Source organism: Vombatus ursinus, unplaced genomic scaffold (assembly GCF_900497805.2).
Source record: "Vombatus ursinus unplaced genomic scaffold, bare-nosed wombat genome assembly UNPS02014809.1, whole genome shotgun sequence".
In the NCBI taxonomy this organism is placed as follows: domain Eukaryota; kingdom Metazoa; phylum Chordata; class Mammalia; order Diprotodontia; family Vombatidae; genus Vombatus; species Vombatus ursinus.
Genome location: NW_020954587.1, coordinates 13,174,611 through 13,318,789, shown reverse-complemented (window position 1 = coordinate 13,318,789; position 144,179 = coordinate 13,174,611). Strand labels below are relative to the sequence as shown.

At 38.5% G+C, this 144,179-nt stretch overlaps 2 protein-coding genes and 1 non-coding gene across 10 annotated transcripts in view; 2 read left to right on the top strand and 1 right to left on the bottom strand.

The window, feature by feature from the left end:
• Nucleotides 1-17,506, top strand: part of CFAP298 (cilia and flagella associated protein 298) — a 19,427-nt gene extending 1,921 nt beyond the window's left edge. Inside the window, exons 3-8 of one of the 2 annotated variants that reach the window (XM_027875419.1) lie at nt 6,173-6,340; nt 7,796-7,863; nt 8,661-8,819; nt 15,284-15,415; nt 16,839-16,934; nt 17,247-17,506. In XM_027875419.1, the coding sequence (XP_027731220.1) occupies nt 6,173-6,340; nt 7,796-7,863; nt 8,661-8,819; nt 15,284-15,415; nt 16,839-16,934; nt 17,247-17,357 (734 nt within the window). In that variant the 3' untranslated portion in view covers nt 17,358-17,506. Of the gene's footprint in view, nt 1-6,172; nt 6,341-7,795; nt 7,864-8,660; nt 8,820-15,283; nt 15,416-16,838; nt 16,935-17,246 lie in introns of those variants that run through there. The other variant, XM_027875420.1, reaches the window with a different exon arrangement.
• Nucleotides 17,507-46,900: 29,394 nt separating this feature from the next.
• Nucleotides 46,901-130,731, bottom strand: EVA1C (eva-1 homolog C). Of its 7 annotated transcripts, none has more exons than XM_027875653.1 (8): nt 129,998-130,731; nt 98,618-98,814; nt 94,690-94,813; nt 89,462-89,614; nt 75,827-75,970; nt 62,242-62,322; nt 60,014-60,103; nt 46,901-47,511 (listed from the first exon to the last, which is right to left on the bottom strand). In XM_027875653.1, the coding sequence occupies exons 1-8, from the start codon at nt 130,143-130,145 to the stop codon at nt 47,138-47,140; spliced, it is 1,311 nt and encodes a 436-aa protein (XP_027731454.1). In that variant the 5' UTR covers nt 130,146-130,731; the 3' UTR covers nt 46,901-47,137. The 7 variants fall into 7 exon arrangements, with proteins under 7 accessions (XP_027731454.1, XP_027731458.1, XP_027731456.1 ...); XM_027875657.1 differs by having other exon boundaries at nt 130,083-130,146; XM_027875655.1 differs by lacking the exon at nt 129,998-130,731 and adding an exon at nt 129,885-129,987.
• LOC114052892 lies at nt 58,789-58,893 on the top strand. Its single transcript, XR_003570324.1, has one exon. It is a non-coding gene; the product is annotated as a U6 spliceosomal RNA (small nuclear RNA).
• Nucleotides 130,732-144,179: the final 13,448 nt, after the last annotated feature.

The following is a 144,179-nucleotide window of genomic DNA, read 5'->3' as shown; positions in this document are numbered from 1 at the left end:
TCTTTATTTGGATGTGGATAGCATTTTCCGTCATGAGATGTCTTAGACCCTTGCATTGCTGGGAAGAGCTAAGTTTATCAAGGTTAGTCATTGCACAGCGTGGCTGTTATTGTGTACAACGTTCTCCTGATTCTGCTCACTTCACTCAGCATCAATCCATTCAGGTCTTTCCAGGTTTTTCTGAAGTCAGCCTGCTCATCATTTCTTATAGCACAATAGCATTCTATTATAATCATATACCACAACTTGTTCAGCCATTCCCCAATTGATAGGCATTCCCTCAATTTCAAGTTCTTTGCCACCACAAAAAGAGCTGCTAGAAATATTTTTGTACATGTGGATTCTCTCATTCTATTCTTGTGGACAAGATAGAGAGATGTAGGCTAGATGACAGATGGATTTGGAAAGAATTGAATGGCCAGGCCAGAAGAATTCAACATCATCGTGGAAACATGTCTCCAGTAGAGTGGCTGCTCCCTGGGATTTATGCTTGGCTTTTTTCTGTTTAACATCTTTAATGCTAATGTGGATAAAGAGAGAGAACATGCCTCTCAAAATTTGCCGGTAAGCTAAAGCTGGGAGGAATGTCTTCCAACTCAGATCCTGAGATTCCCTGACTCCTTCCTCACTAGCAATTCCAAACCTGCTAGAGCCACATATGTGCAAGATATGTAGAAGGTGGATGGAAGGTAACTATGGTGAAAAAAACACTAGCAGCAGAGAGGAACCGGAAAGGCCTCTGGTAGAGGTGGTAGAGGTACTTGAGTTGAGTCATAAAGGAAGATGTCAATTCTAAGAGGTTGAAGTAAGGAGGGAGAGTAGTCCAGGCTTGGTGGGGGGTTGATTTTGCAAAGGCATGAGTCCAGAGATGCAAGCACTATGGCTGGATCATAGTATGCATGGAAGGGAATAAAATATAAGAAGATGGAAAAAGTAGTTTGGGGCCATGTTGTGAAGAGCTTTAAATGTCAAACAAAGGACTTGATCAAGCAAAGGGTGAATAACCTCTTCCTTCACAAGTCCAAGCCATATTTTTCCGAGTCCAACAAGTTGTTATTTCCTATACCACAGCAGTATTCCAACCTTATATTATCAGGATATTTTAAATAGTCCAAAACAACATCGATGAATTTGGCTGACTTGCCCTATTTTTCTTTTTTGATTAAATCTGTTTTAGCTTTAACTTTGTCCAAGATTATGATTACCAACCCTGCTCCTTTTTCTCTAACAAATTCTACTCCTAATCTTTATTTTATGTTTGTGTGTATCTCTTATTTCCTATCCCTCCTGACTCCTCTACTTACTTCTACATGGTACCTTGCCCTTCTATTACTTAACCTATCCCCAGTCCAAGGATCTCTCCCTTATTTTCCCATTTGCATTAATCTGAACACCCCTCTATACCGTCCTTTATCCTATTCTCTCACTTTCCCCTCTAAAGATCCCTCCTTATCCTCTTCCCTCTACAATCCATTCTTTCAAAGAGCTTGGTTGTCACAACATGTCCATGTACTATGTACAAAAGAAACACAGGGTAATTTGAGAGATGCTAAGGGTCAGCCAAAGCCTCCTGCAGAAGGTGGTGCTTGAGCTGAGCTTTATAGGGAAGGAGGGATTTTAACAGGCAGAGGGAAGGAACGGGAGCTCATGCTAGGCATGGGGGAGAGCCAGTGTAAAGTCACAGAGGCAGGAGGGGGAGTATTTATTATGTGTGAGGACTACAATAAGAAAACCACTTTGATGAGACTATAGTGTACCAGAAGGGGAGTTATGTGAAGTAAGACAGGAAAAGTTGGTTGGATCCAGGTTGTGAACAGCTTTAAATGCCAAGCAGGGAGTTTGTATTTGATCCTGGAGGTTATAGAAAGCCACTGGAGCTGCTTGAGCAGCTTTTGTGACTTTGTCACACCTGTTCTTTAGAAATACACTTGTTTACTCCTTTCCTCTCAGGGTTCCACATGCGAGTTTCTAGATTTCTTTTTACACTGTGACAAAAGAATTTTAAATGTTGTCCAGATTGGACTGGTCTCTTACCTCTGGGAATCATTGAGTCTTGTAATTTTTCAGTGGGGTACAAAACCAGAGTTAGTGTGGCTGGAACAGGAGTGCACCACCTGGTTCCGTTCACTACAAGCACAGGAATTGTTAGAGTGTCAGGAGATGTGATTGATCACTTTCTGCTGCAGTGTGTTGGCTGTCTCTCCAGCTCTCAGGCCAGGATCTCCTGGGAAATAAGGGAGTTCCAACAGATCTGGGCAGTACAATCATTACCCATATCATATCGATTAATATGAAAATCATAAATCCCATGACAACTGTGGCCCATTCGCTTTCTCACTCTGAAAGATCACTTGGTCCTGCAGCCCTTCCTTTTTTTTGGTCAGTTCCTCCCAGAACCTTCGTTTTAATGAGGCCAGCCATGTTCCTTCTTTCCTTCCTCTCTAGGCTCCACTCTTGACTGTCTTCTTTCTCCCCTTCTCTCCTCACCTACTCTTTTCAGCCTCCTTTTAGGTGCTGGCTTCTCTCTGTATACTTTGCTTATAAGCCCCTCATGGGCAGGGACTGTCATTCTTGCTTGTATTTGTATACCCAGTCCTTTGCAGCAAAATGCTTCTTCATGACTTTGATGGCTGCAAGACATTGATCAGAAGGGGAGATACTTGATATAGGGAGCCCAATCAAAAAGCTGTTGTCCATGCAAGCAATGATGAGGGCCTGATCTAGGGTGGTCATAGGGTAATTCATTTAGAGCTGGAAGAGACCTCAGTCACCAATGAATCCCAAACCCTTCATTTTACAAATGAGGAAACTGAGGGCAAAAGGAGGCTAATGAACCTGGAGTCACCTGACACTGGAGCCATTGTTTTTTCTACTGTACTGTGCTGCCCCTTCTTTGCGCACAAGCTGCATCAGTGAAATTGCACAGCATTCATTTTCATGAGAGTGAAGAAAAGGGGATGGGTGTGAGAGATGTTCAGGAGATGCTACCTTGACTTCTCCATCTGTATGTCCCATAGGCACTTCAAGCTCAGCATATCCAGAACAGAACTTATCTTCCTCCTCAAATCCACCTCTTCCAGGATTTTCCACTTGCTGTTGAGAACACCACCATAGTTCCAGTTATTCAGCTTTACAGCCTGAGTTACCCTTATCTTTTCTTCCTCAGTCTACAAATAGCACAGATTTTATTAAGCGTATCCCATAGAACCCTTGTTTAGGTGTCAGCCTGCGGAGTTGTGTCCTTGATTCTGTTCATTAACATCTTGAACGATGTCAGAAAAGGTCCCAACTTAAGGGCTAGAAGGAGGCATAAAATCATAGATGTAGAGCTGAAAGGGATCTGAAACGCCCTCTAGTCCCAGCCCTCATTTTACAGATGAGGAGACTGTGGTCCTCCAGAGGCAAAGTGACTTGGCCAGAATTATGCAGTGAAGATGACAGGACTTGGCTTCACGTCCGAGTCCTCTGACCTCCTGGATGTCCCATAGCTAAGTGGCTAATAGGCTTCGTTCTGTATGTCTCTCTGTGGCTCCAGATCCTCCTGTTATTCCTTAATTCCCTTTTTCTGTCAGCGTTAACACCGGCATCCGTGTTTCCATTCTCAGAGATACTAACACTGCCTTGTCTCTCCCCTCCCCATCTTCCCCCTCAGCTTCTCATCAGATGCCAAGTACTGTCACAGAATTTCAGTTGGGAAGGAGCTCAAATATTACTTATTCCAACCTTTAACCTGAATAGAGTTCTCTCTGACCTCCCCAACAAATGAATGGATGAAAAATACATTGTAAGCACTTTGTAAATGCAGAGAGCATTGTGCTGAGTGCTGAGGTTACAAATAGAAAAGGAAGAATCTCTTCTCCCAAGGAACTCGCCTTTCACAGGAAGAACACATATAGAAAGTTCAGCCACAAGTCAGATTAAAACCCTTGTTGGTTTTTAGGGTGTGGCAGCAAAGCAGATGGTAATGTATTTTCTAAATAGTCACCCAACCTCCACTCACTCCATTATTGAACAGTCCATTTCACTTTTGGACAAGTGTAATTACTAACTTACACATGGAATCAAAAATCTTCTCTGCATCTTCTAATTGTTGTTCCTAGATCTTTCTTCAGCAGTTATATCTTGAGTCGTCCCCCCCTCCAGAATGAACATTTCCTAGTTCCCTCAAATGATTATACTTCTCTAACAGCTTTCACATTTGTTCCATCCTTTACATTTACACCATCACTACGCTAGCTCCTGCCCTTATCTCTTCTTATCTGAGCTATTATAATAACCTCCAAACTTATCTTCTTGCCTGCAGTCTATCCTCCTTCTCCAGTCCATTATTCATATTGCATTAGTAAAATTATTCAGACAACATGCTGACCATGCCCCTCCACTGACAAAATAAAGTATAAATTTCTTATCTATAATCAGTCTCTAACTTTAAGTTGTACTGTTCTTCTTCAGATCTTCTGTTTTGTAGTCAAACTGTCCCCCTTTGTTCTGGTCATCACCTTTCCTGTTTGTGTGCCTTTGCTTTTTTCTTTCCTTCATCTTGGGTGCCAAACTGCCTGTCATTTTGGCATTCTTTAATACATGATTTTTTTCTCAGTGCTTTTTTTTTTTCTTACTGCTCTTTGGTTTTATAAATTGGAGTTTAATGCTATCACACCTGAATGAGTTGAATTTGGGTTTCATCCCTGTTGGGGCTCTTTAGGTTTTGTTATACTCCATTCTATTTAAATTCTGGGACCTTCTTGCACAGTTTGCTAAAATGTGGTCAACAGGTGCTCTTAAAGATTTTTTGGGACACCGATATTCTCAGGTTCTTTCTCTGAGTTCTGTCCTCTATTTCCATCATCAATGCTTGACAGAACTTTCAAACACCAGTTAAGTTGTTTTTTGCAATTGTTTGTTGTTGTCCTGGTGCTTCTGCCATTTTGCCTTGTAATACAACAGTTCTACTCACTGAATCCAGTTTTGTTTATATTTTCCACAAATATTTCTAACTCAGTGAAGTAGTTTGATTGTCATTTTATTTTGTTCTTTCTTTGCTGTTATCAGTTTTTCCTTTCTTGGATATGTTTCTTATTGAGATTGATATGTTTTACAATTTTTATTTCTGGGGCCAAAGTTTAATTTTTTTCCCACTTTCTGGCTTCTGTACGGGTTTTTAAATCCTTGTTTGTTTATTTTGTTGGAGTATTTTTAGTTTATTGATATCTTTGAATGTACATTTTCCTTTCCCTGTGAGGTGATTTTCTTTTGAAGCTTGCCTTCTTTTAAGAGTTTCTATTAGTGTTTTTGAGGAGGATAATTGGAGAGCTGATCTGTCTTATCTCTTTCCCATTACCATCTTGGTTATAGTCTCTCCTTACATTTCTAATAGCACTTCAGGTGCTATTAGATAATCTACTCATTCTCTTGTCTACTTCTCACTTTCTTCTCTGTATAATTGTTATCTGTGTTTACATCTTTTCTCTACCTGTTAGCTTTTTAATTCCTTGAGAAGAGCAATTATCATATCCTGTTTAATCAGTGCCTTAAAAAGTGATTTATACATGATATGTGTTTAATAAATATTTGTTGAACTAGAACCAATGAATGGAAGTCATAGAGAGACAGATTCAGTATTAAAAAAAACTATAATAATTAGAGCTATCCAAAAATAAATTTGTATTCCTACTAAGCTGTTCTTAATTCCCTCTTATGAGGTAGTCAGGCAAGAGCTATATACTAAAAAGGAGATCCCAGCATCTGCTGGTGGGTGGTTGAATTGGATGACCTTTAAATTATCTTCCAACTCTAGAATTCTAAAAAAAATATATACATATGTGTATACACACACACACACACACATACACATATATGGAAAAAGGCATTCACAAGCTAATAAGTGGAAAGAACTCTTCACTAGGAGTTTAAGGACCTTGATTCTAGTCCTACTTCAGCCATTTCCTAGCTTTGTAACTTAGACACATCTCTTATTTTCATTGAACCTTAGATTTTTTCCTTTGTAAAATGCAGGATGAGAGCAGTGATACTTCATAGTGTTACTGTATCTGTAACAAATAAGACTGTATCTGAAAGTCCTTTTAGTTACTGTGCTATTCAGATATGTGATGGTGATGGTAATATAGCTCTCTGAAATATGTTTTCTAATTTTCTCTTTTGTCCATATTTCAAGAGATGGAAGAACTAGCGGAACATGGCATATTTCTGCCACCTAATATGCAAGGACTAACGGATGAACAAATTGAGGACCTGAAATTAAAGGATGAATGGGCTGAAAAATGTGTACCTAGCGGGGGCTCAGTGTTCAAGAAGGATGAAATTGGACGAAGAAATGGTCATGGTAATCAAGCCATAAATAACTTTTTTCTTCTATGTGTCTGAGTAAGTTTGGGCAATATTGATAATTAGAAAATGTAGTACTTCATTATTTTTCAATTGAAAAGTAGTTTCAATATTTCAACACAAATTTACAAGCGCAAACTTAATTTTATGTGTTCTTGCCGTAAAACATCAGTCTAATAATACACAAGATTAGATAAGTATAGCTCATGAGTTCTTGTTGTTATAACATGACAGCTATATCTTATTATATTGTGGAACAGTGTTTAGTGGGGAAATCTTTAGGTTTGAATTCTGTTAAGGCTTACAGAAATGTGAATTTGTTTAAATGGCCTCTTGATATGTACAGAAACAGGAAGAAGAATGCAGATATGTTTAGCCCCACTTTATTGTGAGGAGCCATATCTCTCTGTGACTCAACACTTTATAGAGATGACTCTTTAACCCTTAATCATATTTGGAATGCAGTTATCTCCTTAATATGTGAGAGACGGAGGCATAAAATTGTAAAATATCAACTAGATTACAATTTATTTATGAAAACTAGGCCCTTATATATAAAAACTGAATTTAAAAAAGTTTCAACCACTCAAATGTTTGTTGAGCATCTTTTGTGTACTTGGCATACTCAGAAATATTGTGTTTTATGAAGGCTCTGAAAATTGAAGATACAGTCCAGGAGTTTATGACCTAAAATGACCTTTGAAAACTGGTAATGGTAAAAACATTTTAGTTCATCATACATTTATTAAGTGCCTGCTGTATGAAGACATTGTGTTCAGCTGAGGTGATCTAAAGGTGGAAATGAAGAATGATCTCTGCCTGCAAGGAGCTTCCATTCTACTGGAGGGTGCTGTTGTTGTGTCCTTTCAATTTCCACCTGTTCATCTATAAACTTGCTCTCTGTTCAGAGATAGGTAGTTTTCTTTAGAGCAAAGAATTTAAATTCTGAAAGAATACTAATTCATAAGAAAAGTCAGTTATTACAATTCATTTTTCACAGTCTTTAAGCAGGGACTGTTTAAAATTGGCTCTAGCTTTTGAGGTAAAATTACATGTCACAAATATTTTCAGTATGCAATTGATTTCTGAAATATATGAAGGTTCAACTTGGTTTTCTCATGTCTCTTGGTTTCTCAACTAAAAAATTTAAACTTCTTTTTAAATAAGGAATTCTGACTATTCTCACTGCTTCCCATTTTTTTAGCCTACGAATCTTCCTCCATATCATTGCTTCTCAAACTTTGCCATTTTGTAAAAAACTATAATTGTGAAGAGATCCTGTATTTACCCAGCTGTGTAATCTAGCTACTGCCCTTAACATAACTTTCTTGAATCCACTGCTAAAACTCACTACCTGTCCTTATACTTACTGTCAGACTGCCACAAGTTAGAATTAAAGTGTGCAACATATTTAAAGCTTCTCATGAAAACTTATCACTTCTTTTTTTTTAAGCTCCAAATGAAAAAATGATGCAAGTTTTGAAGAAAACTGTAGAAGAAGCTAAAGCATTAATGTCTAAGGTAATGTTACATGTACTAATAACCCTTCCAGCTTGAAATGCTCCCAGAGTTTTGGGTTTGTCTGCTTTTTGTTCATGAGCACTAGAAGTAGTAAGGCATGATGAGAATTGATGAATTCTTGAGTGCAGATTGAAGTATGTATTTTTTCACTTTCTTTGGTTTTCTTGCCTTTTTTTTTCATAACGTGGCTAATGTGGAAATTTGTTCTGTATGACTTCAAATGTATAATAGGAATCATACTTCTTATCTTCTCATTGGATTGGGGAAGGGATGCAGGGAGGGAGAGAATTTGGCACTGAAAATAAAAATTTTTTAAAAATTAAAAAAATTCCGAGACACATTTGGGGTGCTTCCTAGACTACTGTTTTCATACTTGTAACTATTTATTCCATATCCTCCAACCCCTACAGTTTAGAGGTACTAATGTTACTTTTGTTAAATATGTAATTCACAAGTGAGACAAATAAGGATTAATACACATTTTATTTTTTAATTACTCAGAGTAGGTGTTAATGAGGAGTTATCCAATAGATTAGTTTTGTGTGTGCTTAGTCTTAATTAGATTGTTTTATTGAGGGAAAGACATTCATCTTAATATTTGTGTGGATTTGTTTTTCATTTGAGAAACATGGGTAATTTGAGAATTTGAAGGGAAGAAGTTAAAAGGCATTTTTTTTTCCTAGTGGAAATGTGATTTTTTTAGCCATTTGTCTTTACTTTTAATTGAGTACAAAATGTAATAAAAATATAGGAGTTGTTTTGTTTGTGCCTAAGTAATAGTGATTGCTCGATTTCAGAAACAAGTGCAAGCTAATGTATGTGTTACTATGGAGATGGTGAAGGATGCACTGGACCAGCTTCGAGGAGCTGTAATGATTGTTTATCCAATGGGATTACCACCATATGATCCAGTTAGAATGGAGTTTGAGAATAAAGAAGATTTGTCAGGAACTCAGGTATGTAGTTGTCAAGTCTGATATGGATTTATTTCCTCTGAAAAAGGAAATGGAGTTATTCACAAAATATAGGAGTTAAGTTATTCCTTATACTTTTTTTTTTAATAATCCCACACTTGGAAGGGATTTAAAAGTCTATCACTTTGACTTCTGAAGTACAAGTTGTCCCAAAAAGTCTTCAGTGAAGTTTTAAGCTTTAATACTTGTTAGTAATTGTTTAATTAAAACTAATTTAATACTGATTAACACTTAAAATTGGATAGAGACTTTTAGGACACCTTGTATATGTGGTCAGAAAGAACATAGTACAGCAAGAACACATTCTGTTCTTTCATTAAACAAACATTTAGTAAACCTATTAATTACAGTGCGAGACTTCGTGGGATACAAAGGCATTGTTCCTTGCTATGAAGAAGCTTACAATCTAGTGAGAGAAATGACATGTATACAAATAACTGTAATACAAATTAAGATGTGATAAGTTCATAAGAGTTAGAAAATGCATACTAGAATTTGGAATGAGGTTGGAAGAAACTATTCCCAATTAAGGAAATTGGGAAAGTCTTCACACAAGTGGCATCTGAACCAGGCCTTGAGGAATGGATCAAATTTCAGTAGCCAGAAATGGGGGTAAAAGGAGGGTAAGTCAAGATGAAAGGATGCAAAAGAATGATAATATAGCGTATATTTAGGGAATATCAACCTGTCCAGTTAACTTGTAACATAGGGGAGTATCATAAGGTAAGTATGGTTGGTTTGGACAATAGAGAGCTACTAAAAGTTTTTGAGCAGGAGAGTAAATGGTTTGATCAGAACTGTGCATTCATTACATTGATCTCTAACAGCAATTTATAGAACAGATTGAAGAAGAGAGTCAAGAAGCCTGGGAATAGACCAGGCAAGAGATTATGAGTGTCAGAGTGTGGTACTCTTGGGAATAGAAAGAGGAGACCTAGCAAAAGATAATTCAGACTACAATCTATGTGACTGACTTGGTGTATGGGAGGGGAAAAGGAATCATCAGAAGAGTTCCAAGGTTTGAAGCCTGGCTAACTGGGTTGGTGAAATTAACCAAAATTAGAAATTCAAGAAGAGAAGAAATCATAAAATAGGATCTTGAAAAAAAATAACTATACATAGGGAGTGGGAAATGGAAACACCCTTGTGAAGGAGCAGAAATTAGAGGTAAATGGAGAAACAGAATAAAACCAGAGGGGAAAGAGTTTTAACAGGGAAAAGGTAGCCACCATCATCAGCTACTGATGGTTTGAAGAAACTGAGAAAAAGCCATCGAAACTTACCATTTAGTGTGTATTGGTTACCTTTGAAATAAAAGTTATAGTATAGTAGTAGGAGCATAAACCATATTAAACCATATTGTTTAGGATCAAAGGCATTGGGGTAAAATGAAGACTGAACATTGGCTACTTTTTCTAGCAATTTGGCTGTGAACAGTGTTAATGGAATGTAGAAATGATTTGGGATCCAAGGCCCAAATAGAGAGAAAGAACTTTTCTTTCTCTGAAATAGGAATAAACAAAGGGGAGATGAAATGAGTGAAGGAAACTGAAATTTAGTTTTTAGCTGTTAAGGGGAAAAGTAGAGGAAGTTTATGACTGCAATATTCTCAGTAAAGTTGGAAACTAACTCATCTACTGAGAATTAAAGGGGCGGACTTTGGGCCAAGATGCCTTTCTGAACAGAGACATCCCACATATGTCCAACTCCCATATATCTACTCCAGTGAAATCCTGATATTCTCACCAGACTGAATGATGATTAAGAAACCCAGTAAAAACCACAGTAAATGACTTCTTCCACCTGGAGCTGTACAAAAAGCCATCCTCAAATCTGTGGGAAATAGAAAAGGGGCCTGTCAATAAATCTAGTGCCAGCACAAACCAGACACACATGTAACCTTCAAGGTTTTGTGTCCAGAAGAAGCACCAAAGTGATCAGAAGTCCCCCATGATTGTAGAGAAAGAGATTGTAGAGATTGTCAGAAACCCACACTGGAGACCTTGGAAACTGGTTGGTTGTTTTCTGTTCTCGAAGAAGACCAAAATGACATCACTATGTTGGAGTCAAGGTACAACGTGTCCAACTGTGACTGATGAGACCAATACAAGTTTGGAAGGCTCTGCCAGAGCTTGGGCTCAACCAGTATGAGTATGTGGAGTGGACATGGCTCTAAATTTGAGCATTTCGCATTTCTTTTGAGCTACTGAAATTCTGTTTTGCTTATAGAGCGCAGCACCTTCTTTGATGAGGCACACTACACCAAAGTTCTTTAAAGAGACCTTGAGAGTGTCCTTAACCACTTCTTTTGACTTCCGTGTGAGTGCTTGCCTTGTGTGAGTTCCCTATAAAATAGTCTTTTAGGCAAACATACCTTTGGCATTCAAACAGTATGGCCAGCCCATCAGAATTGCATTCTCTGCAGTTGAGTTTGAATGCTTGGCAGTTTAGCTCAAGAAAGGACCTTAGTGTCAGGTACCTTATCTTGCCAGGTGATCTTCAGAATCTTCCTAAGACAATTCAAGTGGAAACAGTTCAATTTCCTGGCATGGCACTGGTAGACTGTGCAAGTTTCACAGGCGTACAGTAGTGAGGTCAGCTCACTACCAGTTGATTAGGCAGCCTAATGCCTCTTCTCTCCCACACTTTTCCTTTTGAGCCTCGTAAACACTGAGCTTGCTCTAGCAATATGAGCGTCAACCTCATCATCTATGTGTGCATCCCTGGAAAGTATACTGCAAGGTAAGTGAACTTATCCACAGTATTCAAAATATCTCCATTTGCTGTAACTGGTGGTTCCATGTATGGATGGTGTGCTGCTGGCAGGTAGAGAACCTATATTTTCTTGGTGTTAATTACAAGGCCAAAATTAGCACAAACAGCAGAAAATCAATCCCTACTCTGTTGCGTCTCAGCTTCAGAAGCTTTATTGAGTGCACAATCATCTGCAAACAAGAAGTCACGCCCCAACTCTCCCTCCACTTTAATCTTGGCTTTGTAGCCTTTTTAAGTTAAATAATTTACCGTCCATCAGTGTTGATGCCATTTTCATCTTCCTTGAAGGCATCCAACAACATAGCTGACAACATCATGCTAAAAATCATGGGAGCAAGCACACGGCCCTGCTTCACTCCGTTGGTGACTGGGAAAGTGCAAGAGCATCATCCATTATCCAGAACCTGTGCTATCATGAACTGATGTACAATACTGATATTTCTGTGGGCAACCAAATTTTGCCATGATTTTCCACAAGCCCTCGTAACCAACAGTATCAAAGGCCTTGGTCAAGTCAATGAATGTTGTGTAGAGATCTCTGTTCTGGCATTTCTCCTGAAGTTGTCAGGCAGCAAATACTGTATCAGCCATTCTTTGGCCTTTTCTGAAGCCACTCTGGCTCTCAGGTAAATGACTTATCTTCCTAGTGAAGGATCAGCCTATTAAGGAGGTTCCTGGCAATGACTGAGAGACAGATACCCTGTGATTGTCACAGGACAGCCTATTTCCTTTTCCTTTATAGATGGACAATGGGAGAGGCATCCTAAGGGATAACTTCCTCTTCCCATATAACCCAGAAAATTTCTGTCATCTTTTATATGAGCAGTGCACCCCCTGCCTTGTAAATCTCAACTGGAATAGAATCAGCACCAGGGGCTTTGCCATATGAGAGGAGCCTAATGACATTCAAAACCTCTTCTTCAGTTGGAAGTTTGGCTAGAGAAGTATTGGCTTCAGCCTGCGGTCATTGGCTTCAGCATTGATTGAGGATGGTCTGTTGAGAACACTGTGGAAGTGTTCAGCCCATCTCTCCAGGATCATGTCCTTGTCACTAATCAGTGTGGCTCCAACAGCAATAAGTAGTTAAGATGCACCATAGGTCTTTGGCCCATAAATAGTCTTCAGGGCATCATAAAAGCACTTTGGATTGTTACTGTTAATGTAAAACTGAATTTCATCTGCCTTCTTACTGAGCCAAGAATCCTTCGTCTCTCAAGCTTTGCACTTTGTTTTTATAGAATTAAACACTGCCTTCTTAGGAACACATGAACTATCCTGCTGGTAAATTCTCTGGAGTTCTTGTTTTTTTATGTAACAGCTTCTGAATTTCCCCATGATTTTCATCAAACCAGTCTAGATGTTTTCAAGTATTCTGGCCCAGATGAGTAAATGTGATGCTGCACACTTTGGAAACTGCCAGGAACAGCAACAACCGGTCTGATGTGACAGCTCTCAGAGCAGGACAGGACAGGTGCCCAGGGACTCTGAGTTTCCCTAGCACTGTATCCTAAGATGTCATAGAGGGCCCTGAAAATCCAGTACTTAGAACCTCCAACATCCAAGTGGGGCAGGGGAAGGGAAATGGCTAATGCTGGGAGATGGGATCAGTGCAGAAACCCAGGGCAAGACGAAGCAGGAGCATCCACCCTACCCAGGCAATGGAGCCTGGCCCAGGAACAAAACCGCAATTCAGGAAATAAAGCTAGAGAGATAGATTAACCAGAAAAAACCCTGGCCCGTACTAAAAATTATTGTAGATCTAGAAATGCCCCAAAATCCAATCTAGGGAAAAAAAAGTGGCCCCATAACCACTGCAAGCAGAGACTTGAAGAAAAGAAAATTGATTTTCATCAAGAACTACATGCTTATGTGGAAGAAATGAACCAAGAGATAAAAATGAAATAAAAACTCTGGAGGAAAGAATTAAAATAATAAACATCTTAGAAGAGAAACAGACAAAACTAACCCAAGTAGCAGACTCCCTGAAAACTAGAATAGACCCAACAGCATTAGGGGAAAAGGTAAATAAATGGGGAATGAAAACATTGCCAAATAACAGTGAAGGCTCAGCTGGAGTTAAATAGTATCAACTGACAATAAATACAAACAAAATGGTTTCATGATTTCTTCCATCAATGTTTGGCAGCCTGGTATTAGGATCAGAGAAAGTAGTAGAGTTACCCTAAGTGAGGAATTGGCAGAGTAGTTATAGTGGAAAGGTAAAGGGATGTGAGGTGATGCTACAGAGAGGAGTATTGAAATGACTGACTACAAGAGATAAAAGGAATGATGGACTGAAAAATTATGCCAGGGCCAAGGAATTGGAGCCTAGGAAGTGTGGGGCAAGTGGAAGGACAGGAGTTTCCAGTTAGAAGAAATTTTAGAATTTGAGGTCTTGAATTTCAGGTCCTACTAATAATAAAAAAAGTCAGCAGTGTGGTAGAACTAGTGAGTGGTTGGAGGGAATTATAATTGAGATTTGTTATAGTTGAAAAAATGAAGGGACTCTGAGGGTTGAATGTTCTTCCTCTGCAGCTCAGTGTCATGTAGGCTCCCCATAGGGGGTGAGCCTTTCTCTGTCTCTCCTCTTAATTGTAAAATATGGTTTATTTAACATCCCAGAGTCAGCACTGCCTCCTCAAAGATTCAGACTCAGCAGGCATTGGGTTGGGGGGCAGGGATGCATACAGCTTCCCTGCTACTGGGCAGGGTCAGAGCTACCATACCAATCAACTGGGAGGAAAAGGGGACTGCAGTCTGGTGAAATGAGAGGCCTGGTCTCTTAAAAAACATAAAAAGATTGGAACCAACTCAGATCCCTTTGTGCCTGAATGTACACAAACAGCCTGGTTTTAATGGTCTCTCTATGTCATATCTGAAAAGTCTGCAAGACAGAGATAATAACTCACATTTATGTGGAACTTTGAGGTTTACTAAACACTTTCCTAACAAGAAACCTGTGGGATAGGAATTATAATTATCCCCATTTTATAGATGAGAAAACTGAGGCTCAAAGAGGTAAAGTGACTTGCTCAGGGTCACGCAGCTAATAAGTGACAGGACCGAGAGTTGAACCTGCGTCTCTGATTTCCAAATCCAAGGCTCTCTCTTCTATGTACACTGCCTTCCCTGTTACCCTAGGAAAGTTGATTAAAATGAATTGTGGCTCCAAAGCAGGAAACTAATGTTCACGAGTTTGAACAATGAGTTTAAAGTGCTGAAATAATAAGATGAATGTTTCAGATGCTGGTGAAAAGTCAGAATTTTAGGTGCCTCCATTAGATTGGTGTTTGTTTGGATCATCCATAAGCCACACTGTCCAAGCTGTACTGTGTTTCAAAATTTGAACATTTGAATGGTGTGGCAGCCCAAAGTTGAATCTTTTCTTAAAAGTAAACATCTTTTTTGCTTTTCAATTACCTTTAGCTATATCCCTCTCTTCCTAGAGAGCCATTCCTTGTAACAAAGACTTTTAAAAGGCAAAACGGAAAGCTGTTTAGCAAAATCACCAGCACGTCAGTTGAATCTGAGAGTATATGCTGTATTCCCTAACTGTGGTCCCCCACTTCTGCAAAAAATGGGGAGGGAGGCAGGGGGAAAAGGAGTCCATTTTTTCATCTCTTTTTTGGAGGCAAACTTGTCCTGAAAATGATTATTATAATTCCTTACAGGCTGGGCTTCAGATCATTGATGAATCAGAGGCACAAATGTGGTGGGCAGCAAAGGAGTTAAAAAGAACTCAGAAACTTTCAGACTATGTGGGGAAAAATGAGAAAACTAAAATCATTGTCAAGCTTCAGCAAGTAAGTCCTTATGCTTTAATATTTCATTGTTTTTACATTTTAACTTTAACTGGTTGGTTAAATTCTAACTGGTGAAAAGTTATAATAAATGTGAGATTTTTAAATCAGCACTGCAAACATTATAGCTTTATAGGCCCAAGGCTTTAAGTAAATAAGTCTACATAAAAATATCTGTTATGTTCACCTGCAAAAGTGGAAAAGGAAAGCATAAAAATAGCTTAGAGTTAACTTTTAATTTTTTTTTTTTGCATACAAAGTTGAATTATTTAAAATGCTGTAGGAAAATTAAAATGTTATTTAAAATAGAAAAATATGGGCACCGTGACAAAAACCTGATGAGGGGTTGGGAATGTCTGGTGACATTTTCCAAAACTCTTAAACTGATTAAAAATCATCAATATAGAAAGAGGCTGCTTTCAGTGTACTCCAGGCTCATGAAGTAGGTTGATATATGTTTCTAGCATGATGGAGATCAGAGAGACCATATAGCTCTAATTCCAGAGGAAGTAATATGACTAATGGTCTGGGGACAGTTGTTTACCTTGCCCTGAGAAAAAAAGAGGCAGCTCGATGTCATGGAGAGAGGCGGGAAGATAGTGACCTCAGAAGTCCTCGTCATATTTAAATCTTTGATCCTGTGAATTTTAAACCTTTCCTAAGGACTGAGGTTGCCTTAACTCCAGACCCCCCAGTACCTGCAGGGCCAGTCCCTGCAATGACTTCATCTTAATTGTCCTATTTCAGGGAAACTCCTAGTGCTAGAATGGGTGATTTCCTAAAGAAACCAAGAATCTTAGGCCTTATCTAGTCCCCTTATCTTACAAGTGGAGGTACTGAGGCCCACAGAAGAGAAGAAACTTGCTTATTTAAAGTGACATAGCAAATGAGTGGAAGAGGTGGGACTCAAATTTATTTCTTCTGATTCTAAATCCGAATGTTCATACCCTACTGACCTATTGACAAGGTTTGGTCTTCAGTGAAGGCCCTTTAAAGATACTTTAGTATATGCCACACTGCCATCTTAAGGTTTATTTTATACAGGATATTAAGAAATGGGGTACAAAAATCATTCAGGAAATATATGATTAGTCACAAGCAAGAATCCAGGTTATTGACAAAATAGAGGAAAATGAGATGAACTGACAGGCCCGGGGACAATAGATGGATTCTTGAAGTACTGTTGAGTTGTACCCAGGGAATATGAAAAGATCTAGAAGGAGGAAGGCTTTCAACACCTTGGAGAGATCCTCTGGGGAGGATTTATGGAAGAATATGAATATGAATCACACAAGACAAGCAGTTGGACGGTTTGTGCTCTGTGTGGTTGAAGGGAATTATCTTCATCGATGAGCATCACAGACTCATTGAAATACAAGCAAATTTTACTTTAATATGCATTTTACCCTTTTCCACATTTCAACAGAAAGGTCAAGGAGCTCCAGCCCGGGAGCCTGTCATAAGCAATGAAGAACAGAAACAGATGATGCTGTATTATTACAAAAGGCAGGAGGAACTCAAGGTAATACAAAATAGGCTGCTTTTTGTCAGAGGTCTAGTGAGGCTGGGAGGCCAGATTCTTTTCCCAAGATCATCTGTGTAGAGGGGAAGCAGTATGCCTGGGGAGAAGGTGGGTCAGAGTTTCAGAGTTTTGGATAAGGGGGAAGATCCAGGAGCTCAAAATTGTCTTCTTTTGCATACGAGCTCCCCTTTTACATCTCCCAGAAGCCTTGAGACCTGAAGCCTTAGGGAGAGCACCTTTTTTATTCTTTCTCATACTTTATTATGCATCTTCCTAAAATACTTCAAGGAAAAACACTTTTTTTCCACCCAGAAATTGGAAGAAAATGATGATGATTCCTGTCTGGATTCTACATGGGCAGACAATACTGCTTTAAAGAAACATTTTCATGGTGTAAAAGACATAAAATGGAGACCAAGATGAAATTCCATATTGAGCTGGTGTTATTTTAAAAAAAATCAGCTGGCCCCTCACTGTTAATAAAAGCTGTGCGACAGAAATTTAGATTTCAAGTTGTTTACCTTAGAGTTTAAACTGTGAATTATTAAAAATTTTTATGAATAATCTTTAAATTCACGTTTTGTCTTTTTTCTAAAATTTTCTAAGCAAACTTTTAAGGGACATATTTTATAACATTACATTTTTCTAGTTCTGCCATTTTTTATTTAGCATTCTTACCTGTTTAGTAGGATATTCTTGAAAGATTAATTAATTCAACAAATATTTATTGAATGCCTACTATGTACTAAACTCTGTTGGGTATATGAATATGTATGTAGACCCTGCCATTAGGGAACTTAACAGTTTAGTGGGAAATAAAAAAATACACACAGACACACACACACACACACACACGCGCGTACGTGTATGTGTATATATATATACATATATATATATGTACACATATATAAAAATTATAAAACACAGGGGTCAAATGTGACAGGACAGGAGTAGCAGTTCAGAATGGTAGTTTATAGAAGGGAGAAATTATTTCTGCCTGAATGGATCACAGAAGACTTCATGGAGGAGAGAATATTGAGCTCTTCCAGGAATCTTTTTTGGGCCTGAAACCAATTCATATTTTCTTTTGAGGCCTTGGATATAAATGTTTTAACTTTGTTGTCTACTTCTGAGTTTGTGTTTTGATCTTTCCGTGACCATAGTAACTTTCTTTCTTTCTGTTTTTGTTGTTTGCTCATTTTTTCCAACCTATTTCTTAACTTTTAACTTTAGATGTTAAAGTTGGGCTCTGCTGCTGGGATGAAGGGTACACTCTTCCAAGCTTCAGAGTTTTTGTGCAGCTGTTTTCAGAGCTATTTCTGGGAACCTGTAAGTCTTCAGTTCTTTTAAGGTGGTATGATCTAGGAAGAGGTGTGTTTGCTATTCTCCTGGCCTGTGCTATGGTCTGTGAGTCACCACAAGCACTGTTTTCCACTCTGGAATTGTGACCAGGATCCCTGCTCCCATGCTACTGTAAGCACAGGTGTGCTAGTGCTCCTTCTCACCCTGGGAGCAAGACCCAGGACTATAATTCAGATCCACATATAGGCAATACTACAGTCCTGCACCAGTGCCATCAAGGGGACCCCAATAATCTTTTGACCAGTTGTCTGACCCCCTCACCATCTGAGGTGAGGTGAGCTCGTAAACTGTGCTTCACTCTCACCTCAGTGCAACAGACCTTTTCTGCTGACCTTCCAGGTTGTCTTGGGCTGGAAAGGTGTTTGACTCCATCCTTTTATGGGTTATGCCACTCCAGTATTCATTTTGAGGTGTTATTTAAAATTGTTTGAAGGGGGATTTGGGAGATCTCAAAAGAGTCCTTGCCTTTTCTTCACCATCTTGGCTGTGTCCCTAATGCCACATTTTTGTTGAGGTGAAGGGGTATCAGGGGTTGCACTGTGTATTAAAGACTTTGCCTGGCCTTCACATATGCCCAGCACAGTGAGGGGAGAATTATGGCTGGCAGAGGAAAGGGAGTTTGTGAAGGAATTGTATTCTCTCCTGTCTTCTAAGTAACATAGCTGGTCATCCACGGTCCGAGAATGTTCACTTGGATTTTTTTAAATGCCTGGGGCTTTAGTTTTTTGTTTTGCTAATGACTTTCCTTTCAGCCAATCAAAAAAAGGTGGGTGGTTGAATAATAGATTCAAATAAATCAAATTCAGACAGATGTACTGGGAGCAAATACTTTGTGGGAGTATCTTTGCTCCTTTGGTATTTTTTTAAAGCAAAGGTTATTCACTGAACTGAGCAAAACTTCTTTCATTAGTGTATTCTTGTTACACTTAGGAGTAAAAGGGGAATGCTGTTCCCCATGACACTGGTGGAAAGTGATGCCTTTATAATTTTTCATTGGAGAAAACAGAGTTGTAGTATTTACTTTGTTTTATACACAGTGATGCCAAAATCCTGCCTTATTCTTGCAGTTAGCATCCCTACTAGGATACCCTCTCTACTGAATAGCTGCTTTTCTGTTTTTGTGATTCTAAAAATCCCCAGTTGTGCTTGGACTAGGTCAAAAGAACGCTGCTGTTATACTTAACTGGTAGACTTTGCATTTATCTGTCTCTTAACCAGGTTATTCTCTTATCGCTAATATACTACGCATCTAGATGGGGCTGAGATGATGGAAGATGCTGGCCATACCTCAAAAAATACCCTGATAATGACAGAGGCTCTCAGTGATACCTGGACAGTAAGGCATAAAAACCACAGTATCATAAAAATGAGGCAAAAAAATTGTCAGTAAGGATATTCATATTGCAGCCTTTTGAGGAAAAAGAAAGGTCATTTGCTTTCTTCTTTGAATGATATGGCCAACACTTACGTGGTCACACTTGCAAGGCCTTTTTCTACCTGTCTGTTTGAATACCACTGAAAAGTCCTCAGATAGTCCTTGGTATAAAAATAATAAGGCTTAGTGTCTTATCTTCTACTACAGGATAATGGCAACTGACAGTGGAGGGGTGCAGTTGGTGGAAAATACAGAAAGGTTTTTCTGTGACTCCTAAAGAGGATAATGACCCTTGATTATGGTGCCCTATTCTCTTTGTCCTAATCTATTCATACAGAACCACACATGGGAGCCATTCCAGAAGATCAAAAATTGCACCTGAAGCCAAATTGCATAAAGATGCCCATGAGTTAATACAATAGATATTGGAAGGACAAAGAGTGTAGGCTCGATTGCCTTTATAACACCAGGGCAATGGAAGGAAAATCTGAAACTTGTCAAAAAAGTATGCTGAATTATGTTAGGAGTAGAGCTGGATATGGTCCTTGTTCCAAGTGGATACGGTGCAAGTGATGTCCCCACTCCAAACACCCCTATTATTATCTGTATTGCTTTACATATGTAAATGTCTATCCCTGAGCCCCATCCCAGGAAAATTGAAAAAAAAATGTTAGAGCCCCTTTTTTTTGATTAACATTTTAATTGACTGATTAACATTTTAAAATCTAGGCAGGATTGCCAGTAAGTATTAGAAGAAACAGCTATGATTTGCAAAAGACACATTGTTAAGTATCGTCTTTAGGACTTAATTTACTAAAGATAATTCATTTTCTTTAAAAAGTATTTCGTTGGGGCAGCTAGGTGTTACAGTGGATAGAGCACCAGCCCCAGAGTCAGGAGGACCCGAGAGTTAGAACCCCTTTTGCAGGGAGCAGATTGTAGGATACAAGGAATTAGTAGAAGACTATATCCATAAAGATGGATTGAACAAAGGATTTCTTTCTCAGTTCTGGCCATCATAGTGACCACTATCAGAATCTAGCCATTGGAACTATCTGACATTTATTCATTCAGGGAATAGTCACTGCTTGAATCTGGCCATTGAATGAGATGAGACTTGAATCTAGGGAACTGGTAATACCCAGCGGGCTCAACCATTAAGTAACCTGCCCTTGAATAGCTACTACCTCCATTACCTATTTGCCTCTTCAGATTTCATATCTAAGGATGGTCCAAACTGGTTTTATGTAAAAGTACTACCCTAGCTGGTTCCTTGAATCTTATATCTGGATCAAGTTCAGTTTACCAAAAGTTTCACAAGACAGTCATCTGCCTCTCAGAGGTTTTACCAAGACTTCCTTTTACTACTGGAAGCGTCAATGCCACCTGGAGATCTTTTTTCCATCATCTTTAATGAAGTTAATTTTGCTAGAACATTGTGGTTCGTGTCCTGGTGCTCCCACAATTCAACCTCAGGCTGTCTGTGGTTGAGAGTCCCCTATAAACTGCCTGTCAGACATTTCAAACTGGATGAGCCTCCTCTAGAAGCAGAGACTGAGCAGTGAACGTCATGGATTCAGGGGTATTCCCTCACTCCTTGCAGCCACCCGGTATCTTCTTGGAGATCAGGTAGAGGTTATTCATCTATCTATGGCAAACAGCTTGAAAATGAGTTTCATCCAGAGTTCAAATTTCCACAGAGCCATCCCCTGTGAAGAGAAAAGTGGAGAGGAAAACAATAGGGCAAAATCAACCACATCAGCTGAGACCGATAGTTTCCAACATCTTTCTGAAGAGATTTCATTGTTCCAGTCTTCTTGCTGCTGCGATGAGAGGAAAGAACACCATTCCACCAAGTCTTTAGCCTTATCTGCCATAGGGAAAGGAGAATAATGCAATACCGTTCCAAGTACTTGCTCCGTTCCTGAACTGCCTAAGACTCCTAAAAGGACTACTCTGAGGCCAAAGCCCTATGGACATTGAGACTCTATCTAAAATGTTCTCTTACTTATTAACAAATTCTCCTCTGGTCTTAATCTCCCCATCCCGGTAACTGAGTACTCCATAGGTCATTCAAACCCCATTCTCTGCACCCCCCTGCCTGATTACTTAATCCCATTCCCCTCAACCCACCCCTCCCACTGCATTCTGTAGAATGCCTGCTCCATAGCAACAAACTCTTTCATTTTAAATCTTTTCCTTTACCACTTTTTGTATCCTCTGCTCTCACTGAGAACTGGCTCCCATGTGATGATGCTGCCTCCCTCGCCCCTCTTTTTAGTACTGCCAGCACTATCACCAATTCCCTGACTCACTGATCAAGGTGGAAGAGTTGAAATACTCCTTGCTCCCCTTTGCGACATCCAGGTTCTTCCTCACCTACCAGCACTCAGTAACCTCTCCAATTCACTCAATCGATATCTATATCCCAATAGGAAATCTGGTAGCTGTTATGTACAGACATTCCCCTTCCTTTCTAAATGAATTCAATACCTGACTCACAATCCTTCTCTCCACTCCAATTCCTGCCCTCATACTAGGGAACTTCAATATGCATATTGATATTATTTCAAACACCCTGATCTCCCAGTTTCTCAAATCACTCATTTTATATAACCTGTTCCTGCATCTCACCTCAGCCATATAAATGATGGCCATACCATTGATCTTACTATCAATCACAAATACAACACTTACCATGTCCAGCAGCTCTGGAATTCCCTTATCTGATTACAGTCTATTGTCATTCCACCTCTCCTCAGCCTTCACAAACCAACCCTATCCTTCATCCACTGTGTGACCTCCAGTCCATCAACCTTTCAGTGCTTTCTGTACTAGCTATATTCTCCTTTCTCCATCCTGATGCTTTGATGAACCAGTTCAACTCTGTACTGTCCTCTTATCTTGAATCCATTGACCCCTTAATCATGTAGCTGATGATGCCCTGCCAAGCCTCAGCCTTGGAGCATTCTCACTATCCATTGCCTTTACTCCTATATATGTGCTTCTGAACAAAAATGGAGAAAATAACAAAACTATGTTGAGTGAGCCAACTCCAAATTTATGTTACGTGACCTCACCTGGACCCTCACTAGTTCAAGACAATCTTTTTACATCTCCCTAATTAACTCACTATCTCACTCTCCACAGCTACTCTTCCAAACCTTTTCATCTCTCTTCAAATTTCCCATGGCTCCTCCTCTTTTCCACCCTCTTAGCTGAGAACCTTGACTCATATTGTACTGAAAAATTGAAGCCATTCACTGAGAACTCTTCTCACTCCTCCTCGACTCACATCACCCAGGTAACTTCTGCCACCATCTCCTCCTTTAGCGCTGTCCCACATGAAGAGGTGGCCCTTCTCCTTGACATGTACACTGTAACAGCAATATTGTAAAGATAATCAACTGTGAAAAACTTAGTACTTGATCATTATAATGATCTACCACAATTCCAAAGGACTAATGATGAAAAATGTTATCCACCTCCAGATAGAAACTTATGGACTCAGAGTGCATACTGGAGCATATTTTTTCCTTTATTTTTATTGCTTTTTTTAAAAAAATGGCTAAAGCAAAAATACGTTTTGAATGACTTCATATATATAATGGTACAGTATTTTTTTTGCCTTCTCAGTGGGTGGAGGGAGAGAATTTAGACTGAAAATAAAAATAAAATTTAAAAAAACATTCAGAAAAAAAAATTACAGGTGTTAATAGACTCTGAGACTAGAGCGTGCATGTAACACAATATTATAGTAATTTCTGTTTATTTTCCACCTGCAAGACCATAAAGCTCCATGAAGGCCCAGATTCTCTAAACTCTGTAACTCCCCCTGGTATCTTGCATGGTGCTTTGAAGATAGTGCGTAACAAATATTTGGTGGTTAGATAGACAGATGTATAACTGGGTGTTGGAATATGCCTCAATCACCTAACATGGAGACACTCTACTTCTGAGAGAAGCCATCCACCATTTCTCTCTCATTAACCTCCTTCAATCGGCTGCAGAGCCAGATCAGGCTGTGTCTTTATAGCTGCCAGACTGGAACAGTCTTGTTCTTTTTTCTGCTGTATGTCTAGAAAAGGCAAAAGTCACCCCTACCCCCTTTAGGCCCTGTGACTCTGGGAAATGGACGTGGGGTTTCTATTGGTTCTGTTTCACTTACTCTTCTGTTTCAAGAGCAGGAGGCAGAATACCCACTGGACCCAGCATCGTCCAGCCTTGGGGACCTTAGAGCCAGGATTTCAGGTTGCAGACTCCAACCCAGAAGGGAAACCCAGAGAAGCCAGAATGCCTGGGACTCGAGCCCAAGAGGCCTTTGGACTTGGAACCTGAGACAGTGCTATAGGAACTGAGCTAAACTGAACCTAATCCCTTTCCCCTCCCCAAAGTATGAAGTGTTTTTGGGGAGTGGGGGTGGGCCGGGATTATGCCCCAGTGTAGCTACGTGACCCAAAGCAAGTCACTTAACCCTGATAGCCTCCAACCCCAAAACAACAACAAAAACACAAAGGAAAACAATCATGCATCAAAGGTATAGGAAAACTACAGCAGAATGACAGCTCTAGTCATTTTATTTGCTTGCCCTGGAAATAAAGTCTCACCATGGAAATGGAATTGCAGTGTATGCCTTATGATGACATGCAATTTTCCCTGTGAGTAGCTGCTGAGTATAGGGCCAAAAGAGGACAGTATGAAGTTGAGGGAAACAATCCCAAGTCATGGTCCCTCATTCCGTTCTGCCAACAAATCATCATTTTAAGCTCTACTAATTTCTTTCTTCACTGCATGTTGACAAATGACTGCCACTTTTCCAGTAGGGAACGGGATATACACAGTGGAGCCAGATTATCTGCCACTGCCTTCGTGAGGCACCACTGTTTACAACTTTTTCCAATCAGTACTTTTACAGAATCTTAATTGCATCACAACACAGGTCGTCTGCTGGTCTTTTCGGTGGAGTTTGATGCAGTAAGGAAGCCAAGATATGTGTATCTGGCCAGATTTATAATCAAGAATGCCTGGGTTTCCCTTGTGTACTTTGGAAGTTGAGTTCATTTTTTAATCTTAAAGAAATGTTCACAACAGATGAACTCGAGCTTCATGAGCTGTTGCAGTAAAAGGAAGTTTATATAAAGCAGTGGGAAACTTAGCACTTCCTTGGAAAAAACAAATCATAATTATGCATCCTTCCAAGATCTTGTTATTACAAGGAGAAAACTTTCATTACCTAGAGATGGGGAAAAAAAACACAAATAGAATGCATTTGAAAGCCATTACTATTATTTTTAAAAGTGTTAGCTAGTCTACAAATAATCTCTGCTGGTACAGTTCTTCCTATCTCAGCTTCCCTAATGGCTCACTCCTGGACATCAGTAATTAACTCTAATATTGAAGTTTCACTTGGGTTTTAGTCAATTTTGTTTTTTAAAAAATAACTGTAGGGGTACCTAGGTGGCGGAGTGGGTAGAGCACCAACCCTGGAGTCAGGAGGACTTGAGTTCAAATGTAGCCTCAGACACATAACACTCACTAGCTATATGACTCTGGGCAAGTCACTCAACTCTAATTGCCTCACCAAAAACAAAAATTGTAAATTTTGTTACACCTCCAAAAATAATCACCTAAGAAAAAGCAAGCATGAGGTTTAGATGCCATACTAATGGAAACAGCCCATCAAGTTCTTTTCAGAAAGCAATCTGTTGATAATGAAAATACCTCCCTCCTCTCGGTAGAGAGATGGAGGACTATGGGGGTGAAATATTGCATGTGCTGTCAGATAATGTTACTATATGGTTTGGCTTACTTGTTCTTTGTTGAAAGGGAGAATCATTGTGGGAGGCATATTGAGAGATGACTGAGATGTAAAATCAAAAGTCATTTTAAAATGAAACTTTCATTTTAAAATAAAAGTGTTTAGTCCACTTCTCCTCCTTGATCTCTTAAATTGAAATAAGTTTATGTTGGTATTAATATGTTTCAAAGAAAACACACTGCCCCATTCTTTAGCTACTCTTAAAGCTAAGGCATTTTCTTTAGGATTGTGAGAATGGATTTTTTTCCATCAAAAGAGGAATTCAGCTGACTACATAACAGCATTAATTCATTGACTGCCAAGATGAGCATGATGATGGCTAACTGCCCCATTTCTAGTTAGGGTTCAAAAAGACACTTCTAAATCTCTTATTTGGAGAAATGTATTCCCATCCACAGATTTCCTTTACATATTATCAAGTGAAGGGAGGGTACCACAAGTATAGATAGAAAACATTTCTCTTTCTTATTGTACTTAAAATTACATAGAAGGTCCTGCCTTCAGGAGGACCCTAGTTAAGTGTAACTGTTTATTATCAGGTGACAAAATGAAAAGATGGGAACTTTTTTTCTGTTCTTTCCCTATACAAAGTATAAAAGTACTTATTTGCCACATATGGAATCCTTTTGTTTTAGTTCTGAAGATGTCTCCTAGATGGGTTATGTGAACTCTTCTTGCCCAGGTTATTGCTTGGTCCATTGACACCATATTGAATAACATTTCTGGTTCCTAGGCTGCCACCTTCAGAGCATTGCCATTGAAACATCAGAGTCTAGAAATGCCCAGTAAGGTCTGTCCCAGAGTTCACTAGTTTGGTGATATCTTTTTGAACTTGGCTTTGGAGACTTGAGGCACTAATCACTCTCCTGAACTTCAATCCAGAATTACCTACTGCTTGCTGAGCACCACCTCTTGAATGTCCCAAAGGCATCTTGAGGTCATCGTGCCAAAAGTTGAACTCATTATTTCCCACTTTTGGTCTAGGCCAAGCCTGATTTGGCTGGCCCAGTGGTTCAGGTTTGGGATTGTAATGAAATGAGATACTTGTAGACAATAATATCATTTAACAAAAGGAAGTTTACTTAACAATAGCATGGAAAGGATATTTTTTAAAAATACAGCATTAGTTTAGGTGGAAGAAAATCTCCTTTCTCTGCATGTATATGCGCCCAGTCAGGTGATTTCTATGGAAACAAGGAATCCATCAAGCCAGAAGATGTTCCAACTTCCTTTGCACTGGACTTATATATTTAAGTAACCAGGAATCTATGTCAATGATTCCAACCTTGACCAATCAAATCTTGAGGATAATTTCATTGCCCTTTAGGGAAACACTAGCCTATCCAGGTTTGAGTAGATGTTTCTCCCATCACAATCCTAAATTTCCTTCTAAAACTTCCTCCAAATTTCCCTATTTCTATGAAGTGTATCACTATTCTTCTAGTCTCTCGGATTTGGAATCCAAGAGTCACTTTATATTCACTCTCTCCCTCTAACTCCATATCCAAACAATTACCAGGTCTTGTCCATTCTACCTATACAACATCTTTCATTATCTGTTTCCTCTCTCCACTCACTTAGATACCAGTGTGATAGGATCACTAACTACCAGGTTTCCCCGCCACCCCCAAGATACCCACGCTGGTCACTATGTATATTAGGCTAATTCTTTCCCTAAAATGTAAAGCAGTTTTTCCCAAGTTTTGATTGACCCAGGAAGATAAGGCTCAGGCTATGCCGCTTTTGGCACAGCTTTCTGATGGCCTTGGGCCATGTCGACATGGCTTCCTGGTCACATAAGAGCATAAAAGACCCACCCACTTGGAGTAGAGTCCCTTCTGCTTTGGCAGATTTCCCAAGGCTGTGTAAATCACCACACCCTGCTCTTCTTACCTTTCCATATGAAGGCTAACAGTACTATGTAACCAAGCTTAGTGCTACGTCCTTGTTTATCCTCTCCATGCTATGGCTAAGTAAATCTCCTTTTGTTAACTGTTAAATGACTCATGAGTGTTTCAGTGCATTCCAATATTGGACCTAAACTCCTGGCACATAGTCAATAAACATGAAGTGCCTATTATGTGCCAGCACTTTGCTAAGTGCTGGGTACAAAAGAAATACAAAAGATAGTGCCTGCCCTCAAGAAGCCCACAGTCTAATGGGGAGGGAGATAACAAGTGAAGAATTATGTACGGACTATCTGTATATAGGTATATATATACACATATATATGTATACATGTATGTGTACACACACACACACACACACACACACTATAAAACAAGGGGAAGGTACTAGAATTAAGAGGCATTCAGAAAGGCTTCCTATAAGAGGTGGGATTTTAACTGAAACTTGAAAGAAGCCAGGGAAGCCAGGAGGCAGGGATTGTATTCCAGGTGTGAAGGACAGCCAATGAACTTGAGAAATAGGAGTATCTTGTTTGAGGATCAATAAGGAAGAGTCAGTGTCACTGGATTGAAGAACGGTGAGGGGAGAGGGAGTCTTAGGAAAGCCCTCACTTGGGATCTTGCACTTTGGTATTTGAATGCAATTGAATATTGCTGTGCTGTGAGGAATGACAGAATGATGACTATGAATTCAGAGAAACAAGAAATGTGTACGAATTGATGAAGAGTGAAAAAAGCAAAATCAAAGATAAATATATGTGACTAAAATATTGGGAAAAATCCAACACTGAGACCAATTCTGGTCAAATATAGCCCAAATTAAAGGACCTATGATATCCTTCTTTTTTGTTAACCATCAATTAACTATTTTTCAGGAACTGTACTTTATGAGGGATTTGTTGGAAAATGTTTGTTGTGTCAAAACAAAATATATAATAAATGTGTAATAATTATACAATTCTATAATTTTAATAAAACTGTAAAAATGTATAATAAAAATTTTTAAAGAAAGGTGCTTGACCACAATAATAAAGAGGTAGAAAAGAGAAAGTTCTTTGGCTGCTGAAGCTCATCACACAAGTGACTGAAGAGGAGTTGGCACCCAAACCCAGTGGCCTCTACCCCCTTATATTGAAATGTTGTGGCATTAAAATCCAGGCTGCCTGTTTCATATAAAACCAGATGGATAACTAGAGGAAAGACTGGAGATTCACGGAAGAGGGGGTGGATAGTACATCCTGCCAAATGATCATTTCATGCTTCATTCTTAAAGGGACAACTCAGTTCAACACTGTAACACTAAATTGCCAAGATAACAAATGTGGGAATATCCTGTTATCCCTGAGTCACTCTTCAATCTGGTGGCCTTTTCTTTTTGCATTACTGAGAATTATTTTGTTGGCATTTTTGAAATGTTAAGAGATGAATGTGGGCCCAAAAAAGTGACCATTTAACAAGTACATTTCTTTAAGGAGAATCCATATGAAGATAACATTAAACAGTGACAGACATGAGTTATTAGATTATCAGCTCAGGCATCACCTTTTACATGAAGCCTTTCCTGGTTTTCCCCACCCACAACTGCTATTGCCCTCCCTCCTAAACCACCTTGTACTTAACTGCTTTATGTTTATTTTGTCTGTCTGTTCTTATACTTGTCTCCCTCATTTGAATATAAACTCCTGGAAAGTAATGCTTTTTCCCCTTTATTTGTAGTTCTGACCCTAGTACCTAACACAAAGGTAAAGCACAGAGTAGGTCTTTAACAGATGTTTGTTGATTGACTGATTGTTAATTTTGACCCTTGCTAATGTCCAAATCGGGGCAGCCAAGTGGCACAGTGGATAGAGTGGAAGGCCTGTAGTCAGAAAGACTTACCTTCCTGAGTTCAAATCTGGCCTCAGATACTTACCAGTTGTGTGACCCTGGGCAATGGACTTTCTAGTTGTATAACTCTGTTTGACTCAGTTTCTTCATCTATAAAATGAGCTGGAGAAGGAAATGATGAACCACTACAGTACCTTTGCCAAGAAAACCCCAAATGGGGTCATAAAGAGTTTGAAACAACTCAACAACAACAATATCCAATTCTCATGCCTTGTAGTGTTATAGATGTGAGGAAGAGAGAGCTAACATCTAATTTTTCATTCTTGACTAAGGCAAAATAGAGCATGAAAAAAATGGATAAAGAGAAAAGTATAAAATATACAAATGGGCAAAATAGGAAATAAGTTGCCTAATTTTTTTTCAAAAAGAAATTGAACAAATTGTAAATGAGCTGTCGTGAAAAAAAAATCACATTCACAATTGAATTATTATCAAACTGTGTAAAGAACAAATAATTCTCTTATGTAATATATATAAACTGCTTTCAAAAATGGATCAAGATAGCTCTTTGCCCAACTCTGTCTACAAGACAAGTGATAGCCAAAGCAAGGAAAGAGAACTAAAGACTGATATGATGAAGTCCCTGCTAAAATGCCACTCTTCTACAGGAAGCCCTTTTAATCCCTCTTAATTCTAAGACCTCTCCTTTGTTGATTATTTTCTACTTATCCTGTATATAACTTGTTTGTATATGGTTGTTTGCATGTTGTCTCCCTATTAGATTGTGAGCAAAGCACCTCTAAGGCTATACTCCACATGGAAGAGGCTGGAGAGCATGCTTCTGGGACAGCTGTGATGATGTATAATGGAAGTGCCTTGGAGAAATTTTGAAGTATGGTTGTCCATGTTACATTATGCAACTGGTTCCAATCTGTTAACCATGTGGTGATGAATAGCAGCTTCTTTAAAGGATTGCAATCATGGAATCAGAACTAGAGACAACTTCAAAAAAACTTTAGTCAGGGTTGGCCTTTTTCTCTTTCTTGGTTGAAAATCTCTTGTTTTGACTCCTTTACTGGCAGCATCTGGCTAGAGACAATGCTATAAGGGGACCTTGGAACCTCTCTGTCTGATGCCAACATATGACCCCATGAATACAGGATTCAGTCATTTGCATACCCCAGTATTTTTTTTGTAAGGCAGTTGGGGTTAAGTGACTCGCCCAGAGTCATACAGCTAGTGTTATGTGTCTGAGGCCACATTTGAACTGAGGTCCTCCTGACTCCAGAGCCAGTGCTCTATCCATTGCGCTACCTAACTGCCTCACCCCCCCCCCCAGTATTTTTTTTTAATTTTTTCAGTTAAGATTAATCTGAAGACTCCAATCTTGTAAGTTTTCAGAAAATGAACCAACCTCCTGAGCACCTGGGAGTCCATGAACTTGATGGGACCAATGTTATTTGGAAATGGAGTTATGTATGAACTCATTCTCCTCAAAGACCAAGTTAGTATAGAGGATAATGCCTCTGGGAGTACCAGAGGGGGAAATATTTGTACTTTAGTTCTTACTGTATCTTCTAAGTGAATATATCTTGATAAAAGTCAATTAAATGGATTAAATGGAACTGAAATATTAATTACTGTCAAATAATAGTTGGGAGAGATAGGACCATGGAATGGAGCTCAAGTTGATAGTGTTGGAGGAGAGACATCCCAATCCCTCAGGAGTACCCTGAGAACCTTGAGGAGAACATATAGCAGCCTGTCTCTGGGTTAGTAAACCCAAAACATGCTCATTAAAATGAGTGTACTCTCTTAGACATATGAAACTTCTGTATAATCTATTAATCTTTGGCCTCTCTCATTTCTTGATCCTGACCCATATTTTTCTATACATTTCCCCTACCATCTTTTCCTGCTTTCGCATTGAAATTCTTGCTTGAGGTCACTCACTCAGTGTTATTGGTATGTTGATTTGATTTGGAAGATTTTATTAAATTCCTCATAGATTTTCTCTACCACTGTGCCTTCAGTAACTGATATTATTGTATAAGCTGCAATTATTTTCATGGTACCTTTTTGCAAATACTTATTATAAGTACAACAGTACATAATCAGTAAACCTTTATTGAGTGCCCACTATATGTCTGACACCATGATGATCACATGTTCCATGAAATAATATTTCTTCTAGCATTTGGGCATACAATAATATCCATTCCACCAGCTCCTTTGTTTGTCTTTCTAAAGAGTACCTGTGACTCATCCTTCTATGTAGTGCAAATTTCTTTCTTCTCCTAGTTTTGTTTATAGCAAGAATGTCAAAATTGCTAGGTCTTTTCATGTATCATTAGAAAAGGAGCTCCCATTTAAAGATCAATGGGGGAGAGGACAAGGGAATAAAAATGTGTTTAGCACCTCCTGTGTACCAGGCACTGTGCTAAACGTTGTAGGAATACCATCTCATTCACATCTATCAGATTGGCTAAGACAACAGAAAAGGAAAATGACAAATGCTGGAGAGGATGTGTGGTGAAAATAGATACACTAATGCACTGTTGGTGGCGCTGTGAGCTAGTCCAACCATTCTGGAAAGCAATTTGGAACTATGCCCAAAAAGCTATTAAACTGTGTATACCCATTCACCTAGCAATAGATCTATATGCCAAAGAGAAAGAAAAGGACTTATAGCTACAAAAATATTTATAGCAGCTCTTTTTGTGATGGCAAGAATTGGAAACTGATCATTCCCCACCAATTGGGGAATGGCTAAACAAGTTATGGTATATGAATGTGGTGTAATACTATTGTGAAATGTTGGTCTCAGAAAAATCTGGGAAGATTTATATGAACTAATGCAAAGTGAAATGAGCTGAACCAGGAGAAAAATGTTCATAGTAACAGCAATATTATAAAGATAGTTAACGGTGGGAAAATTTAGTAACTAATCAGTACACTCATCCTTCCCACCTCCAACAGACTAATGATGAAGAATGTTACCATTTCCAGATAGAGAACTGATGGACTCAGAATGCAGATTGAAGCATTTTTCCTTTCGTTGTTTTTCTCGCTTTAAAAAAAAAAAAAAAAACATGGCTAATGCAGAAATATGTTTCAATGGAGGGGATGGAAAGAATTACATAAACTGATGCAAAGTGAAGTGAGCAGAACCAGGAGAATAATTTACATAATAGCAGCAATATCGTAAAGATAAACAACTGTGAAAGACTAGGTAACTTTAAATAATACAATGACCCACCACAATTCCAAAAGATTCATGAAAAATGCTATCCATTTCTAGATAGAGAACTAATGGGCTCAGTGCATATTGAACCATTTTTTTTCCTCCTTTTCCTCCTCCTTCTCTTCTTCCTCTTCCTTCTTCTTCTGAATATGACTAATATGGAAATTTGTTTTGCATGACTTCATATTTGTAATGGTTTTTCTATTTCTTGCTTTACAATTGGTGGGAGAGAACATGCATGGGAGGAGGAAGAGAATTTGGAATTGAAAATAAAATAAAATTGAATTAAAAAACAAATATTATCTCATTGATCCTCACAACAATCTAATAGTAAAGTTAAAGTTTGTTGATCATTTAACAACTTCATGATTCTTACCTTAATTTATAGATTGAGTGCCATAGCTATCAAACTACAAAAGGTTAACTTTATAAAACTAGAAAAAATAGTAATAAAAGGAACAAAATGTCAAGAATCTCAAGAGAAATAATTTAAAAAGATTAATAAGGAAAAAGGACTAGCATCTCAATCTATAGTATAAGGCAATAATCATCAAAATTGTTCGGTCCTGTTGATCAGTGGAACCAATTAGATATACAAAAATAAGATGCATACAAGTATAATAGTATTGTGGTGTTCAGTAAGCCCAAGGACCCTAATAACTGGGGCCAGAGCTCACTAATCAATAGAAACTACATGGAAAGCTAGAAAGCAGTCTGGAAGAAATTAGTTTTAAAACAATATCTCCCACTCTGTCCCAGTATCCTTTCCCTTCCCTCTCCTAAAGAGGTATCCTATATAACAAATAATAGTTTAAAAAAGAAAAAGAGGAAGAAGAGGGGGAAAATCAGCAAAACTGATCAATGAATCAAACAAATCTGAAAATAAATACTGTGTTCCAACCTATGGCCATCCCACTTCTACAAAGAAGTGGACTAGGAGTATTTTCTCATATCACTTCTTCAGGGCCAAGCTTGTTCTTTGTAATTTTGCAACATTTACTTTTGATTACTTTGTGATGGTCATTCTTTCCATTTACATTGTCATAGTTATTGTGCATATTGTTTTCTTGGTTCTGCTTAATCCAATCTGCATCAGTTCTTGTAAATTGTTTCAAGGTATTCATCATATTTGTCATTTCTTGCAACACAATAATATTCAATTATATTCATGTATCACGATTTGTTATGCCATTCTCCAATCGATGGATATCTACTTTGTTTCCAGTTCTTTGCTACCATAGGAAGTACTGCTATAAATATTTTGGTGCATGTGAGGGCTTTCTTCTTATGCATGCCCTGCTTGTTACATACACCTAGTAGTAGAATCTGGTTCAAATGGTAGAGACATTTTAGTCACTTGATTAGCACAGTCCCAATTTCCCAAAATGGTCAGACAATGCACTAGCATGCTATTTTCCCACAATGCCTCTGACAACTATTCCCATCTTTTGTCATTTTGCCATTTTGCTGAATGTGAAGTGAAACTTCATTTTTTAAAAAAAAAAATCTTGATTTGGAGCATTCTTTAATATAGTTATTACTAGTTTATTACTAGCAATTCTTTTGAAAACAGTTTGCTTATGTCCTTTGACCATCTATCTATTCAGGAATGGCTTTTGATTTTATATGTGTGTGCATACATGTACACATACACATATGTGCATGTATGTACATCGATTCAAATATACACATATGTATCTTTTCAGTTTCATACAATCAAAGTTATCTATCTTATCTTTGTAAATTGCTTCTATCTATTGTTTGGTTAAAAATACATCTCTTACCCATAGCATTCATTTCCCATTGGCTGCATTACTTGGTTTTGACTCCACAATCACAATATCCACCCCACCCAGGATAAGCTCATCACCAGGAAACTCATCAACTTAGAGATTGCTTGAGTTTTGGTGCTTACATCTCATCAGTACCCTCAGTTGTCTCTGCCCATGAGATTGCAGGACTGGAGGGTAAAGTAAAGAACTCTTCTCAGAGCCTATATCAAATTGCATGCCATTTTTGGGTAGGGGGAGGAGAGGGATGGGGAGAAAATTTGGAACTCAAAATCTTATGGAAGTGAATGTTGAAAACCAAAAATAAATAAATTAATTTGAAAACAAAACAAAACAAAACAAACAAACAATGGGCCCCGATCCCATTGCTTCTGAGCAAGGTTGATTTGACCTGCTCCATCTCTGATCTGGTTCAGTTTGCCTCTCCTAAGGCAGCCTAGTTTGTCTCCTATTCCTGGGGTCTCACCATATTGGTGCTGGACTTAGTGCAGACACTCAACTTTAGCCATACTGCATCTCAGAACTCTCAAGCTCAATTAATGTGCCTACCTTAGTTTCCCCGATATGAGCGATTATAAGCCTGCACCGCCATACTCATCTACTTTATAATTTTCAAAACACTTTCATATAAACTATCTTGTTTGAGCTTCACAGTCTGATTTCTTCACTGAAATAATTACTTTTACTTATGATCAGTGCGTAGACACTTGGGGATACAATGCCGAACAACAACTAGTCTCTACCCTCAAAGAGCTTCTAATTCACTAGATGAGCTATGGTATACACATAGATCAGTACGATACAAGATTGAAGGTAATATGGGCAAAGGAGAACATCAGACAGACAAAGGTCTCCAATTTTTTTTTCCTTGAGGAGGGAGATATCACTTTTAGCTGGTCCTTAAAGAAAGGATGCTATTTCAACATGTAGAGATGAAGAAGGGGTATATTATAGTTACTGGGGAGAGACAGTGCTAATTTATAGAGCCCAAACAAAGAAGACAAGATGTGGGTACAGTTAGTCATTTTATTTGGTCCATGAAATTTACGAAGGGGAATAATATAAAATAGGTTGGAAAGCCACACTGGAACAATAAGAAGCATCTTGGTGTAGTGTGATGAGTACTAAACAAGAATCAGGAAAAACTCGAAATTCAATCTCACCTCTATTACTACAGTGGTGAGCAAATTACCTGGGACAATAATATAAATTAATGTGTGGATTTATACAGTATACCTTACCACTTTTTTACATCTTAAAATTTTTTTTAAAGATGCAATACATCCTCCTTTTGCTATAAGCCCTTATTTCACATGATTGCCACTGTCTTCATAAGATTTTGACTTGTATTCTTTAATTCTGCATCATGAAACCATGTTTATCACATTGAATATTAGGTATGCCTATGATAAACAGTCCATTTTCCCCATATGCAGCCTTGAATATAGAACAAAGAATTCTTTATCATTTTTCCAAACAAAACTTTAATTTCTCACCCTCCTGCATCACACTAATTGAAAAAAAGGACAAAATATTGTAACAAATATGCATAGTTAAATAAAACAAATTCCACCATTAAATAAAAAACCCTCTTCTCAAAGCCTTCCTTTAAAGAGAACTCAGAAGCATAGCAACTTTATTTCCCACCAGCTGCTCTGCCCCACCTCATATCTCTCCCACCCCTCCCCCATTACGTTTCAGCTTCCTTTTGTTTTCCCCATTAGATTGTAAGCTCCTTGAGGGCAAGGACTGTCACTTTTTCTTATTTGTATCCCCAGTGTTTACCAAAGTAATTGTCACACAGTAGACAGTTAATGTTTATTGTATAGTATTATATTGTATTGTATTTCAATGAAACATAAAATCTGTTTCTCTTAATTTTTTATAGTACAATCTTTAACAATAATGTCACATATATATTTTGAATTTATTTTGGAATATGGTATTGGGTTTTAGTCTAAATGTAATTTTTACCAGACTGCTTTCCAGTTTTCCCAGTAGGTTTTATCAGATAGGGAATTCTTTCCTATGTAATTTCATTGTTTCTGGTTCTCTTCAGTCTCATCTGTTTCATTAATCTATTTTTTTAAATCAATACCAAATGGCTTGATACCAAATACCAAACTATAAAATAGTTTGAGGTCTTGAAGTGCTATTCCTCTTTTATCCCTACTTTTGTTTTTCATTATTTACCTTAATATTTTAGATCTTTAGTTTCTCCAAATGAATTTTGTTATTATTATTATTTCTCTTTAAGCTTCTATAATGTATATTTTGATAGTTTAATTGGTATAATATTAAATTATAAATTAACTTAGGTAGTATTGCCATTTTTATTGTATTGATGTGATCCATCCATGAACATTCTTCCAGCTATTTAAGTTGATCATTATTTGTTTAAGGAGTACTTTGTAATTGAATCTATACAAGTATTTTATGTACTTTGGTAGTTTGACCCCAAAATATCTTATGCATTTTGTAGCTTTTTGGAATAGGATTTCCCTTTCAATCACTGCCTCTTAGATTTTGTTATTTCAACAGGATGAAATGTGGAGAAAATGTATTCTATATCTAAAAGATGGTCTGCATGAATTCACTTAGATAGGAGAGGGCCAGATGAGATTAGGGAATATCTAGTCTAATTTGCCTAGAACAGAAGAGGTAGTAGGGAAAAGAATGAGTGAATGAAAATATATTCACTTTAATAAATGTTTGCTATTTTTCTAGGAACTGTGCTAAACACATGAATACAAATACAAAAACTGAGAAAGTTCCCATACTCAAGAAGCTTTCATCCTAATAGGGGAAACAACACATATAGTTGGTTGATGACAGGGAGAGTCTTTTGGTCTGAGAAGTCAAATAGATGGTGAATGGAGCCATAGGGTCATTGATTGACTCCTACTTTACAGGAATGGTAGCAGCAGTGTGTGACAGGAAAGATACATACACAACAGTATGGCATGATAAAAATTTTGTTTTCCTTTACAATGCTGCAATCATTATACAAATTAGTTTTCTTCATTTCTTCTTTGTTTTCTTCCTTCCTTCCTTTTTTCTTTCCTTCCCCAGATCTCCCTATTTCACTGAGGCTGGAAGTGCAATGGCCAATCATGGGCTTGACCCCACTACACATCAATGCTGGAGTTCTGACCCACTCCATTTCCAACCTGAGCCCAGCTCAGCCCTTCTTAAGCCTGGTGGATCCCTCGCCAGGGGAGCTCACCATATTGGTGGTGGATTTAGGACATCTTATTGGCCTAGCCAACTGCAGCTCAGAATTTCCAGGTTCAAGTAAACCACTAGACTCAGACTCTTCAGGAATGAGGAGTTTACAGGTGTGGGTCACGATGCCTGGTTTTTCTGTGCCTTTTTCTAAAAAAGTTTTCTTTTTCTCATTTACTTCATCAATTCCCTTTATGTCTATTCCAAATTTTTATTCCTTGATTCCTTGTCCTTGTACTTATTTATTTCTTATTTAGCATCCATGTTCTTCATGGAATTAAAGCTTTTACAGTACCTATTTTGAATTCCTTCTTCTGAACACTTTTTATGTATTGCATTGTAAATCTTTCTCCCTTCTCTCTTTTTCTGTTGTCCCTAACTCTTAGGAATGTCAATTCTTGGAGGAGATGGAGAGACTAGAAATATTGCACCACTGTAGAAATTTTTCTTTATCCATGATTTTATGGGTCATTTATACTCCCTCCCCTGCACCATGATAATTCTCCTACTTGCCATGGAATCTTTTTTCTGGGTCCATGGTGTCCCACCCTTCTGGGTGCCCCCATTCTCCTGGGGCAGGATGCTTTCCATACTTTCTCAGAAGTAGTGACCACTCTAAGCATCAAATCCCTGAAATTTATACCCATTAAAAAGTCTCCATCTCTCATTAAAGATTATTTCTCTCACACATAAGAGTGTTCTTTCTCCTTCTTTACCTGTTCCTGACTTTCTTGGCTTTAAATCCACGTCTTCTCTTTTGTATACCTTGTTTTCTAGTGTTATTGGTTGCATGCCTAATTCACTGATCTTTTCTTTCTTTATTTTCTTGAGGAAATGTTTAGTGATATAAACGCTACTCTAAGGATTACTTTGGCTGAATGCCAAAAGTTTTGGTATGATGTGTCATTGTCATTTTGTTTCATGAAATTATCTATTATTTCTATGCTTTGTTCTTTGATTCACCAATTCCTTAGGATTAAATTATTTTGTGTCCATCGAAGCTTGTCTCCTTTTTTCAAAGCCATTTTATTGATTATAATTTTTGTTACATTGTGATCAGTAAAGGATGCATTTAATATCTCTGCTTTTCTGCATTTGCTTTTGAGAATTTTTAGCCTTATTACATGATCAATTTTTATAAAGGTGGCATGTGAAGCTGAGAAATATGTGTACCTTTCTATACCTATTCAGTAATCACTAGAGACATGCCATTTTAAAATTTTATGAGATACTATTCCGGACCTTAACTTATTCTTCTTTATTTTTTGTTAGATTTTTGTTAGATGTGAAAGAGGCATATTGAAGTTTTCCACTGTCACAATTCTGCTAACTATTCATTCCTGTATTTGATTAACTTTAAATAATTAGATTCTATGACATTCAGTGCATATATATTATACATATATTATATATACATATACAGATAGGTATATAGATATATAGTATCACTTCATTAACTCTGGTACCTTTAAATATAAAGTGTTTTCCCTATTTATAGCATTTAATCATGTATATTCTTTCCATTGCTTTGTCTATGATCACTAATCCTATCTCTGCTTTTCTGAGTTTTCCTGACACTTAATATACTGTGTTTTAGCTTCACATTTTAACTCCATGCAAGTATTTATGTTTCAGGTATGTTTCTTATGAATAACATATTGTGAGAAGGGTGGTATTAGTGATACCATGTTAAAATTGGCGCATACTTTTAAATAAAGGTATATATGGCAGAATCAGTTTCATGGGCAATCCTCTTTATCTCTCCTTTGCATATGAAAATGTTCATGTTTGGTGAATATAAAGTTCATAATAAAAATTATTTTAAAATAAAATAAAAGCAAAAAATTCATATTGTTGGATTCTGCTCTCTAATCCATTTTGCTATTCCATCCCAGTTCATATTCATAGTTTGATTGTTAATTTTTCATTTCCTTCCATCACATCCTCTTATTCATTTTCCTTTCTTTGCCCTTCCCCTCTTTACAAAGAAAAAGGCATGGTAAAACAAGGAAAGTATTCCATACTTACCACTATTTTAGAAAATGTATGAGAAGCCAAAGTAGTAACAGACTAAGGGGTGGGAGAAATCAGGTGGTCGATACGTTTATTCCTAAATGTACTAGATTATCTTCATGTGTGTGAATACACACACACACATATATACATAGATATATGCAATATGTCATCTCTCCTGATAAATTATAATCTACTTGAGGGCAGAGAATATTTTACTCTTACCCTCAGTGCCCCGTATAGTGCCTTGCATACAGTCAGTGCTCAGTTGATTGTTCGATTAAATATTGTGTAGTAGATGGGGCTTGACAATTAATTCAATGTACAGGATAAAGAGAAAGAGCAAAAAATTATGTCAAAGTTTCCAGTCTGGGTGGAAGAGAAAGATATGATCTTCTCTTCATCTGGAAAATGAAGAGATTGGACTATATGGCTCATACACGCCCTATGAAGGCACTGCCATCAGCTGGGGAGAAGAGGCAAGTTTTAGGGCAAAGATGCTGAATTCAGTTTTGGACATGCTAAATGTTAAATACTGGCAGGATATACAGGTGATGTCCAGCAGGTAACTGGAAATATGGGATTGGACTTCACAATAAAAATCAGTGTTGAATATACATACACACATATATATACATACATACATACATAAATACATCTGTTTATGTATAAATGTGTGTACATATAAATATATGTATATATGTGAATTTGTGTATATATGTATGCATATAACATATATATATATGTATGCTTGAATGTACAAAAGTCATCTGTATAGAGGTAATAATTGAAGTTAGAAGAGTAGATAGAATGGCCAGCCTCAGAGAGAGGCGTACTGAAGACAGAAGCAAAGCCTGGGGCACACCCACACCTGAGAGTCCAGAGAAGAAAGATGGACGGGCAAAAGAGGCTTATGAGTGTGGAAGGAGGAGAAGCAGGGAAGTGTTATGGGAGCAGGAAATCAAAAAGGGTGGAGTGGACACCAGTGGCAGATACTTAAGAGTTCAAGAACTGAGGGTTTCCGTTATCTACCCTTCCCAAGGAGAAAAGGATTACAACTAATACCATTAGAGCTCATGAACGGGCAAACAATCTTTGTGACAACAATCTCACATAGTTCTGGTTCTTTCTCACCCTAGAACAAATATTGAGGAGTTAACCATTACTTCCAAACAAGGGACAAATGTTTTAAAAGAATACAAATGGAACTATTTTCAGGAGATAGAAGAGCCATACTATACCTCAATTTTAAAAATCTTTTCGTACACAATACTATGTACCTGAAACAAAGGTCCATTTCTCTAATCCTAACACTTTTCTGGTGCTATTGTGTCGATGTAAGTCAAGATTGAGGATCACCCAAAAGTCAAGAGAGAGGCTTATGTTGAACATGAGCAGGTTTCAACACATTATAAATAAGAAATTACATCGTGCAAAGAATGTCATCAAAAAAGTGTATGAACCAAAAAGATGGGCTTATTGCTTGGTGAGTGAAAAGGAAAACAGTGTACAGTCCACATTCTCAACCAGTTTCCTTGAGTCACAAGTGTACTCTCTGTGAGAAATTTATGGGAGAACATGGACAAAAGTCACATGACAGATGGACAGACATGGATGGATTGTGATTTACGATGTTGAAGGAATCCCCAGACCTGTGAGATCACAGGTCCTTTGGACTATTTGAGTGTGCGGATGCTGTGTATTTATACTTTCCCTAGAAACAACTTCTTAACATTTTTTTCTACTTCCCACTAGGCTCTTCATGGAATTATAATTCTGCCCAAGATTTACAATCTTGAGGAAGAAACTTCCCATGTGAATGATCTGGCTTATATGGACAAAAAATATTTTAATAATTTACAAATTCATCCCATGCCAATGCAAAGTCAGGCCTTTGATTTCTCCTCTGACCCCTACATACCGCATCTTCCCATTTCTATCACCTATGACAAACTGAGGTCACATAACTTTATGAATGAAGTTTGGAAGTTCAGAATTGAAAGGTCACATCAATTTGCAAATTCTTACTGGATTAGAAACACATTCTTTTGCTATTTTATTGTGGGTGATTTGAGAAAAAAAAGTTTTAAATATACTTGGTGAGCTAATGCCATCATTATTTTACATGCCTCTCTTATTGAAGCTCCTTCCCTCCCTTCCCAGGAAACAGCCTAAATATTTTCCAGTTTAGTGTGCGAGATTGGTGCTGACTTACACATTTGAATTAGAGTCACTTCCTCTTTTCAAAATCTTTCCCAGGCTGGATTTTTACTTTTAAACAATAGGAAATGACAGGCTCTATTTTCCTTTTCTTTAAAGGATTTGATACATGGAGCCATGGGTTTTAAACATAGAAAGTATGGTGAACTAATAAGTATTAGCAATAGGAAGTGACATTTTTCCTCCTTTTGTTCTGCTGAATCCCACCAGGCAGCTTTCACAATTTCAGAGCAGGAAGGCTGAATTTTCACCTAAAGAAAAAAAAATGCCTGATTGAATTCTTTGTTGGACCAATCTGAATAAAATGTGATTAGGCCCTAAGTACTTTTTAGGAAAAATACTAGAAGCCTATTTCAAAGAGGTTTGCTAGTAATTATGATTTATGAATTTGACCTTGGAAAAATAATTACATTTTTTAAACGCTCACAAGACTCAAGACATAAAAATTTTTTTCTAACAACATCCATTTCATTTTCTCTAGCTGAGCTAAATTTAATAAAGATGTTTCAAAGGCCAAACTTGAAGAAGCACCAGCAAGTTGGTTAGCCCCCTTGTGCTGATTAAGAGTCACACAGGATGAGCAGGCAAGGAAGGGTCACAGTCGACATCATATTACTGGAGGGAGTGTCCACATGGATGATATTACCAAGTTATTCAAGCAATGGAGTACTGCAACAATTCAAAAACATTAATGTTCCTTAGTATCACTATGAGTAACTTTTAAAATCTCCACCTTTTTCTCCTTAAAGGATTGATGTGACATTCAGGTCAGCTTCTTGGATTCTTGTGTTTTTAACTCATTTCTATATGTGGACTCTTATTGCCTTGTGTCTCCCAGCTAAAATCCTATCTTCTGTGAAAAAGCTTTCTCCCTTAATTCTATTAACCAATTAATAGATTTATTAGTTAATATGTAATATTAACATAAAATGTATAATATATTAATTAAATTAATAGATTAATTAGTTAATAGAATTAACTCTATGCCTTCCCTCTATCAACTCCAATATGTCTTGTGTATATCTTATTTGTACACAGTTGTCTTCATGTTGAATCTCCCATTAGATTGTGAGTTCCTTGAAGGACAGGGACTGTCTTTTGCCTTTCTTGTATCCCCAGTGCTTAACACAGTGCCTGGAACATAGTAGGTGCTTGATAAATGATTATTGATTGGCTTACTTTTTTTTTTTTGCCATGTATTGGATGGATCTCTGGGCTTCATGGAGTTCATTCATCAAAGGATACCTTGGCATATTAATCTCCCAGCAGAGGGGTAAGTCTTGGTAAATAGTAGGATTTTCAGTTTAAAATTCAGTGCTTGTAGTATAAGATTTCTGACTACAGATAAGCTACCTCCTCCAGGTATATGTAGTATCATTCAAGCAACTTGGCTATGTGAGTGAAGAAAGAGTAGTGTTTGGTGTTTTTCCCTGAGGCTCTTATCTAGTCATTTCTACCTCACCCAGGGCAGTATTATTTTATTACTTCCTTCAGCAATTAATATAAGAACAGAGATCTAAAGAGGGTTATGTAGAGCAGCAACATTCCTGCAACTTATAGTCTTAACCAACTCCTTGAGGGAGTGAGAGGTCAAGTGACCTGTCCAGGTCACATACCCTATTTGTATGAGATGGAAATTGGACCCTAGCCTTTGGGATGCTGAGGCTAGCTTTCTCTTCACTACATCAACCTGTCTCTCATCTTTACTCTTACTGAAGACACTACAATTATTTATGCTTGTATGTATTTGTATAAGAAATGAGTGGTTCAAAAGATGCTCCTTAATATGGTGGTGGCCTCATTGGGACAGTTATTTCTGGGGTTGTTCCTTGGACACAAAATGGTTCCTAGGTATCCACAACATATACAATGCTTGTTTTCCTATATGAACTTCATTTTCATGAAAGCAGCATGTACAAGTAGTAAAGTTCATAGAGAGTGGCTTCTAGACCCATTTTGTGCTGTGGATTCTTTTGGAAGTCTGGTAAAACCTAATACTATCATGGATTGATGCCTACATTCATAATTAAAGGAAATATTAAATTTCAGTTAAAGGCTAGTGAAAATAAAGATGCAGTGTTGTTTTCTTTTCCAATCCAAGTTTGTGCATCCACTGAAAACTATCCATTCACCCTACGTTAAGAACTCATACAATGTATATAGTCCATTTCAGATTGCATGCCATCTTGAGGAGGAAGGAGGAGGAAAAATCTAGAACTCAAAATCCCATAAAAGTGAATGCTGAAACTAAAAATAAATAAATATTTTTTTTTAAAAAGAACTCTTACAAAAGAAAGTGATAGCTAATATCATATCCTAATACATTGTATAAATCTGGTGAATTCCCACTTAACTATACTTGGAAAACACTGGGTTTTATAGCAAGAATGGCCAACATACAACATACCCTTTCCAATGAAGCGTGTTTCTCACAAGCATATGGATATACAGAATATACAACGTGGCCCCACCAACTGCTGGCTTATGTTTTTGAGGTTTTACCAACTCTTAGCTCAGTAGGAGTTGGGCTCCTGTTGTGACAGGACCACAGCAATCAATTACATGAAAGGTTCATGAAGAAGCTTATGGCTATGTGGCTACCCTATCCCCTCCTCTGGGTGTTTTCTTCCTCCTGCCTTTGTGTTGTGCCAGCTCCATCTCATTCAAATATGTCTTGGTTGTTTTTCTTCTGGGCTTTCTGCCCACCTAAACACATCCATGACAGGATGTTTAAAACCCCTTTCATGACCAACAAAACCAGGCCTTTTTCTCTGGTGCTAAATGAAATTCAAGTATCACAAAATGCGAAGCATTGCAATTCCTGAAGCAATGCTGACTGAGTTCTCACAACAGGGCCTCAAGAAGCATCAGGACCATCATCCAGAGGCCTCCCCAGGGCTGCTAACAGGGGCCCTGGGGGACTCAAAGGCTTCCACGGCGGGTAGTGTTCCAACAATAGGATTTTCATCAGTGTGTTAGATGAATATCATTTGATAAACACAGTAGCTGGGGGACAATCCTACAGCCTCCATCTTCTTTCCATCCCAAGGAGATGCTACTGAGGAATAAGAACTGGTAAGATTGAGGGATGATGGGTGTTGAAAACAGATACTGTCACCTGCATTGGGTGACAAGTAGGTTCAACACTACTTACAGTGGAGAGAAAACTGTGATTTAGAAAGAACTAAAAAGTGTTAGGGCTGGGGCAGCTAGGTGGATCAGCAGATAGAGCACCAATCTTGGAGTCAGAAAGACCTAAGTTCAATGCCTGACCTCAGGCATTTACTAGCTGTATGATCCTGGGCAAGTCACTTAACCCCAAATGCTTCCCCCCCCCAAAAAAAGTATTAGGGCTACCCTTCCACTTTTCCCCATCTGCCTTTTTGTAAATATAGCAAAGGAGTAGCTTGAGAACATGTGAAAAGATTTTCAAATGGAAATATTAACTGGAAGTAGGATCTGTGGGATTTCACACAGGGTGTAGCATGTACTGACTCCCACCTCTACCCCACCTTCTCCCGGAACTCCTCTCTTCCCATAAAAGCTAAGATTGCACAGTTCCAGTCAGCAAGCTAGCATTTATTAAAAACCTGGCAGGTACTGTGCTAAGCATTTTTCTTATTTTTGTTTTATTTTGTTTTATTTTATTTTTTACAATGGGAAAATCAAGTGGAGAGGAACTGGGCTTGCTATAGAGTTGGGACTCTCTACTAATTCAAAGTAAAAGGAGGGTTGGGGGGGTGGTTTTTAGACATACACAGCTGTGGATACAGTGTAATTTTTACCCACAACTCAATGAATATGAACAGACAGAATGTGTTCCTGCCAGCCTTCTCTCTGTACCAAATTAATGTCTGATTATTTTATGCAGCAGCATCAGGACACACTGGTGGAGGAAGCAATATGGTGCAGTGAGAAAAGTGCTGGATTGAATATCAGAAGATATTGCTTTGAATCCCAGCTCATTCTTACTTTGGTGAATCCCTTAATTGCTCTGGGCCTCAGTTTCCTCCTCTGTAAAACAAGGAGGGGGAAGTAGGCTAGATGATTTCTGAAGGCAGTTCTAGTTCTAAATTTAGGCTTATATGATCCTCTAATATCAGATTGGCAGGGGAAGAGCCTGCAGGGAGGATGCTTTGCATCAGTCCACACAACAAAGAGCTGGTGGGACCTTTTCATCTCCTTGAGACTGAGAAGAATTTGCCCTCTCCCCAGATGCTGTGGTGGATATATGGGAAATACCAAATGTTTCCTTCTAACTGTAAGAGAAACAGAGCTTCCTTCAGGCCCTCTAGGGCAAGAATTCCCCTATCTTTCATTTTCCCCTCCATACTTTGGCTGGATTTCATTTAGGGTGACAATCTACAAGAACCTTCTGCTACTTGTTCCAGCAGATTCTATAATTAGGGAATAGCAGAAAGAACTTTAGAACTAGAGGAGACTAGCAATCTCATTTGTCTAAAAGAATTAGTTACATCTAGGTGGTACAGTAGACCTGGAGTCAGGAAGACCTAAGTTCACATCTAGCCTCAGATATCACTAACTGTGTGACCCTGGGCAAATCACTTAACCTGTGTCTGCCTCAGTTTCTTCATCTAAAATGGGGATACCATTTTACAGGTAGGAGCATTGACCTCCCAGGGTTGTTCTGATAAAATGAAATAATATTTGTAAAGTGCTTTGTAAAGCTTAAAACACTATATAAATGTTAAATACCATATAAATGTCATTATCACTATTCAAATAGCTTATCTTAAACTATTATTAACCAACACAATAATAATTAATATGATTATTATTGACCTCTTCTATACAACTAATCCTTCTACTTCCACATCAACCCAGTACTAAACACAGGTCTCCTGACTCCCAATGCAGAGCTCTTTAATCTTGCTTAATATGCTATGACTCATCTCTGGCCATTGCTTACTCTGACTTTCTATAATTGGGTTACTTGTTATTATTCCTGCTAGGATTATGGAAAGAAGAATAACTTGATGTTCTGTTAAAAGAAGTACATGAGTTAAAATAGAATTAGATGAAAGAGAATGATGAAATCTAATGCTGGCCAACACCTTATCTAAGTTCCTATTTACTGTCCTGGTTTCTTCATGGCTTTTTTTTTTTTTTTAAGGTGCAAGGCTGTTTCAGGAGCTTCAGTGTCTAAGTAAACACAATTAAGGAATACTTTCCCTCTTATTCTTTATTCTGGAATGCACTTCATGGTACCAAATAATTAAAATCATTCCTTTTTATTATCTTTTTTCCCCCATTTCAATAATATTGGGCGTTGTTGCAAATTTGCCTTCACAGAAGGTACAAATGATACAGACCTTAAGGAAGATTTTGAAATCTCACCCTTCTCACACTGGCAACCCTCCCTCCACCCCCATACACATACTCCTCGGTCCACATTTGGTTTTCAATAATACTGATCCATATTTCTCGGAGAAGAGGTATCCAAACCACTGTTCATCCATATCTCCTGAATGATCTGATCTCTGCGCTCTATCCTTTCTGCCATCTCAGCAGCTTCCGTGGAACTATAGACAGGGTAAGAAGTCCGGAAAAATCCTGTCATTTCATCTGGAAAGTCTGAGTCTGAAGAATCTTCCACTTCTTCATCCTCACTGTCCTCCTCTGCCTTGCTGATTTCTGGCACTAAGAGTTTCTTCTTCCGGTTTAGTTTCTGGAAGTCTTTGGTGCATGATACTCTGATCACCACAGCAAAAAGGGTGATGATTAAACCAATGCAAACACTGGACACAAAGAGCAGAGCAGCTCTTTCAGAGTGAGCTGAGGAAAGAAACATGAAGGAAAAAAAAAGGTGAAGATCTTGGTCATTCAGGAAAAAAAAATGATGTGAAGAAACAGCATCAATAACTTCAGTCTTTAAAACACTTAGTTGCACATCTATTTATTTAAGTAATCCCAGTCTAAACCCCTAACTTTAGAGATGAAAAAACAGAGATCCAGAGAGGTGAGGGGAATCATCCTGGGTTGGTCACACAGCTAGCTAGTGGAAGTCCTGAGACTATAATCCAGGTTTCATCATTTTTACCACTAGATCTTACTTTCTAGGAATTTGTATTACAGAATAACAAAGAACTTTGATTCTGTTTATTGTGTACCTCCTGAGAGAGTGAGTTGATGGTTTAAAAAACACACATACAACACAACACACAAATAAACATTTTTGAGAATTGGTAAATTTCCTATTCTTGCAAGTCATCTAAGAGATATAAGCTAAACTTACTAAAATCTAAAACTGTCACATTCAATTCTTTGTTGTCAAAGTTTTTATCATGCTGTTATTGGATTGAAATATGTTTATTACTGTCATAGTTGCCTCTACTGTTGCTGTGTAGCCAATTAGTCATGTTTGACTCTTTGTGACCCCCTTTGGGGTTTTCACTGGCAAAGATACTGGAACGGTTTGCCATTTCCTTCTCCAGCTCATCTTTCAGATGAGGAATGGAGGCAAACAAAGTTAACTGACTTGCCCAGGGTCACACAGCTAGTAAGTGTCTGAGGCTGGATTTGAACTCTGTCCTCCTGACTCCAGAACTGGCATTCTATCCACTGTGCCATCTACCTGCCTATTGCCTCTAATAGTATAACTTATTCCTGTCACTACCCACTCTGAGCTAATTCCCCCAACTCACAACATTGCATCTCCAGTGGGGCAACTGTGACTTTAGGATGTAGGGTACCCTTGTGGGTGGCTAACCTTCTACCACTATGATAAGCCGATCAGCCCATATAGGGGCATTTCCCTTTAAAAATCAGCTGGTAGACACAATTAGCTTTAAGAAAAAGTATCTACTCAAATATCAAATTAAGAAAAATAGTTATAAAGCAGTTTTCCCTAAATCCTAGGATGCACTCTCCCACACATAGAATCCACATGGGAAAGAGTGAGAACAAACTTAAATACAGTGGCAGTAAGGCATACATGCAGGGAATTCCGGTGGGCAAGCAACTCACAACTTAAGAACAGCAGGGTCTTAAGAGTTTTTCTTTCTCTGGGGATTCCTCATGAAGCTCACTGTGAAGGGGATGCACTGACATTGGTGATAGCCAAGTTGCTCCACTGCTAGGCTGGGGTAGCTCCTCACAAAGCACAGATGAGGGGATGAGGGACTTAGCTGGGCTTGTGGCACTAGGGCTAGATGGGTCAGCATGTTGCTGGGCTAAGTCAAGGAGGTCACTTAGCTGCAGAGCTGGCACCTCATCCAGCTTAACTGAGGCCAGGATGGGACGGGAAGATTGCTCTGCCATCAGGGAGCCACCAGAGAGCTGAGACAGTCTGGACCAGGCAGGTTCTTCTGCTGTTTGACTGCCAGATTAGGCCTGGCAGGCCTAGGCAAATAATACCAGAGGAGCTTGGGTCATAAAGCCGATGCACTATCTTTCTTGAGTTCCCATCAAATAAATCAATTGTCTGAGGCTCACAAGAGGTCAAGTGCTAACAGAGTAGACAGGACAGATTTCTTCATTGCCGTTGGGCTCTTCACAGTATGCAGTACCTCTGCTGGATGGGTTGATCCACTGTACCCCCTGTTGTGGGTCTACAGTCTCTGCCATTTCCAGTGTGATATCCACTCTGAGCCAATTCCCCCAACTCACAAAGTTGTATCTTCATGGGCTGATGAGCCCACATGGAAGCACTTCCCCCTTAAAAATCAGTCAGTACATACAATCAACTTTTAGAAAAGGCCACAGCATGGAACAGAAAGAGCTCCCAGCTAGGGATCTTGTAAAGACAAGATACATCTACAATGGATTACCAGGACACTGAAACAGATGCCAAAGATTGAGGGAGATGGTAGAGAGTAACAACAACTGCTTATTCAAATCACCAATGGTGCTGAGGGAAGGAGAGAGGGAACTGGCCCAAGAACAAAATCTTAATACAAGAACTGAGGATGAAAATATGTATAAACCAAAAACAAACAAACAAACAAAAAAACCATCGAACACAATCAAGAAATACTATGGCTTAAGAAAGCCGAAGAGGTAAGAAGAAAGTAATGCCATAATAATTATAAGCAGAACCCTTGCGTAAAAATTTCTTGGCCACAGGAACTACAAGAGTGGTTAGAAGAAATGAAGCAAAAATAATAAATGAAATTTGAGTTCAGGAGGAAAAAAATGGAAGGAGAATAAACAGTTTGGAATGGAAAGTGGTAAACTTTACCCAAGTAGTGAACTTCCTAAAAAATAGAATAAAGAAAGCAGAACTCAATGATTCCATGAGACAACTACAAATATAGAACAAGATAATGAGATTGAAAAAAAAAGAAAATATAAGGTAGCTACTATCAAAATAACTGATCTGGGGAAAAAAGGTCAAGATAAGTTAAGAATCATCACATTCTCTGAAAATGATGACTAAATAAAAGTCTGGATGCAATATTTTGAAAAATCATGTAAGAAAACTGCCTACATCTATCAGAAAAACAGAAAAATAAAAAATGAAAGACTTCACTAATCACTTCCTCAAAGAAAATCCATTTGAAAATACCCAAGAATGTCATAGCCAAAATCTAGAGCTTCCAAGTCAAAGAAAACACTCTATGAACAGCCAAAAAAGAGTTCCAGAAAGCACAAGATTTGGCAGCTACCACCATAATGGAAAGAAAATCTAAGAGCATGATTATTTTAAAAGGCAAGATAAAGACTTAAAAAATATATAACATATCTTGAAAAAGTAAGTATAATCCCTGCAAGGAGAAAAATGTATCATTAATACAGGAGAATTTTCAAGTTCTGCTGATGAAAGACCAGAGATGAATAAAAATGCTGAAAAGCAACTGAAGGACTCAAGTGATACTTAGGAGGGTAATCATATTTGAGTAATTAAAAGGGGCTACATTATGATGAAGTATTTACATTCTAATAGGGGGAGAGAAGACAAGTGTTCCTGAAGAATGTTAATGTTTTTAAGGGGCACAAAGCTAGTTAAATAAGAAAAAAAATAGAGTCTTGGTATGGCAATGTTCTTTTTTGTTGGTTTTAAGAGAGGAAATAAAAGAGAAAGAAAAAGGAACATGGTAAGGAAGAATTTAAAAAAGTAAGTATACATACATGGAAGAAAAGGTAAAGGAATGAGCATCACACAAAGCTCACTCTTACCTGAACCAGACAAAAGAGATTTGAACAAAAGAAATCTCTTACATACATATGTACATGTAGACACACACACACACACATGCACACACACACACACACACCACTGTCTGATGTAAAAAAAATTAACTCAGCAGACAGAAAGGTAACAATAAGGAAATAGGAGAGACAGACTTAAGAGAGACTGTAGAATAAAGTAAGTAATAGTCACAAGCAAAACAAATTTCAACTTCTGAGGGCTGATCATAAAGGTTGATTAAAGGGAAAGAAAACATAGGGTAAGATCTGGGCATCTCTGTCCGGGCTTGGTGAAGAGAGAAGGGATAACTGTAAGAAAAGATGACTTCAATTATAGCTGACTAGTGTTTATCAAATTACTTCTTTTTCTCCACTCTCTTTTTCTTTGTAAAGAGGGAAGCAGGAGGAAAAGTATTAGGGGAAAAAGTGCATATAGTTAAATACATAATTAACAAGTATAGTAGTGAATGTAAACAAGATGGCCTTACCAATAAAATGGAGAAATGTGGCAGAATCAATTAGAAAGCAGAATCTAACAGTATGTTGCTTACAAGAAACATACATGTAACACCAATATTCCCACAGAATTAAAATGAGGGGTTGGAGTAGAGGCATCAATCATGATCACAAAAAAAAAAGCAACAACAGTAAAAATGAGTATCATTAAAAGAGAATCAAGAAAACATTATTCATAAAATATTCAACAAATGAACTGGAAATAAAGAAAATTATCAGAAAACATCTTGCCATATCATGGAGCAAAATAACTTAAATGAAGTAGATAAATATTTGCAAAAATATAATATATCCAGATTATAAGAATTTTGCCAAACATTCAAAGAATAAAATAAAAATGACAAAAGAGACAGATTCAAAGAGTTCTGAGAGGCCTTATATGCACTGATGCAGAGTAAATAATCAGGAGAATAACAAGGAGAACAATTTATACAGTAACTATAACATTTCAAAGGAAAATATTTGAAAGACTTAAGGAATTTATTTTTAAAAATAGAAGTTGGCCACTGATCATCTATAAGTCACTTATCTGATATCCTCAACTCAAAGACATAATGAACAATGCTGGGGATGCTTCCTAGAATGACAGGCTACCTAATAATTCACATCTGAAACAACTTTTTCTGGAGCCAGCAAAGTAAATATTCTTAAAATACTTTATTCTTGTCCTCCTGAAATAATTTTCACCTATTGAACAATTTTCAATATTTCTTCTCCATACCTACACACACACACACACACACACACACACACACACACACACACACTTAATCCTGGGGCTATAAGGCAGGCATTCTCTATTTGGTAAGAATACACTTATTGGTTCATAATGTTGAATGAATGACTTCAAATTCATCAGCAACATTATCCGGTTTTCTACCACTTGTGTGGCTTTCCCACTGCTCGAGAAATTAGGCAGGTGTGGTAAGTATAGAAGCCTCCCAGAAGAAGAGTGAATTGTGCAGAATTTCACCTTGATAGGTCCCAAAACTTACAGGCAGTGGGTGCAAATTAGCATTCAGATCTCTACAGTATGACAAAAGTAGAGTCAACTCAATTACCTATACCAGTGAAATCAATTACCTATACATTTATATTTATATTTGGTTTTGCAATATGTTATTAAATTTCTGTTTTAGGAACTGGGTCACATGACCAACAAGATGAAGGACTAGACATTTTCTCCAATGCTCACAACCTTTTGACCCCCTCCAAAATAAGAATTACCAAAACAAAAACAAACCTACCAAGAACCCTAATGAGATAATAACCCAATGAGTTAGCAGCAGATATAACTAAGCCTTAAATAGAAGTATGCTAGTAAGTGTTTAACAACCAGCTTGGGGGAGGAGAGGAGGGGAATGCACCCATAACAGTATTTTAATATGCATTATTAACATTTTCTTCATCACTTCCTTAAGTCTGGACAATCAATAGATCAAGCCCAGATTTGTAGTGTCTGTGGATTTCTAAGGTATAGATGTTCACACTGAAAATTTAACCATCAGCTATTGGAAGCCAGTACAAAATGGGTCCAATACATCCCTACTCTGGAGTTTAAAACAACAACATCACAACAGAGGACTATTAAGAGATTTCTTTCTAAAAGTACAAGGGAGACAAGGTTGAAAGTGGAGCTTTAATGGAAGTACTGAAGGGGAAGGAACAAGTCTGAAACACTGTGGACTAAAACTCTTAACAACCACTTTTAAGGGAACTGATGTTTTCTTGTGGGACTAAATCAAAGAATGGAAGGATATATAAAAGCAGGGAGAGGAGGAAGAAGAGAGGGCAATGTGGGATGTATGCTAATCAAGTCAAGAGTAAACAAATGAAGGGAAAATAACGTTTGTAGTTCTCTCAAGAACAGGGGCTATGGGAGAATGGCTGAGATGGCAAAGAGAGGTATTGAAACAGGGAAATAAAGGGGAAAATCTCAATTCAAAGGAAGGAGGAGGTCTCACTGAAGAATACTCCCATGGAGTGAGAGAAAAATATTCTATAACAGAAGATGGGGAGCTTACAATGGGTCTAATCTACAGACATTTGGTGCTTAGAAAGATCATTATGTCTATGAGAGTGTTGTGCCTCCATGGACAGTGTCCTATCTCAGGAGAAGGGGAAAGAGAACCCCTGGGGGGCAACTGACATTCAGAAGAGTGGAGGGCATAGACCCAGAGAAGGGAAATCATCATGAACTGCACAATCAGAGACATAGGAAAATTCCTTCCATGGGGCATATTCTTATTACTCTCTAACTCTTCCAGAAATTGCTATTTTTAAGAATAAGGCAAAAAACAAAAGGAAAGAGGTTAAGATCTACAAAACAAGAACATAGAAATTGTTTAAAAGATGGAGCTTAATTCCATGAAAAACACAGAAGCTAAAGAAGAAATAAATAAGCATGAAGACCATGAATCAAAGAATAAAAAGCTAAACAGAAAGAGAAGAGAATTAATAAAAAGAATGAGGGAAAGGAATCTTTTTTTTAGAAAAAGATGTAGAAAATTAAAAAAAAACACCTAACCAAAGTTGAAGGAGAGGAGAAGAAGGGGAATTTTACCTTATGGTTTAACTGAAAGAAAGAAAGGAAAGACTTAGATAACTAGATAAAAGGAAGAAAAAAATGAATTAATGTTAAGCAAAACTCCAAAACTAGGGAAAGAGGTGACAAATAGGACGGGGGATATAGAACTTTGAGAGTAAGGGGAAAATTCTGTGGGAACAGGCTTGCCTTCAAGTAGATTAAAGAAAAAAAAATAGACAAAGTATTCTCTTCACACAGGAAGAGGAACAACAACACTCCCTCCCCTCACCAAAAAAATCCTAATTCCAGAACTTATATTTGAGAATGGATATGTCTCGTATCCAAGGAATTAACTTCATACAATAACAATCACTCTATAAAGAAGAATTGAGGAAAAGCAGAAAAGCTCGCTGATATCCTCACCTGAAGCCAATCAATTAAAGCTGGCAGACCCCACTGTGCTAGGGACAGATTGGTTTCAAGGTTCTGGAAGTGTTATAAATTTGTTTCCAGTGTTATAAATTGGTTTCTGGAAGTTCTGGAAGTGTTATAAATTGGTTTCAAGGTTCTGGAAGTGTTATAAATGTCCTCCCTCAAACCCACCAAAAGAAAAAGGTTTAGTAGTTGTATTTTGATTTCCAAAAGCATCCCTGCAGCAGCCCTGTTTGCAGAGTAAATAGAGTCAATTGTCTAAAAGAAAAAGCAAGTAATGAAGCAGAATAGGTGTTGTCAGAACATGAATACAAAGTTTTCTGAAGATAAGCTACCATAAAGTGAATCTGCCTATAGAAAACTGAGAGGTTTTTCTTCATTGCTTTTTAATTCATTTACTGAATTTGCTAGTGAACTCCCCTTTCAAATCCTCTTCTTCTACCTTATTTCTACTGGCAAGCTTCAGGGTTTTCTATAAAACTTTGATCTAAAATGACATCCAGGAATAAAAATGTGTTTACTGACCAAATGCCAACTCAGACTCTCTGGAGAATGCTGCTCTTCAGTTACCGGGAAAACAACTTGAAAGTTGATTTAAATAGCCAAAGGAGAGAGCAGTTTATTAAACATTTTTTTCTCTATCTTTCTGTCTATACTACTTTGTTCCTGGGAACAGTAGTCTTGATTAAAGGTCACTGGATGGAATAGATGCTTCTCACATGAGGCTATAGCTCTTCTATTCCCCATGTAGCTATACTGCCTTTTAGGCTGGGCAGAGCAATGGCATTTTGACTCATCTATTCACTCAGTTTATCTTCAGTCCCAAGTCTTTCCTGCTCATTCTCATTTTTTTTTCATGGCTCCATCCTTTTATTGTCTTCTTCCTCTATCCTCTCTCATTATATATATGAGAGCCAGCTGCCCAGTCCTCAAGTCCTGAACTAGCCCTGAATTTGTCACATTCTTCTGAGTTTATGAACCCTGGTTCAGACTATCCAGGTCTTTCAAAAAAGACACAACTGCTTTCTGGCAGCAATAACTGAAACATCCCTTCTGAGTTATTTTCCAACTTATTCTCACTTGCAGGTGGAGGTCTCCAGAGGGTGGCTGCTATCTTGGATTCTACCCTATGAGTGACTATTTCTGTTGTTTGACCTTCATTTTTGAAGATGACCAATGACACCATGATTGATGTCTTAACTTTCACATGAATTGGATTTAAGGGAGGCAGAGTTGCACATCAGCCTCACTCTCTCTTCCAGAGTCACTGAAGTCCAGTGGCAGGACAAAAGTTAAGATGTTCCAAAGGATACAGTGGGTGACATTGTCATATTTGATGTTTGACCAAGCTCTAAGTGCTCCACAGTGCCTGCTTCAGCCACTTTCATGGCCCTTGGAACAAATTGTTCTCATCCTCCCAATCCACAGGTGAAGTCTTCACATGGTTGGGGTAGACATCCTCCTAACTCACTGATGGGTTTGAGGCCTGTCAGTTACTCTTAACCTAGTTTAGCCCATCTGCTAAGACAGTTTTACCAGGATGTGGCTGCTGCACATGCTACAGCTTTTTGGAGCCACAGGTGAGAGGTTGGTGACAGGTGGACACCAAAGGTGGATGAGCAGCCCTGAAAAGGGCTCAGCAAGCCCTCCCACCAGAGGTGTTAGTTCTCCCTGAACACTGCACACACACCCTACCAGGGGCTGTATGTACCCACCCTTGCTAGACTATTCTAGTGGTCTTCTGTCTAGTTACCTGGTCATGAGTTTCTTCTCTCTCAGTCCATGAATCAGCAAACATTTATTAAAAGTAAATATTATATGCTAGGTACTGTGCACCTGTGATATAAGGAAAGATTTAAAAAAAGCCACTTTCCCTCCCCTCAAGGAGCTTACATTCTCTTGCTAGCTACTCCCACTATGGTATTAAAACTCTAACCAGTGTGCTATGAACAATTATTCAATAGAATTAATGAGCTTTTATCAAAAGCCATTAGTCAAATAGCATAATGAGCAGTATCACAAAAATATCTCCCCTAAACCTGGGGTACAATCTCCTCCACACAAATAGCATCAAGGCACATGGGTGGAATACACATGTGGCAAAGAGTAATTCACAAGTCCTGGCGCCACACAACCTAGATGTCATTTCTCTCTCCACAAAATCCTCACGATTTTCTGTTTCAGGGCAGAGTTTCTGCTAGGTGTGTAGGTCAGCTGAACTACCATGGTCTGCTTCCTTCTTGACTCCAGATCTGGCATTCTTCTCTTCTATAAAGAGTTATACTCCTTGAAGCTCCCTGCTCCTTTGGGTGACTATCTCTGTTTCCATTTCTGTCCTTGGGTGTGTGTCTCTGCTCTCTTCTGTATACACTGTCTCTTACTGGTCCACTAGCTCCCATAACACAGTCGATGGTGGAGGGAAGGGCAGATTATATGCATCTCATAGATATATCTTGTTTACACATTTTAAACTTCATCATGTGTGACTACAATCTGAGGTGGGGAGGAAAACTCTCTCCCTTACATAATAAACCACATTCCTTTAATAACAATTTACATTTGTATAGTGCTTGATGCTTGAAAGTTTATGAAGTGTTTTCCTAATAAGCAACTTGTGAAGCAGGTTGTGGACGTAAGATATTTCTCCATCTTACAGATGAGGAAACTTAAATGATTTGCCCATGGTCACATAACTCACAGATGTTGGACTTGGCACTTGAACCCAGGTCTTTGGAATCTAAGACCAGCACTCCTTTTGACCCTATTCCACCTCCTACACACCCCATGGCTCACTGTCTATCAGAAGGAGGAAGTTCTGCTCCAAACAACAGAAAATGTCTGGCTGAGGAGGTTACAAAACAGAGACTAATGACATATTCTGTTTATTTGGTAGAAGTTTATTTAAATGAAGCCCATTTATAAAAAGGCAGAAATATGGTCCCCGAGGATGAATGCATAGACTGCACGTTCCCTTCTCATATAACACAACACTTAGACACAGAAAGGTAAAGAAACTTTTCAAGGTCACTTTGACATTTAGTGGCTCTAATCATCCTAGAGCTTATGGATACCCAACACCCACTACTGTGCTTAACATAAATGAGCTTTTCATGTTGAATTAATGTAGCTAAAACCTTACACGATGAATTAAGCAATCTCTCTGTCCCTCTCCATCTCTCTCCCCCTCCTCCTCCTCCTCTTCCTCTTCTCTCTCTGATATTGTATCTATGTTTGGTTGGAGCTTGAAAATATAAATGTAAATAACATAAATATAAATGAAAATATAAATAAGGACTAGTATCTTGCACCACAACAAAATCCAGTAACTTTGTGGCAAGTTTTATTTTATAACTATAGATAGCACACAAGAGGGCCACCTTACATATTACATTACTCCATATCAAGTTGTAAAGAAAAGTAGGTTTTTTGTATTTACATTATCTGCCTAGAAAGTTTCAATGGTGCCTTTCCTCCAAGGACAATGCAGAGCAGAGTCATTGCTGGGAAATTTTGCAACTACAATACATACCACAAATAGTGTCCGGGGATGCTGCACAAAGCAGGCTCTCAGTTGAGGAGTCTAGGGAGTAGGCGAGAGCAATGGAATAGCTCACTCCAATCCACTACCTGGTCTCTTACTTTAACTAATCATTCTTAAAAATTAATTTCTAATTGCTATTCTTTTTTCTGAAGGATTTCAAATTGGGTATCTTTGGGCAAAGCCCCAATGACCTAATCCTTCTTATGTCTCTAATAAAGAGTAACTTTGAAATTCTAGGAGCAATAATAGTGGTATTTCTATATGATGATACATTTTGAAAATTATCAGGGAGAGAGGGAATAGCAAGATTTGGAACTGGAATGGGGAGAGAATGAGAAAACATACAGGGGAAAAATAATCATGCAGAATTTCTTATGCCAATATATGAAACCGAGGGAGTCTTAGAAGTCTAAGATTAGTTGCAATGTTTCCCGTAATTGAACCATTTTATTAAAACTTATCTTTTCTCCTTAGAAGTCTTGTTCCTTACTGCTGTAGCTCTGGGTAGCTAGGTGGCTTTGTGGGTAGAGCACTGGGCCTGAAGTCAGGACTCATCTTCCTGAGTTCAAACCTTGCCTCAATATTTACTAGCTGTGTGATCCTGGGTAAGTCACCTAAACCTGTCTGGCTCAGTTTCCTGATCTGTAAAATGAGCTGGAGAAGGAAATGGCAAACCATTCTACCATCTTTGCCAAGAAAACCCCAAATGGGAACACAAAGAGGCAGACATGACTGAAATGACTTATAGCTCTATTTACTTTGAATATTAATGTCAAAATACAGCCAAAACATTAATGACAAAGAATGCCATCCAAAAATTAAGTTCAGGGTGACAGTTCTTGAATTTTTTATTATATGTCTATGATACTGCTAAATTGGGGGTACAATTTATACATTTAAAAATCATGCTTTAAAAGCAACACACATATTAAATGTAAATGAATGATACAGAGAAGATTAGAATGACTCCTGCATAAAGATGGCACAAATTTACAAAGTGTTCCATATCTTTAAATAAAAATTACCTCTCTGTTCATGGCAGAGGACTATTAGGACACAATAAGGTTTATAGAGTCAGACACAGTCACTGAATTAGGAGGTTTTTGCTTAACTGTTACTCGTTGTCACAAAAGAGGGTTCATTTGGGGGGAAAGAGTTTTTCTCCTAAAAATTACTATGGTGTAAAGGCAAAATATATTAATAAAACAAACTATATTTTCCCACTTAATAGTATTTTATTTTTTCCAATTACATGCAAAGATAGTTTTCAACATTCACTTTTACAAGATTTTGAGTTTCGAATTTTTTTTTCCCTCCCTCTCCTTCCCCCTCCCCAAAACAGCATGCAATCTGATATAGGCTATACATGTACAATCATATTAAACATATTTCCACATTAGTCATCTAAGCAAACTATATTTTTAAAAATTAAGGAAGAGAATCAGGCATTATGGAAACTTATTGGTGTAAAGCTCCAAAATGTGGTCATTTAAAAAGTGAGCAGCGGGGTGTTGTCATACAATGTTCATTCACTGAAGAAAATCTGCAGCAAGACTACCCTAAGCTATAAATTTACTGGCCCTTGCTAATTCAGAAGAGTTGAGTCTGACTGATACTTGAAGAGGCTTAATAAGGAAAACTGTGGCAGCTCCAAGAAATAACATTGTTGGTTCAGACAGTGAAGCAACCTTGGCATTGCATGATTCTGCCACTGGGCTAAAGAAATAAGGTGTGATGTCTTTAGTTCATGAACTAATCTTCCAACTTGCTGTTCTCCCAGCCATAGTGAAGGGGCTGAATAACCCTACCGTCCACCCCCAATTTTAATGTTAGTGTGCCATAGTCCTCATAGTCTTGTTTTAAAGGATAGAAAACAATCTTTGGACCACTGCACCTAAAATGGGTTATTTCATTATAGTATTCTTCTATTGCTCTTCTCTGTTCGTTTTCTGATTTACATCTGAATGGTTTGTGGTTTAGGGTTATGGAAGAAAGATTGAAGGTCAAAGGAAACAACTTGTTCTTCTTTAATTATTCAAACTCAAATGCTGTCATTTTCAACAGTGCATTTGTTAGCAAGACTTAGATAAACCCATTAGCACATTGTAGATAACTTCAATTCATTGACCTACCTCTAATGTAAGCAAATGTGGCCAAAGAGTTGCTGACAATAACTCCATCTTTCACCAGAGTCTTTGATTTGCTTGGATCAAAGTTTATATCTGTTTTGTGAAGATGTAAGACCAATTAATCACAGTTGATTTACATGACAAATACCCATAAGCAATGCTACTAAATCAAGATCATTTATATAATATTAAAGACAAAACAAAGCTTCTAACTAAGCTACAAAGCAACAGTGCAGTCTGCCAGAGTGTCAATGGACCCTGTGTCAATGGACATTAGATGACAAGATTTCTAGAGAAACATGTTAGAAAAAGCCACAGGGTTTCACTTTTAAATGGCAGTGATGCTGTAAGCCATTCCTCATCCATTCCATGGCAAGAAACGATGAAGAGAAAAGCAAGCATCACATTTGCAAGGTCTATCACAGTGCCTGATACACAGGAAGCATTTAATTAATGTTCTGTCTGTCTATCTGTCCATCTCGTCTGTCTGTCTGTCTGTCTATCTATCTATCTGTCTATCTGTCCATCTAGTCTGTCCGTCTATCTATCTTTCTATCTATCTAGACTGGGAAGGCTGCACACTTTATTAAATCCCCCAGGCTGGACATCCTTAGGGGTTGAGAGAGGGGCAGATCAAAAACAGTCACAAACAAGCTCTGCTGTTTACATCCCTTGACCACAGTTGAAAAGAGTAGTTGTGTTATGTTGGCTTTCTGGTAACGACTGAAAAATTATAAAAATCCAAGTTTAAGAAAAATTACAAATTATTTCTTCCATGACTTTTTAAACAGTTTTTTTTAATAGATCCTCTAAGATTATAAATGGGTACCAACCAGCATCAGTAGAGGCAGCTTCCTCGCTGGGAATCCATACTAACAAAGTAACACATCCAGTCTCTATCCATATCTAATAGGACACTCTTACGGGCTGTGGGTTTTGGGCTCTGAAGAAGTGCACAAGGGAGACAAAAGGAAAAAATGGGTGGGAAATACCCTGGTGTTCCATATTCTTGTGGAGGAAATGGGCTGGGCAGCAATGGCAGGGATCACTGTCTAGAGTGCTGGGGTGGGGGGGAAGTATAATATATATAATAAAGTATAAAAAAGCTGGTAGAGAATCATAGAAAATACTCTTCTCTGATCCCCCTTGACTTCTCATTTTTCCATGGAGATGTCAAAGGGCCTTCCCCTTCCTATTCCCTCTGTTTCCCTCTTAGTGGCCCAGAAGAGAGAGAGGTGGTATACCTTTTCAGAGTCCCCACTGAACTATGAGACTTGAGATTTTTGCCTCTGATTTGCTCCACACTAAGGCTGGTGTTAAACACAGGTTAGTTTCATTAGTACTGGGAGATGCTCAGAAACTGAAAGACCAGGATCTAATCAGTCAAATGATCCTATAAACCCATAGATGTTCTGGGAGAACCTAACTGCTTCTGATGGACCCCTACAGTTACTCCCAGCACATGCAACTATCCACACTGGGTGATGGTGACAAGCAACACCAAGAGAGAAATGAATGGTGCTTGGCATCTGGTTGGGATTCACAAGCTTATAGTATAGTATATATGGGTGGGGCAGCCAAGCAGAGACAGTTCAGGCAAGTTTCATCTCTGCACATATCTACTTCCATTATCTCTGTCCTGTAAGAGCCTCTAGCTACCAAAAGCTCAATTTTTTTAAGGATGATCTCCTGAAATGCTATCATTTTCATTCAGGAATTTCAGAGGTAGAAATTCCAATCTAGATGAGATATGAAGGCCTGAATCTTTCTTCATTCATGGAAAAAGAAAAAGGAGCTAGATGAGATTTCAGGTGAAACCCTAAAGAAGAAGATGGCTACTACTTCTTCCAGTGATGCATAAAGCCATCTGCCATCTTGACTAGCTTAAGCAAGTTCCTATGGATTGTGGCTAGTTTACCAAAAAGCTTATCAGACTTCTGGATGGAAAACTAACCTCAGGTCTCAGAGTCTTGAGTATATACTGTGCCTATTTTTCATTTGGAGCTCCTGTGTGTATGTTTATGTGTACAAAAGAGCATTTGTCACTAATGCCACCCCCCTCCACCATCCAACCTCATTATGAGCAACATGATAACTAACTATTACTAACCAAACACATGCCTTTTCCAAATATTTCCTTTCATTTTAACAGGTATATGACTAACTGTGGTCATGTGGACTGTCTACCTTTACTTAAAGAGATGTCAATTACGTAAAGCCATAAATATTACCATAGTCACCATCTTTCTGCTTCAAAGAAGGGTTTAGATTAGAAACCATTGGATCAACCGCTGTAAGTATGTTTTGGGGAACTAAAAACAAAAAAGAGAAATTTTTGAACTGTCAATTGAAAGTACTTACACCTGAGATTTTCTTTGAATTGCAATGTAGATTGGGAATCATTTTTCAAAACAATATTTGAATCACTGTGTCTACCAGTCACATAAATTTAATGTGTATATGCACACACCTAGGAACTTAACAAATGTTTACTGAATTGAATTGAAATTGACTATTCTGGACAATTGCATTTATAGTTTGATCTTAAAATCCAGAGAGGTAGTCTCAAGATAGTAAATAGCGGGCTAGCCTTGCAGTTACGAAGAACTAGGGTAAAAATCTGACTCTGATACATACTGCCTATGTGATGATGGCTAAGTAACCTTACCTCTCAGTATTTTAAGCAAGTATTTATGACTCTAAGTTACAGAGGAGGTATTAATCTGCATTGGTGGAGACAGTTTCCACACCAAGACTTCCCCATAATGATGAAATTATAGAGACAGATAGAAAGGAAAAGAAAAGGAAAAGGAAAGAAAAATCTAACAGATAGCATCTTAGAACATGGGTTTCCCTAAAGCACAGAGGCCAGTTAATTCACTTCAGGGATATTATTTTTACTAAAATGATCAATAGTCAATGATGGCAAGATTAATTCTTCCCTCTCACACCTGCCCCGATCTAATTTGCTTTTGATTCAGTGCTTTACATAACTCCTCTTTTCAAATAAACATGAAGATTTTCCTGGAAATTCCATGACAGAATTTCTCAGAGTATCACTACCTTCATCTACTGCAGCCAAATCCATGAAAATGATCAAGAGACTCAGGCTGGGTTAAAAGTATACCTGATTTCTAGCTTTCAGGAAGAAAGCGAAAAGGTGATTAAAGAACATGGCTAAGCAAAACTGCCACATAAAAAGTTTTTCACTTCTACTCTTCAGTGAAGACCCACAAAGAGCAGGCAGGCTGAGGTTCATTAGGGCCTCTATGGCCACTGCTGAGTTAATGCACCTGGGAAGTAGCTGTAGCCAAGGGTCCAGAAATCTGCAATGGGGTTCATGGAAACCAGGCATCCAGTGTGAAAGAATATCCTTTGCCTCAAAGTGTTTTGGTTTTTGTTTGTTGAAGACAGATACTTGGTTTCTCTTTTTCTCCTAATGATAGGAAGCAAGGATTTATTAAGAACCTACTGTGCTAAGGACTTTACATGCATTATCTCATTTGGTCCTCACAATAACTCTAGGAGAAGGTGCTGTTATTACTCCCATTTTATAGTTAAGGAAACTGAGGCAAGCAGATTTTTTTTAAAGTGACTTACCCAAGGTGATCACACAGCTAGTAAATATCTGAGGCTGGAGTTGAACTCAGGTCTTCCTGACTTGAGGCCTAGGGCTCCATCCCTTACGTCACTAGCCGCCTGGGGGGGGGAGGGGCAGTGTTGTGGTGGGCGCAATGATGGACTGTAGGAAATGTAAGTGAGGTGGATACTACTCGTGTAAGTCATGGGATCTTTATAGCTTGATGATTCTTTCTTTCTTTCTTTCTTTCTTTCTTTCTTTCTTTCTTTCTTTCTTTCTTTTTAGGCAATTGGAGTTAAGTGACTTGCCCTGGGTCACACAGCTAGTAAGCGTCAACTGTTTGGTCTGAGGCCTTATTTGAACTCAGGTCCTCCTGACTTCAGGGCTGGTGCTCCATCTACTGCGCCACCTAGCTGCCCCTTGATGATTTTTTAAAAATAGATTTGCAAGGCATCTATAACTGGTAAGATTATTCTCTTCCTTCCTTTCTTTCTTTCTTTTTTTTTTTTGGCATTGAAATAAGAGAAATTCAAATGAAACTTTCTGGGAACTGGCCCAGGGGCAGCAACTAAATAAAGGACCTTTAAATTGTCTTGTTTTCAGATGCAGCAAGACCCAGGTGTTTTTGTATCATTCCTTAATACATATCTTTCCTAGGAGATTTAAACCAAATTAATCTTTCTTTCTTGCAGTCCAGTCAAAGAAGTGGTTGTTGTTCAGTAATTTCTTCATGACAACTCTTCATGACCTCATTTTGGGATTTTCTTGGCAAAGATACTGGAGTAATTTGCCATTTCCTTCTCCACCTCATTTTACAACTGAGGAAACTGAGGCAAACAGGATTAAATGACTTGCTCGGGGTCACATAGCTAATAAATGTCTGAGGCTGGATTTGAATTTAGGAAAATGACTGTCTCTGACTCTAGTCCAGGTACTTTATCCACTGCACAACCTACCCCAGCAAAGAAGCAGCTCTTAGGTCAAATGACAAAATGATGGCCCATGGATCAGTGCACAGAATGACAAAACTCAGCTGCACTGCTACAAAATGCTCTTTAAATTAAATAGCTACTGGTTCCCTTCAGTTCCTAATCTTTTGATACAGTATCATGTTCTCTTCCTGCCAGGAAGTAACTTGCTCTCATATGCCTATCTATCCACAAAATGTATTTCAAAAGATGGCCCAAAGAAGAAAAGCACCTTAATCCTTGATAAATGCTGGCAGACTTTAAGAGATAAGAAATCAGATTTATCAGAGATGAAGCTGAAAGTGGCAGAAATGCCAAGATGACCTTTTTTGAAAGAAAAACCTACATAAAGATGATTTATGTAAATACTAATCCTTGGTAACACATTAAAAAAAAATAAACCTACCTATCCACTATGTGCAAAGAGCCAGGTTTGGAGCAAACCATTTAGAGTAATAGACTGGTCTTAGTATCCTTTTAAAGAGACTTGATAGTAATTTAAAAGTAAAGGGTTTTTTTCTGCCATAACAAAACAGCAAATTCATTAGATGGATATGGGAGATATTCTGACTTTGCTGGCTTTGTTTAGTTGACTTTTAAAAGGCAGAAAAACACCAAAAATAGTTCACATTCAAATGTGGACTCATTGAATCCATTTTAACTAGATCTTGAGGTAATAATACTAACGATATGAGATGAGGTTAAATGGTTTTTCTACCTAACTATTTTCAAGCAGGAAAACTTTCTGCATATGATACTCCAACCCATGGGTCAAAGCCTGGGCTTAAAAAAAACCTTAGGAAACATATCTCTGCAACTTTAAAAATTCTTAATCCCTCATTTTTCTTTTCTTTCTTTCTTTTTTTTTTTTGTTTGTAATCAGGAATGAAGTAGGTCTCTATAAGCTGCTGTGTTCCTGGTTTATTTTAGAAGAGCAAAGGGATTTATGAATTTTAAAAAGTTAGAGAGAGATAATTTCTGAGTAATTAGTCATTTTATTAATAATGTCATCATTTTAATAAAAGAAAGGTCAGTGGCACTCTTGAATGCCAAAGACAATCATGGCAGTGGGCTCACAGTTTATATGACCTTGGAAAAGTGGTGTTACTAAGGGTGGCAATCAACTGATTGGCTAACAATTAATGAGAAAATGACTATTACAATGAGGGGCTGGACCTATTCTAATGAACTCTGAGTCTGTCATTTACTTGTAAGTTATCCCTAGCCTTGGGTAATCTGTTCAAAGAATTTATCCTCACCCAAACCTGAATAGAACACAATGGACTTCCCTAACTGGGTGAGGTCTGAACAAGATTATTAAGAAAATTAATCTTATCTAATTATCTGTAAAGTTGTTCAAGAGATTGAACTTTGAAATGAGGACTATAGAAAAAGGGGGAGCTATGGAGCTCCCCAAATTGTTGGTTATTAATAATCATTTCTCTCAGTTTGGGCATGCCTTTGGGAAACAGAATTATGGTCTCTATTGACCATAAATAGATAGGAAAGAACCTACCTGAATCTAAAGACTACAGCTACTATGTAGAAATAAGAATAGCAGTAAAGATAGCTAGAAATCTAAAGGATCTAAAATCCATGGCCTTACATAGTTGTACACAAATGCAGAAAGTATGGATAACAAGCAAAGCGATCTAGATATGCTGATGCAATGAGGCAAATTGGCCTGCACAGATATCACTGATATTTGATGGGAAGAGTTGTACAGTTGAAATTATCACCCTGGAAAGGTAATATAATTTATTCAATAGGAACAGGACACATAAAAAGTAGGTGAAAAGTAGCACTGTATATTAAAAAGGCATACTTCTATGAAGAAATCCAAAAACCAGATACAGAAAGATGGCAGAGAGCCTTTGGGAGAAGATAAAGAGAGGTTAAAAAAAAAAAAGTGAGATTTTCACTGGTGTTTATTAACAGACTACCTGGACAGGAAGAGGAAATGGATGAGGAGTTTTAGAAACAGATTTTTAAAAAATAACATTTGTTATAGAGGTATGAGATAAGCAATAGGAGACTTCAGTTATGGAGACATCTGTTACAACTCAACTGCCCAAAGCAGAGTACCTAATGATTTCTTGGCTTGCCTTACTAATAATTTAAGCATTCTAAAGGTGGAGGTACCAATGAGGAGAACTGCTATTCTGATTCCAACCAAACAACCCATATATCAGCTTTTCTCAAGCACAGGTGATAAGACAAGTACTGCACTGGGCCTTGGGGATTCAAATTGTGTGGGTATATATGTGTGTGTTATATACATACATACATATATATATAGGCAGGCACACAGATGTGTATACATAGTACATACATATTTCATGTATGTATACAGTATTTTACATGTATATTAATATATATATTATACCATGAATAGGTACTGTGTACATGTACACAAGAAACATCCATACCTGTTTGTATGTATATACACACATGCCCATACACATCGGAATACATACACGTGCCATATGTGTTTATATATGTGTGTGTATATGTATACATACATATGCATGCATGCATGCATATGTATGTATGTACACACACACACACCTGTGCCAACATAATGCCAGGGACCTGCTTCTAGGAAAAGACATTCTGTGTTTCCCTACAACATGGATAGGAACAGCTTTTTTTCCCATTGGTTATATAGCAGAAACTGCCTGCTTCTTTAAAACTACAAACCTGGGACCATCTCTCTCTTTCTAGTAGCATCCAGGGGTGGAGGTTCCATTCACCTGAAGCAGAGACACCACGTATTAAGCTGAATGAAGGAAGGATCACCCTCTCCTTCCCCTTAGGCCTTGTGGCCCCCCAAAAATGGGTTTGAGGTTTTGCTTTTGTTTTGTTTGTCCTTTTGAATTCAAGGTGAAGGGTCCTAAAAGACTAACCAGGTCACATGGCATTCCTGTTTGAAAAGGCCTGCAAAGTCCTTTGTCCTGGAGACCCAGAATGGGAATAGGCTGAATGCATCAAGGCCAAGTTTTTGGAGAATCTTACGTAAACCAGTATTGAGAAAGAGGTGTGGCTCTTTGAACCTAGGGAACTTTCTGTTCCCATGAGAATTGTTTTTCTTATTAACCTCCGTTGGGTGGGGAACTGGAGAGTAGCACCTTGTACATCCATGCTGATTGTATTTAATAAAAGAGTTTTTCGTTTGTTTGTTTTTAACTATATGCTTCATTGACTCAATCTCTCCAAATCGTGACCTTGTATTTTGAGCCCATCATGCACCTGGTCTAAAACAATACAAAATAAATACACACTGAAATTGGCTGGGGTGGAACGTAAGGTTGAAGAGGACAGTACTAACAACTGGATATGGGAATGACAAGAACTTTGGAGGGATGTGACTTCTCTATCTCATAAACTGTAATAGTGGAGAGGAAAGCCAGTAGATTTCAAAAGGGATAAAAAAAGGAGGGGTAGGATCCCACAAACTAAAAATCTCCTGGGGAAGTCAGCTCTGGATGTACAAGAAACTCTCAGAAACATAATCCTGAAGACACAGAAAGGAAGCATTCTGACAAGAAGGAAAAGGAAAGCCAACCTAGAGAGACCAATGTGGATGCATTGGCAACTCATTAGACAAGTTCATTTTTTTTGAATTTTTAATTAATTTATTTTGAATTATCAACAATCACTTCAACAAGTTCATTTTTTAAAAAAAGAAGATCAAAACAAGAGCAGGGAACAGAGGAGTTTACATATGTTGCAGACTCCTATAAGAATAGCATTTGCAGTGCTTAAATTCAGAGTATGTTGAGCATGGTAAAAAAAAAATGTTGCAAACAAGACAAGTGGGTTTAGGGTATTTAAGAAGATGTGAAGTTGTATGAGATAATAATCAATGAAGGAGAGAAGGAAGAGGGGCACATCTCTTATTTTGCTTCCATTTTCTTTGTAAAGGAGCATGTCTTTCCTCTGGAAAGGACAAAACTAAAAAGGGCTAATGGAGACTTGACAACCAAGAGATAGAGAATAAGAATAGAGAGTACCTGGGTGCTATTTATGAGGTCCAGCCCCCTGGTCCTCATCCTTGGCTTATGACAGAACTGGTGGATGAGACTACTGAGTATTTGTTAGCAGTATTTGAAAGACCACGAAGGGTTCCATAGGATTGGAGAAGGGTAACATTGCCCTTATTTCCAAAAAAGGGAAGAGAAATGGAACCAGTAACCTATAGGCCAGGGAGCTTGATGTCAATTCCTGGCAAGATTCTAGAACATATCATTAGACGGTTAGGAAACAACTCCTAGAAAAGGAAGGAGCAATCAGAAAGAGCCAGTGTGGCTCAGTGAAGAATGATTCACGGCAGATTAGTGATATTCCTTTTAATGACCAGTTTACTAAACTGGTAGATAAGTTTGCCTAGAATTTGTTGTTGTTCAGTTGCTTCAGTCATGTCTGACTCTTCATGACCCTCTTTGGGGGTTTTCTTGGCAGAGATAGTGAAGTGTTTTGGCATTTCCTTCTCCAGTTCATTTTAATTGTTTTTGTTTGTTTGTTTGTTTTTGGTGAGGCAATCGGGGTTAAGTGACTTGCCCAAGGTCACACAGCTAGTAAGTGTTAAGTGTCTGAGGCTGGATTTGAACTCAGGTCCTCCTGACTCCAAAGCCAGAGCTCTATTGACTGTGCCACCTAGCTGCCCCATATTTTCTCTAATTATTTTTTTGTTTTTTGTTTTTTTTGTCCAGTTCATTTTACAGATGAGGAAACTAAGCCAAACAGGGGTAAGTGATTTGCCCAGGGTGACACAGCTAGTTAGTGTCTCAGAATGGATTTGAATTCAGAAAGATTAGTCTCCCTGGTGCTCTATCTACTTTGCCACCTAGCTGCCCATTCTTCTGGAATGTATGGAGAAAAATGAGCTAGATGAAAGTACAGTTGGGACAGGGGCTGGCAAAGGGAATGAAACTGGTCAAATATTTATACCCCAAAACTAGTTACTATGATTCAATATCAGCTTGGAAGAAGGTCACTAGGGGAGAGCCCCAGGGATCTGTATTTGATCCTATATTGTTTGTCAATTTTATGAATGACTTAGACAAAGGAATAAATGGCATGATTATCAAATCTACAGAAGGCATAAATTTGGGGGGGGGGATTGGCTCATAAATTCATTTTTGGAATCATAATCCAAAAAGATCTTGACACCCAGAAAGTTGGCCTTGGTTTAGTAAGATGAAATTAATAGGATTAAAATTAAAGTCTTACATAGTTTTTAAAATAGATTTCAAAAGTTTAAGATGAATGGCTACAGAACAGTTCATCTGAAAAAGATCTGGAGATTTTTAGTATACCACAAGTTCTATGTGTGTAAAAGTGTAATATGGTAGCCAAAAAACCTAATGCTACCTCAGTCTGCATAGAGTGAGGTAGTGTGTCCAGGAATAGGGAGAAAATAGCACTATGCTCTGCCCTGATCAGACCCCATCTGTACTACTGTGCTCAATTCTGGATGAAACATTTTAGAAAGGACATTGGTAACCTAGAGAATATCCAGAGAGGGAACACCATTCAAGTAAAACTGCTCTTCTCAATCCTCATTCTTCTTGACCTTTCTATGGTATTGGACACTGTGGACCACCTTCTCTTCCTCAATATTCTTTTGTCTCTGGGTTTTTGCAACTCTGTTATACCTTGGTTCTTGTCCTATCTGCCCGACCACTCCTTAGTCTCTTTTGCTGGATTTTCATCCATGTTACACTCATTTACTGTGGGTGCCCCCCCCCCAAAGCTCTTTCCTGAGCCCTCTTTTCTCCTTTCTAATCTCTCACTTGGTGACCTTATCAGCTTTCATGGGTCAATTTTTACAAATCTATTTATTTAGTCCCGATATCTCTCCTGAGCAACAGTTCTATAAAACCAACTGCCTGTAAGACGTTTTGAATTGGATATCCTATAAGGTAGCCAGGTGGCGCAGTGGATAGAGTACTGGGCCTTAGTTCAAATGTGGCCTCAAACACTTACTTGCTGTATGACCTTGGACAAGAAACTTAACCCTGTTTGCCTCAGTTACCTCATCTGTAAAATGAGGTGGAGAAGAAAATAACAAACCACTCCAGTATCTTTGCCAAGAAAACCCCAAATGAGGTCACAAAGAGTCATTCATAACAATAACAAAAAGGCATCTGAAATCCAAAACACCCAACACAGAACTCCTCATCTTTCCCTGACAAGTTCCCCTCTCTTCTAAACTTCCCTATTATCGTTGAGGGAACCACCATTCTTCCAGTCACCCACGTTCACAACTTTGGCATCATTCTCAACTCCTCTTTCCTGCTCACTCCACATATCTAGTCAGTTGCCAAATCTTGTAATTTCTTTCTCTACAACATCTTTGAAGATAGGTAGGTGGCACAGTGAATAGAGCACTAGGCCTTAAGTCAGGAAGACTCATCTTCATGAGTTCAAATCTGGCCTCAGACACTTACTAGCTGTGTGACTCTGGGCAAGTCACTTAACCTTATTAGTCTCAGTTTCCTTATCTGTAAAAGGAGCTGGAGAATGAAATGGCAAATCACTCCAGTATCTTTTCTAAGAAAACCCCAAATGGATTCACAAAGAATCGAACACAGCTGAAACTACTGAACAAAAACATCTCTCATATACATCTTTTTTTCTCTACTCACATGGCCACCACCCTAGTTTATGTCCTCATCCCCTCTCACCTGAACTATTGAAGTAGCTTTCTAATGGGTTTTTGCCTCAAGTCTTTCCCCATGCCAATCCACATTACACTCAGTTGTTAAAGTGATTTTCTTAAAGTATAAGTCTGACCCTGTCACACCTACTCAGTAAATTCCAGTGGTTCTCTGTTGCCTTCATGATCAAATATAAAGCCCTCTCTTCAGCATTTAAGGCTCTTCTTAACATGGAACCTTCCTACCTTTCCAGTCTTCTTATGTTTTATTCCCTTCACCTACTCTGTGCTCCAGTGACACAGCCTATTTCTATTCCTCACATATGAAATTCTATCTCCATATCTTTACACTGGCTGTACGCCATACTTGGAATGTTCTCCTTCCTCACTTGCACCCCTTTGGTATCCCTGGTTTCTTTCAAAACTCATCTCACATACTTCCTTCTGCAGGAGGCTTTTCCTTGTCCTCCAACCAGCTGTGTCTTCCCTTCTAAGGTTACCCTCCTTCTACTCTGTGTGTACCTTCAATGTATCTTTTTATTTACATCAGAATTTAAACTCCTCAAAGGCAGGAAATGTGTGTGTGTGTGTGTGTGTGTGTGTAACTCTGTGTGTGTGTGTGTGTGTACGCGCCTTTCTTTCTATCCCCAAGGCTTAGCACAGTGCCTGGCATGTAGTCAGCGTTTAACAAATGGTTGTTGATACAGCAGATTGTGAAAGGCATCAAGATCACGTTATATGAAGATTAGTTTATGAACAAGGAATGTTTATCCTAGAGAAGAAATAACTTAAGAAGTACACAGTGTAATAGCTGTCTACAATTATCTGAAGAGCTGTCACTTGGAGAAGAGATTGAACCTATTCAGCTTGACCACAAAAGCAGCACAGGAATAGAAATTGGGGGAAAAATGGATTTAAGCTTGTCATAAGGAAAAACTTCCTAACAATTGGAGCTATCCCAAAGTTGGCTGCCTCAGGAGAGAGCAGATTACCTTGCAATGGACATCTTCAAGTGGAGGCTATCTGAGCACTTATCAGATACATTGTAGAAAAGGTTCTTGTTCAGATATAGGTTGAATTAGATGGCCTCTGTGGCACTGTCCAACTCTGAGATTCTTTGATTCTATAATAAAGTATACTGTTAATTGGCTCCCAGAAAGTATCAGTCATAGGTGTTGTACATTGGCTATGTTTCATTTGAGTGCAGGATATGGTAGGATGTGGGATTTCCCCTTCCCACAGCTCCTGCAGGTACACATTTGTACACTGCCAAACTGAATGGGAAAGCAATTGGCTTGAAACAAATGCATGTACAGTTCTTTCTGTTTCATATTTGGAATTAAAACTATGATAACATCAACATCAGCCAGAGACGTATGTTAAAACTGTATTTTGGAAGGATTGCAGCATTATAGATTTAGAGCTAGAAGAAGACTTCATCTAGTCTAACTCCCTCATTTCACAGAGGAGGAATTTGAGGCCCAAAGAGATTAAATGGCCTGCCCGTTAGTGGTGACACAAATAGTATGTCCATTAGTGGTTACATGGATAATAAGTAGCAGAATGGGAATTCAAATTTAGGTCCTCCAACTCCAAATATAGTGTTCTTTCTAGTGTACCACCTGCCCCTCTCCCACCCCCTTTACTTCTAACCCTTTTATCCAACCACTAAAATCCTCTTCGGATGTTTCCTTGTAGAAGAAGGTGACCCTGGATTCTACTAAGGTATGTGGTAGAATCCAGGGTCACCTACTAAGGTATGTGGTAGATTGCAAGATTTTGCAGTACCTACATTTTACCAAACTGGAAAAGCTTTGAATTCAGGCTCAGTGAATCATTTGTATCCAGCCTAATTTTGAAAAAGTTCATCTCTAGATCAGATACCAGAAAATTATTTATTTTAGCTATAGCAACACATACAAACCATTTGCTAAGTCTGTTATTACTAAATTGAAAAAAAAGTGTTTGAGAGACAAAGTAAGACCAATTAATGAGCAAACTTTCCTTATTTATTCTTAGAAAGATTCAATATGGGAAGACCTGCCCGATTAATGTTGTCTGGCCAATATAGTGAATATCTAGAGTTTAAACTTTATTAACAATATGTATACACTCTCTATTGCCAATGAAAATGAGCACAAGCCCCCAAATATGCCTGAAAAAAACGACCTTAGATAAAAAGCTGGGTGAAGCTATGAAAAATAAATAAATAAACATTTTAACATTTCTTTCTGCCATAGGATAATTAGCTGATTGGGGCCAGAGTATTTACATGTAAGAACTCAATAGTGGCAACAAAAAGGAAGACTCTTTTGACAGATTTTTTGACAGTCAGACATGCAACATTCTCCTTGTTTATTGAAAAGTGAATTTTGGGGCACCCCAAATTAGTCCAGCATGTTGTTAGTTATTGGCTGTTTCTGACAACACCAGCATCGTGCCTTGCAAAAATAGTTAAGTGGAAGGAGTACACATTGCCCCACCCTCCCTCCCTCACCCACAGGGCTATAATCTAAGGGTACGCAGGGCAGGGTAGCTGGCATGGCTTAGGAGATAGCAAAAGGTAAAAAGAGGGCAGAAATAATAAAACTAATTAAACTCTTAAGTTTAATCTTTTTCACAAAGGTCTGCTTTGAAAAATGATTACTAAATTACTCTCTGAAGTCTTTTTTTTTTTTTATCAACATGAACTCTTGTCTCTGTTGGGTGAATTTCAAAAATGTCAAAACTTGTGAGGCCATTAAAGCTAGCTGAAAAATATTTAAAAGCTGCAAATCTTTCTTGAAGCTTCAGGTTACACAGTTAAGGGACATTTGGCAGAGACAAAGATGTTTTAAAAAGCCAGCTACTTAGAAGATTTGATTCATTTAATCTGTCTGCTTTTGGAAAAACACAAAAATGCCCAAGAGTAAAAGTCTCCTCCCTCAGGAATAACTCACATTAGAGCATTCTATAGGCTGTTCCAGGTTTTGCAGCAGGGAGAAGGTGAAGAACACCCACAGAGATGGAGACTATCTTTAGGATAAATTAAAGCAGGATACTGGAAGAAAAAAACCATCTCATCACTGACCAACATCAATAATGGTCTTGGTGAATATATACGCTCATCTAAAAACTAAACACTTAATAGATTTCTGACTTACAGAGCATTTTTGAAAAGTAGATTAATACACATGCTACAATTGGTTTAAGTATCTGCAAAAGAGATCTGAAGATCTTGGAATTTGTGTGTAGATAATGGTAAGACTATAATCTAACCCAAGTACGTGAGATTAGGCCAGTAAGAAAATAAAATCCCTAAGCTATTCTGGATCTAATCCTACCTAAATCAACACACATAGGGCTATAAGCATGATCCTTTGAGGTAGCAAGAAAAAAAATGCTTAAGGAAAAAAACTTGCTGCAATTTAGATGAGCTCCCTAGGACCAGCACAAACAGGAGCAGCCATGTGTTGTGTATACATGCTCTCCCCAAAGTCTTAGTGCAGTTTTAAGTTTTAATAGCTTAATTAATATATAATATGATATATAATATTAATAATGTTAAGATAACCAATAATACTACATAATATTAACATTATATAACATAGAGTTTCCCAAAAGTCTTAATGACATTTTAAATTTTAATTTCGTAAATATGTAACGTATCCCAAAAAGTCTTAGTGCAGTTTTAAGCTATTAAAACTTAAAACTGCACTAAGACTCTTTAGGACAACCTGTATCTTGTAAATGCTAGTGCTGGTCTTGCTATAGCAGCAATCATTTAGGGACATTTGGGTAGAGGTGGGGAAGTATAATATGGGAAGGTTAGGTATGAATGTTTTACTAATAAAACAATTTGTTTTTTGACTATTCCAAAACTATTAAATAAAAGAATACAAATTGAGAAGCAATGATGTCCTTAGAAGACTTAAAACTTCTAGTTAAGACTTAAGTGACTGTAATGAATTAACTAGAATCTGGCAAAGAATAAACACTATTCTATCTTATTTCAAGGTGACTTCAAAAAACCAGAACAAGTATCATCGCCTAATAAGTTTATTATTTTGGGCTTACATATTAATTGATTAATTGCTGGCAAGAGAAAGAACTAGTTACTTAGGACACACAAGCTAGTTCATGGGGTTAAATGGTTGCCAAAGCTTTTGCTAAACTCTCATGACAAATCTGTATATTTTTGAAGGCTTCTGAATCCGCAGATTTAAATCATCATAGTTGGCTACATTAATTTCATCCTCATTTGCTTGTTCTTTTATACCTCACCAATTCGTTGCCAATCTGATTGCTATAAAAGGCTTTTAAAACAAATTTTGACTAAAGAGGAGACTGTTACTTATCTGATATGAATATAATAACTGGGGACAAAGAATGAAAAAAATATTTTTCCGGGATTTGTGGGAGAACAGAAGAGACTTGAGTTGTGGACTGGTTGGCTTGTTACATGCAGACTTTGGACGAATGCTATTATTATATTTTTCTACATGATTTCTCCCTACCAAAGGGGCAAGGAATTAAAAAAATTTAATAAAAAATCTAGAAATAAAAAAAATCTAAAAATAAAAAATTAGATGATTTAATAAAAAAAATAGTCCAAGATTTACTCTTACCACATGCATAGCCCACAGTGAGGTATTTTTTCACTCCTGGCAGACAAGGACTTCCAAAATGGTGATTGTTGACAATGATTTTACATCTCTGCTTTCCATAGCACCTCTTTGATAATACATCCAAGGCTGAATAAGATAAACAATCTGAAAGGAAAGAAGCAGTTACACAGGTTTTAGGCTCACTTTTCAGGCCAACTCAATGTACAGCTACCTGAACCTTTAGGTTCAAACTGGAATCTATTGTTGAAAGAATCCTAGATTTCAATTTGAAGTGAAACATAGAGATCGCTTAGTCTACAGAGGTGCAGCCCATAGACCACATGTGGTCCACAACACTATCGACAGTGAACCAGATTAAAACATAATTAGAAAATATTTAACAGAATAAATAAAAATACAATAAAACCTAAATAATATTAACATGTGTTTTTCTAAGTCAATATGCAGGCTGCAGGGATCCTTATGTATGGTTTAGTGGTCCCCATTCTATGAGTTTGACACCACTGGTCTAGTCTGATGCCTTCATTTTACATATGAAAAAACTAAGGTCTAGAGAGGCAAAGTAATTTGCCCAAGATTACAAGGGTAATAAGAGTAGCAGAACTGAGATCTGACATTAAGTTCCCTAACTCCATATCCAACACGTGGTGTGTTCATTTGATCTTAGTTATTTGTAAGATATAAAGAGAGCTTTTTTCAGAATTAGAGAATTGGAAGGGAACTCAATCACCATCTAGTCTACACCATACACGAAAAGAATCCTTACTGTAACATCTGATCATCTAACAGTCATCTCAAAAGCTAAGGCTGTGGTTTTTGAAATTAGCCTTAATCCATATAAATTATTGAAGCAAACAGAAATTCAAACTTTCATTGTTATTTTATGACTTTAGATACCCCACACGTACTCAAATATCAATCTGAAAATATAAGTGTTATAGTGTATGTATCATGAAAGGAATTCAGAAGAATTAACAAATGGTATTTGTAAGAAGTTGTTGTTTAGTCATTTTCAGTCATGTCCAGATCATCATGACCCCTTTTGGGGTTTTCTTGACAAAGATACTGGAGAGGTTTGCCATTTTCTTCTCTAGTTCATTTTACAGATGAGGAAACTGAGACAAACGGGATCAAGTGACTTGCCCAGGGTCACATGGCCAGTAAGTATCTGAGGCTGGATTTGAATTCAAGTCTTGATGACTCCAGTCCCAACACTTTATCCACTGTACCACCTTGCTGCTCCATGTAGGGGGTAAGTCTGTTTTTTCCTTATATAGGAATGTAGATTCACATAATCTACTAGATGGCTCCCCATCTACACAATCAACACATGTATGCTGATTACCTCTTATATTTAGGTAGATTAGGCTAAACATTGAGGGGAAACACACAAATAAAGCAAGCAATTTACAGTATAGTTGGGGAAGCAAAACAAAGTCTGAAAAAAAGTAATTAATAATATAAGGCAGGAAATACAGATGAGTAGTACAGACAGCAAGTATTCTATTGGTTTGGAGGAAAGTAAGATTCCTGGGAAGGGGAGGAGAGAAGACTTCTCAAAGGAGATAATAAGCCAGATATTGAAGGTAGAATCCAAAGGAGCAAAGGGCATTCCAGGTAAAGGGGAATGGTGTGCACAAGAGTGGAGAGTTAGGAGAGAACATGGAATATTCTCAAAAGAGTGAATAGACAAAGCTGACTGGAACAGGTTTGTTTAGAGCAATAGTGGGAAATAAGGAGAGAAAACTGCAAATTTGTAATTTAATATAATATAATTTAATTTATAATTAGAAGTCATTCCCCAATTAATAAATGGTAAAAGGATGTGAACAGACAATTTTCAGATAAAGCAATTAAAGCCATCTATAGTCATATGAAAAAATGTTCTAAATCACTATTGATTAGAGAAATGCAATTTAAAACAACTCTGAAGTACCATCTCATACCTATCAGATTGGCTAACATGACAAAAAAGGAAAATGATAAACGTTGGAGAAGATGTGAGAAAATTGGAACATAATATATCATCGGTGGAGTTGTGAACTGATCCAAATATTCTGGAGAGCAATCTGGAACTATGCCCAAAGGGCTATAAAACTGTGCATGCCCTTTGATCCAGCAATACCACTACTAGGTCTGTATCCCAAAGAGATCATAAAAAAGGGAAAAGGACCCATATATACAAAAATATGTATAGCAGCTCTTTCTGTGGTGGCAAAGAATTGGAAATTGAGGGGATGCCCATCAATTGGGGAATGGCTAAACAAGTTGTAGTATATGATTGTGATGGAATATTATTGTGCTATAAGAAATGATGAGCAGACAGACTTCAGAAAAACCTGGAAAGACACACATGAACTGATACCGAATGAAGTGGGCAGAACCAGGAGAACATTGTACACAGCAATAGCAACATTGTGCGATGACTAACTATGATAGACTTTCAGCAATACAATAATTCAAGACTGTTCCAAAAACTTGTGATGGAAAAATGCCATCCATATCCAGAGAAAAAACTATGGCGTTTGAATGCAGATCGAAGCACACTATTTTCACTTTTTTTTTTGTTATTTTTTGTTTTTTTCTTTCTCATGGTTTTTCTCTTTTGTTCTGATTCTTCTTTCACAACACGACTAATGTGGATATATGTTTAACATGATTATACATCTATATTATACATGCTTGTTGTTTTGGGGAGGGAAGGAGGGAAAATAATTTTGGAACTCAAAATTTTACAAAAAATGAATGTGTGTTCTTGACAGGCAGAAATCAACTCTGATTGGTTAACAATGAGATAATCAATATTATAAAGAGAGGTGGACCTATTCTAATGAGGGGCTGGGGGACCTGACTGATTATATCACTCTTACTCCTCTCTACCCAGACTACCTCAGTCTCAAGCCATCTAGATAAAGGCATCTACCAAGCACCCAAGTCCTCAGAGTAGAACACAATGGTCTGGAGTTCACCTAGATTAGGTTCTCTTTGTAAGGTTTTCTAGTTGGGTGGAGTAAGAATTCCACCTAGATATGATGGTCTACAAAAAAAAGGAAAAAAAAAAGAGAATGAAGGGGCTGCTAGATGGCACAGTGGATAGCACTGGCCCTATATTCAGGAAGACCTGAGTTCAAATCTGGCCTCAGACACTTGACACTTACTAGCTGTGTGACCCTGGACAAGTCACCTCACCCCATTGCCTCTCACAAAAAAAAGAAAGAAAGATAAGATGGTCTAGGTGGGGTAAATTTTGGGGCAAGGTCAGAAATGTCCTTGAGGTGCTGGACTTTGAATATGGAAATAGAAAGAAAAAAACCTGGATTCCTCCCCCATCCGACATTAATTGATTATTAATATAAGAGAGAAATAATTATTTCTCTCAAATGTTAGTTATAATTATTACCTGTATGTGAACATGTTGCACGACATTAATTGATTATTAATATAAGAGAAATAATTATTTCTCTCAAATGTTAGTTATAATTATTACCTGTATGTGAACATGTTGCCTTTCCTTGCTAATTTGCAAATTTTTTCATTATACCAAATGCATAGAGAAAGGATGAAAGAGAAAACTTAAGTGTCCAGTAGATGGGAAGTTTTGGGACACATGGATACAATCTCAGTTAGAATCAAAGAATGGGCAGTGAGAGACAGGTGAGAAAGAAGAGAGAGAGTCCATAGTATGTTTATAGAGTGGAAAATCAGAATGTTAACATGGAAGAAGACAGCATCCAAAAGTGTCTACCTTTTCTTAAACAAAGTTTTAAAGACTGAACAGAATAAGAAAAGAGATGAGGAGTTTTGGAAACACATTATGAGCCTAAAATAGAGGCATGATGTAGTAGTAATTGAGGCTTTGGTTATCTAGACATCTCAATCCATCAATCAATATTTATTAAGCACCTACTATGCTAACCACTGGAGATACAAAATGAGGCAAAAGACATCTCTTAGAGCTATCTCTCTCTCTGTCAAAAGTGAAACAATTTTTTGAGTTGATATAATGACATTTTCGTTATTTAAAAGGTGGAGGAACCAATGAAAGGAAAATTGATTCTGGATCTGATTCTCACCAGCAGGATAGAACTGGTTTTAAAACTGGCAATAAGGAAAGGTAAGAAAAATGGGAGTTCCTAGAGAAAAGTTGAAAAGTTGAAGGTGGAACATAGCCAGTGAGGATTTTGGGGAGACTCAAAAAAAGAGGAGTGGTTCTCCTCTCTTGTGGTTTGGCAAGGGCTAGCTCCAAGCTGTGTCCAAAAAGTGGGAACTTAATGAGTTGGAGCTGGAAGGAAACATGGATTTCCTTCAGGGGCAATCAGTAGCTCATGAAGAAAAACAAAAGTGGTGAATGGTGAAAAACGAATTAAGGTTAGGGATTGGTAGACTGGAAAACACGGAAGAAAGAAAGCAAGACCAAAGTTGCCTGACAAAAAGTACCATTAGAGTGGAAATCAGAGCTCATTGAAGAAAAAGTCAAGAGAACGTGAAAAGGAATTTTTGGTCTGGATAACCTGGACTGGATTGGACTAGCCAAGACAAAGAGAACTAGAAAAAACTAAGTAATATGGCAGGATAAATGAATGAATGATTGAAAAAGAGTTGTTCCAGAACTGAAAAAGGCCTGGGGATTAGGTAGGGAGAGAGGCAGCAGGCTCAAAGTCAACACTTTACAGACACTGTGCAGTTTACAAAGTCCTTTCATATATACTATCTCATTTAAGCTAACAATAAATCCAAGGGAGATTATTTTTTTAAAGGCAATTTTTAATAATGCCGAGTGAGGGACATACAAGATCAAAGGATTATTGTTTTAGAGTTGGGGAGGAGGGAAAAGAACAAGTATTTATTAAGTGCCTACTATATGCAAGGCACTGTACTAAGCACTTTACAAATGTCATTTCATTTGATCCTCAGAACAATACTGTGAGGTAGGTGTTTGAGGTCACCTAGTCCTCCAGAAAAGGAAATTGAGGCAGTGGAGAATGAGGTTCAATAACTTGGCCACTGTCACACAGATAGTAAAAGCAGAGCCAGTATCTGAATGTAGCTGCCTTGATGCCAAATTCAAGACACTTATGCAACTGTTTTCTTTAAATATGCACAAGAAGGTTCTGGTTAACTAATCTTAATGAACTAGAATCCAGGTGCCTCCAGTCAGTTTTGATTGGCTGAACTTCTGATTGACTGATTAGGAGTAGAAGCATGGATAATCCAAAAAGGAAGAAAATAAAAAAGTCATTTATATTTGACTCTAGATTGTGTTTTTGTACTTATAATAACAGCTGACAATAATAGAGCATTTTACATACATTATCTCATTTTACCCTCAGAATAACCCTGTGAGATAAGTACAACCAGTATTAGGATCTCTGAGGCTCAGAGAACTTCTGACTTTCCTATGTACACACACACATATGTGCATACATACATACAGCTGGTTAAGTGTTAAGAGGTACAATTTGAACCCAAGTATCTCTTGACTTCAAGTCCAGGGCTTAAAAGTTGTACTTTTTTTTCCTTTTTTTTAATGAAGCCACATGATTAAAACCTGATTTGGAAGCCCCCAGAAAGCTTCTCTGTTTGCCCATCTTTTCTCTCCACTGAACTCAAATTGGCAAGCTTCAGTAGAAAGACCTCTGGGGAGTGGGTAGTCAGAAGACTCTATACCCAGCTTTGCCATTGATAAGCTACATAACTCTGGCCAAGTCACTTAGCCTCTCCAAGGCAGGGATGTCAATGAAGCAAGAAGAGTCAGTGCAACAAGCCTAAACCTGAAAGAATCATTTGCTGGAGACAAAACTCAGGGTGGATAATTTACCCACAGATAACTGAGAATCGCCAACAGAGTTAGACTACCAACTATCCTACTGCAAGATAAAAATGTTTTTTTCTAAAAAGTTACTTTTAGGATCTTGTGGTTAGAGTCTAAAAGAATAAGCCCAAAAGATTTGGCTTTTTAAATATCTCTTTATAAAGTTTTACTGGTAATTTTTGATTTCTCATTTGTACTAAACTCAACTCCGAAAGAATGTTGTTGTTAAATAAATATTTAATGGGCTGAAAGGAATAAGTGTACAGTTGAGTCACGGTCATTATGTGCCCCTTATCTTTAGGGCAGCATGGTGGCACTGTGGACAGAGCAAGACTGGGAGTCAGGAAGACCTGAGTTCAAAAGCTGCCTCAGATACTTATTAGCTATGTGATCCTGAGCAAGTCATTTAATTTCATTTTCCTCATCTGTAAAAATGGGGATAGAACTAGTTCCCTTCCAGGGTTGTTATGAGGATCAAATTTTTGTAAATCTTAAAGCACTATATAAATGCTAGCTATTATTATTATCTTTACCCCCCAGGTTACTTCTACCAATTCCATGAATAATTATAATTGATGAAGGCTGTTTCATAATGATGATGATGATGATGATGATGATGATTGGGGAACTGTTGCCTAAGGACATTAACAGGTGTTTACTAAGCAAATGAAGACATTCTGCTTTGGGACCATACAGCCTGCACATTATAACTAGAAGACTATCAGCCAAGATGGCTGCCTAAAATGGAGTCATACAGCCCAACTCTCACACACTTACTCCAGCAAAAACCTGAAATTTCCACGAGATTCAGTAATGATCAAGACATCTGTCCAGTCATAATTATACAAAAACTTATCCAGAAGCCCAGAGGCAATAGGGATGGGACCACCAGGAAGTCTACCACTAGTGCAAGCCTGAGCCTCCCAGCAAAATCAGAAACAAGTACAGCCTGCAAGGTTCTGTGCCTGAAGAAGACAGAGTTAGCAAGAAAGGAGAGCCCCCACATGGAAGTCCAAGAAGGGATGAAATAAAATAGCCTAGTTCTGTTCAGAACCAGAGGAAAAGAAGATAGAAAGAGCCCCTTAATGACCTCCTAAAAGGAAAAGTCCTAGGAATGTCATAGCCAAAATCCAGAACTCATACACCCTCCCCATATATACATACATATACATGCACATATCCATATATACATACACATATACATACAAACATACACACACATTATATATATATATATATATATATATATATATATATATACACACACACATATATATTGTAAGCATAAGACCTGGCAGCTTCTATTATAAATGAAAAGAAATATTAGAATTCAATATTCCAAAAAGCAAAAGATACAGCTTTACAAAGCTGAGTATAATCCTACAAGAGAGAAAATAGACATTAATGGAATAAATGACTTTCAAGCCTTTCTGATAAAAAGACCAGAGCTGAGAAGAAATTTTGAAATACAAACACAGGAGTCAAGAGAAATCTAGAAAAGCAAATTTATTTAATCACCTGGAAGGAGTTGTATGGTAATGTAGTACCACTGTAAACCTGGTAAAACCTAGTATGACAGGTAAGGTCTGGAGACTTGCCTGTATGGATGTACAACCTCCAGGATGTATGTGCATACTAAGGTTCAGCTGGGAGACTGGGCATCAGCCTCTTCCCAACCATTTTGTTGCTTTAGCATAGCTAAAATTTAGTTTCCTGGGTCCTTGTTCCCCATTCCTGCTGAGCAACTCAGAAAATACCCTTCAGCACCTTATTGGTATTCAGAACCTCAAAACTTAATGGTACTGAGAGGTTTAAAAGGGGCTGATCAACCAGGGAATGGTTAAACAAATTGTGACATACGAATGTAATGGCACATTACTACACCATAAGGAATTATGAAAGAGATAATTTCAAAGAATCCTGAGTGTAGGATTGACCTGATACAGAGTAAAGTAAGTGGAACCATGAGACTAGTTTACATAAGAACAATATTGTTAAGAAAAACAACTTTGAAACACTTAAGAATTCTGACCAAGGCAATGACCATATCTCCAGAGGACCCATGCATGACAAAGCATGCTACTCATCTTATGACAGAGAAATTTATGGACTGAAGGTACAGAAACATGTTTTTGCATATGGCTACTCTATGGATTGGGACAGTTAAGTGGCTCAGTGGATAGAGCTCTGAGTCTAGAGTCAGGAAGACCTGAGTTCAAATCCAGCCTCAGACATTTACTAACTGTGTGATCCTGCACTTAACCTCTGTGTACCTTAATCCATTGGAGAAGAAAATGACAAACCACTCCAGTGTCTTTGCCAAGAAAATTGCATGGACAGTATTGGTGTATTATGGTCCATGGGGTCACAAAGAGTCAGACACAACTGAATGACTGAACAATAATGACTATATGGCGTACTTTTGCTTATTTGTTATGAGAGGGTTTTTTTTCCTCTCTAAACTTTTAATCAAATGGTGGGGGCTTCGGGGAAGAAGAAGGTGGCTAACAATAATGATGCCTAAAAAAGAGGCCCATTGAAAAATTTCTTAAAATGACCAGAACAGAACAGAATTTCAGAAGGAAGCATAGAGGACAATTTTTAACGTAAATGCAAAGATTTTATTACATACTTTTCTTTTTAAAGCAAGCAGTATGAAATGGAGATTCAGGGTTTCATATATAATCCTCTTTTTATGTTCTGCTACATATACAGAAATGCTATGTAATAATGCATAATAAAAAATAATTTAAAAAATAAAATAGAACTGGAAGCCCATTTTTATTTGGTTTCCTAAGACTAAAATAAGCTTACATTTTGTGAAATGCCAGAATGTCACTCTATATGCTTAAATCTATATGCCTATATTCTATGTGGCTTCTATGTGAACTAAGAACCATAATATGAGCCCACAGAATCTCCTTGAAGTCTTACTGTTTGCTAGGGAGTAGAATTACATCTTTTTAGACTAGCAGGAAAGTACTAGAAGTAACACTACAATATATTTCTATTACCTGTGTGACCTTGGGAAAGGCATTGTACCACTTTAGACCTCAGTTTACTCCACTGCAAAATGAGAGAGATGGCTGGACTAGATAGCTTGTGAGTTTCCTTTCCACTGTAAATCTATGACCTTGTGATCCTATGTCCCTTTTTTAAGCCTAAAAGGCATAATAGCCTGCCACTTAAAGTATACATGTTTATATTAAGACTCTTGAGGAAATGAAAGAATTTATCCTGGTGATAAATCTTCACTGGCTCCCCACCGCTCTAGAACAAAATACAAAATCCTTAGCTTGGCATCTAAAGAACTTCCCAATAAGGCTCTTGCCTACCTTTCCAATCTTATTTCAAATTATTCCTCTTAATGTACCCTTTTATCAAACTAGCCCACCAGCTGTTCACTCTGTGGGAATTTCCATCAACCATCTCCACCTCCTTTGTAGATGTGATTCTCCATGTCTAGAATGTACTCTCCACCTCTCTCTTAAATAATGCCTGACTTCCTTCAAAACAAGCAAGATGCCACCTCCCATGTAGAGCCATTCATGATCTCTCCATTTTTTTGCATTATCTCCCTTTTGAAATAATTTTTATATATTTTGAAGTTATTTCTCTGTGTATGTACTATACATCATATTCCCCCCCTCAGTAGAATGTTAACTCTTTGAAGGCAGGAACTGTGTCATTTGTGACTCTGTATTCCTAGCACCTAACACAGTACCTTTCACTTAGAGAGCTTAATAAATATGCATTAAATTGAGGTGAGATTGAGTAAAATCAAAGCACATTCTCATATATAATCCTATGGTGATCTGGAAATGATTATTGATGGTCATGTGCCTGCTGACTTGTTTCCTTTAAAAACCAACCAACCAACCAGTTTTCTACTCCTGGGCTGGTATTTGTGCAATTTCTTCTGGGCAAACTCTCAAGTTGTTAGATTATGTCCTTCCAACACGATAACAAGATATTTCAACCACTTTACTGTTATTATTTTTTGGCTGCTGCTTAATTCTGAGACTTAAGCTAGCAGTACTTTACAACGTATGTTTATAGAGATAATTAGGCCAGGCCCTCCTCATTGGAAAGCTCCTGGTAGTAGAAACCACTGGCTCCTTGATCTTTAAAAAAAAAAAAATTCAAGCCTGCCCACACTTGGCCTGGAGATGAGATTCAATGAGGCCTTTGATGATCATTGTTTGGTTTTCTCACTCTCTTCTTACAGGAAATAGCAGATTGCCTGGAGCCTACCTAGAAAAGAAAACGAGGCACAGCCAACCTGCCCACTGAATTTGCCAAATACCTTGCATGTTCATGTCTCCTGAACTGCTTATTTTTGCTCTCCCCATGCTGAAACACTGATTAAGCTGGCATTCATCTTTGTCCAAAGGGAGTTCTCGGCCTATCGGCTGCTCCTCAACTGATTATATGTGTTTCAATGCATTGGACTTGGGCGGCCTTTCCACAATCTCCTACAGACCTCATGATGAGGTATCTGATCTTAATTTTGTTTGAGCCTGCACAATGCCAGAACGTCATTTTTAGAAGAAGGCCTTTTGCACAGCACGAACGGAGCCAAAGAAAACATTCTGCTGTACAGACTCTCACTAGTTATCTGCAAGCTATCCTCCACAGAACTAGAACAGTTGTTAATCTCACTACTTCTGCACTTAGAAAAAAAAAACTAATTTAAAGCATTTGCATATCTATATATCTGTATATCTATATCAATTCATATGTATTTATTTAAAGTTCTTATAACAGAGCATACAGATATGACTCACATAAACAAAAAGCTCTTTAGGGCCTTCAATAACTTTTAAGAGAATAAAAAGGTGCCAAGAGCAACAAGTTTGAGAACTACTGGCATAGTAGATAGGGTGGTGGCCTCAGAAAGATCTGAGGTCTTGCCTGTAGGAAGTATTGAATTTTCTTAATTACCTTCTTCTCCCTCTATAACAAGGTTTTAGAAATCTCTTTTAGATTAGTGGGAGCATCATAATGGCTCTCTTTTTGCCCCCATAATGATCATATTCTCAATATTATTCTTCTACTGGGCAAAAGGACTGTGAATGGTAACATCAAATTGCGGACCAAGCATCAATATGCACATTTTCTACAAAAACAAAATCACAGGAACAGCAAAATATACATACGTACATGCATACATTTGTGTATGTCTATGTATATGCAGTGGTTTGACAAACTACAGTTGTGTCTGCATGTGTGAAGACAAATGGGAGAGTGTTTCAGGTGGAGTAGAAACTGGTTTCCCAGGGGAATAATGATTGGGATTCAGTCTGGAATCAGGGCACGCAGTTCTAAACAAGGGTCAGGTTGAATAAAGCATCTTTCTATGTTATATTATTTTTTCAAGGAGAGACTATTGTGTTTTCCTGGTTTCTCGTGCTAATTAAGTAACCTCTGCCTTACTTAGCAGTACCTGTCACAAAAGGCTTTCCCTGCCTCCCCCCCTCCACTATGTTTATTCCCTTCTCACAGAATCATAGAACAGGAAGGCTGGAGAAAGTATGGCATGTGTAGCATTGTGGGGTTAAGTAACTGTCCCCAAGTCACACAACCGTGCTGGACCGAGACCCCATATGTCTTAATTCTAAATGTAATCTTCTTTTCATTCTCCCATGATGTCTCTTATATTATATTTGACAATATTTGTCTCTCTTGTCCCAAAGAAATAACTAATACTTGTATAATACTTTCCATTTTTTTTCAAACATAATTTATTACAGCCTTAGAGGTTGAACTGGTGGGGAAGAAGAGGGATCCTTAGAGGTAAAACAGAAGAGAAATATGGTGTAGTAGAGGGAAGCTAGGTGGTGAAGTGGATAAAGTGCTGGGCCTGAAGTCAGGAAGACTCATCTTCCAGAGTTCAAATCTGGCCTCAGACACTTACCAGCTGTGTGACCCTGGGCAAGTCACTTAACCCACTTTGCCTCAGTTTACTCACCTACAAAATGAGCTGGAAGAGGAAATGGTAAATCACTCCAATATCTTTGTCAAGAAAACCTCAAATGGGGCCATGAAGAGTTGGACACAACTGAACAACAACAACCACAACAAATGGTACAGGGAAAAGTGGTAGACTTGGAGTCCAGAGAGCCCGAGTTTGAAACCCACACATATTAGTTCTGTGATTGTGGGCAAGTCACTGAACCTTAGTTTCCTCATCAGTCAAATGTGTATAAGAATATATGTGTGTATATGAAAAAACATGCGTATAAGAATATCTACTGCACAAGGGTTATTGTGAGGGTCAGTAACATGATGAACATAAGCACTTTGCAAACTTAAAGTTTTGAATGTCAGCTATTATTTTCTGGCTGAAAGCTGACCTTATAAAATGATACAATATTTAAAATATCCAACACTTTTTGGCTGACTCTTATTAATGATTTGTACAAAATCAACTGACCATGGATGGAGTCAGGGAAGAGCAGAGAAGGAACATTCTCAATTTTTCCCATAACTTTCTCATTTGGTCTCATTGCTTTGGGCTTGTTATGTCTTCCTGGAATCGCAACAAACAGGCCCCCCTTTCTGAGGACTGCACTCACACAAGGTGTTCCTGTACCAAATGGCAGTCAGCTTGATGAAAAAGAATGAACTTGTTCCTCTTTGATATCTGGAATAAAGGCTCATCTTAAAAGTCTATCTATGAGATGCTAATGCTTGCTCCTGTTTGGTTTTGTATTTTAGCAGCTCTGATTTTTAATCCTCATTGCAGAGCTCTTGTAATGAAGGGACTTTTCAAGATTCCAGACCTTTCTGATTGATTAGCATTTGTCCTAATGCCTATCCCTCATAAATTTCCTAGTGCTCATCTACTAATCTGACTTCCTGGTTTTGCCTCTCAGATTCTGCTAGGTAATAGAAATTCAAATGTCCACATTCCTTATTGTCAACTAACAGAAGAAGAGATATTCCTCCTCGACAATGTACTTTTCTCAGCTTAAAAAGGCCAAGGTCTCCCATTGCATCTGGGGCCATCGCCAGTAGATCTGACCTATGTATTGCCACTGGACTCCAATGATTCTGGAGGAGAGAGTGAGGTTGATGACTCTGCACAACTTTGCTCACTTAAATCCAATTCACTTACAAGTCAAGCCATCACCCTCCTGATGTCATTGGTCCTCTTGGAGAATGAAGGGTGAACAACAACACCACTTTTCTCAGGCTAGGCTAATAGATCCAGAGCTGGGAGGGATCTCAGAGACCATCTAATCCAACCCCCTCATTTAACAGATGAAGAAACTAAGAACCAAAGAGGTTAAGTGACTTGCCCAAGGTCACACAGGTAACTTGGGGGTTGGGAGAAAACACTGTGGAATTTGAATACAAGGCATTTATTTTAGAGCCAGTGGCTTGTTTCAATAAAACATGATGCCTCCTCACACCCATTAATCCTAAATAAAAATTGGGCGCTTTTTAGAGGGAAGGGCTAAAAATCCTAAATTCTGACCCTGAGTAGATTTCGGCCCCAAATTATAAAATAAATTCTCGGTAACATCTCTAATTAGAATGCCTGAAGGAAATTGAAATACAAGGCAGGTTTTGTTACTCCCAAGTCCAAGTGTTTAACCTAAAAGGATGCTTTTACAAACTGTGGAACAATTTACAGAAAATGAAACTATTATATCTCTTTTCTGTTTAATTTTTTCCCTATCTTCCCATGTACTTATTATAAACTTAATAGAGTCAATGTCCAATGGCTGTGTATAATCTATATCTTTTGGGGGGAAATATTTTACCTCAGCTCTTAATCCATTTCGACAAAATGCTATAATTATAGCAACACTTACCAAACTGAGGAAGATAATCTTTTTCAAAAGAGCAGATGTCCTTTTCAGATGCTGTTCTACCATAGGTTGCAGAATAAATGTTGAGAAACTTTGTCTCATGGCAGTGAAGTTTCAGCTCTTGGTTTTCACAAACAGTTTTGGTTTTGAATTCATCTGAAACCAAAACAAAATGAGGTGGTACCATCAGAAAGTGGCTTTTTTTCAGCTGCCTTTAGAAGTTCCTAAAAGTTCTCAGTCCTGCCACCCAAACAGTGAATGAAAAACTTGATGATTCTTAGCACCTTTTACTCTTTTTTTCTGTTGCACTGGCACAATGATTTCAGGAGGCCGTGAAGTAGGAAGATCTTTTGATAGATCTGTGATCTAAGTTCTGGGATAAAGTTAGATTTTCCACTGATGAAGATCACAACTTAACCACAACTTTTCATCCTGTCCAATTTTTATCCATGTCCCTCCGTAAATCCTTTGTAGAGAATCTACTCAATCAATCGAAAAGCATTCATTGGGGGCAGCTAGGTGGCGCAGTAGATAGAGAACCGGCCCTGGATTCAGAAGGACCTGAGTTCAAATCCGGCCTCAGACACATAACACTTACTAGCTGTGTGATCCTGGGCAAGTCACTTAACCCCATTGCCTAACCAAAAAAAAAAAAAAAGCATTTATTACATGTCTACTATATACTAGGAACTCTTAATTACATACATTGTTTTCTTGATTCTGCTCATTTCATTCTGTTTCATTTCATTTCATTCAAACTAGCAACTGTTTCTGTAGGTATTTCAGCACGGGGCTCTTCAGTCACCATAGCTACCGAAGACCCAGAAAAGAAAGTTATAACCACCAAAGTCCTTGGCACTATTAAATAATTCAAAGTCAGAAATTGATGGTTTATCAGTGGAAGTGACACAAAAGCGGATGCGTTACCGCTTGATTTAAAATGGTGACACCCTAAGGTCTCCTGGGCCTTTAAAACTGACTTGCCACTGAAACCTACTACATTTTCTGCCTTCTCCTGTTAGGATTGAGCTCCTTGAAATCAGGGACTGGTTTGCTTTACATGCATGTAAAGATGTATGTATATGCATGTGGTATGTGCATATACACAGTGCATGTACACATATGTGTACACAGATATATTCATTTTTAACAGTAACTTAAAAAATTTTTTGAATTCCTAATTCTCTCCTTCCTTCCAGTCCCTCCTCCACCTACTAAAAAAGCAAGCAATATGATATCAATTACACATATGAAATCATGCTGAACATTTCCATATTAGTCATGTTGTAAAAAGAAAAGAAAGCATGGTTTGCTTTTCAATTTCTATTTCCAATACTCAGCATAGTGTTTTGTATAGAGTAAGTGCTTAATGCATGCTTTTTCATTCATTCTCTCAACAAGGTTTCTCCAATGCATATATAAAGGGGCACTGAGTTTCCCTCTAGCTCAGATAATATAATTAAGGATGAAGAGATGTTAATGTATATTAACAAAATGTTAACACTCGGTGATCCCTTTACAAAGTGTGTGACCACACCGGCTAACAGAAAATGTGTGCCTTACTATTGCCACGCTCTGAATTTGAACTCACTTTCCCCAAGGATGCTGTGTGTATTGGGAGAATGGACCCTGGGTTTATTGGGTAAATACTGTATAGCTACTGCCACCCTAAGAGCTGATGTGCTTACTGGATGAACAGTGCAGACTTGTGATCTATAGTACTAGGAATATAACTCCAAAGGACCTGAAAGTAGTTGCCTTGCCTGGAACAACCCATCCTGCAAACCTATAAAGCTCAGTTTCCAATTCTCAGTTACCAGGTATAGCTCTCTCTTAAGGATATAGCCAGCTGTCTTCTTTCACAAATACAGACAAACATAAAATGAGTAACTCATCATACACATTATGCTCTCTGGAAAGGTAGATAGTTCATTTTCATCTCAGATCTTTACTCTCTGAGCAGCTCATGAGCTCCAGATCTCCTGGCCAGTCAGAAAATGGCTTGTGTGTGCAACATTCTTTAAGTGCTGGTACTTTTCTGAGGAGGTCTTCTAAGCTCTAGTCTCACACCATCAGTTGCCACTGGTACTTCAAACCAGATGTCCTAGAGACATCTCAAACTCAACAGGGCCAAGACATAACTCATTATCTTTCTCTTCAATCAGCCAGTCAAGCCACAAGCATTTGTTAAGCCCTTACTGTGTGCAAGGCACTACACTAATCACTGGGAAAACAAATGCTAGTAGAAAGACAGTCCCTGCCCTCAAGTAGCTTACATTCCAATGTGGAAAGACAACACATAAATTGAAACTGAAAAGGAGGATGGAGTGATGAGAAAAGTACCCTGTAGGGCAAGATGGTAGTGGAAGTCCAGATTGCAGCCTGGAGAGGAATGAGACATGGCTGCCCTTGGTGCCCTTCTTAAATGCAGGTTTTGAGAGAAGCCACGCAATCAGGGAGAGAGGACACAGGGGCAGAAGGTACATCCAATGCATGAATTCCAGGGCTGGAGTGAGGCTTCAGTATGAACACCCAGGCATGACAGGGGAAGTCCAGAGAGCAGCCTGGACCAGTCAGTGGGGTTCATAATTTCCTTGTCATCTTCAATTCTTTTTTCTCATTTACTTCACATATCTATTCAGTTGTCAAATCTTGTCATTTTTATCTTCATAACATCTCTGATCTATGTTTTCTCCTCTTTACTTCCATAGCTACTACCTGACTTGGAGCCCTCACCAGGCTTGGACTATTATTGCAACAGCCTCCTATTTGGTCTTCTTGCCTCAAGCCTCTTTCCACTCAAATCCATCGTCCACACAGCTGCCAAAGTGATTTTCCTAAAGCATAGATCTGATCATTTCATTCCTCTCAATGAATCCCAGTGATTTCCTATTACCTGTAAGATCAAATATAAATTGCTCTCTTTGGCATGTAAAACCCTTTCCAAACTGGCTCCATCACATATTTCCAGTCTAAACAGTGATCTTAAAACTTAAATATTTCCAACCCTAATACTACCCTGTGAATTTAAAAGGTGCCACAATAGTACTGCTACTTAGAGTAAGAGTTAACCACTGATGGGATCATCTTGGAGCCTGAACGCCCAAGCCAGGATTGAGCTGACCAGAAGATTTGGATCTTGAGTTGTTGCTCAGACAGCACAGGCTGAGGGAAAAGTGAAATCTGGTCAGTTGTCCCATTTGTTACACTGAGTCTTTCTTATATTCTAGGACAGTCTAATATGTGCATGTTTTAAGTATTTGTCAATCAGCAACAAACATTCATTAAGCGTTTACTACGTTCCTGGAAATGTGCAAAACACTAAAGAAATAAAGAGGACCTTAAAGGGTCCTTTGTGTTTTAATCATTTTTTTTTTGGGTGGTAGAGGTAATAAATAGCAGTCCCATACTTAATATTCATTACTTTGTACATTGAGCAACTTTAATGGAAGGAATTTCATTCCTTCTGGGATACCCTAGACATGAGTCATACTTAGGTTTCATTTAAAAGAATTTCCCCAAGACTCTGAGGTGGGAGCATAATGCATCATGTGAGTGTGAAAAAAAGTTTGAATCCCTTCTCTCTGGGGTCTGGATTCTTAAGGATTGAACAAGATTCATGTGAGCACAGAGCTGGGACCTGGTACTTTTTAAAAATCTAAAGAACTAAAGCCAAATTACTGCTGTATGCCTCACAAATGATACCAAAGTTTTGCCTGTTTTCAAAAGAGCAGAATAGAAGGCACAGGTAGGCACACCAAAAATAACTTATTCTTCCAAATATGAGGGCATAGAAAGAAACTGAAATGCCTTTCCAGGACAAATTTGATTTGTCAAAAAATGATTTTTGTTTTTCATACTCAAAGAGGACCAAAATAACAAGTCGAGGTCAATGTATGGTGTCTCCAATTATGGCTGATCAGACCAATACAAGCTTGGAAGGCTCTACCACAGTTTGGGCACAAATAGTCTGTGTGAACATCTGGGATGGAGATGTCTCTAAATTTGCACATCTCATTTCTTTGGAGCTACTGCAAAAAATAAAAATAAAAATATTCAAAAAATAAATAAAAACAACAATAAAACCCATCCCTAACTTGACAATGTTTTCCTTTATTTGCTTTTAATCAAAATTTCTAGAATTAGATAAGCTTTTAAATTGCTTGTAATATATATTTATTAATATTATTTTGATCTTTGGCTCTCCAAGATTGAACCAAAGGGAATTCCCACTACACACAGTGGGAATAAATAAGCTGCAGCTTATTACCAATAATGATGGCATGCTAGAAGTCAAATAAAGAAAAACATCTATGACGTAAAGTGGGCTGGTCATATAATAAGACTGAAAGTTAACATTTGGACAGCCAGCATCTTGAAATAATACTTATAAATCATTAAAAGAGCTAGAAGAAGGCCTTTAGGTTGTCGCATAACTGTTCTGTGAAGGATTTATGGGAAGATATGTCCAAGACACGAACAGATTAAAAAGGCAGTGCGTCCCTATCAGTGGAAGGAGTACCCACGTGGATGATATCATCAATCTGTTGAAGTACCATAAAAATTACTTCAGTTTATTAAAAGTAACAAATGAGTTACTTTTGATAAGAACATAGCACCAGACTAACACAAAGTAACATAATCATGTAACATTTTATTATCTTAAGAATGCGAGAGGAAGTTTCTCAAACCGATTTTTAGAGTAGAAGGAAACATTAAATACAGGACCTGTCATGTCCAAACTGAAGCAGCGAAATACAGAGACAGAGGTGAGACAGGCATTTCTATAACCTGACTATGCTTTTGAAAAATCGTATGCTCCTTTGTGTCACCTTCTTTGTCAAGGATTTGGCTATTCACCACAATGCACAGAACTTGACATCACAAAAATAACATCTACACATCATAGAGATCAGAACTTCCTGGCATTTAACATATATGGAATCGTACAATGTTATATTTTTCAAATGTTCAGCACTGTACACGTACCATACCTGTATTATACCGTAGGCAGCTACACACCTTGCCCATCCCTAGTTTTGACTTTGGATATGTTCATAAAGTTTTATAACAACATAGAGTATTTTTTAAAAATCATATAGATTGGGAATTACTGAACTTTCATCATGAACTTGTTTATTCAATGAGCTTGTTTATTATTTGTTTTATTACAAATAACCATAACAAATCAAACACCCCTCAAATATATTACCACCAAAACAGTTACTTACTAGGTTTGCATTTAAAGGAGACCAAGAGGTATTTAGTAGTTCCTGGACAAAGGTCAGGTCCAAAAACACGACTATTGACAAGAAGCTGGCAGGCTCTCTGGTTCTGGCACTCATCCAGCACTTTCTAAAATAATAAGTAAAAAGGGATAGCCTTGAAAAATATACAAAACTGTAACATAGCTAAAACCTGAGCTGCACTTGTATTCTGAGTAGGAAAGGAAACATTTTGCTACAGAACACATTGTAAAACAATTGTTGGCTTTTGGTGATGATTGTGGGAAATCAATCAGGTTGGCTCTTTGTCTCACACTGCATAAGTGAAGAGAAAATACCTAGTCAAATATTGGCAAGCCCAGATGAGAAAACCACCCTCATCAGGTTTTATTTATTACAATATTGCTAGTAGGCCTGAAAAAAAAAAAGGCCAAGGGTTAACCAAGTACAAGAGAATACAAGCAGAATTATGGAAGATTTGAGCCAGGAGCAGCAGCAAGCTGATAAATGTTTAATAATTAGTCTCTGTTTTAAAACATATGTATATATATGTATGTATACATATACACATGTATATACATATATACATGTGTGTATATATACATACATATACAGACACACACACACACGCACAACACACTTCTAAGTTTAATCTGCATCCTTTACATTTTCTCTGTCACTTTTTTAAGTACAGACAATCACAAAATAATAAGTCAAGCCCTTATGAGCAGTGTTTGCCAATTTTGGAGGTACAAATCCTCATTCTGAAAATTTAACTATTGGCTCTCTAGCTTCAGCACACCTCTGCTAGAAGGAACTTTAAAAATGATCTTTCCCAGCTCTGTTCAACTGATAAGGAAGTTATACCTTAAGGTTAAGTGAGGTTAAGTGACCTGGTCAATGTCATGCAGTTAATTCTTTAAACCTAGACATGATCCCTTCACAATGGGATGAAATGACAGAATAGTTTTGCCATTTGTAGCAATTTGGAAATCCAAACTACACTTTTGCCTTCTATTACTGTTAACCAAGACACAAAGTTATATATGACACTGACTTTCCCCTCCAAAACTTAAAATGAATAGTCTCTGGGACACATTTCTTTTATGGCATAATTTTTACATTTCCAGTAGAATACTCTTCAAATCTCTCTCCAAAATCTGGTTTAGAAGCTTTCCTTTGTGTCTGTCTGTGTCTCTCTTTCTTACAACCTGCCTTGCATGTTTCTTAATGAATCTATTTTGCAAATGCACAACGAGGGCTATTTGCCCCAGATAAGGTCCTGTTATAGCACAGTATTCCAATACCTAGTCACAAAATGTAACAAACCTAGTCTGAAATAAGCATTTGCATCTTGGACTTGATTCTAGTAAAAGGACATTGACTGCTATAAAATTATTCTCTAAGAATTAGGTACATGTCTTCTAGTATTCCTTTGGCTGAATGTCAGACTGAAATTAGCAAATATTTTCAAGCTTTTCTTTTTCCATCATAATGCACTAAATATCTCCATGGGCCTGTTGGTTGTCCACATTAAACAATATCAATTTATACATCAGCTATAAAGCAAGATCCACAGCTAATTCAAGAACCTGACTCATGAAACTGCAAAATTTCATGAGACTGCATTTTTTTTTCTGATGATATCTATACTTTCACATGGCCTAAGGGTCATTGTTAAATTATCCGGTCCTTAGATAATGCTGGAAGAGAAGCAAGCTTTACTTTCAGAAGAGGCTCTTTTGAAAGTGCATTATAATCTCTTCTTGGCTGGTAAATACTTTGAGTAGGGATTTCTTGTTGATATTCACTTATGGACTCCAACAACTGTTATCATTTCTGTGGGAACATTTGGAGCTGCCCTCCTCAGTGACATTCAGCCTAGCCTCAAGATACCAAGTTCGAATTAAAAGGTACCAAAATAACTATTTATCTCTGAAACAAGATGACTTAATTTTGAGATGCTAACATCAAACAAGAATAGTCTAATAATCATTTTTTATTATTCCTGGTCAATGGCCTGTTCAAGTGGGATAGGCAATTAATTGCCTGTAGTATAGAATTATAAAGGTACTAGACACAAGACTTTGAAAGGCATAGAACTTTCAGCTTTCTGGAGTTTCCCATAAAATTTTTTACTGGGCTGAGGAAGGCAGTAGACTGCTTAGGTGCCAGGGTTTGGTATGCCAGGGACTAGTGTGACAGGGGAAAGAAATAGAGGCAGACCTTAAGTCATACTGCCTTCAAAATAGGTAGTTAAGGGGAAAGGAGGCCAAGAGGAAATGTAGTTAAGGACTCCTGTGCGTCAGATATTGACTTAGTTTTTAAAATGCAGCATTATTTATGTTTTATTTGTTTTGTTAAATATTTTCCAATTACATTTTAATCTGGTTATGGTTATACTCAGAAGTAGCCCTCTGGCTGAGTGTTTGACACCACTAAGACCCAGTAGTAAAGTCTATAAGTTAGGTCAGTAAATTCATCTTAAATATACTCATTCTAGCCACTCAGTGGAAGCCATAAAGAAGAGTGAAAAAAATGTATAGGTTTCTCATGTCATGTGTGATTTCAGAGGAATACTTCTGAGTCTGAAGGGAAATTGAACTGTATAAGGAAGGAAGGAAGGAAGGAAGGAAAAGAAGGAATTAAGGAAAGAGGGAGGAGAGGGGGAGGAAGGGAAGAAGGAAGGAAGGAAGAATTATTGCACTTACTATGTGCAAGGCACTGCACCAATCTAAGATTTTACACATACTACTTTATTTGATCCTCAACAAGCCTGGGAGGTAGATGCTATTATTATCTCCATTTTACAGTTGAGAAAACTAAGGCAGCCCAAGGTCACACAGCTACTAAGGCCAGATTTGAACTCAGGTCTTCCTGAAATCAAGTCCAACATTTAAGTCACTGCACTATGGTGTAGTGGAAAGATCTTTGGACTCGGACTCAGCTGACCTCTGGGGTTGGATCCCGCCTCTGATATTTATGTGCTGTCTGACCATGGACAAGTCATACAGCCTCTTTGAACCCCAGTTTCCTCATCCACAAAATGAGAGTAACAATAGCACCTACTTCCCAGGATTGTTGGGAGGATCAAAATAAATTAATGTGTATAAAGTGCTTTGCAAAACTTAAAGCACCATCTAAATGTTAATTATTTTCATTGTTGTTGTTGTCATTATTATTATTAATCATATCTCTCCCTCTCCCCTGATCTTAAATATGACAGGTTCATTTTTTTACCCAAGGTTCCTATGGCTAATAAACTAATGTATTTTCCTGTTTGTTCTCTAGTACAACCCAGCCATACCACATTAATTTCAACAAAATTAAAAGAATACTTCAGGAATATTTTTTTATTTAAAGTCAAGTGACTTTTACAGCCAATGTAGTATAATGTAACAAGCAATGAATTTGGAATCAAAGGACCTGGTTCTGGTGCTAACTCGACCCCTCACTCCTTGTGTGACCTTGTACAAATGTAGTTTACTTCTCTAGACCTTATATGTTTGCCTAACAAAATACATTTATTGTTTATCCAGAAGAATCACTAACCTTCCCTTCCTATCAAAGTACTTATAGAACCCACAGACTGTAAAATTGAAACTTAATATAGTTGTACCTCACTTTATACAATAAATACAATGTGTGAACTAAACTGAATTTTTGTAATTTGAATAATATTTGAACTATTCTCGGGAAGCTTTCTGTAGAAAGAATTCTTCTGTGGATCTCTTTGTAAAGCAAATGATCCTTCCACTCCCAACCACCAATTTATCATTTGTATAAGTCTAGAATGTTACAGATCAAGTTTGCTTTAAAGTGAGGTACATCTGAATTTTACATTACATATATATTTAATATATATGCATATGTATGTGTTTATATATTTTGAAATTATTCTGGCATTCAAAAAAAAATCTATGAAGTGCAATACCTGCAGAGCTGTGGGGGCCACACAGGTTAAATGGTCTTTCATCATGGTTGCAGGCTGCTGGGAATTACACATTTGGTAATCTTGACCATAAAATGCTGACTGGACGCTAATTGTAGAATGTCGAGGGCACTGAAGACTCAAACGGTTACCATCACAAGCATACACAGTGTGGTTTTGCAGAAGTTTGGTTAGGTAGCCTAGAAAATAGTTAACAGTTAACAGTTATCCCAGGAATACAATGTCTTCAAATATTAGGAAAACAAGAGGCATGGTGGCAACTCAACGGTCCTCACTCTGGGGTACATTAACTTGTTTTTAAAAAAATGTTTTGATAACCATTTTTCAATATAATTGAGGGCAGTGAGGTGGCACAGTAGATAGAGAGTGCTGGACCTAGAGAGTCCAGTCAGGGAGACCTGAGTTCAAATCTGGCCTAGACATTTACTAGCTGTGTGACCTGGGACAAGTCACTTAACCTCTGTTTGCCTCAGTTTCCTCATCTGTAAAATGTGGATAATAGCACCTACCAACTAGAGTTGTTGTGAAGATCAAATGAGATCATGTTTGTAAAGCACTTAGCACATAGCCTGGTACATAGTAAGTGCTATATAAATATTAGCTATTATTATAATTGGCTTCCTTTGTAATCCTATGTATTTTATTTCATGCTTACAAAAACATTCTGATAAGGTTCCACAGGCTTCACCAGACTGCCAAAGGGGTCCATGGCACCCAAGAAAAGTGAAGAAACCCTGGCTGTAGAGCATTAGACTTTTAGTCAAGGATACTTGGGTTTGAGTTACACCTCAGATAATTTCTGGTGTGACCATGACTAAGTCATTTAGCTTCCTCAGTTTCTTCATCTGTAAAATGGGGATAATAACAGCACCTCCTTCACAAGATTATTGTGAGGCTCAAATGAAATGATGCACACAAAGTGCTTTGTAAACCTTAATATACTATAAAAATGTCATCTCATTATTATTTTCGACAGCCAAAAGCTTATTTTTCATTATAAACAGCAACAGATTCATCTTGGCTCATGACTCTAAAATCATGGTGTGGGGATATCCATAATATTACACCTAACTGCAATGGGAAAGTAAAAATAAAGCCATTTCCTAGAGTCAGGGGTCCTATGTCACCAGGAGACAATGTATAGAGCCTGAGTCTCTGGTGCCCGTAATGCTTGGAGAGTGGGTGAGGATTAAGTCGAGATCCAGCGTTATCATGAAGGTTCTAAAGTACCTACTGTTACAGGAAGAAACACCCCCACAAACTCAAGGATTTCTGTGTAAATGCCACTTAAGCACGTAGCTGCCTGCCCCGAGTGAGTCATACTCAAACTTTCTTATCTTCGTCCATTGGCTAGTGCCATGCATTCTTGTATGGACAGGATATGTGTTTATTACAGAACAGTTCCTGTGACAACTGGGTCATGAAAAACCAGGAAAGTTACACATAATGAAGACCTCTTGGGGCTAAGGTCTCTGAAGAAGAGATGGGTGGGAAAGTATAGGAATGGGGAGAACAGGAAGAATCACAACTTCCCAATACTTTCCCCATTGTGATGGTGTTTGATAACTTCAACAACAAAAACAGGTTAGTGCCTCAGAGCTTTTAAGGGTATGTAAGGTGCTTGGCATCTGACATCAGAAAATGAATAAACACCATTAAGAAGCTACTGGGATAGTATGATGGCAGGCCTTTGTTCCCCTTTGAGGAAGAGTGAAAAGGCACGGGAGCGTCTGAAATGCTTCTCATGAGGACAAAAGGGTTCATCTGAGCTGAGTGAATCCCTTTCCTCCCTCTCACACCTAATGAGGTCAAGAGAGTGAGGGAGCTGGGAAGGGAGCCAGGGACTTTCTGATGAGGTGTGTGGGAGATAAGTTTGGCAACAGTTGGCTTCCAAGAGGGAGGAGAAGGCTCTCTTAAAGTAAAAGGACAAGAGTCCTCTCTTGGGGGAACTCGGAGTTCTCCCAAATGCCTAGATTTCTACTGAAAATCATCTATGCTTGAGTTTCTTCCATTGTCCTAAAATCCTTTGTATTACTATATTCAGTAGCAAAATGCCTCCAAGTGAGCCTGTGGCTTCTCTAAACCTGACTCAAACTTCCAAAGGACTGGGAGAACTTGGTTTTGGAGGAGTCACTCTGCCCAACTAGGAGTGTTCAACAGATGTGTGTTAGATACTCAAGTCCTATGTTTGGTCTCAAATCTCAAGCCCTCATAGCCCTCTTTTCTCACACCCTCTCCTTTGGGAAAACCATCAGGATAAAGGCAAACATAAGCACTTGTGAATTATAACCTATACCAGAAACAAATATAATGAAAGGTGCACTCAAGGCTTGGATCTAATTCAAAATGACTAGCCAGGGCAACGCCATCTTCTTCACGTTGCACAAATGTCCAGATACAAGTAACCACTCAAAAAAAAATCCTCAAGACAGGCCTTCAAGCTACATTCCTTCATTTATTGGGGTAAGTACAAAACAGGACAGCACTGGACAAAATGCACAAGCTGGTGTTCAGGTTCTCTACCTTCTTTTTTCCTATCTCCTACATCCTTTCCAAACTATCCCACCCTTTACATGGAATTCAGTGTCTTTAGGCTGTTACATGGCACCTAGGTGACACAATGGATAAACACTGGGCCTGGAGTCAAGAAGAGCTTAGTTAAAATCCCACTTCAGATACTTACTAGCTGTATGAACCTGGACAAGTCATTTAACCTCTGCCTCAGTTTCCTCATCTATAAAATGGGAATAATAATAAAATGAGATTATTTTTAAAGCACTTAAGCACAGTGTTCAGTCCACTATTAATCTCCTAGCCAAGGAAAGTGTTCTATGTCACCAGACCTGTTCCTACTCCCTACCCTGTCCTGTGTCATATCCTCTCATGGCTTTGATGAACTATTGATGATGACTATTAATGTTGCTTATTGAAATGGTCCTGGCTTAATGTGCTATCATACTCAGGAAACAGATTTGCATTTGCATAGGAATTTTAAAGGAGATACAATGCCTTAACTCCAAAATTACATTTAAAGTGAGATATTTTGCACATAGTACAGCAGTGTGGAAGGCGGATGAGGAAAAGATCAATCATAGCAGACATGGCATTCTGCAACTACTTTTATGAGAAAGATTTACATCCACACTGTTCTGGAATAATGATGTCTGGTTCTGTATCTGATATTCCTCTATCCTTTCTGAGGATGCTTGAGGATGAGGTTTTATATGGCCACAGTTTCTAACTGATTTGATACAGAGAATATTGGAAGGCAGAGAGGCACAGTGGTAAGAGAGCTAGATGTGGAGTAAAGATGTCATGGGCTCACCATTTACAATTGGATGACTTTGGCCAAGATAGTGGGATATATTGGAACGAGTGTTGAATTTAGAGTTAGAGACTTGGGATTTGAATCCTACCATGGCCACTTACTATCTGTACAGCCTCGGGGCAAGTCTCTGGGTCTCAGTTCTTCATCTGTACATTAGGAGGGATTTGATTACCTCTCACCTTACCTCACCTGTGGCTCACTCCCTGTAGTAAAAGGATGTATGAGGTGTTTATGCAGTAGCAACATATTAACACCCAGTAGTCACCTCTCTCTGATTGAGTCTATAGAGGAAATCCAATTGGCTGGAAGGAAATTAACCCACATCCCTGGGGGCGTTAAATAGCTAAGTCTTCAGGCAGTTTAGAGGAGGATAGACCTAGAGCTGTCAGTAGGAGGCCTGTGCAGCCAGAAGGGAGAGGAGCCAGCTTCTCTCTGTCTTTCCCCCTCTGCCATGTCATCCAACAGCAGAGCTACCTGCCCAGAAGGAGACTGTTAATGATTAAGATTGAGAGTTCATCAGTTTGGGGAAATTCAGGCAGGAGCCGGCAATCCCTGGTATTCCAGAGTCAAGCTTCAAAGAGGAACAGACCCTGGGGGCCCAGTTGAGCAACTTGTCTGGTAGCAATGCTATATTCAGTGGGGCTTCATGAGGAGTCCACATGGAAAGAAAGGTCATTTGAGGCCTTGTAGGTCCAGGGAGCTGTGAGTGGCCATGGCCACATTTTCCAAATATGTATGCTCTATGACCACTGTACTCTAAATCTGCATCCACTCTTCTTACAGATGCCATGAGGATTTGTGAGAAAGCATGTTTCAAATTTAAGAGGGGAATGTTTTGTAGCTATTGGTCTTACTATGCCATCTTAGGAAATGTCTTTGCTAAAAGTTAGCTGTTTAACTTGCTATTAATGGGAAGCATTACAGGTGGGAGACCTTGAACCATAATGTTAGGAGTGGTGCCCCCCCAACCTAAGAGAAGCAGCCTTCCCCTATGGATACAACCTGTAAGTATAATGTACATTGGGGATGGTGGACTAAATTGCCTCTAACTCTGTGAGTCACTTAACTTCTCTGGACCTAAGTTTTCTCATTCGTAAAATAAGAACATTTGACCAGGTGACCTCTAAAAATCCTTTGCAGCTAGAGTAAATGGCCTCTAACCAATTATTTACCCCATACATACTCTCCCCTTACAGATGAATAAAAACCACCCTTTCATGGTTGATTATTGTGCTATGGACCAAACAAGTGTATGGAAGATATTAAACTTATCCTTTATTAAATGTAAAACTATTATAGATTAAGATTTCTACAATGTTTCAAGGACTTGCTCAAAGACTGTCTTCTTCATGAAAACAGTCTTTGATCTTACCAGTTGGAAGTCAATCAACTCCCCCTCCTCTAAGCTTCTACAAAACTTTATACCTATTTCTGCAATTACACTTTTATATTCTATTTGGTATTATATAGATATCCACATAGCTCATCTTTCCTCCTAGAGGAGAATAAAATTGTTGCAGTGGGAGGCACAGAGAAACTCACTGGCACAAATGGAAATAATACCATTATTATGCCTATACCCCCCCAAAAGTCAAAGAAAACAGAAAAGGATCCATATAGATTTTTTAAAAAATATAGCAGCTCTGTTTGTGGTAACAAAGAACTGGAAACCAAAAGGTTGCTCATCAATTGGGGAATGATGAAGACACATTATGCTACTGATTATATTACAGTATATGGATCATATGATATTTAGTATTATGTATAGTATATTAATTACAGTATATGAATGGAATAGGATTGTGACTTAAGAAATGATGAAGGGGATGTTTTTGGAGAAAACTGCAAAGACTTATATGAACTGATGCAGAGTGAAGAGAACAGAATAAAGAGAACTATTTATATACTACCATTACTATAAAAACAAGCAACTATGAAAGACTTAAATGACCAATTATGATCCCAGAAGACAGATAATAAAGCATGTTACCCACCTCAAGGTGCAAACATGCATTTCTGGACATGGCCAATGTAAGAATTTGTTTTTCTTTACTATGCATATTTGTTTTATTGGTTTTGTTTTTCTTTCAATGGTTGGGGAAAGAAAATAAATTTTCATTCATTAAAAAAAAGACATCAATATCAAAAGGCAAGGCAGGCAAATCACTCAATGACTCCTTGTCTGTTCTGTGACTGATAGTTTTGAGGAAGGAATGACACAAATAACATTGTATTATTTTGTTATTAGCTTCTTGAAATCCTATACTCAATCATGTAAGGCCATTCAAAAATGCTTTATTTCTTAAATAGAGGTTGCACAATTCCATAGTTTATTTGTAATCACATATTTACTGCTCTTAAGTAAGATGAAGCACACAGTAGTAAGTAAGTCACAGATTTTGAATCTTGTTAAACAGAGGACCCAAAGTGTATTACATAAAATAGTCTTACTCTTTTTTCATGTAACCCTCAGACTTCATTATTTCCAGAAAATGTTTAACTCAGCAATGTCTGTGTAAATATATCTATTGTATACAAGCAGAAATGTCCATGATTTTTATCAAGGTTAGAAATTTCATAAAAGGAATATTTTGAAATGCTTAGGCATCACCTAACAGTAGCTCGGAGTTTACCCTTTTATTTTTTAAAAATGGATGCAGGTGAAATGGATAACAAGCCCTTCGAGACTGCCCTATCTATCTTCCCAGAGCTCACAGCACAGGAACAACTGGAATCTTTCTGCCAGCTGCTCATCATATCTCATGTGTGCAAATGGGAGGAAAATGTGTTGTTTTGTTTAGTAAAGAGGAGCCTCTCCATCAAAACTTCATTGTGTTATGGAGGTGACCTCAGATTCTCAAAGGCTATGGCAGCTGAGTACAAGCTCTAATGGTTTCAACAATGTAGAAATAATAATAGTTAGCACCTAAACAATGCTGTGAAGTTTACCAAGTACTTTATATATTTTATATGTATATATATATATATATATATATATAATAAATTTGATCTCCAAAGGAACCCTTGGGAGTCAGCCCCATTTTACAGACAATGAAACTGAGAAGGTTAAGTGATTTGTCCAGGGTCACAGTGCTAATAAGTGTCTGAGGCAGGATTTGAACTCAGCTTTTTCTGACTACAAGTTTAGCATGCTATTCATTGTGCCATCTAACTGCCTCATTTATAAACCAACATCTGTTATATAGAATGAATAGGTAGAGAAGTTCTAGAAGAACTCAATAAAATCTTCCAAATTAAGTCAAAACAGATTTGAGTCCTTAGTGACATGAATGCAAAGGTGGACATAGGAGAGTACATCAAAAAGTATGCTGGAAAACCTGGTTCAGGTGTAAGAAACAAGAGAAGCCAAAGATTTATGGACTATACGGTAGCCTCATGCTTATGTATCATACATACTTTCTCTAAAAAAAAGTCAGTAGGCATGGGGAGCATCAAATAATAATGCACACACAGTTGTTTCTATTTTGACAGAAAGCAACTGGTTAACAATATAAAAGTCATTTTTGAATGAGTTATCCATGGACAAAACAAACAAAAATCAATGTCATATTAAAGGAAAAAATAATAAGAATTTATGGCTTGCAATTGAGGAAACTCCAACATGATTTATTTAATCAAGTTGATGAAGCTTAAAAATGGGCAATGGATAAAAGACACAGACACAGTCTATCACCATTTCCTAACAAAGTTTAATCAATATAAATCAATAAAGCATGGAGGGAAACAAGTTTATAGTAAGCCTAACAAGAAACCCAACTAAGCCAGATGATTCCAAGGTTAATGTATTTGTATCCCTAGCCTGACACATAGAAGAGCTTTTAAAAAGCTAGATGATTTATTGATAGAAAGACCACAAGCAAATGAAATACTTTAAAGACTGGTAAAGATCTTTATGACACTGCTACCTGAGTGACAGCTTGACAATAAAGATGGGAAGAGCAGCTAGACTAAGCCAGGTATTTACAGAAGTGGCACATGCCTAGGGAAACGCAATTTGGAGCCATCTAGGGATAAAGTCTGAGATTATCCAAAAGAGGGGAGAATACAAAATACCTGAGAAAAATCACGGACTTCATCAGGACCCAAAATATAAGTAACTAGTTACTCATATGTCTATGAGTATATCTACTGTCTGATCTTTACAAAATCGTTGTAAGAATAACCTACACATTCACTGAGTGTATCTTGGATGAAGGTTTGAGAAGGGAACAAGAAGACTCTTGTAAAAGCTATTCCATGACAGACCACATCTTTGCAATCACATAATTGACTGAAAGATGTTGATAAAAAGTGGCTGTTTGCATGTTATATCCCTCCCACTTAGACTGTGAGCAGCTTGAGAGCATGGAATATGATTTACGTTGCACATAGCACAATGTTTGCCATATAGTAGGTCTTAATAAACGTTCATTGACCGACTGACTATGTCATGATTCCTCTCAAACCATGAGTTGTCAGATATAGAGATAGATAGATTAGATAGATAGATATTTAGATATAGGTAGATATATGTTACAGATATATAGATATTATACAGAGATATAATATACACACAAATACAAATATATATGTCAATAACCCTTTTTTTAAACTGTATTAAGCTCCAATTAGGGTGGTATGCTGGGCCAGATTCTATACAAAGTGAGTTAAAGTAATTAAGATGATTCCTCACCCTTTGGGGTCTTTTATAATCCAAAATCAAAACAACAGTGGTGTTTTTATTTTCAGCAATCTTGAAATTGTCAGAAGATCCTGGACTGAAGATGGATAAAAGGTAGATTTGAATGTAGCATGAGAGCATAGGGTACTGCTCAAGGGAAAAACAGAAGGGCATGAGGGCCACTGAATCCTGGGTTGTTGAGAAACTACATCAATCCACCTGAAGAAGAGGACATTGGGTGGGGAAATCCTAACATGAGAAGTGCCTGTAGAAAGCAGAACGGTGGACCAAAAACAAACATCAGTCTGTTTTGCAGTTTTTTGGAGACAACCCTAGGTCTAAGGCACCTAAAAAAGAGCAAATTGTTTTCCTTTTATCTTGTAAAAACCATAAAAGACAAAGTTGTCTTCAAGACAGGGAGTCGGCCTTAATCCCAAGATCAGTGAGGTGGTTCAGGTTGAAGGTACTTGGAATCAGAAATATTTTCCTTTGAAAGTAACACAGTATTATTTTCCAAGGAAAATAATGTGCTCGTTTGGATGAGTTCCCTGACATCTTACATGTTACTTTTTGATCCTACAAATTCCTGAAATCCAGTATCCAAGCACTCTTTCTCAACAAATGCTCTGGTCTATCTGACAAGAAAACGTCTCTTGTTTTGTTAAAGCTATGAAAACTCAAAAAATAATGCCAATTGTAAAAACCTTAAAAAAAACCCACTACTTTATCCAGTCTGCTAAGTGGCATTCAGGTACCATTGAAATGTGTGTTATTAAAATACTTTCATCATTGTACACAATGCTTAGTGTAAGGTTAACAAAACAACTGCCAGTAAATTACACATGATAAACAGTTAAAACAGTCCAGGAAACTGAATGGTTACCTTTGATAAGCAAAGTACTAAAACACTGCTCTTGATAGTGTTTTACTGAGACTACGGCCTAAGTAAATGTGCCTTTTAACATACAAGAAGAAACTTGCAAGGCACATAGATGTACTTACATGGGTCACTTGTTAAAAATGCAGACTCCTAATTTTGGGTCCTCCAACTATGAATTAGTGTTCCATATCTCATACCCTCTATATCGCATAGTCTGTTCACCTGCCCCTCTTCTCATCCTGCATTCTCTGTCCCTAACTCTCTGCCTACATATAGCCACTACTCTAGCCATCTAATTGCAGCTGTTCCTGCCTCCATAACCATTTTAAATATACTTTTCTTTTTTAAAGATTTTCTTTTCTCAGGGCAGTTAGGTGGCACAGTAGATAGAGTACCAGCCCTGGAGTCAGGAGGACCTGAGTTCAAATCCCGCATTAGACACATAACATTTAACTAGCTGTGTGACTCTGGGCAAGTCACTTAACCCCAATTGCCTCACCAAAAAAATTTTTTAAAAATAATAAAAAGATTTTCTTTTCTTAAACAAAGGAGGTCTGAACATTAAAATATGAACCTCTATTATATTCAACTTGGTTTTTTGTTTGTTTTTGTTTTGGGGGAGAGGCAGTTGAGGTTAAATGACTTGCCTTGGGTCACATAGCTAGTAAGTATCTGAACCTAGATTTGAACTCAGGTCCTTCTGACTCCAGAGCCAGTGCTCTATCCACTGTGCCACCTAGATGTCCCTAAGCTTGGTTTTTTAAAAGTATATTTCAAATTTATCGTGGTAATTCTAATACTACACTGTTTATGTCTCCTTCTAAACTTCCTTCTGGTTCTCTTCTTTGTTACTTTAAAATGATGCATTGATCATCTTTTTGTTCTTTGGGAGAGGGATCATAATCACTAATCAATCATCTTGCCTCTCATCCCAAAAACCTTCCCTTATTTATATATGCATGTGTGTATACATATGTGTATATACATATATAGAGAGACAGACAGACAGAGATAGAGAAACAGAAAGAGGGAAGCCACATATAGGCTATGTCAGAAAATGTATGTCTCATTCTACACCTTTAGTCCATTATCTCTGCTAAGAGACGAGAGGTATCCTTCATCATTAGTCTTCTGGACTTGATTGATTGATCATTGCATTGATTAAAGTTATTAAGTCTTTCACAGTTGTTTTCCTTTACAACATTAGTCCATCAATAAGCACTTATTAAATGCTTACCATGCTCCAGGCACTGTACTAGGATCTGGGAATACAAAAGACAAAAATTTAATGGTCTCTACATTCTAGCTTACATTCTGATTGCATTTTAAAGACACGAGACTCAGTCTTCATGTTAGGTTACACACTGTAATTGGCAACCTTTTCACCAGCCATTCCTTCCCACAAGTAACAATCTCATTGTTGATCATTACTTAATAAAGTGAGGGGTTAATCTCTGTTTTTAGTTTTTCACTAATGATTTTATATTTTATTTTTTGATTGACTTTTGCTTTATTTTAGGCCCAGTTTACTATATTCTATGTCTAGGCCCTCTGTGTTAATTTGGGGCTTTAAGGGGGCTTTCTGGAAGACAAGGATGAAGTAGTTATTTCACTAAAGATTAGAGAGCTGGAAAGAGCTTCAGTACAAGTGATACGGGTGGAGAGAAACCTGCTTATCACAAGCAGCTGTTTGACAAAACTGCAAGGAGTTTTCCTGACTCCAGTTGTATTCTTCAGCCCAGCAGCACACTACACAGTCACCTTTCCAATGAATCAAAAGGCCCCTGTTTATGCCTCATTTCAGAACGTTCACTGATTCTGAAAATCTAAGTTCTCTCTCACCAAAAAGAGCTAGAATGAGAAAGATGTGTGCATAAATCCATTGTCCTTTGATTGGATAGCATTCTCACCTCACCCACTTTAAAATTAAATTTGAAATGGAGTTTGGACAGACATGGTATTTTCTTCACTGCCAAGATCCACACAATAGACCTTTTTCAACAAAGTTCTTAAAATGCTCAGAAATTCAAGGGTTGTGACTCATGATCCTTTGCAAAGAATGCACACCCATCCTACCATGATCCTGCACTTTAAATCCTTTTGAAACAATACAATATTTTCTCTGTGTTTGGCCAGAGGGGGGGAATATTTTAATTATACCTGTCAACTGACAGAAAGATGGAGGAAGGAGGAAGAAGAAGTTTGAGGGACAGTGACTGCTTACACTGTTTCTTGTATCCTGAGCAATGGCTGGGCATAAATCTAAGTCAAGATGCAGGGAGACATGCAAGATGGCTATTCCAGTGGAATCAGTCTGATGTTCCTTTTGATCAAAGTAGAATTGTAAAAGTTCTAATTCCCAAGACTGCCTAAGCTTTAAATGTGTTAAAATGTGTTTATGTTTTGGGAGAGGGTGAAGAAAGAGAGAAAAGAAGGAAGGTGGGGAAAACAGATTATTATAAATGTATGTGTTTGGGGGAATTCTCATTGTGGTTATTTTTTTTAATCAATGACCAAAGTTAAATTGTACCATGTATTTCCTCCCCCACCCCGACTCAGGTTACAGATACAAGCACACACTTGTACACATTAAAAAACCTTCAGCACCCAGCCCAAAATAACTAAGATCAGGACTCATCACCCTGCAACAATGCTGCATTTGGATATAAACTCAGTGGGACCAATACTATGTAAAAACTGCATTAAATCTAAGTCCACTCTCCCCAAAGACCAAGGAGATACAGAGTGTGTCCCCAAGGTTTTCGAGAGAAATGTGTGTGCTTTTGTTCTTGTTATATGTTTGAAGTAAATATCCCCTTTCAAAAAACATATTGATGTTAATTCATTAAATGAAATTGCAATGCTAGTCACTCACTGGTGGCTAACAGTGGGGGAGACTCAAGTGGTAAGGGCTTGAGCTTGTGGTCTTAGAAAAAGACACCTCAACCCACTTAGGGGTAACCCTAGAACCCTAAAGCAGTGCCAAAATATCTTGACTCTGGGACAGTGAGACCAGACAGTACTTATTACACAAGGAGTTTTTTTTGGGGGGGGGGAATAAGCTAAAAAGAGGGGAAGGAAAGCTAGTGATAGTGTTGAAAAAAAGAAAAATAGTGTAAATGAAACTTTTTTTTTTAAAGCACAGAAGAGAACAGAAAGAAGTCCAGAGGAAGACATAGATCAGTAGGAGACCTTTGGAACTAATGTGCTGAATTTATTATGTACTTAAAAAAATAAGCAATAAATGATAGAAGTTTGTGGTTTTATACACAATCCTCTTTTTCTTTTTTTACTTGTGGAAACATTCTTAAAATCCTAGGAGAGTCTTAGGGCTGGAGAGGTGATAGAGGGAGGAAGAAAATTTGGAACTCAAATTTTTTTGTTTGTTTTTAGGCAATTGGGGTTAAGTGACTTGTCCAGGGTCACCTAGCTAGTAAGTGACAAGTGTTTGGTCTGAATCCGGATTTGAACTCAGGTCCTCCTGACTTCAGGGCTGGGGCTCTATCCACTGCGCCACCTAGCTGCCCCCCCCTTTTTTTGTGGAACTCAAATTTTTTAAATGAACATTAAAACTTGTCTTTACAATATAATTAGAAAAAAATTACAAAATACCTTAGGAGAGGGGAACAATAATCATTGTGATTTTCTGAGAGTTCTATAATTCTTAAATTATCTTTCTTAGACCTACAACTGAAGGGAATGGGAGTCTATGACCTTGTGAGGTCTGGTTGCAAACCTGAACTCTGGAATGCTATGGATGCCAACGTGCTTTCCAGACCTTTTGAACTCACAAGGTCATAGGTTGCACTCCCTTCACCTGTCCTAAGTGAGATAAAGAGGTACCAAGCTTCCTTAATAGTGCTAAGGCGAAGAAGTATCTGAAGCCGACAGACCTTTTTGAGTATCTCCACAACCCAAGGGTCTGCTTCCCCCTATAGTTAGCTGACCAGAATCAGTTATAGAATATCTACACTTGTTCCAGTCTTTCCAAGGCACCAACCAGTCCATGTCATCACAACTTCCCCAGAAGCAGAAAGCAGGTTCTTCAGCACCTCCACATGGAGGGTATGTGTAGAAGCAACACTGGTAGAGGCACTTCATGCATGTACTAGTCCCCCATTACAGAGTAAACCAACATTGCCACTACTTCTGGAAAGGTCAAATCAATGGATTGCCCTATGGTTCCACCATCCTCCCTGTCACTATTCAAGCCAAAGCATCCTTCCAGAGCTATCGCTTCCCTGTATTTTTTTCTCTCCTTCATTAGAATCTTATTTCCCTAAGAACAGGAACTGTCTCTCTTTTGTATTTATATCTCTAGTTCTTAGCATAATGCCTGATATGTAATTGAAGTGCAAAAAAGGGTTGGGAGTTGTTTCCAAAGTGTGGTAATACCACACGGGGCAGAGGCTGGGAAAGCTTTATTGCTATTCACAAAGAAAGGAGGAAAATGGGTGTCAAGGAAAACAGCAGAGGTGTGTGGCCCCCATTGCACCACAGCTGTATGGGAAACATGCAGTCAGTGGCTCTGACCTACAGTGGTGTGTGCACTATGATCAAAGGCCCAGAACTCCTCAGGGCTCAAACGTATATAGCTTTTAGACAAAGAGTTGATGTGGAACTAACATAAGACAGCTCTATCACCTATGGGCCATGGCAGTGGGATAGCTGTGCCTCTGGGATGAGGGACTTCTCTGAATTGCCAAATAAGTAATGACAAAAGAAAGGGCAGGGAGCCAGGAAACTTAACTGAGTCACACTATAAAAGTGGCTGGGGGTATAGGGAAGCCTAGTCTCTAAGATTAAGCCTTAATATGCATACATCCTGGAGCTGGGGTCAAACTATTCAAACTGGGCTTCACCAGCTCACAATAATAAGCACTTAATAAATGCCTTTTCTTTCATTCATTCAGAGTAGGTGCTCAATAAATATTTACTGAATTGATTGAAATTAAATTGATCAACTTATTGATTAAATCAATTAATTTAAATTAAAAGCCAATTTGAGTAGGAACAGCTAGGTGACACAGTAGATACAGCACTGGCCTGGGAGCCAGGAGGATGTGAGTTCAAATCTAGCCTCAGACACTTACTAGTTGTGTGACCCTAGGCAAGTCACCTAGCTCCAATTGCCTCAAACAAATAAAAATGGCAGAACTTATTAGAATAGCTTCAGACTGGACTTTTCTTCCATAAAAACAGTCATCTTCAATGAGGGACTCATAACATTTTAGTTGGATACTAAATTCCCAAGATGATTTCCTTTGAAATGCACAGAAAGTCAAATGATGAGAGCATCTAATAATGATGATAATGATGATTGACATACAGCACTTTACACGCATTATCTTTTTCAAGTTCTATAACAATCCTGTGAGATAAGTACTAGAGACATGTTACAGATGAGGGAATTTGATGATGCGAATGGTTAATGCCAGAAGCAAGATTCAAACCTATGTCTTCCTGACTTGAGGTCTAGTACTACCCCATGCAGCCTCATACCTTACATGTAACAGATACTTAACATGCATTAGCTGTCTTGAGTTGAAATAAGACAGACCTTCTAGTACTTTGGAGAACTAGAGTACAATTCAAATAAAATGTGTCCCCCAGACACCATACCGAGAGATCCTTTTTGAAACCAATGTTGTGTGTTAAATTATGAGGAAGGAAGGGAGAAAGGGAGAGAAGAAGGAAGGGAGAAAGGGAGGGAGGGACGGAAAGAGGGAAGGAAGGAAGGAGGGAAGGAGGGAGGGAGGAAGTCACCTTGGTCTCAGAATAATCGTAATAGCAAGAACTAACATTTCTATAAATTCCCCCAAGGTTCAACTCTGATGCTACTCTTAGACTGCCTATCAGGGCTCCTTTTTGATTTAAATCACCTTCCATTTATTTGATAATAATAATAATAATAATCATAATCATAATCATAATCACACTTACTATGTGCCAGGCACTGTGCTAAGTACTTTACAATGATTTTCTTATTTGATCTTCACAACAACCCTGGGAGGTAGGTCCTATTATTATTCCCATTTTAAAGATGAGAGAACTGAGGCAAACGGAGGTTAAATGACTTGCCCTGATCACACAGCTAGTTAGTGTCTGAGGTTGGATTTGAATTCAGGTCTCCCTGACTCCAGGACTGGCACTCTATCCACTGGGCCACCTAGCTGCCCATGCTCTTGTTTTTCATATTATATCTCCAGGACAGCATGACTTCCTAGGAACAGAAGCTGCTCTTCATTTGTATACCTCCAGTACCTAGCAAGCTGCCTTGTATTCAGAGACAGCTTAATAAAGACCTGTTGAACTGAATTAAATTCAGAAAGTACAGGGCAGTACCTTAACTGGAGCTTCGTGATGCAGCTGCTGCAGGTATTATTATCCCTAATTCACCAAGGAAGAATCTCAGACTCAGAGACATTTAGCTGAGCTGCCCAAGGTTACTGTTACAAGTGTCAGAGGTAACATTCATAACCAAGTGACTCCTGAACCTTCTTTCCACTATAGCAGGGGTGGCGAACCTGTGGCCTTGAGGCCACATGTGGCCTTCTAGGTCTTTGGTGTGTCCTTTTGACTGAGTTCAAGTTTTACAGAACAAATCCTTTTATTAAGGGGATGTGTTCTGTGAAGTTTAGATTCAGTCAAAGGGCCTAATTTGAGGACCTAGAGGGCCACATGTGGCCTTAAGGCCACAGGTCCCCCACCCCTGCACCATACCATTGCTTTTCCTGAAAAATGGTTAGAAATGAATAGCCTATATTTTCACTATTAAATTGTCACACACAAAAAAAAATCTAAGCCTGAACTTTGACTGAATGTGTGTATATTTTTTTAAATTTACTGATATCTTTTGTTTTTATATCACCTTATTTCCAAATATATACTTCCTCCTCCCTTGTAACTACTGAAAAAAAAGAACAAAAACCAAATTAGTGAAACTAACCTACTCATCAACTTAATTTGACAGAGTATGCAATGTTCCACACCCGTAGTCCCCCACTTAAGCAAAAAAATGAAGGAAAGCACATTTTCTCACTTTTTAAGATTACAGTTTTAGAGCTGGAGAGGGTTCTGTAGTCATTTAATCCAACCTGTTCATTATACAGATGAGGAAACTGATGCCCAAAGAGGTTAACAGACTAGCCCAGGGGTGGGGAACCTTCAGGCTCGAGGCCACATGTGGCCCTCTAGGTCCTCAAGTTAGGCTTTGGTTGAATCCAAACTTCACAGAACAAATTCCCTTAATAAAAGAATTTGTTTGAATTTTTTTATTTATTTAAAAAAAAGATTTTTTATTTAAAAGGATTATATATTACATATATAATATAAAAGGGTTATATTAAAAGGATTTTATTTATTTAAAAAAAGGATTTGTTCTGTGAAGTTTGGATTCAGTCAAAGGGCCATACTTGAGGATCTAGAGGGCCCACAGGTGGCCTCGAGACCATACGTTCTCCACCCCTGGACTAGCCCAATGTAACAGAAGCAGTAAGCATCATTGCAGGAATTTGAATCCAGGTTCCCTGGCTCCACAATCATCTGGTTTCTATTCTACTCCACTACTTCCTCTTTTTTTGGGGGGGGAGGGAGAAGGAAAAGCAACATAGTGTTATATTTCTTTTTGTTTTTGTTATTCTTTTCATTTACATTGTTATTACTGTGTATTTTGTATTCCAGGCTCTGCTTATTTTATGTTGCATCAGTTCCTATAAATCTTCCCATTTCATGAATTCTTCAGGTTCTTTTATTTTTTTGAGGCAACTGGGGTTAAGTGACTTGCCCAGAGTCACACAGGTAGTGAGTGTTATGTGTCTGAGGCCAGATTTGAACTTAGGTCCTCCTGACTCCAGGGCCAGCGCTCTATCTACCGTTCCACCTAGCTGCCTCTTCAGGTTCATTTTGATGCTGGGCAAAGTGAGCAGAACCAGGAAAACAATGTCTACAATAAATGCATTATAAAGACAAACAAGTTTAAAAGACATAAGGGCCCTGATCAATGCAAGGACCAACCACAACAGGAAAAATGCTGTCTACCTCTTGACAGAGAGGTGATGGGTCAAGATGCAGAATGAAACATACATTTTTGGTGTTATTGTTCAGTCATTTCAGTTGTGTCCAATTCCTTGTGATCTCATTTGGGTTTTTCTTGGCAAAGAAATTATAGTGGTTTGCCATTTCCTTCTCTAGCTCACTTTACAGATGAGGAAAATGAGGCAAACAGGGCTAAGTGACTTGCCCAGGCACAGAGCTAGTACATGTCTAAGGTCACATTTGAACTCAGGTCTTCCTGATTCTAGGCCCAGGGCTCTATCCACTGCACCACCTAGCTGCCTCAACATACATTTTTGGACATAACCAATGTGGAAATTTGTTTTGTTTGACTGTGCATAGTTGTTAGAAGGGTTCTGTTTTTTTCTCTCTTTTAATATAAAAATAGCAATGAAAACTTAAGAAAAATTGAAATTAAATTTTAAATAAATAATGAAATTTAAAAAATTTTAGTGAATGTGTTAATGGTAAAAAGGATCTAATAGTAGATATACATTCCAAGTCAGATTTACATAGAAAATGTTTTCCTCAAATGAAACAAATTGGTTTTTTGGCATTCTCTGTCTCTTGGTCTCTCTGTCTCTGTCTCTCTCTCTCTGTCTCTGTCTGTCTGTGTGCGTGTGTGTCTCTCTCTCTCTTTTGGTACCAGAAAGAAGAATGGGCTCTGATGAATCTCTTTTTCCTAATTAACGTAGAAACAAGATTCTAATGTAGAATTAATCTTTCTTTCTGCTTATAATGCTAAAGCCTGAGAATTTTGGAAGCAGGGGCTACTGAAAAGAGTGAAAAATCTTCCCAGTCAAGCGGGAAAAAAGGAAAAACTTGGCAGAAAAGACAACTTCCCTCTGCCTTTGAATATTACCAGAAAACTGTCACAAATATGGAGAGTATGGAACCTTGCAGACAAAAAGGGTTATTTTACCCAGATTATTCACTTCCCATTGCAGGGGGAAAGGAACTCATTTGTACTCATTAAAGGCATGCTGAAAGATTTGAAATGGGATTACATTCTATTATACTCATTGGAATTAAAGACTTATCTTGGAGATCATTCTTATATTTCTTGCCCCCTGCTTCCCCCAAACCCTAAATTAGATCATTTGTATTCATGGCACATTTTAAGCAAACACTGAATTAAATAGTTCGCAAATACACATTTCAGACCCATAGGACTGAGTTTTGAATTTTAATTCTGTCTTGCATTTGATGTGCAAGAAACCCAGGTCTCAGACAATAAGTAACAATGAGGGTGGGCTTATTCTTTAGGAAAAATTCAAATTCAGAGAAGGTAGGGATTGGGGGGAAGGGGTGGACAAATAGGTATATATAGGTGTGGCACCTGAAGCCAAAATCCAAAATAATTAAATCAAAGGACATGGGAAGGTTGGCTGCATACTTACTGTCCCTAGTCACTGTAGCAACACTCATGGTAGCACTATTAAGTATACTTATTAAGGTTCACACAGGTGGTTGTTACAATGGGCCAAACCTAGGGGTTCAGATGATCTGTTTGCTATGAATCAGAAAATCTCAGAGGTGGAAGGGACCTCACAAGTTTTCTTTATTTTATTACACACACACACACACACACACACACTCACACACACACACTCACACACACACTCACACACTCACACACACACACACACTCACACACACACTCACACACTCACACACACACACACACACACACACACACACACACACACATACTCTTCTATACCTAACCAAGAAACCTTTCTACAGTATACTAATAGGTTGTATATTGCTTGAAAACCTCCAATGCTAAGAACTAATTCCTGAGGCTGCCCAGTTAACTCAACTCTAATTGTTGAGAAGTTCCACTAGCCTAAATCTGCCTCTTTGAGGCATGACCTCATTGTTCTTAGTACTGCCCTCTATAACTTAAAGAAAAGAGAAAAAAAATCAAGGTAGTGAAATGGAGAAATTAACAAGGGATTCCTTAAGAATTTAATGATCTCTGGATGTATTAACATCTTCATAGAGTACAGCCTATGTATACATATACACATATACATATGTGTATATATACACATATACACATAGAAAGACAGAGACAGATAGAGAAAGAGTGAGAGACACACAGAGAGAGACACACAGAGACAGAGAAAGAGAGTTTATTATTTAAGTCCCACATCTACATTTGACTAACCCTGTATCTATTGTCCCTGGTTCTGTCACAACTATCCAAATATATGGCTTAATCCTGCAGTGTTTCCATACTCTCTCTTGGCCTGGAGTGTTATAAAGCCAGTTCAAATGTGGCAAAAGTGTAGACTGCCAATAACATTTTAATAATTTAGAACTTAAAGGAACCCTATAAATCATTTATTCTCATCCTCTTATTTTATAGATATTGAGGAAACTGAGGTCCAGAAAAATTAAATAAATTGCCTAGTTACGTAGTAAAGACAGGACCAGGACCCTGATCCTTTGGTTCTAGGTCCCCTACTCTTTTCACTATGCCATACTTCATCTGAATCTCCAAACTCTTCAGTCATATGCACTCTAAAGATCTGATGAGAAAACAACCTTGCAGGACTCCTTGGTCACACTCAATGAACCTGACAGAGGGAGGCCATGTCAAAGGCCAAAGTGGGTATGGGATAGGATGGTGGTATGGTGTAGAGAGGGCCATTCCTCTCCCTCGGAGCCACTTGACCAAACAAAGGGGACCTCAGCACACCAGTAGACCAAATCAGTCATATGTATCTTCCCATTTTCTCCTTGTACTTACGTCAGTGACTTCAACCCTAGCACTTTTTCCTCTGGTGATCTTCCTCTTGAGATCTGAGGTTAAAGCAGTTTAATCCATCTTGGACACTTGATAAACTCTGCTATGGGACCAACAGTGAACAAAACCGTTCAAGAGGCAAAGTCTGTCTTTGGTTCACTTTCTATCCTGCACCACCTTCTATTTCAACCTTCTATACCTAAGACCCAGTTATCTACTTACTATTTACTGCCTTGATATTCTTCTCTAATGTAAGCCTTACCCAAGACTTACCCAGATAGTGCTCTTTATGCTTGAATTTTAACACTTTCCTAAAATACTAAATCACCTGTCCAGTCCACCCTACCATTCCCTATTTCATCAAGACACCACTTTTTCTCTTGGTTGAGCTGTTCAACAAACATTTTTTTATTAATTTATTTTTAGTTTTCAACAATCACTTCCACATGCTTTTGAGTTTTAAATTCTTCTCCCCCTCCCTCCCCAAGATGGTATGCAATCTGATATAGGCTATACATATATATTTCTATTAAACACATTTGCACATTAGTCATGTGGTAAGGAAGAATTAGAACCAACAGGAGGAACCACAAGAAAGAGGAAACAAAACAGAAGGGAAAAAAGAGCAAATAGTATGCTTCGATCTGCATTCAAACTCCATAATTCTTTCTCTGGATGTGGATAATATTTTCCATCATGAGACTTTTGGAGATGTCTTAGATCCTTGCATTGCTGAGAAGGGCTAAATCTATCAAAGTTAGTCACTGCACAGTGTGGCTGTTATTGTGTACAACATTCTCCTGGTTCTGCTCATTTCACTCTGCATCAGTCCAACAAACATTTTTTTAAGCAAGTATTATACTTGCTTAAGGGTGAGGAACTTTAAAGAAAAAAAATTATTTTTGCACTTTAAGATGCTGACATTCTAATGAGGTGTAAATACCTCATAAATACATTTTATAGAAATATATTTTATTTGTATTACATAAATCTATAAATTATATAAATATATTATAAATATATTTAGTACAAGGTAGGTAGGAAAAGGTACAAATAAGATACCCTAGGAATATATAGAGGAGAGAACACCTATATAGGGAATGAGAGAATATAGAGGTACCAAGGAAAACTACACATAAGACCTAGTACCTGAACTTAGCCTTGAAAGACGATAAAGATTCTGAAAAGGAGAGATGAGGAGGGAGTGTATGGCAGGCATGGTGATGGTTTGTGCCAATGCATGGAGGCAGGAGATAGTAGTAGGTTCCAAAAACAGTTAGTGTACTGGAATTATGCTCGCAAAGCCAATTAATTGTCCATGGCCTTTGACCCAGAAATACCATTACTTGACCCATAGTCCAAAGAGATTAAAGAAAAGGAAAAAGGAAACAGATGGAAAAAATATTTGTAGCAGCCATTTTTGTAGTGGCAAAGAACTGTCCATCAATTGGGAAATGGCTAATATAAGAGAATTCTATTGTGCCATAAGAAATGACAAAAGATAGGACTTCACAGAAACCTGGGAAGACTTGTATGAACTGATGAGGAGTGAAGTGAGGAGGGAAAGCAGAACAATTTGTACAATGACAACATTGTGAAGACAAACAACTTTGAAAGACTTAACTCTGATTAGTGCAATGACCAAGCCAGATTCTGGAGAATTGTTGATGAATCATGCTACCTACCTTGTAAAAGAAGTGACAGATTCAAAATATTGAATGAGACATTGGATATAATCAATGTAGAGATTTGTTTTGCTAGACTATATGTATCTGTTATGAGGGCTTTGTTTTTTTCTTTTTTCCAATGAGGGTTGAGCGAGAGAAAGTAAGAAAACAAATGCTTGTTAATTTAAAAACAATTCAAAATGCTACTTCAAAAAATTCAACTTGGTTGGAAAATAGAGTATGTGAAAGAAAGTAATGTGAATTAAGACTAGAAAGATAAGTTGAAGCCAAAAAACAATGTATTATTTCCGGAAGTAACAAGTAACAACACATTCAAAACCACTGCAGGTTTTTGAACATGGGAATGAGGTTTTAGGAAGATTATTTTGGAATTTATGTAAAAGACTAGAAAGCTGGTGGTACCATCAATAGAAATAGTCAGATTAGGAGAAGAGACAGATTTAGAGTAGAAGACCTAACCTTTGGGTAAATCACTTTGGAAGCTGTGTAGAGATAATGTTGAAGAAGCTTGAGGTAGAGAGACCAAAAAGGAAACAATTGTAGTAGTCCAACCAAGACATGATGAGGACCTACCTGAAAGAGGGTGGTGGCTGTATGAATGGTGAGGAAAGGATGTATGCAAGAGATGTGGACATAGAAAAGCTAAGTTGGGCTTAGCTTTGGTTGATATGTGGGTTGAATGAAAGTGAGGAGCCAAGAGTGACACAAAAGTTGGAAGCCTGGCTGACTGGAAGGATAACTGTGCCCTCAGCAATAATGGGGAAGTTTGGAAGTGGGATGAGTTTTAGGGAAAAGATGAGTTCTGTTTTGGTATGTTGAATTTGATATAACTACAATACATTCAGTTCAAAATGTCCAGTGGGAAGTTTCTGTTAGTTGACTGGGGCTCAGGAGAGAGACTAGAGCAGGACATATAGATCTGGGAGTAATGGAACTAATTAGACCTGAATGAGGTTGCCAAATGAATGAGTACAGGGGAAAAAAAGAATACTCAGGACAGAGTCTTATAGTTAGATGTTATAAAATGAATAATGAATGTGCAAAGGAAAACTGTGAAGGAGCTATTAAATAGGTAGGAGAACCAGTAAGGAAAGGTGTCATAAAAACCCAGAGAGGAGAGAGTATACAGGATAAGAGAGTGATTAATAATATCAACTGCTGAAGAAAAGTAAAGAAGGATGAAGATTAAAAGAAGGCCATTAGAGCTGGAAATTAAGAGATAGTTGGTAACATCTTACAGATGGAGAAATTGAGACCTAGAGACTTGTTCAAGTTCATAATGTAGAAGAGGTGGTGTTCTGACTATGTTTGTAGTAGGAAGGGTGAGTTTGATTAAGGGATCTATCTGACCTGCTTGAGGAAATTAAGGGTGTTAGATTTTGGTGGTCCTTTTGCATATTAAGGGATTGGAAAACACCACTGGGGACTGATAGAAGTAACGGATTTATCCCATGAATAACCATGGGGATTTTTGTCCACCTACTCACGGAGATAGGCAAATTATCAAAAGAGACCGAGTTTTAAAATGGTGAAACCGACCCTGGCTGAAAAGTAGAGCCAAGGGCAGCAAGGCAGGGAAGGGAATTTCTCACACCTTCCCATGCAACAGCCTCTTGTAGCAGAAGCACAAAACAATAAAAGACATGTGCTTATATGCGGCATGAGAGGGAAATTCAAGAGAGGTTCAGAGACAGGGGGACAGAGAGATAGAGACAGAGCCCAACACAGAAAGACAAAGAGAGAGTGTGCTTGGCACCAATCAGAAACTGAAATCCTACTGTCTGGGAGAGATGGCAAGCCTCAGAGTGGAGACTCTGAGGGACTGAGAAGGCTGTCCGCTGATCATTGGTTAAGCGTTCTAGTTCTAAGTGCTTAGTCAGAGTTCAGTTTATCCAGTTCAATGGAAATTGTGACTAGCTGGCAAAGCTAAATCCAGAAAAGTAATTCAACTAGTTGTAACATCTCACCTAGTGAGGAGCAATTCTGGGACTCAAAAGGTACTTGAACTGGAATACCCCTGCCTCCAGGGAAACTTAACTAGAAAGTGAATGGGAGAGATAGTCAATTAGTCATTAAACATTTATTAAGCACCTACTATGTGTTAAGCCCTGGGGCTACAAAAAGAGGCAGAAGACAGACCTTGCTGTCAAGGAGCTCACAATTTCACGGAGGAGACAACACATAGATATATACAAATAAGCTTTATACAGGATAAATAGAAAATAATTAAGAGAAGGAAGGCACCAGAAATGAGAATGGTTGGGAAAAGCTTCCTGTGGGATTTGAGTTGGGACTTAAAGAAACTCATGGAAGCCAGGAGGCAAGATAAGAAGGGAGAACATTCCACAGATGGAGGACAGTTAGATAAAATGCCCAGAACCAAGAGATGGACTATCTTGTTCGTGCAAAAAGAAGATCAGTGTCACTGGATTGATGGAAAAGTGTCAAAAGACTGGAAAGTTAGGAGGAGGCTAGGTTATGAAGAGCTTTGAATGACAAACTGAGGATTTTGCATTTTATCTTGGAGGCAATAAGGAGTCATTGGAGTTTATTGAGTAGGGGAGGCACCTGGTAGGAACTCTGTTTTAGGAAAATCATTTTGGTGGCTGAATGGAGAATGGATTGGAGTGGGGAGAGACTTGGGGCAGCCAGACCCACCAGCAGGCTGTTACAGTAGTCCAGGCATGAGATGATGAAGGCCTGGACCACAGTAGTTCAGCTGTCAAAAAGGGTGCTACGCTATTGGAGATTTTCACCCAGCTTAATTTGTATTCTCAGTTGAAGGAGAAAGAGGTGACTTCTACTTGATCTCAGGTTCCCACTATGTGTTGGAAGAGTACCACATGCTCCAGAAGCTCACTTGGGACCAGATTTTCCTTCTGAGAGGAAAAAGTCATTTCCCACCCACCCCCAACTTCCTTTTTTTTTTTAAATTTTCTAATTGTCTTTTGGTTGGAACAAGCTTTATCTCTACAAAGACAAATGGCAACTTTTGAGAATTTTATCAATTTTTTGCTTACTAAATTTGCATAGCTATGTATTTGGAGATGAATATAATTTCTAGGCCCACATATAGCAGAAATGTATGTCTATAGGAAACAAGTGCTTGGGTGCAGTATGTGAGGGGAATTCAAGAACGTTGCTGCAAGATGTTCTTGCTTAAGAGGGGAGAAAAAAAATAAATCTTCTCCCTATTCTCTTACTGATGCTTTTGGAAGTGATCCTAAGAGCCCATTGTCTTCAATCTTAGACCAACATCAGTTTCACTAATTTAAAACTCCCAGTCTGACCAGATTGTCCAAGTCAATGAAAGGGTGCAAAATATGGACGTTGGGGCAAATCTACCGTCTATTGTCCCAGACAATGCTCACTTGCATTGGCTGATCCTTTCATATGTAGCCAATGTACTCAAAATTTGACACTCTTAATTTTATCAATCAGATGACTAGGTCTAATTGATCTAGGTTTCCCCAACCAGCTCCTGCTATCATTTGCTTAAATAAAGTATCATTTGCTTGGGTCTGAGAAATCTCTACTGACATCTATAAACTTTTCTTTGAGTTAGAGGGAACCCCTTCAGCAAAATGAGGGCCTCAACAATCATACTGTCCCCTGTCTACCATACCCCATGCAAAACTGAATCAGTTAGCCAGGAAACCTACTATATGTTGGGCACTGTAGGCAATGGTGATACAGAGACAATAATGAATCATTTCCTGCTTTCAAGGAACCTATATTCTAAAGGGGGAGATAAGTATACTTAAGCATACACAAAATATATAAAAAATAAATACATATTATTTCACTTCTACATCATAACTACTCTGGATGGAAGGCAAGTACTGTCATTATCCCCATTTTACAGTTGAGGAAGCTAAGGCAAAGGAACTTGCCCAGAGTCACACTGCTAGTAAGTATCTGAGGCCATATTTGAATTCAGGGCTTCCTGACTCCAAACCCAGGACTTGATCCACTACACCACTTAGTTACCTCAATATGAAAAGCAGTAATGTAGAATATGATTGAAAGAATAGGTTGGAACCTGGATATGAAGAGCTTTAAATGCCAAAGAGAAGAGATTGTTCTTGATCCTAGAAGAAGTAAGAAGTCACCAGTTTATTGAGTAGGGGAGTGACATGGTCAAACCTCCATTTTGGGAATATTACTTTAGCAGTTATGTAGAGAATAGTTATGCTATACGGGAGAGGGAAGAGACTTGAAGCAGGGAGCTGGATTAAGGGGATACTGCAGGGGCAGCTGGGGGTGCAGAGGATAGAGCACTGGCCCTGAAGTCAGGAGGACCTGAGTTCAAATTGGGCGTCAAATACTTGACACTTACTAGCTGTGTGACCCTGGGCAAGTCACTTAACCCCAACTGCCTCACCAAAAAAAAAAAAAAAAAAGGAAAAAAAAAAGAGGATACTGTAATAGTCCAGGTGAGACTCAACAAGAGCCTAAACAGAGGTGTCCAAATGAATGGAGAGAAGGAAACAGATATGAGAGATGTTATGGATGTAGAATTGAGAAGACTTGGCAACTGACTGAAGGAAGAGAGAGAGTGAAGACTGAGGACCATGCACAACCATAATTTATCTGCCTACAGATGGGTGGGAGAGGCAGAAATTAAAGTGTCTGTGAGGGAGGGGAAAGAGGACCTGGAAAAACTTTCCCCTTCTTCTTCTCTCTCCCTAGACCAATCACAATCTTATCAAATACTTAGAGTTTTGGTAAGGTGACAGGGAAAGGGAAAGGGATGAGAAGAGGAACAGAAGGAAGAGGAAGAGGAAGAGAGATAAAAAAGCTTGCTCCCTCCAAAGGAGAGTGGTAATTTAAGCCATCAGCTGCTTCCCTTCTTTATATGCTCCCCCTAGGGTCCCAAGCATGGAGGTGCTGTCAGAATCTCAACCTTCAGAAGTGGGAAGTTTAAAAAGGATCCTTAGTGGATGCCAAAAGACCCCACTGTTTTATGCTGTTCCTTTTACAATGCATAAAATGGTGGGTCTTTATTATCTTTCTCTCTCATGTCATAACTTGGACCTCCCTTCATAGTACTGCTCTCTCAACAGAAAAGATTTTTGGAAATGATGGTATCCTTGTCTTAGAGGAAAAGTCAATGAAAAGTTTGGGCTTCTTAAACTCAGTTCTCAGATTAGCAATGTGTTCAAAAGGATAGAATCAGTTTGGGAAGAGGAAAATGGATAAAGTCCAAATACATTTGAGTATAGGATTAAAAAAACGGAAGTATCAATTTTGCATGAAATTTCCTGGGATACATTTTTAATGTAGTGATGAAAGTTTTCCAATTAGCTCTGGCAGCAACTCTATAACATATTTAGAAAAGAAAAGAGGGTGTGGGATTTCACACAGGGTCTCAAAACAAACTCAGGGATGATTAGAGTAAGTTACCAGCATATGACGCTATGTGGAGAAATGGAGAAAACTAATTGAGTGTGGGGGTGGGGGTGGGAGAAGGGGGAAAGGCAGGGAGGTGGAATCTGATGCTAGAATCACCAAAAGCAGAAATAACAGGAAAAAATATGCCAGCTGACAATCACTGAACTTCAAGAAAGAGTAGCAATGAAGAGAAAAAAAACTTTAAGCAAATTTCCTTCCAGTCTCTTGCTACTGGATTTTATATTGCACAAAGATGGTTTTGACCTCTTGACATTCTGCTGCTGCCTTTTTATGTGGTTCTTCCACCCCTGGAAAAAAAAGATAAAGGACAGCATCGAGTTCCCTCTGTCCTCCTCCCTCTTTCTGACTCTTTTTTTTTTTAATGTTGTCCTTATTTAGCAAAACAAATGTATAAGTACATCACAAAAGACTGAACTCTGACATAGAGTTATTATTGCAGGGCTCTCGGTAGGGGAAGGCTGCAAGAGTTCTTTATAGCATACAGCTTTGTTACTGCATAAACCCTGCCAAGCTTATAAAAAGCAAACTAGAGGGCCTGCCCTGAACAATGACTGGACAGCTTTGAAGTTCAAGTGAGGTTTGGAGTTCTTCAGTCAGAATCAAATAAAACTTTCCCAAAAAACACTCAAATTCTTATCTTAAGACGTGAGCAATTTTCATTGCTATCACATCTCTGTGATGACGCAGATGTCATCAAAAGTTATGATCAGTATAGATGTTAGAATAAGCTAGAACAGGACAATTTCAGAAGGCTGAATCTTATTCCTTGAGGTTTTCTAAGAATTTTCCTCCTCTACTCTATTTTCTGAATGTTTCACACAAACTGCTTTAAAATCTAAATTTACTCACATGGTTTAGAATCAGTTTTCCCACCTACTCCTAAAAGGGTCACTAAAAACCTGTTCACTTATCTGCAGATCTCTGGATCATCCCAAAGTTTTGAGAAAGAAATGTGAACAGATAATAACAAGACCTAACAGTATCACCACCCAGCCTGGGTTGCTAGAGTTTATCTGTTTCAACTTAGTCACAGAACTGTCTACCTTAGGGTAGACCAACAATATATCACACCAAAAGTTGGGATATGACGGGAAGGGAAAATCATGTGATTTAGATGAATGAGTCACAGCTCAAGTTTCTTTGCATGATATGGAACCATAAATACCATTTTCAGCACCTGGAGCGAAAAGGATGAAATGAGGTCTGGGTAAATAACACTAAGCTAACCTCTGAATCCACTGACAGGGCAGGAAGGGGGCAGGGTGTAGAGGGAAGACCCTGAGGCTGGCCAATATGGAGCTACCTCGAGAGATGCTGGACATTTCCCCATGGGAGGATGTAGGGGGACAGGGAAGGAACTTCAATTGTTGTTACTTGGGAAGAGAGTGAGGAGGGCATCACTAGCAGCTTTCTAGTGTAACAAATTATTATTTTTAAATTTTATGATATCTGCTACTGTTGTCTAAGTTCATGCCTACTCTTTGCACTGTGAGTAGCATTCTTAGTATGCCATCCTAGCAAATGCCTTTGTTGTGAACTAATTGTGTCTACTGCCTGACACTGGCTGACTTTATTATTCAAGGTAAATTTACCAATTTAGGAGTAGCTAGGTGCTATAGTGGAAAGAGTGCCAGGCAAGGTGTCAAGAAGACTGCAAGTTCAAATCCAGTCTCAGACACATACTAGCTGTGTGACCCTAGGCAAGTCACTTAACCCTGCTTTCCTCCATTTGAGGAGTAAATGAGCTGGAGAAGGAAATGGCAAACCACTCTAGTATCTTTACCAAGAAAACCCCAAGTGAGGTCAGGAAGGGTTGGACAGGACTGAAAAATGATGCAACAATAACAAACTCACCATTGGGGGCTTGTGGGCTATAGTTCAAAAAGGGTTGACCAAAAGACTAACTTTGAACCCAAAACAGGAGTGGTTACCCTGCTGTCAGTCAATATACATTTATACCTACTATGTGCTAAGCACTGTGCTAAGCTCTGGGGATACAAAGGAAGGCAAAAGACAGTCCCTACTCTGAAGGAGCTCACAGACAATATGAAAACAATTACGTGTGAATCTGTGAGTGCCAAGTTGGAGGGGGAGAGTACTCCTGTGCCCCCCATCCCTTTTGAATGTTGTCTGTGTCTGTATCTGCCTGGGTAGTATATGTCTCTGCTCCTTATCTCAAATTGCTTGACTCTCCAAACTGTTCCCATGTTAGATGCAGTGTTTCCTAGTGGGTAAATAGCACTGCTGCAGGAGATGGGATAGATAAAAGAGAAAAGTCTCCACCTTCCAACCTTCTGGTAGAGGTACTGGGTTCATACTCCACAAAGCTGCTCCCTACTTTGGACTCTCAAACTGTCCCCACATCTAGCAGGCTTAGTTTTTTAAAACCCACCAAGGTCATAACCAACCAATGGCCCAACCGATGGCCAAGCTCCCCTTCCAATTTACTTTTTCACACTTTGTAAAGGGGTAAACAGGACATACAGTGCCTTTGTACTTTGTTGGCATATTTGTTATATGCCCTTACTTTCTGTGATTACCTCAACTAGCTGGGGGAGAAGGGAAAACAAATCTACTCCCTCTTAACACACTCCTTTGGGATCAAACTTTAACAAATTATTCTTGCTAAATACTTTCCACACTGCTGAAGGAGTGAATGTGCTATAAAAATCTATATGTAACAAGCCTTTAAAATGTTCAGTCTTTTAAAATCATTATTTCAAATTCTGTAACCTCTAAATTTTGCCTTCCTTTATCAAAACTCCTGTCATGGCACCCTGTTTATGGCTCTGGGAAGACATATTTTCCATTTTTTAAATTTTCAGTTCTCTTCAATAGATGTTTTTTTGTTGGTGAATTTGACTGTAATTACTGTTTAGAACTTTACTGCTGAGGTATACAGGTCTCCTATAAATATAATTTTATACATCAATAATTTGATGATGTAGAAAAAAACACCAAGAAAACAATCTTCAGCTGTAATTTAGGAGAACAATCTAAGGTATGAGACCCAGTTTACCTAAAACATTTGTTCAGTTTCAATGATGTCAACACAGTAGGTTTATTAGTTATGCCACCTATTTTTTTAAACTGTCATAGATCAAACCCACAACAGATACAGAACTTTTCTTGCAACTAAGAGGTTTTTTTTAAGTCAATAATTCTTGCAAGAGTACAGTACATTTTCCCAAGACATTTAGTGAAGCTATCTTGCCTTTTTGTTTGATTTTGAGGGCCATAGTTTTCTTGCCAAATAGGCATATCTTGGCTTGCTTTGCCAGGGTTACTGCCACGTGGGAACATTAAGTTGGTATTAAATATTCAAAGCAAAGAACCACTGACCTAAGTTCTCTCATTTAACAATGACATATTCTCTATAAGTAAATAAGATACCTAAGTCTTGACTTTCAGTACACAAGAAATGTTTTTCAGTAAGTCCTCTGAAATGCATTATATCCCACTGCAACCAGACCTGGCTGCTGGGTACATCAACCATCCACGCCTATTATAAAGCCCACTGCAAAACTCCAGAGAGAGGCTATATGTACCATAGTTTTAACATAGTGGCTAAGTTAGGAACTCCAGGAAGTCAGAGGCTCAAAAGTAAGTTAAGTAGGCGCGAGCCCGTTCCAATCATACCATGCTGTTTTTCTCAGCAAACACAACATTGACAATAATGCTGTTTCTATAACCAACCTTTGGAATGCTTTTCTTTTGACAAACATGCTGCACCTGCATACCAGAAATGCTCTGACAGTACTACAATGGAGACTTGACCAGAATTCCCAAAATCCATTAAACTATTTAATCACTCAGCTTAAAGAAGGGCAGAGGGATAGAAAAAGATACAGGGTTACGGCTACTTAGTTATAAAATTATTTCATTCCTTTTATCCTCCCTCCCCATTGTCTCTCTTGCCCCTACATACAAAGATTGATGGTTTGATAGATACCTGCCTCCCCCCACCCCCACTCTTCTTGACTTTCCCAGGAATGAACTATAACCGTGAACTTCCTAAAATGGGTTTATGTCTCTCCCGTGGTTTGCTTCCTTCTCAGTCCAGTCTTCAGTTCAAACAATTTATCCTCTATGACAAGTGAGTACATGCAGGTACTGGGTGGGAGAACAAGGGTTCTCCCCGTAAAACCCACGGTCTTGTCAACAGGCAAACTTTCTGAACCAGAATATGTGCATTTAACTGCGTAACAGCAAGAGTCACCAAATTTACTCTGGTGTTTGCCCAGTTCAGAGATGAGGCAGGACACAACCTGGAGGGTTCCACATCGCTGGAGGTCTAGAAATTCCTTATTCTTTTATCTCCCATTTCTAAGGGAATTCTACCTCCCCTCTCTGATAGATAGCCTCCTAAACTAAGGGCTAAGAGCAAGAGGAGGCAACAGCCTTGAAAACCTTCAATCCAACCACCCAGAAACCCATCCAGCCATACCCATTTTGGCGGCGGCCACCACTGCTGCTGCCACCACCGCTGTCTCTCCTGGCCCACCTGTGGCTCTCGGAGGGGAGGCAGGTGAACAGAGAATGACGGAGGGCGCCTCTTACCGGAGAAGTCAGTGAGGGCTGCGATCTCTTTGGTGCACACCAAGAAGGTACAGTAGAAGAGGCGAAATAGTAGCACGGGCTCTACCTGTCTCCGGAGGCTGGGATGCTGCAGGCGCGAGGTTAGCTGCCCCCGATCCCGCTGAAACATGGTGCGCGGTGAACGAAGAATGGGGACCGGGACGCAGGGAGGGAGGGCGCGCCCGGGCGGGGGGTAGGTGGGTGGAAGACAGAGTCACATGGCGGAGATGGGTCAGATGCCAGCTGCTCTCCTCCCACCACTCTCCCTGCTTTGCTCCCTGCCGGGGGCTAGAGAACTTCTTCAGACCCCGGCTGGGGTCTTATCCAAGGAGAGGAAAAAGGATACCAGGGCGGAGCGAGGAGCCTAGGGAAGGATCCACGTAGTTTCCCCAAGAGGAAATCACAGCTATTTGCTGCTGTGGTAGAGGAAACTAAGGGCGTGGGGGGTGTGGGGAGGTAGTGAAGAAGAAGGGTTTGAAGAGGCAAGGGGAAGAGGAGAGGAAGAAAAGGAGAGGGAGAAGGAGAGGGATAGTAAAGAAAAAAGAAAATAACTTTTACTGCATGACGGAAGAGAAACCAGCCTTTCCCCGAGCCGCCTGGAGAGGCAAGCTCCTAGCAGGCTGCCCCGGCTCTGGGTGGGCTGGGCAACTTGAGCGCCTATAGTGCCCTGGGTGCCCCAGCCAGGGTGTCTCCGCCCCTAAAACACTCAGCTTGCTCTTCCCCCCTTCCCCCTAGAGGTATCGGAGCACTGGCTATACACTTGCCTTCCTTCCCTTCCCCAGAGAAATGCGCCCCCCCCCCTTTTCCAAGAGTGTTGGGAGCCGTGACGCACTTATCTGCAAGTCCCCGAGACTGACCTGAGGAGTAAGCTAAAGACTAGGGATTCAGGCGCATGCTCGCTTGTCCTTGGGTGATGGAGATGGGGGACAGTTGGGGTTCATATGTTGTGAACTGTCCCAGAACTAAACGCAGGGACTTGACCAGGGTTCGAGGGGCATACTGTTCTTAGGACTTGGAGGAAGGACTCATAATAATGTTAAAGGAGCTTTAAAAGGACTTTCCTTTTAAATGGGCCATTTCATAAAGTGTCAAACACCTTATTCATTCAATGCTTCTACACACACACACACACACACACACACACACACACACACAAAACCTGCCTAGCATTAGCCACAGTATCAGTAAATTCAGTCTATGGAAACTGCAGTATGATACTGTCGTGTAATTTACAGATGGAAATGTGGGTGTGTTTTGTGGCTCCGACCATCAGCCAACCATCGAGACCCCGGCCTTTTGATGCATAACTAGTTCTACTGGGATGTATGTATAGCTGCTGAGAAGGGAGTTTAGACACATTGTGTTCCCAAGCAATGAGAAAGGTCGCCAAGTCTGTAAGGTGCTTGGTGGAGCAGTCCCGGGCTGCTGCTGCTGCTGCTGCAGCTTCACCAAGTTCACAGTAGGGAGAACTCAGCTAAAATGAAAAGGAGGAGGCTTGGGAGCCAGTGTCCAAGCCCAGGAGGGAGGAGTGTGTGCCTAAGGAGATGAGAGTTTGTTGCAGACTCACCGATTCAACTAACCGGCAGGACAGAAGGAACAGAGGTGGGGAGGAGTAAGAGGGAGGAAATTTCAAAACTCATTGAGGCCTTGTTTTCCAGACCAGTAGTCCCCTGTTGTTCTCTCTGTTTATGCTGGTGTTCAGCCCAGAAGAGATGGATGGTTCAGTCACACACATCATGATATTGCTAGTGGTTATTTCTTGTTGAAATTTTAATGCCTACACTTTTGACTAGATCCCACCCACTACCCCCTGCCCCCCAACCGCCCTCCCCAACACACTCCAATTGAGGAGATCAGAGCTGGCTAAATAAAAGACAACACTAATTACTTCCCTCAATAATTTAAAAATATCCTTTAAGGATTTTTGAAACTTTTCAAATGAACAAAAATCCCTGGTGCTTCCTTTCTCCTCATTCCATTACCCTGCTTATTCTTTATGTCCTAATTGATTTGGGAGTTTAAACTAATAACCACCACTACTTGTCCTCTCCTTCTCTGGAGCTGTTTCCTCATCTTTAAAATAAGGTAGCTCTATCTCAGGTGCCTTCCAGCTCTAAATCTTATGATACTGTGATCACTCCATCACCACTAATCTTGAAAATCCTCAAATTATGGATGTGCTTCTTGGCTCAGAAATTCTCACATGACAGAAAGATACAAGTACCCTTCTCACTTCTCTGAATTGTTGCTCTCATACAGACAATCTGGGAACTTCACAACCTGACACCGCCTAGGGTGCTGTCCAACTGCCCTTGGAAACACACAGTTCACAAAGGTTAGAGAATGAACATATTTACTTACAGCTCATCTAGGGCTTAAGCAGAGTTTATGGGAAATAATGATAATTAACTACAAGCAACATAGTCTCTTAGAATCAAGTCCTGGATAGACTCCCAGCTGGACTTGCTTCTATTGTGATTCCTGAGTATATATATGTCTGTTACTCAGGTTTCTGTGGTCATTTTCACTGGGGGTTCCCCTTCAAAAGGCCTGTAATCATCTGCTCTGTAATTCATCACTGTACCTGAAGTTCTCTGTAGCTTCCAACAGATGGATGGCACTCATTCAGTGAACAAGCATTTATTAAGCACTTACTACTCGTCAGGCATTGTGTTAAGCACTAGGGATACAAAGAAAGGCAAAAAAGATCCCAGTCCTTGTTCTCAAGGAATTCACAATCTAAAGGGGAAGACAACATGCAAACAACTTTGTGCAAACAACAGATATGCTGGATACATTGGAGGTAGTTTCAGAGGGAAGGCACTAAGATTAAGGAGGACTGGGACAGGCTTCTTGCAGAAGGTAGGACTTTGGCTGAGATTTAAAAGAAGGCAGGAGATGGGAATAAGGAAGAGATAGTTCCAGTCATGGGGAACAGCCAGTGAAAATCCTCCAAGTGAAGGGGCACAGCAAAAGATGGCGGATTAGAGGCAACCCAGCTGACCTCTCTCAACATTCCCCTATAAATAACTTTAAAATAATGCCTCAAATCAAATTTTGGAATGGCAGAGCCAACAAAAAGTCAGGATGAAGCATTTTTCTGGCCTATGAAAACATAGGAGGTCAACAGGAGAAGTTTGTGACAACAAGGTGGAGGCATGTCCTGACGCCACATATGCAGTGATGGCAACAGTGACCCTAGCAGCAGCAGCTGCTGCTTCTGGAGCTCTCAGCCCAGAAGCATTCTGGGTGGCAGTTCAAGGGCAGAGAGCAGGGCTGGCGTGGCAGGGGGGTGGGGAAGGAAGAGAAACAAGGGTCTTGGTCTCAGTTCCAAAGCAAAGGAGAGGTTAGCTCTTGTGGCTGCAGGGGACCAAGGACCCTTCCTGGGTAAAGACTAGAGTTCAGACCAGAAGAAGAGTAACAACACCTCTCTCCAGAGCATACCACCTTGGAAGCACCAAAAACTTGCAGATCTCCCAGAACTAGCTCTGCAAATAGCAGCACAAAAAAGCCCAAAACTTGGCACAAAGCCTACCCACCCCAAGGAGAGCAAAACCTAGCTTTAACATAAAGTTCAAAGTCAAGAAATAGACTGAAAAAATGAGCAGATAACAAAAAAAGGACTTGAACATAGAAAGCTCCTGTGGTGGCAGGGAAAACCAGAATATAAATTCAGAAGAAGACAACAATATGAATTACAACCAAAACCTCAAAGAAAAATGCTAATTGGACCAAGCCCAATAAGAATTCCTGGAAGAGTTAAAGCGATAAGAGTAGTACAGGAATAACTAGGAAAAGAAATGAGAGAGATGTAAGAAAATTTTGAAAAGAGAATTAATGGTTTGGAAAAAGAGGCACAAAAATATTGAAGAAAATGTTCTTTTTTGTTGTTGTCGTTCAGGTATATCCGATTCTTCATGATCCAATGGATCATAGTACACCAGGCCCTTCTATCCTCCACTATCTTTTGAAGTCTGTCCAAGTTCATATTTGTTGTTTCCATGACACTATCTATCCATCTTATCCTCTGCTATCCTCTTTTCCTTTTGCTTTCAAACTTTCCCAACATCAGGGTCTTTTCCAATGAGTCCTATCTTCTCATTATGTGGCAAAAGTATTTAAGCTTCAACTTCAATATTTGATTTTCTGGTGAATAGTCTTAATTTACTTCTTTAAGTATTGACTGACTTGATCTCCTTGCTTTCTAAGGAACTCTCAAAAGTTTTCTCCAGCACCACAATTCCCAAGTGTCAATTCTGAGGTGATCAGCTTTCCTTATAGTCCAACTCTCATAGTCATATATTGCTACTGGAAAAACAGTAGCTTTGACTATATGGACCTTTTCAGAAAGGTGATGTGTCTCTGTTCTTTAGTATGCTGTTCAGGTGTGCCTTAGCTTTCCTTCCAAGGAGCAAGCTTCTTTTAATTTCATGGCTGCAGTTACCATCTGCACCTTTGAGTCCAAGAATATAAAATCTAACACTGTTTCCATTTCTTCTCCCTCTATTTGCCAGGAAGTGATGGGACCAGTTGCCAACATCTTTATTTTTTTTTTTTTATGTTAAGCTTCAAGCCAACTTTGACATTCTGCTCTTCCACTCCAATCAAAAGGCTTCTTAATTCCTCTTCACTTTCTGCCACCAAAGTGGCATCATCTGCATATCTGAGATTATTGATATTTTCCCCAACAACCTTAATTCTAGCTTTTGATTCATCCAGCCTGGCATTTCACTATCATGTACTCTGCAAGTAAGTGAAATAAATAAGGTAACAATATACAGCCCAATTGTACTCCTTTCCCAATCTCAAACCTATCAGTTGTTTTATGTTCAGTTCTAACTGTTGCTTCTTGACCAGCATACAAGTTCATCAGGAGACAGGTAAGATGATCTGGTACTCCTATCTCTTTGGGGGCTTGCCACATTTTGTTGTGATTCACATAGTCAAAGGCTTTAGTGTAGTTAATGAAGCAGAAGTAGATCTTTTTCTGGATCTCCCTTGATTTCTCCATAATCTAGTGGCAAATGTTGGCAATTTGGTCTCTAGTTCCTCTGCCTCTTTGAAAACCAGCCTGTTCTTCTGGTAATTCTTGGTTCAAACATTGCTGAAGCCTAGCTTGCAGAATCTTAAGCATAATCTTGCTGGTGTGTGAAATGAATGCGATTCTCAGCTTTTGTATGAGCAGTGGACACCCTGCCTTGTAAACCTCAGCTGGAATAGATTTTTTTTTGTCTTTACAATGACATAGTCTATTAAATGCCAATGTTTGCTACAAGGGTGCATCCATCAAGTTTTATTGCATTTCGGTAAACAGAAGACAGTGTTGGTGATGAGAAAGTCATGAGATGTACAAGTCTTCAGTAGTAAGTGATCATTGCTGTTGCTGCTTCTGACTCCATTCCTTCCCAGAACTCTGCCATGTCTGGTAGTATGTGCCTACTCTGGCATTCAAGTCACCCAGAGGGGCAGTGGATAGAGCTCCAGCCTTGGAGTCAGGAGGACCTGAGTTCAAATCCGGCCTCAGACACTTGACACTTACTAGCTGTGTGACTCTGGGCAAATCACTTAACCCCTATTGCCTCACAAAAATAAAAAAAAAAACACCCAGAATTACAAGATTGTTCTCTTTCAGCATATTGATGATGAGGGTGTCCAGGTCTTCATAAAATTTTTCGTTGACCTTATCAGGGTTTCTTATGGTAGGAGTATATGTACTGATGATGGTGGTATGGTACTTTCCTACAAGGGGCAATTACATTGTCATGAGGTTGTCATTCATTCCTTTTGGGAGGCAGACAAGTTTGCTGACTAGATTAGTTTTGATTGCACCAGCCAGCTTCATGGCACATCCTATCACTGCAGCCACTTTAGAAAAACATGTATCCAGCTCCAACTTGGTAAGGTGGTCTTCATTTGCCAGCCTTGTTTCACTCAGAGCTGCTATTTGGATGAGATGCTTTATTGAGTTCTCTCCAAACAAGGGCTGTTCATCTTTCAGCAGGATACTCTCACAAAAACCTGGAAAGACTTATATGAACTAATGAAAAGTAGAGTGAGTAGAACTAGGAGAACAGTGTACATAGTAACAGCAATATTATATGATGAATAACTGTGAATTACTTAGAAATTCTCAGTGACACAATGATCTAAGACAATTTCAAAGACTTATGATGAAAAATGCTATCCACCTCCAGAGAAAGAAGTGATGAAGTCTGAATGCAGACTGAAGTATACTTTTAAAAAACTTTCTTTATTTTTCTTATGGTTTTTTGGGGTCTGTTTTCTTTCACAACATAATTAATATGGAAATATGTTTTGCATGACTGTATATGTATAACCTATGTCAAATTGCTTGGCTTCTCAATGAGGGGTGAAGAGAGAGAGAGAATGAAGAATTTGAGACTCAAAAAATTTTTTAAATGAATGTTAAAATTGTTTTTTACTTACAATTGTAAAAAAAATTAAATATTTTTAAAATAAAAAAGAAAGAAAGAATTAAAAAAACTCTTTGGACAACTAAATTATACTTCTTAACACTTAATATGAGGAAAATTTTCCCTGACACAAAATCCCTCCTCCTTAAATTTAAGTCTTATGTTCTTGCTCAATTCTCAGTGGAAATGGAAAGCAATTGGTAATTATTTTCTATCCAGTCCTTCATATACATAAAGACATACTTATTCAATCTCTTTTTCCCCATGATAAATAACACTAATTCTATTAACTTTTTTCATAGGACCTATGTATTAGCTTTTTTTAAATCATTATAGTTAATCACCTCTGAGCTATTTTCAGGCTCAATTTCTGAAACACATTAATCAATATACCATATAGGTCAACAATGAAGCAACAGTATCGACTCCCTCTATAACTTTCCTACTAAGGCTCCCTAGTGGAACCTCTGTTGTCTAGCACAGTGTCACTGACCAAAATTCAACAGTAGATAACAGTAGATAACATTAGTCTTAACTGTAGACCCTCCACCAACTAGCTTTTGTTGCAGTGTCAAATGACCATCCAACACTGAATTTCAAGGTCTGGACCTTGTAGAAGTATGCCCAATAGTTAGGAAGATGCCACACTTTGTGATTTCTAAATAGTTCTCCTTTCTCAAGCTTGAACCTTAACTCTGTACTTAATAACTATGTAACTTTGGACACATCCCTTAACTAAAGTGGACTTCAGTTTTCACAGCTGTAAAATTGGGTGTTTGAACTAAATGGCTTCTAAGGTTCTTTCCAATTCTACATGGATAACCCTGTGGTTGGTCTATCTTTTCCCTTTTCCTCTTGTAGAAGGTAAACTTTTTGAGGGCAGGGACTGTCTTGCTTTTGTATTTGTATCCCTAATAATTTGCATAATGCCCAGCACATATTAGGTGTTTAGCACCTAATAAATGCTGTTTCATTGATTCTGCTACTTGAGTTTGAAAAAACAGTATCTGATGCTCTCATTTTCTACATCTGGAAGGGAAGGCCTATAATTGTAGCCCTTGGCATAAAGAACTATTTGCATAAGACGATCCTCACTGGTGGAGATTGCTTACTCAATGCTCCTACTGACCAGAGAGTTGGAATTAAAAGAAGAGAGATACTGGTTTTCTGACTTTCAGCTTCTAGAAAGAAGGCACAAAGTGCCAGATTCTCTTCAAATGCCTGAAGGGAGAGAAAAACTGTGAAAGAAAGAAGATAACTGGGCTTCTCTACATGTTGGCGTTTTCCAAGAGTCTTTCTCTGCCAGGGTGATTTTTCTCTCACAGCTGGAAGCCAAAAGACTAAGAGTCCTCCTCTTTCAATTCTACCTCTCCTGTCAGCAGGAGCATTGAGAATCAATCTTCACCAATGAGGAGAGGCTTATGCAAATAGACTTTTGATCCAAGGGTTATGTAATATATCAACAAATACTGCAATATTTAAAATATTTCGAAGATCTACAATTTCATTGTTATGTTACCCTCAATGACAAGAACTGCAATTCCTCTATAACTCAGAAGATTGTCTTCAAGAATTGTTATGACTGAAAAGTTCATCATCCTGATACCTATCTAGTGACAAATCTCTATGGTCTTCGGGTTGACTGATAATCCATCACCAGGTCCATGCTCAGTGCTTTTCAAGACTGGCAGAACTTGTCAGTTAGTGCTTTGCTGTTATAGCCTTTAAAATTCAGGATCACATCTTCCTAGATGATGTATTGGAGTAAAACTTTAATGGAAGATATGCATGTATAATATGAGAATGATGATAAGCCTAATTTTTATTAACATGTATAGCACACATTGCTAATGCAACCCCAACATACACTTCAGAACATGTGTAAGTGTTGTTTCTGGTCTGCATACCATGTGAAGAAAAGGATATTTTTAAATAGCTGCTGAGCTAGACTGAGAATGTTTAAAAAAACAACACCCACTTTGTATCTTTTGGGGCAGCTAGGTGGTACATGGATAGAATACAGGGCTTGGAATCAAGAAGACTCATCTTCCTGAGTTCAAATCTGGTCTCAGATATTTACTAGCTGTGTGACCCTGGGCAAGTCACTTAACCCTGTTGGCCTCAGTTCCTCATATGTAAAATGAGCTGGAGAACAAAATAGCAAATCATTCCAGTATCCCTGCCAAGAAAACCTCAAATGGGGTCACGAAAAGTCAGACACAACTGAAAGGACTGAACAACAACAACAAAGCTCTGCCTGGTTTCAATTCTATGGAATAAGATGGCCCTCCCAGGATAAATTCATCACTTCTAATCTTACTACCAAGCTGCTAACTCAAGCCTTGATTGACATCACTTCCCTCATCCTTCTCTTCTCTATGGGGAGGACTATACAGTGTAATGCCAAACTCCTCCCAATGGGCAGAAACTGGACTCAGATCACTCCACTTTGCAACTGTTGGCCTTCCTGGTTTCAACCCACAGGAACGAGGTACCCACCAATGTCTGGTCTCTCTCTTCCTCCTTTCTTGCCTCCTTTTTTGTATCGTTTTCCCCTTTAGATTGTAAGTTCTTCTAGGGCAGCGATTGTCTTTTTTTTTTTTTTCTGGTTAGGCCACGGGGTTAAGTGACTTGCCCAGGGTCACACAGCTAGTAAGTGTTATGTGTCTAAGGCCAAAAATGAACTCAGGTCCTCCTGAATCCAGGGCCCAAGCTCCATCCACTGCCCTACCTAGCTGCCCCAGGGATTGTCTTTCTTTTTATTAACCATATCCCCAGCACTTAGTACAGTGCCTAGCATGTGGTAGGAACTTAATAAGTATGTACAACATTGGAGTCAATGATTGAGTCCCTCTTTCCTGCCTGGCTGATTCAAATAAGGGAAACAAGCTGTAAGCTTCTGAATGGGGAGAAATACTTCACTTGAGCAAGCAGGTGGCTTGTGAATATGGGTCTCAATTCTTTGCCTCTTTACATTTGTTCTTTCCTGCTCTTAGATGAAGGAATATCCAATTAGGCTGTAACTTTGCAAGCTTCAAAAGGACAGGAGAGTGAGCCACCAGAGATGTGGAAGCTTAAGTCCATGCTAGATTTTGCAAACAGCCAAGCCTAATTTGAAGCAAAGCCCCAGTAAAGCAGTAGTCTAAAGGCAGCCAAGAAGAAGCAATAGCACTGGCTGTCCTGCCTTGGGAAGGATATAGATCTTAATGAAGATGCTTTGCAGAAAACTGCTTTAAGTTTGAGCCCACCCTCCCCAGAGGCCACAGTGGCACAGGGAAGAGTGTGCCCCTGAGTGTGTATTTCTATTCTAACTTCTCTTCTTTGCAAATATCCCTTTGTGAAAGCTGTTAATACTGTTTAAATGGTACTTGGGGTACTAATCACTGGAAGGTATTGATGATATGAGAGATACTAACTGTGACTAGCAATTGATATTGAGAAGGTGGTTTGAGCTGATGACAATAAGATACCCATAACCCTTTGGGGTACCCCTAGATCCCTGAAGGGGACATGTGGCCTTGCTTGGGGATCCAACTCCCCAGTGAGAATAAAAATTGGGATGAGGATCCTAGTTTCTATAAAGGCTATAGACAAATAATCACTTTAAACAAATGTTCTTGTCATCGTTCTTCTTAGACAGATATTTGTCATGGACAAGTTCAAGGAGTTCCCTATCCTCTAAGATTCTCCAACTCCATGTTATCTACCACTTCATTTGCTAAACTAAAGTCCAGTTGTGGTGGCATCTCCAAAAAGAGATATCAAGTTCAATGTATCTGCCATAGCCATTGCAGTCAGGTTGAAGCTGATGGCTGCTGATAAAGACTAAGGAGACTGCAGCAGCTCTGGGGAGATGTAAACCACCACTTGTTAGGCTAAAAAAATAAAACCTTCTATCTCCAGGGAACAGGACATAATGTTCCGCAGAGCTAAAAAGGCTTAGTTTTAACGAGTAACAAATGGTGGTTTGTTTATAAAGTGGGCACTGCCCAGCCACATCAATTTCAGGCAGCCTTCTCCTAGGAGAGTGGTAGAAATGGAGCTGCATTAGCATTAGTTGACCAGACTAGGAGAAAAAAAACTGAATTTGAGGAAGGGATGATCAATAACTATGAGGAATGGGGTGCTTGTCTTTATGTGCCTAGCAGCAAACTAATTCCTGTAGCAGTGTGCTAGTAAGTGCTTCCTAGAGGCCTTTAAAAAACAAACCTTCCAGACTCTAAATTTAGCTGAGATTTCAGGGCAGAGGTCAGTTCTGTGGAATTTGACCTCCGAACTGCTAATGGTGGGTAGCAGGTGGGGGAAGGGGATTCTCCAACAGCTGTGGCATCAAGCAGCAGAGCTCCTTGTCCAGTGAGAGACCCTGAATCCAACAGTTTGAGAGAATCAAGGGCATGGCGAGGAGCAGAAACACATGTGCAGAAAGGCACAATATTCAAGGGAGGACACAGCTTTGAAGAACAAACCTCTGGCAGCAGAGAAGAGAGCTAACTATGACGTCAAGAGGAAAAAAAAGCCCTCAAAGTTGAAAGCAAGTTGCAAAGAGGAGGGAATGACCCACACAGCAGAGACACTGCACTGGTGGTGGTGGTGGTGGGGGCAGAGTAGGGGGGAGCAGAACTCCAAGAGAAAGGACATTGGGACCCTGCAGTAACAGAGGCATGAACTGAATGTAGCCACTTTCCTTTCCATGAAGGTGTGCTCCACTGCCATTGCATTCTAAGTCTGTGCCCAATCTTCGCACAGGCAATGTGTATATCTACTGAAGAGCATACCCCAGGTTTGGTGAGGAGGACATGTACTTTGTAGTTATTCTTAATACTATGCCATCTTAGTAAAATTTAGCCTTTGTTTTGTACTTACTGTGTACCTGGTAGACTTTTAAAATTAGGTGCACTAATAGGGGTTCATGAGCTATTATATAGTTTTAGGATTGAGGGCTCATAGCATACCACTTCCATACATTCCTTCCTTTCCTATCTAGCATTTATCCAATATCACTCCCATAAAGTAAGTAGTACAGAGGCAGCTAGGTGGTACGCTGGATAGAGCCCCGGCCCTAAAGTCAGGAGGACCTGAGTTCAAATCTGGCCTCAGACACATAATACTTCCTAGATGTGTGACTCTGCGCAAGTCACTTAACCCCAACTGTCTCACTAAAAAAAAAAAAAAAAAAGAAGGAGTACAAATATTAATATTATCTCTATTTTACATAAAAGAAAAACCATGGTCAGAAAAGTTAAGTGACTTGCTCAGGGCCACACAGATTAGTGTCAGAATTGGGATTTGAACTCAGTCTCCTGATACCAAGTCCAGCCTCCTTTCTATGCCTCTATACTGTGTCTCTCCCTCTTTGCATCCTTTCCTTGTGTCATCTGTTAAAATCTTACCCATAATTTAAAGTGACACCTCTTCTATTCAGCCATCTTTAATCTCACCAGTTAATAAAATCTTTTTGTCCCCTTTGATTGTATTTTGATGTGATGTCCTCTGTGCATATCTATCATGTATTATTGTATATTATAATTATCTGAGCATGTCTCATTCCCCTTCCACAATGGTTTCCAAAATTTTTGGGTTCTGTATTCCCGCTGATTAAAAAAGTTAGCATGTACCTCAAACATATGTGTGTGTTCACTTATTTATAAATTATATTTATGTATAGAGTTCTAAATTCAATTTATGTAGATACTTAGTTTTAATGGATGTCATTGTTAAAAAAGAGCTGAATCACAAAGATTCATAGCTTCATATGGAAGAAATGTACCAACAGCTACATTTACTAAATTGAGATAATCATTTTCAATCCCATCTACCAATTATGCAACAGAGGTTTTTGTTGAAATTTGGCTAGTAATACTTCTCTGATATTGGTCAGTTATTCTTAAAAACAAACCCAAAGATGTTGCATTTTAACATTGTTATCAAATAGGTTCAAAACCTACTGGAATCCTTCATTTGAGATGTTTTTAAATTGGTTAGAAAATTCTGTTTCTAGAATTTTAAAGTATGCACATATGAAAAATTTTATAGGTGACATCATTTTTGGCAACAAAATTAAATAATGATATCAATACTTCCAAACATCTGTTTCCAAAAAGCTCTTTCGAAAGCATAAGCTTCTTTCAAAAAACAGTTACTTTCTCATTGAGGACCAAAATTTTCATCACCTTTTTTCTAATTTCTAATATATGTGGGGAACAAATATAGAACACCAAAAATCATTCCCCAGTAGATAAGTGATCAAAGAATATGAATGAACAGTTCTGAAAGGAACTGCAAACTGTTGAGGAGGAAAAGGAGGGAACTGGTGGGAAATTTTGATAATGTATTTTTTAAAAAAAGAGACCAACAAAAATTTATTTAAAAAAAGAATTAGGGGCAGCTATGTGGCACAGTGGATAGAGCACCGGCCCTGAAATCAGGAGGACCTGAGTTCAAATACAAATACGGCCTCAGACCAAACACTTAACACTTACTAGCTGTGTGACCCTGGGCAAGTCACTTAACCCCAATTGGCAAAAAAAAAAAAAAAAAAAAAAGAATTGCAAACTATTTACAACTGTATGGAAGAGTGCTCTAAATCACTACTACTAAGAGAAATGTAATTCAAAACAACTGAGTTTTCAGTTAACATACATCAACTTAGCAAAGATGACAAAAGATGTGAATAGTAGATGTTCTAGGGGTCCTAGAAAGATTGACACACTAATACTGTTGGCGGATCTGTGAATTAGTCCAATCATTCCGGAAAGTAATTTGGAATCATGCTAAGATAATTATATATACACATCCTTTGATTTAGAGCTCCCAGTGCTAAGCACTTACCCCAAGGACATCAAAGAAAGAAAGTGCCAATATACGCCAAAATATTTATAACAGCACTTTTTTTGTGGTAGCAAAGTGCTAGAAACAAAGTAGATAGATGCTCATTGATTGCAGAATGGCTAAAGAGTTTGTGGTACATGGATGTGAAGGAATATTACTGCACTGTAAGAAATAACGAACACGATATAATGCAAGAAGGGACGAGAAGACTTACACGAACTTACGCAGAGGGAAGTAAGCAGATCCAGGAAGACACCATAAATGATGACTGCAACAAGGTAAATATTAAAGACAGCAAAGCACTGAATCTGAATGCTGTATAATAATAATGACCAAACTTGGTCCCCCAAAAAGATGTCAGAAGGCATCTCGCTGCTTTCTTTGTGACAGGCAGGTAGCTAAGGAACATCGTATACAGGGAACATCATACCTGGTGTCAAGACTTGATTGATGTTGGTTAGTTTTATTTACCTACTTTTTTTATTCTTTCTTCCTATTTTATTCCTTGTTTTAATGAATGGCTTTCTGTGCAAAGGAGGGGAGAGAGACAGATTGGGAAAAGAAAATGATGTATAAAAACAAAAGATGTCAAAAATTTTAAATAGTAATAGCAAGATTTGCAAAACACTTCATGAATACTATCTCATTTTATCCTTACAATCTCTAGGGAAATAGATGCTATTATTACCCTAATTTTATAAATAAGGAAACTGAGGCTGTTAAATGATTTCCTCAGGGTCACACACCTAGCGATGGTCTGAGGTTAGATTCGAACTCAGGTCTTCCTGGCTCCAGGTCCAGTGAGCCATCCACTGTACCAACTAGCTTCCAATTTCACCTTTACCTTGAAGATACAGATTAAATGTGTGTATTTGTAAAACATCTCCTTGGTAGTACATGGC

Coding starts and splice junctions, on each gene's coding strand:
- EVA1C (XM_027875653.1), bottom strand. CDS start 130,145: ATGTTTCAGCGGGATCGGGGGCAGCTAACCTCGCGCCTGCAGCATCCC. Junction 98,815..129,997: donor AGCCCTCACTGACTTCTCCG/GTAAGAGGCGCC, acceptor ACTATTTTCTAG/GCTACCTAACCAAACTTCTG. Junction 47,512..60,013: donor CACATTTGCTTACATTAGAG/GTAGGTCAATGA, acceptor TTCTTTCCTCAG/CTCACTCTGAAAGAGCTGCT.